Below are 141,554 nucleotides of genomic sequence, written 5' to 3'. Positions count from 1 at the left end.
AGATAGGGTCTTGCTCTGTTGCCTAAACCGGCTTGAAACTCCTGGCTCAAGCAATCCTCCTGCTCCAGCCTCTCGGAAGTACAGGCATGTGCCGCTACGCCTGGCTAGAGCTTTATTGAGTGAATGAATGAATGAATGAATGAATGAGACACTTCCTCCCAGGGCCGCTCCCCATGGTCTTCTCAACTCTGTGCTCTAATCAGTTGCTTAGAGTTGCCTCTGTACCTCAGTTTCCCAACCTGTAATAGTGAGTTCATAGGCGTGGCGGGCTCAGAGCAAGATCGAAACCATCCCGGCAAAGCACAAATGCTCTAAAGGGACCCTTGTCATCCCCCCCACTCTCTCCCTTTGGCTATCAGAATATTGAGATAAATCTCTCCTAGGAATCAGAATTTCCCCTCAGGAGTCTCATACTTGGAGAAGAAAAAGGGCTGAAATCTGGTGCCAGCCAGAGGGGGAGTCTGTCTCCCAGGAAGAAGTTTCCACACAGGGGAGACTAGAGCCCGGACCGCGCTGTGTCCACCACAGGTGGCACTGGACCTTGGTGGGACTGCCTGACTGAACACACCTCTGTTAAGCCTCAATCTCAGATGGAAAGTGGATCTGGGGGTCCCTGGGCCTCTTTGTCAACCGACCTTCCCAGTGTGACCACGTTGAGTAAGTCTCCTGTCTCTGCTTTTCGCCACTTAACCCCTCCATTGGACTTTTGGGGCCTCTGATAACAAGATGGGGCAGATATGATTTGTAGGGACTGTGTGCAGGTCCTCTTACCGACTCAGCATCTCCACGGCATTCAATAAAGGCTCATCGATTGAGCCAACAACACCCGGACTGGTCCTGCAGAGGAGAAAATGGAGACACAGGAATGTAAGCCTGCAGGTGAGGACAGTGGGCAGAGGTAGAGCAGCCTGTTCCTCTCTCTCTCTCTCTCTCTCTCTCTCTCTCTCTCTCTCTCTCTCTCTCAGCCCTAGCAACCCAGCAGCAGTCCTGGAGAGGGGCACAGTTGATTCAGTTGGGAGACAGCCTCCAGCTCCCCTTTAGAACCCAGTACCTGCTGAACCACCCAGAAGACAGCTCCCGGGGCCCGTCTCAAGTTCTGGGTTTCAACACTAGCCTCTTCCCTTTCCTTCTCTCGCCCCTGGGAACCACTCAAAGTGCCCTGTGTTCGGGACTCCCATGACACCTCGACACCTCTCGTGTGCCCCACCCCAGTGTCTAAGCAATTCTTCCGGGTAATGTCTCTCTGATAAAATGACTGATTCGGTTTCTGTCCCCTGCTGGGGCCCTGGCTGATCGGCTCCCAGACTCCTTAACCTTGAAGCTCAGAGAGGCATACAGTGAGAAGCTGGAGCCTGGTGCCAGGCCCTGGCTTGCCTGAGTGGAGGCAGCTACTGCTCCGGCCACTCTGTCAGGAATCCCTCGGAGCTGGATGTGGTGTGCACAGCGACACCTAATCAGGCTTGGAAAACTGGGCCAACAGTTAAACCACACAAAGGAACCAACCACAGCTCCACTCACAACTGCCTGCTTGGCAAGTGCCAAGACAAACAGCTGTGGTGTCTGGGCCTCCCCTGGGCTGCAGTCCTCCTGGCCCCTGGTGGAGGCCACTCAAGAAGGAGGTACCTGGGCAAAGTGTGGCTCAGTTGGTCGAGGGCTTGCTTGGCTTGCATGGAGCCCCAGGGTTCCATCTGCAGCACTGAATAAAACCTGATGTGGTCCCCACCACATGCCTGTAATCCTAGCAGCTGGGACTGCATATGGCAGGAGGATCAGAAGTTCAAGGCCATCCTCTGCTTCGCTGTGGGATCTAAGCCAGCCTGTGACACACAGACACTGTCTCCAAAAAGAAAAGAGCCCTGAACTATCTGGTGCTTTCTTCCCAGACTCCAAGTCTCCCCCTCATTCCTTCTAGGAGTCTCTGAACCCAGCTACTCTCTGGCTATATTCTAGAACATTCTAGTCAAAGTGTGGAATGTCAAAAGCAATGAACACGTTAGATTGATGGAGGAGAGTCTAAAACTGCTGACTCTGGGCTGGAGAGATGGCTCAGCAGTTAAGAGCACTGGCTGCTTTTGAAGAGGGCCCAGGTTCAGGTCCCAGCTCCTACACAATGGCTCACAAATGTCTGTAACTCCATTTGCAGGAAACCCATTGCCCTCTTCTGACCTCTGTGGGCACCAAGGCAAGCACACAATGCACAGACAGACATACAGACCAAACAACCAGACACATAAAATATGTAAAATAAAAAAACAGTCCAAGAATCTCTTCCTCAATCAGGGCTACACAGAGAAACCCTGTCTCTACCCCCCCCCCAGACACACACACACACACACACACACACACACACACACACACAAAATCTCTTCCTGCATCAAGAGTTCAAAGCCAGCCTTGAACTAAAACCCCAAGGCTCAGGGAATAATTTGGAAGAGGAGGCAGAAAGAATGTAAGAGGGGGAGGGGGGTGCTCTGAAATGCTGTCCTCTGGACATGACCTGATGGCTGATGGGAGAGAGGTGCTCTGAAATGCTGTCCTCTGGACATGACCTGATCATTGAACTCACGACCTCACTCCAGCTGTGGCTAGCAGCACATGATCAGGCCGATGAGATCTGCCAGCATCCTGGCAGGCAGCACCAACTGAACTCAGTAGATGATGGGGTGGGGGTGGGGGTGGAGTGTGAAAGTGTAAAGGGAGGGGACTGTTGTGTGACCTACAAGTTAGAGGGAGGTACCTACCATCAAGTCTGAAACCTGAGTCTGATCCCTGGGATCCACAAGATAGGAAAGAATGAATTCCACAAAATTGTCCTCTAACCTACACACACACACACACACACACACACACACACACACACACACACACACACACTGTAGATGGCCTCTCCATAAATAAATAAATATGTTTAAAACTTTATTTGTTGCTGGGCAGTGACCGCACACACCTTTAATCCCAGCACTTGGGAGGCAGAGGCAGGTGGATCTCTGTGAGTTCAAAGCCAGCCTGGTCTACAGAGCAAGTTCTAGGACAGCCAGGGCCACACAGAGAAACCCTGTCTCAAAAAATCCAAACAAACAAAAAAGATGTATTTGTTTTATTTTATGTGTAGGAGAAGTTGCCTGCATATACGTATTTCATCACATGCCAGCCTGGTGCCTGCGGAGGTCAGAGGAGGTAGTTGGTCCCCTGGAACTGGAGTTATTGATGGTGTGAGCCACCATGTAGGTGCTGGGAATCAAGCCCAGGTCTTCTGCAAGAGCAACAAATGCTTTCAACCACTGAACCATCTTTCCAGACCCCAAAATAAAAATATTATTAGAAAAAAACAAACAAACAAAATAACTTTTGAGACACAGTGTCACTCTGCAGCCTGGCTGGCTTAGCACTCACTATATAGACCAGGCTGACCTGAAACTTACAGAGATCCACCTGCCTCTGCCTCCCCAGTGCTGGGATCACAAGTGTGTATCACCACACCTGGCTGATGAAAGAAAAATTTAAAACAAAACCACATGTTCAGAATCCCTGGACAGCCCAGGTTCGAATCCCAGCTCTGCTGCGAAGCTGACCTGCTCGCTGTTGAGCTATAACTTGGACTGAGCCTCAGCTCACCCGTGCCTGCTCAGTCTCTGGATCAGCGTGGGAGTGGGTGCTGAGAGGTTGATGATCATGAATTAGAGGTGACCTGGAACCCTTAGTGGTCTCAGCGGGGAAGTGAGGCTAATGAGGCACAGGCTTACCCCCTCCAAGCCCACAGGCTGTGGAAGCCTCCAAGGAGCCCCGTAGGGAGGAAAACCGCTCAGCCCAGGAAAGAGCTGTGGTATTAGAAAGAGGTTGGGCTGTGCCTGGTGGGCACCCTGCTAATCCCGGCAGAGGTGGGTGGATCTCTGTGAGTTCCAGGTCAGCCTGGTCTACACGGGGAGTTCCAGAACAGTCTGGTCTACACAGGGAGTTCCAGGCCAGCCTGAGCTATAGAGAGTCCCAGGCAAGCCAGGGCGGCAAACAAAGAAAAGGAAGGAGAAAACACAGAGCCTGACATCGCACATAGCTGCCATCGGTGCCCCAGGAACATGGGACAGAGCTGCCACACATGTTCCTGAGAGGGGATCCCAGCACCCCCCTCCAGCTGCCCGCCAGCCTCCCTGCAGACCCCAGGCAATAGAAATGTCAACTTGGTTGGAGGAGTGGCTGGCTAGCTCTGCAGACATCTGAAGAAAGAGATGAGATGAGAGGACTGCCCATCCCCCAGCCCTGTCTTCCCCCCATCCCCCACCCCCACCCCCCACCCCCGGGATTGCTGTAGGGAAAAGAAAAGGCTATGGTTGAAGAGACCAAAGCTGAATGATCAAAGCCTGCCTCCCCAGCCCCCGCCACCAGCTCCCCACCAGGTGTCCCTTCGTCCTTGATCTGTCCTCCTCTTCCCAGCTGCCACCCACACTCCTCCGCCCACCAGTTCCAGGGAGGTGGGCAGGCAGCAGCTGCCACCCACAAAGCCAGAGGAAACAGCTGTTCTGCAGAGTCAGGCGCTCCGCTGAGTTTCAAGGCGCCCCAGTTCGGCTCCCAGCACGCACGGCAGGACGGCTTGCCAGCTCTCGGGGCTCCGGAGTTCAATGACTTTTGCATTTAAAAGGTATGGGGAGGGGAGGAGGCTGTGGCTTAAACTGCGTGGTGACACAAGCTTGTGTCTGCAGCACTGGGGTAGGGGTGTGGGGGGTGGAAACAGAAATTCAAGGCCATCCTTGCCGACGTAGTGAGTTTGAAGCTAGCCATTTGATTACATGTGACCCCGTCTCAAACAAAAGAAAAAACACAGCACCTGACCAGGAGGCCTGGAGCGATGGCTCTGCCGTCACAGACATGCTCTGCGCGTCCCAAGTTCCATTCCCAGTAACGCTTCAGGCAGCTCCCGACCACCTGGAACTCTAGCTCCCGGGGACCCAACACTCTGACCTCTTTGGGCGCCTGCAGTCGTGGGCACGTACCCACAGACAGAGAGACACACAGTCGTGTACACATACCCACAGACAGACAGACACACAGTCGTGTACACACACCCACAGACAGACAGACACACAGTCATGTGCACATACCCACAGACAGACAGACACACAGTCGTGTACACATACCCACAGACAGACAGACACACAGTCGTGTACACATACCCACAGACAGACAGACACACAGTCGTGTACACATACCCACAGACAGACAGACACACACAGTCGTGGGCACATACCCACAGACAGAGAGACACACAGTCATGGGCACATACCCACAGACAGACAGACACACACAGTCGTGGGCACATACCCACAGACAGAGAGACACACAGTCATGGGCACATACCCACAGACAGACAGACAGATACACAGTCGTGGGCACATACCCACAGACAGAGAAACACAGTCGTGGGCATATACCCACAGACAGACAGACCGACACACAGTCGTGGGCACATACCCACAGACAGACAGACAGACACACAGTCGTGTACACATACCCACAGACAGAGAGACACACAGTCGTGGGCACATACCCACAGACAGAGAGACACACAGTTGTGGGCACATACCCACAGACAGACAGACACATAGTCGTGGGCACATACCCACAGACAGACAGACAGACACACAGTCGTGTACACATACCCACAGACAGAGAGACACACAGTCGTGGGCACATACCCACAGACAGAGAGACACACAGTCATGGGCACATACCCACAGACAGACAGACAGACACACAGTCGTGGGCACATACCCACAGACAGAGAAACACACAGTCGTGGGCACATACCCACAGACAGAGAGACACACAGTCATGTACACATACCCACAGACAGACAGACACACATGTAATTACAAATAATAAAAATATCTGGGTGTGGTGGCACATGCCTGTGATCTCAGCACTTGGGAAGCAGAGGCAGGTGGATCTCTGAGTTTGAGGCCAGCCTGGTTTACAGAGTGAATTTCAGGCCAGTCAGGGCTACACAGTGAGACCCTGTCTCAATAATAATAATAATAATAATAATAATAATATAAATCTTTTAAAAAATGATAAAGTATGTGGGAGAATTTAAAGTATCCAAGAGGATTACAATAAGATAAAAACCGATCAAACACACAGCTGGAGGGTCTGGCTTTGAAAAGGCTGGGAGCCCTTGGCTGTGAGGACTTGACCCAGGGCACCAGTGGGCTGAGTAGAGGTAACAAGTTTGACCCAACACATGGACACTTTGGTACCGTGAGATAAAAGGCTTGCAGCAGGAATGTTCTAACCCACAGGATCAGCCCAGGAATCGTGTCCTCAGAAAATGTTACCAAACCATCATCTGGCTTAAGGCTGCTCCAGAGGCAAGCTACAGGATGGTTGGTGACCTGGGACTTAAAAATAGCATGCCCTGTCCACGGAGGAGCCCAGACAACCGACTGTGGTGCTGGGCACATGGCCCTCCTTCTGCCACACCATCATCACAAAGCATCATACCTGTCCCAGATGCAGACTCTGAGATGAAGCTTCGTGAAGGAGGGATGAGGAGGTGGGAAACTGAACAAGGCAGGGTCGTTTTTCAAGCTCCCTTCGGAGTCTGAATCTGCCTGGGAACCTCCTGGTACAGCCCAGCAAAGGGTGACTTTTATTTATCTATTTATTTTTCTTTTCTTTCCTTTTTTTGAGACCAGCCCTGGTCTCAACTTTAGCCTCCAACTTGTGGCAATCCTCCTGTCTCACTCTTCAAATCTTCTAAATCCTGGGGTTTCAGACATGAACCACCATACTAGGCTTCTTCTTGAGCATGTGCTGCTTTTCCTTTTTAATTTTTTTAAATTTATTTTTATGTGCTTTGGTGTTTTGCCTCGTGTATATCTGTATGAGGGTGTAGGATTCCTTGGGACTGGAGTTACAGACAGTTGTGAGCAGCCATGTGGGTGCTGGGACTCGAACCTAGGTCCTTTGGAAGAGCAGCCAGTGCTCTTAACTGCTGAGCCATCCCTCTAGCCCCCAATGCTAGGCTTTTTAAAATACATATTTGCCGGGCGATGGTGGCGCACGCCTTTAATCCCAGCACTCGGGAGGCAGAGCCAGGCGGATCTCTGTGAGTTCGAGGCCAGCCTGGACTACCAAGTGAGTTCCAGGAAAGGCGCAAAGCTACACAGAGAAACCCTGTCTCGAAAGACCAAAAAAATAAAATAAAATAAAATAAAATAAAATAAAATAAAATACATATTTAATTCATTGTTATTGTATGTGTGCAAGTGATACTGTGCCTTGAGGTGTGTGAAGGTCAGATAACAGCTTTTGGTAGGCAGTGGGTTCCAAGCCGCAAACTCAGGTCCTTAGGTTCACCCTCCTCATCTTCTCACCCTCCTCCCTCATCTTCCTCACCCTCCTCACCCTCCTCCCTCCTCACCCTCCTCCCTCCTCACCCTCCTCCCTCCTCACCCTCCTCCCTCATCTTCCTCACCCTCCTCATGTCCACACCCTCCTCCCTCCTCACCCTCCTCCCTCCTCACCCTCCTCCCTCATCTTCCTCACCCTCCTCATGTCCACACCCTCCTCCCTCCTCACCCTCCTCCCTCATCACCCTCCTCCCTCATCTTCCTCACCCTCCTCATGTCCACACCCTCCTCCCTCCTCACCCTCCTCCCTCCTCACCCTCCTCCCTCCTCACCCTCCTCACCTCCTCACCCTCCTCCCTCCTCACCCTCCTCCCTCCTCACCCTCCTCCCTCCTCACCCTCCTCACCCTCCTCCCTCCTCACCCTCCTCCCTCACTCCCTCAAGCCTAATTGTGTAGTGAGAAAAGTCTTACTGGTACAGAGTTGTCCTTTTCTCCAAGTGTCTGTCACATCCCTGCTGCTCAGGGCACTACAGCCCCTCAGGCCATTCCACAGGTGCTTTCCAAACTTCTGCTTCCTGTGCCCCTTCCGCTCTGCGAGGCGGCAGCCAGCGCGTCTAACAATGTAGGCTAATGTGTCGCCTCCCGCGTACGAGATGAGCAGTTCTTTAAATACTTACAATTTCCATTGCTTTGATGAGCATGCGTGTGAGTGATCGCTCGTGGGCCACACAGCTCCAGAGTGGAGGTTTGAGGACAGTTTGCAGGAGTCAGCTGTGGCCTTCCACCTGTGGGTCCTGGGGATCCAGCACAGGTCAGCCTTGGCGGAAGTACCTTTCTCCACTGAGCCCTTTCAGTGGCCCCCAAATCTTTAAAATCACATTATTTATTTATTTATTGTGTGTGTGTGTCTGTCTGTCTGTCTGTCTGTGGAGTGTACCATAGTCGTCTGTGGAGGTCAGAGGACACATGGCTGGAGTTGGTTCTCTCCTTCCACCATGTGGGTGCCAGGTGTGGACTCGGCTTGGCAGGCTTGGCAGGCATCTCTACCTGCTGAGCCATCTTGCTGGCTCCTCCAGAGGCCTTCCTGAGGTGACAGGGGCCTTCCTGAGGTCCCGAGCCCAGGGCAGCCAGCGGGATCTGGAGTGTCAGAAGCCAGAGGCCCCTCAGCAGGCCTCGCTTCCTCTGCCTGACTGCTGCTTCCTCTTGTGTCCCATCCCCTCCCCTGGTACTGCCGGCCGAGGTCACCGCTCCTGACACAGCACATGCCAGGTCCCCACCCTCCCAACCAGTCCTGGCCGCCACACTGAAAGCGAAAGGAGGATTTGGAACTGAACAAAAATAATAAAACCACGGGAAGGGAAGAAACAGCTGTCAGAATGTTGGAAAAATTCCCAGCAGGAGTTTCCAGCCCTCAAGGCCTTGCCAGGCTGACAACCTAGAAACTCCGTCCCAACAGTTTCCCGCATGTGGACGCGCTGCCCAGCATCCCTCCATGTGTGCCTGAAGGCCGAGCCGAGTTTAGAAGGTCAGCTATAGTGCGAGGGGCAGGGTTACGTGAAGGGGACATGGGGAAGAGGGACCGTGACGGGACACAGGGTCACAGCGCAGAGGGCACAGGCCCTTCTGGAGGCAGCTCACGAAGAGGAGCAGACTTGACAGAGTCCTGCAGTGGGTGGCAGTTGGTGGCCTCTGTGTAGGTGCGTGGAGGCCTGGGACTAGCCAGGTGCTGGAGGCCCCCAAATTCTTGCCTAAGCCAGAATTCCCACATCCCCTCTGGGACTGTGACGCGGGCCTGGCGAAGGCTTGCAGGCAGGGAGATAACAGGAGCCAGGCCACCTTCAGGACAGCATGCTCTGGCCAGGCAAGGGGCCTGCAGGCTGCCACCGCCAGGGCTGGTCCTCAGGCCTCACAGGAAGGAAGATGAAGGGCAGATGAGGGAGGCTGAGCGATGGGAGCAGATGAACGGGCCAAACAAGCCAAGGTGCTTCCCGCCAAGTCTGAACCTCTGGAACCGCGTGATGGAAGGAGAGTATTGACCCCTGAAAGGTGTCCTCTGACCTCTACCCGTGTACCACACTATGCATGCCCACACTCACACACACAAAACAAGAAAGGATGTAAAAAGATGGTTTAATTAATTAAAAAATCATTTATTGCCAGGCAGTGGTAATGCATGCCTTTAATTCCAGCACTCAGGAAGCAGAGGCAGGTGGATCTCTGTGAATTCAAAGCCAGCCTGGTCTACAGAGTGAGTTCCAGGACAGCCAGGGATACACAAAGAAACCCTGTCTCAAAAAAAAAAAAATTTATTTTATTTGTATGGGTGTTTTGTCTGCATGCATGTCTGTGCATTCTGTGTGTGCCTGGTGGCCAAGGAGACCAGAAGAAGGCATCCAGTTCCCTGAAACTGGACTTACAGATAGCTGTGACCCACCATGTGGGTGTTGGGAGCCAAACCGGGTCCTCTGCTAGTGCTCTGGACCAAAAAGCCATCTTTTCAGCAGCACCCACACACACACACCTTTAAAAACAATTATTTTTTTTTTTTTTTTTGAGGTAGGGTCTCACTGTGTAGCCTTGGCTGGCCTGGGATTTGCTCTGTAGACCAGCCTGGCCTCCCACACGGAGATCTGCCTGTTTCTGCCTCTGGAATGCAGGGATTAAAGCCTGCTCCACCATGCCTGGCTTGTCATGAACATGTTAGCTAGTACTATCCTAACAACTGTATTACACATGTGTGTGGGCATGTATGTATGTGCATCTGTGCTTTTGTGTCTTTCTGTGCATGTGTCTGGGTTTGTATCTGTATGTGTATCATGTATGTGAGTCTGTGCATATGTGTGTCTGTCTATGCATGTGTCTGTGTGTCTCTGTGTGTGTATCTGTGTATGTATGCATGTATAATATGTTTGTGTCTGTGTGTGTGTGTGTGTGTACATGCCACAGCACACATCTAATGATCGAGAAGACAGTCACAGGAGTACATTCTCTCCTACTGTGTGAGTCCTGGGATCAAACCCAGGTCATCAGGCTTGGTGGCAAGCACCTTTACCCACAGAGTCATCCCACCACCCCATCCAGTATTGTTTCTGTTCTTATTCTACAGTCCCATAGAAGGAGAATTTTGTCTCATTCACCAACTTCGGAAAAGTACCAGGCATATAAGAGACGGTCAATAAATGTGTGGAATTTCTTCATTCTGTGATCTGTTCAGGACAACTGCTTTCCTGACACACTCGAATGCATGCGGGTGTGCACAGAAGCGCGCGCACACACACACCTTTGCTCTTGCAGTTCTTATCTCTTACAGGGCCAGGTTCCTTCAGCTCCTACCAGAGCTTTCCATTCCAGCACCAGCCTCCCTCTCCCCTCCCCCAGCCTCAGAACCTGCACCGAAGCTCACACAGCGGCTTGTGGTGGGGAATTTTGATGCTTTCTCGGCTTCCTCTCTGACTTGGCACTTCGTGCTCACCACCTCTGGGGGCGGCCAAGGGGAGGGGTGCTGTGAAGTAGCGCTCCAGCTACGTGAACTGCCCTTTTTGTGTGGTTTTGACATTAGGAAAGGGCTTCCCAGGTGAAGCCATCGGAATAACTAGACACACCGAGACGTGTGGTCTCAAAGTCACTTTCCGGCTCCCGGAGTGTGAGATGAAAGGCAGGCAAGTGTCTGCCCAGGAAATCCGAGCCAGGCAGCTCCATGTAACAGCCGTTTTTCCCGCCCTGGCTGGGCGACAACTGCCTACAGCCCAGCTGTTGACACACTAAAAAAAGAAATTCCATGGTGACCAGTTGACTCCAGCCAGCGGCTGATGGAAGGCAGTAGATCGAAAATAATCCCTAATGACAGCCGGAGCTCCCCCACCCAGTTCCCAACAAGAAGAGAATCGGGTGAAGCTCAAGCCGGAGTTTTTAGAGAGCCGGGATGCTCAGCTGCCAGAAGCCCTGGCAGAAGCTGGGTAGGGTTGCCACCCAGGTCAGCCCCTCCAGGCTGGCTAGTACTTCCAGACACCAGACTCTGGGATAGCAAGTTCACACTAGCCAGAGGGCAGTGGTCCCTGGAAGGCTGAGGTGGCGGAGGACAGAAAACTGCCAGTCATGGACAGCAGGGCTGTGCCAGGCTCTGAGTGGGTTCCTCTCCTGGCCCCTTGTCCACACTGCCACGTGGACACTGGTCCCACAGTAGGCCTCCTTCGGAATGCAGTAGAGCAGAACCCTCTCACTATACAGGGGCCTGTCCGGGTGACCACGGCTTCTACCACTTGGCCGGTGTGGAAACTGAGCTGGGGGAGGTCCCTTCTCCTGCCTGCTCTGTAGAAAATGGAGCTGTTTCAGCAGCAAGCTCTGCCACATCCCAGATCTGGGGGCCGAATGGAGTGTAGCCTGGGCCCTGGCTTCCCCATGAGGACTCCAAGTGTAGGACCCACCTCCTCTTCTCCAATACCTCTGGCTCTCAGCACTCACTCCTATCTGCATGGACTTTGCCCTCTGCCCTTGTGGACCCGGCAGAAAGACTCGCTGATAAGGGGCCATTGCCCAGGTTTATAGTTTCCTCCCCGCCTCTCTGGCGACACCTGAGCCTGATGGCCCCCGCCCCACCCCACAATCATACTGTGGCACTCATCCGCAGTCACAGGGCCACATCCCATCTAGCCAGTCACCTGCACACCCTCTCACACACACAGTTACATCACTTTTACCCAGATTTAGTCACAAGGGCACGCCTCGCACACTGCCAGCTACAGGATCAGTCATACCTGACACGATAGACTTACACATAGGCAAATAGTCACACCTTACACGCACGCGCGCGCGCACACACACACACACACACACACACACACACACACACACGCATTCATCTCTGAGACAAGCCTTTGTCCCTTTGCCTGGAAAGCCTGATGACCTGAGTTCAGCGCCCAAACCCACATAAAGTGGAAAGGGAGAACACCTCCACGGACCTGGCTCTTTGTCTTTTCAGATGCGTTTATCTTTATTTTATGTGTGTGAGTGTGTGTAGTTACAGGAAGTGCTGGGACTCGAACTCCGGTCCTCCAGGGAGTCACAAGAGCAGAGTCATCTGTCCAGTCCCCTATTCCTGTTTAATACATGAGCCAGTCCTGACTGGGGTTGCATGTCCAGTGGTGGAGTGCACAGAGACCTGGGGTCGATCACCAGCACTGCACAAACCAGGCTTGGTGGTGGCCCGGACTTGAAATTAGCAAGGTTGCTGGGTGGATGGATGGGTGGGGCACGCCCTTAATCCCAGCACGCAGGAGGCAGAGGTGGACAGATTTCTGTGAGTTCAAAGTCAGCCTGGTCTACATAGCAAAACCCAGGATAGCCAGGGCTGCATAGAGAGAATCTCAAAGAAAAGAGGGGGGGGGGGGGGAGGGAGGGAGGGAGGGAGGGAGGAGAGAAAAGAAAAAGTTTTAGATGAATTTTAGACCCTGTCTCAAATCTCAAAAATAAATGAAATAAAACAAATAAATAAACAAATAAAATAAAATAAAATAAATGAAATAAAACATCTGCTTTTGAAAGACTTTTTGGTGTACCTTGCTTGCCTGGAACTGCTACCTGCTGCCACCTTGTGATCTGAGGCAGAACTGCAGACTCTGTGCCCAGGGAGCTGCAGTGGCCTGGAAGGCTAGCCCAGGGTAGGAAGGCTGCATGCCCTAAAGGCAGGTTCCTCTCCCCAACACCCCGCCCCCCCCCCCCCACACACACACCCCACATGCCAGCCACCAGAAGTTGTGACTGCCGTTTTACAGATACATTCCTTTGGCACAGGAAACTTGGGCGAACCTAGCAGTGAGTTTGGTCGGTGCTCACGATGACCCAGGCCACCGTCATCAGTTCCAGGCTGCTGGCAACATAGCCCGGAGCAGACAGCGGTGGGTGTGGCTAATGATCCTCACCCTCCCCGGGGTGCTCTTTAGAGCCCTGCTGGGGTGAGGCACCTGAATGTGTCACCTTTGAGCCCAGAAGCAACAAGCTTCCAGAGGGAGGAACTTCACCGGGTCTCCCTTTATTTGCCTGCATGTATGATGTACATCATGGGGATGCCTGGTGTCCAAAGAGTCCAAAGGGGGCTGTCAAATGGTTGTGGGCTACAATGTGGGTCCTGGGAACCGAACACAGGGTCCACTGAACCCAGTGCTCTTAACGGCTCAGCCATCTCATTTGTGTTTGTATTTTACTGTGTTTTTGTTGTTGTTGTTGTTGTTTTTTAAGTTTTCAGGTGTGGTGGGTAACTGAATCCTGTCCCCAAGCAAAGGCTGATAGTCTCACCTCTCACTCTGTGCATTTTTTTCTCTCTGAGGTCACTTCCAGGAGGTCCCTGCCTCATGGGCAGCCTTTCAGGTAGTCTGTTTTCAAGTATTCATGCCCAGTGTTTTGTAGGCATGGATTGCCACACAGCTGTAGTGGGGATTTGCTCCGCCCGTGACCTTGGGCTATAGGGCCCAGAGGAGGCGGTGCTTCCTGCCCTTGTACAGGACCTCTTAAAAGGTCACATGCCCCTTCTCCCTGCTGCCTGCTTCCTGGTCTGATTGAACTGCCAGGTGGACTGGCTCCCAGTCAGATCAGGGGATGACTTCAGTTGTCTACTGCGTTCTGTATTCGTGAGTGTATTTCCTCAATTTATAGCTTAATAAATCCCTATTACCCATTAAATAGACTCACGTGGATTGATCTTAATACACAGCATTGGACTGGGTCATCCTCCTCCGCCCCTCAAGCTGGCCTTATATTCCTTACGTAGCTAAGAATGACTTTGAACTTAAGATTTATTTTTTGTTTTGTTTTGTTGTTTTGTTTGTTTGTTTTTTGAGATAGGGTTTCTCTGTGAGGCTTTGGAGCCTCTCCTAGAACTCACTCTGTAGCCCAGGCTGGCCTCGAACTCACAGAGATCTGCCTGCTTCTGCCTCCCAAGTGCTGGGATTAAAGGCGTACGCCACCACCACCCGGCACAAGATTTATTTTTATGGTTATGTGTGTGTATGCCACGTGTGTGGGTGCCCTCAAAGGCCATAAGAAGGTGTCAGCTCCCCTGGAGCTGGAGTTACAGGCAGTTGTGAACCTCCTGACCTGGACACTGGGAAGGAACGGAACTCAGGTCCCTGCAAGTGGAAGAAGCATTCTTAACCACTGAGCCTTCTCCCTACAACCTTTCTTGTTCTTTGTTCTGTTTGCTTTTCTTAAACCTTGAACTTCTGATCCTCCTGCCTCTACCTCCCAAGTACTGGGATTACAAGTGTGTGCCATCCTGCCTGGTTTTATGTGGTGCTAGGCCTCATGCCTGCTCAGCTAGCCCTCTACCAACCGAGCCACATCCCCAGCACTGGCTGCCATTTTTGAAGCACGTTGAACGGTAAGGAGTTGGGGACCAGGTCACTGCATACAGTCTAGAGGGTGCTGGCAGAGAGTCCGTTGCATTTTAATGATGTTGAGGTGACTACATTTTGTGGCTCAGCTGTATTCCCTAGAACACACACTCGAGGCTGCGGACTACAGGCAACCTGAGTTGGTGTGGCCGCTGGACAGGTGGGTCCTCAGCTCACCTTCAGCAGGCTTAGCAGGGCACCAAGTCTTTCCCCTCCTGAGCCCTGTGCCCTCAAGAAAAGGGTGAAGGAAAGCCTTCCTGTGGGCCCTTCTACCTCAAACTGCCCCTGACATTCAAAGCCATCTTCTAACGTGGGCAAGGCAGCATGGGCCTGTAACCTCAGCACCTGGGAAGCTCAGGTAGAAGGATTTTGAGTTCAAAGCCTGCCTGGGCTACAATAGTGAGATCCTGTCTCAAAAAAGAAGAGTGAAATAAATAAATATAAACAGCCAGACATGGTGGCTTGCTGTGGGATGTTCTGTATGGCAAATGTGTTGCTGATTAGTCAATAAATAAAACACTGATTGGCCATTGGCTAGGCAGGAAGTGTAGGCGGGACAAGGAAGAGAATAAAGCTGGGAAGTGGAAGGCTGAGTCAGAGAGACACTGCCAGCTGCCACGATGACAAACAGCATGTGAAGATGCCGGTAAGCCATGAGCCATGTGGCAAGGTATAGATTAATGGAAATGGATTAATTTAAGCTGTAAGAACAGTTAGCAAGAAGCCTGCCACGGCCATTCAGTTTGTAACCAATATAAGTCTCTGTGTTTACTTGGTCGGGTTTAAGCGGCTGTGGGACTGGCAGGTGAGAGAGATTTGTCCTGATTGTGGGCCAGGCAGGAAAACTCTAGCTACAGTGGCTCATGTTTAGACTCTCAGCAGTCAGGGGGCAGAGGCAGGAGGATCTCTGCCAAGTTCAAGGCCAGCCTAGTTTACATAGAAAGTTCAGGCTAGGAACTGGAGAGATGGCTCAGTGGTTAAAAGCACTGACTGCTCTTCCAGAGAACTTGGCAGCTTACAACTGTCTGTAACTCCAGGACCCAATACCCTCACAGAGACATACATGCAGGCAAAATACCAATGCACATAAAACAAAAACAGCCAGGCAGTGGTGGCGCACACCTTTAATCCCAGCACTTGGAAGGCAGAGGCAGGTGGATCTGTGTGAGTTCGAGGCCAGCCTGATCTAGAGTGAGTTCCAGGAAAGTCAGGGCTACACAGAGAAACCTTGTCTTGGAAAAAAAAAAAAAGAAAAAACTTCTGTGTATCTAGCTAGGCAATGGTAGTGCACCCCTTTAATTCCAGCGCTTGGGAGACAGAGGCAGGAGGATCTCTGTGAGTTTGAGGCCAGTCTGGTCTACAAAGTGAAAGCCAGGACAGTTAGGGCTAAAGAGAGACCCTGTCTGAAACGAAGGAAGGAAGGAAGATTTGTGTTTGTGTGTGTGTGTGTGTGTGTGTGTGTGTGTGTGTGTGTGTGTGTGTGTGAGTGTGTGCATGCATACAGAGAGGTGAGAGGATTTTTGATATAACATTCAAACCATTTTTTGTTCTTTCAAATCATGGTTATTTACTCACTGAAAAATGATAATTTCTTAACAAATTCTACATAGTAAATTCTAGGCCAGCTTGGGTGACAAGGACTCCTTCTTTCTCAATACGTGAGTGGGTCTCAGGAAACTCAGGCTGCCAGATGTGACACCAGGTCTTTATCCACTGAGCCATCATTCACCTGCCCCAAATTAAGTTTAAGAGAATATCCCAAGCTTGACCAAATACTAACTAGTATGTTCCAAGTCTCTTGAGGAACCAAAGCCTACCATGTAACCTGACACAGCCTGAGAATCCTCACATGGGACACCTCCCTGTCCCCAGAACTGCCCCTCACAAAGCATCAGTCTCCCCCTGGAGACCCTGAATCCTAGGAACAGCTGATTTGGGAAGAAACTTCACAGTCCAAGATGTCTCCTTATCAAGGCCACATCTGGCCTGAAGCGCCAAGCCAAGACTGACACATCACCATCTGCTCCCGGGCAGCATGGAGAAGGGACAGGTGTGATATCTCACACAGGTGCGTGCCACCTCAGCCTGGCTGTCCCTCCCCACAGGACCCTCAGGACCAGCAGATCTGACCATACACTGGCACAGGAGGTAAGGTGAGGATGCCACTTGTGTGGGCCCCCGAAGGGACCACATCGAAGGGATGACATGGCTGTCACGGTGCCAGGGTTGGCTGGATGTGACTTTTTTGCATTTTGTGGGATGTAGATCTGGGGACCCAGCTTGTCCACGGTTCACTGACTGTGTACAATTTCAATGTGGGGTTATATTTAGCACCAGAAAAATGTCTGTTGCAGAAAACAATGTCAGTGCCTGCTGGGAACCCCAAAACAGTCCGTCAAAAACAGGAAAACCAAAGACCAGGAAACAAAGGAAAAACAAAACACCCTTGAAAGTGAGAGGAAATACCCAGAATGCTAGTCCTTTGGTTCTGGTAGGTGGAAGGACAGTCCCAACCCAGAATTCCTAGGGAAGCCAAACCGAGGGGGCTGAGACCCACCTCCCCAGAGGACTGCACAACCTCCCTATTCCCAGGACTTAGGACAGGACAATGAAGCAGGGGTGTTGGTTGTCAGTGGGATGATCAAGGACCCTACGGGGAATATGGTGTCATGAGCTTTCAGGGTGTGTAGAGAGACCCAAGGTATGCCCCGAGGCTCCTCTGTCCCTGACTCTAGGACACTGGGCCCGGACTCAGAAGCTGTGAGTTCCAAATGATCTTTAGAAGGCACCTCCTCTTTCAGGAATGCACTTTCCCCATTTGAAAACTGAAGATGTGATGTCACCAGACATCCTTTAAACACACACGAAGAAACGTCCCAGAATAAATCACACGGAGTGAATGAAACCCACAGGGAAAATGGATGAGCCCAGCTCCCGGGCCCGTTGTTGTCTGTGCTGATTTCCCTTTATGGCCAGGTGGATTACCTCGGAATGCAAAGTAACTAATGAGGGTGCGGTACAGTGGGTAAAGGGAAACGCCGAGCTTGCCAACTGCTGGGCTTCCTCCGTGTCCGGGGCCTCCCATGTCACCTCGTGGCTTTGTCCCAACAAGCCTGGGAGAGCCTGTGGCTCCACTTCACAGCTGGGGGATGGGGCTGAGCAAGAGAACCCACAGATGCGCGACACAAACATGGTGGCCCACACCTGGAATCCTAGCACCCCGGAGGCAGAGACAGGAGGATTGCGTTGAGATGGGGGCCGGCCTGGGCCACATAGTAAATTCTAGGCCAGCCTGGGGTACAGAGTCTTTCTCTTTCAAGAAAACAACAAATGTTTTGCATGTTGTGTCTTCTTTCTCCTCTTCAGTAACTAGAGTCCTTTCCTTCCTTCTTCCTCCCTCCCTCCCTCCCTCCTTCCTTTTTTTTTTTTGGTTTTTCAAGACTGGGTTTCCCTGTGCCAACCTGGATGTCCTGAACTCACTCTGTAGCCCAGGCTGGCCTGGAACTCAGAGATCCACCTGCCTCTGCCTCCCCAGTGCTGGGATTAAAGGCGTGCACCACCACTGCAGGGCTTCTAAAGTCAGTTTCTAAGAGGAAGAAAGGAATGAGGAGGGAGGAAGAGAGCCAAGTGTGGCAGGCAGCACACATCTTTTTAAAAAATTCCTTTTATGTGCACTGGTGCTCTGCCTACATGTACATCTGTGGGAGGGTGTCAGAACTGGAGTCACCAACACTAGTGAGCCAGCATGTGGGTGCTGGGAATTGAACCCGGGTCCTCTGGAAGAGCAGTCAGGATTACAGTGAGTCACTGCCTCAGTGAGAGGGCATAGGCTGGAGAGATGGCTCAGGCAGTTAAGAGCACTGGCCGTTCTCCCAGAGGACCCGGGTTTGATTACCAGCACCTATATGGTGGCTCACAACAGTAACTCCAGCTCTAGGGGACACAACACCCTCTTTTGGCCTCTGTGGGCACTGGCAAAATACCCATACACATAAAATCATAAAAATAAATCTATTTTTTATGTAAGATGCTGTCTTAGTTATTGCTGTGAAGAGACACCATGACCACGGCAACTCTTATAAAGAAAACATTTAATTGGCTCACTTACAGTTTCAGAGGTTCAGTCCATTATCATGGCAGGGAGCATGCAGGCTGACGTGGTGCTGGAGCTGAGAGTGCTAGGCAACAGGAAGTCAACTGACTCACTGGGCAGTATCCTGAGTATATGAAACTTTAAAGCCCACCCCCATAGTGACACACTTCCTCCAACAAGGCCACACCTCCTAATAGTGCCACTCCCTGTGAGATTATGGGGGGCCAAATACATTCAAACTACCACATATGCTTAAAAAAAAAAACAGGTGGTGGCGGCGCACGCCTTTAACCCCAGCACTCGGGAGGCAGAGGCAGGCGGGTCTGAGTTTGAGGCCAGCCTGGGCTACAGAGTGAGTTCTAGGACAGCCAGGGCTACACAGAGAAACCCTGTTTCAGGAAACCAAACAAAGGTAAATTTTCTAGGAGTCCTGCGGTCTACAAATGGAGGGTCTCTTTCAAAGAACAGATGCAGACGGTGAGTGACATTTGCGAGATGCTGGGGGTGGCCAGCCCACCTGTTCCACTGAGCCTCAGCGGCAACACCTGTTGGCCAGGAGTCGCTGCCAACCAGGGCCAGCCCTGGCAATGCCGCACCCAGGCCTGTGCGGGCTCCACCCTGACGCTCAAACTCCCATGATGGGGCAATGCTGTGTGGGCCCGCCCTGGGGAATGGGCAGGCAGGTCTGTGGTGGTCTGAACGTGTGCAGGAGTCTCACCCGTGACAAAAGTCCCAACCTAGCCACGGGAGCAGGAGTGGTGAAAGCAGAGGGCGAGAAGGCAGCCTTGGGGCTGGCACAGGCACAGACCTCGGGCTCACCCAGACCTGTGTTGACTCCTGGAGAGAGTATTGTTTGCCATCCGTCTGAAGCTTTATCGGCCCGGGTGGCTGGCAGGCCGCCAGCACCCTCTCACCGGGAAAGGTTGGTTGGCCAGGAAACTGTACGAGCAGAGAGGGGGGCCCCAGCTGGGCTGCACACACACACACATAATAACCCTTTTATTTCTATTATTTACTTATTCATTTATTCTTTATTTTTATCTGTTTTTTTTTTTTTTTTTTTTTTTTTTTGAGACAGGGTTTCTCTGTGTAGCCCTGGAACTCACTCTGTAGACCAGGCTGGCCTCAAACTCACAAATATCCACCTGCCTCTGCCTTCTGAGTGCTGGAGTGAAAGGAGAGCACCACTACACCCAGATTGTTTCTCTACTTTGAAAGTTGGAAAATTAATGTCTCTAGCCATGGAAAATTAAGGTCTCTATCCATCCCTAAGGTCTCTTCACTCACTATACCCTGAGCAAAGCCACGGGGCTGTGAATTCGTCGGTTTCCACCAAGCACTTCTGTGTGCTTCTGAACACAGTTTTAGGTTCTGGAGCAGAGACACGGAAGTCACAATCTTCCACACAAAGAGTCTCAGCCCTGAGCCTTAGTGTCAGCATCTGCCATGGACCCACCTCAGTCAGTCAGGGAGGCTCCAGGGTCCTGATGGGAACAAGAGTAAAATGCTGGATTCCAAGGAATGCCCACTTCAGTAACTCCTGCCAATGCCATTGCTGTCAATGTTGACTCAGCTCTGTGCCACAGATGCATGGCTTCAGGCAAAGGATTTGGCCCCAGGATTCTCAGCAGGGCAGTACTGCCTCCTAGTGGGCAGCTGGGCAACTGACTCTTGAGCGGTTTGTGAAACTGTCAACAGGCTCTGGGGCAGAGCTAGCTTTGGGGAAATGGTGCCCATGTTAACTGCCCGTCGTGCTAGGAGTGACTGCCCTCCGTGGCACTGAATCCATTGAGTATGAAATACAAAATGTACTTTAAGGCTTGGAAAGGCTTGGACCCTAGGGGTGCATGCTGGCACACACCTGCAATCGCAGCTATGCCGTCAGGGGAGGAGCACCCTGTTGCGTGTTCTAGTATAGGACTTATTTGCATGTTAGCTGTGAGGACCTGTGTGTGTGCTGGTGCAAACACTGGCTGTACCACCTTACAGTGCAGCACGTATGCCCTGCCATGTCTTACTTCCTGCAACTCCAGTCCCCTCCCTAGCCACAGTTAACATCAGTCTGTGCATCTCCACTGCAACTTCCCTGTATGGAATGCTTTGAGCATCTATGCCCTCTCATAATTCATTTTATAAACTGATAATTTATTAAGCTAAGGCTTCACATACTGATTCTCGTGCCCCTCCCTCCCAAGTGCTGAGGATGAAACCTAGCGAGGGTCTAGAGCATGCTAGGCAATGCTGTCGCTGAGCTACACACATTTCATACCTACAATTCAGTGCTGGGTGTAGAAACTCCTGGGGCTAGTGCAAGAGCTCCAAGTGAGTGTGTGCTTGGCACTCAAGGCCCTGGACTGATGCCCTTTCAGTAATGTAGTGGTTTATGTTACCCTCACAAGGCTCTTGGGTTCCAATTCCAAACATGACTTTATCACAAAACAGTGAAGGATTGATATTTACAAAAAAAAAAAAAGTCTAGACATGCAAAGTACTCTATCAATTGAAGTCCAGCCTCATCCCCTTGGACTTTTTTTTTGTAAATACCAATTCTTTACTATTTTGTCATAAAGTCATTTTTGTACCCAGTTTAGGCCAATCTGGGATACATGACACTCTTTAAAAAAATTAGTAAACTGGGGTGGGGGAGTGAATCTTATAATGGATACCATTTACTTTGTTTCCCAAGTAGCTAGCACTAACACCACCCCCCTCCAAGGTCAGAGTCCTTTATGAGAAAAAGCACACACAGGATTTATGTCATCATTTCAGTTTCCTGCCCTTCTGGCTGTTGGCCATTTCTCCTGGAAACCCTGCAAGGGGTCCCCAGCACCAGCAAGGGAACTGCCGAGTGTGGAAGGCATGACAGCCTTTTCTATTGACTGCTAGAACCCTTGGGAGTCACACACGGGCTCTAGAAAAACCACCAGGGAAAGGTCCAGGAGCAAGCAAAGAGCTGAGCATCGTAGTGGTTCACACCTGTAACCCAGCAGTGATGTTCATACAGGACTGCCCAGGCCAGGCCAGCATGGGCTATCAGTGACAGGGGCTGATAAACACCTGCTGCTCCACCAGATCACAAATGCCTGTAATTCTAGTTCTAAGGAGTCAGGTGCCCCCTTCTGGCCTTGATGGGCACCTGCACTCATACATGGAAACACCCATTAAAGATATTTTAGAAAGGATGAAGTGTGCCCTGTCCCAAAGCCAAACTGCAGCCCTTTGAATTCCTGGTAGCTTCATTTGATAGCCAATTCCCCCCCCCCCCCACAAGTGATGGAACAGACAGGGGGGCTCAAGCTTGCTACCACTGGCTACATTTGCTAGGCCCCCCAAATCCATTTCAAAGAGCCAGCTAACTGTCCTTCATGTGTATTCCCCAACTGCCAATCTCTGCTACTTGGGAAGATCCTCTTAAAAACCTAACATTCTCTCAGGCAAAAAGTAATCTCTCCTGACCTTGAACTGATTCAAGGTCACCTTGTGCACCTCCTACGTAACCAGGATTCTGTTGCCCTGACAGCTAGCTTCACAAGAGCTGTTTTCAAAGTTACTCGTGTCCTTCTATGTGGCGTGCTAACTTCCACTGTGGAGGTCCACAGTTGGGTGCTGGTACTGTAAGATTTTATTTGCAGCTTGGTGGTGGTGGTGGTGCAGCTAATCTCAAGAGGCCAGCCTGGTCTACAAAGTGAGTTCTAGGACAGTCAGGGCTACACAGAGAAACCATCTCAAAAAAAAGGAAAAAAAAAAAAAAAACAAACAGTTTTTATTTGCAAGAGACTCAAGTTCAGGGCTGGCCTGGTTTCTCTTCATACAATTAAGTGTAAAAAATGAAAATCGGCTGGAAAGGGGTGGCACATGCCCGTAATCCCAGGACTTGGGAGGCAGAGACCTTTCAAAAAAACACCCCCAAATCCAAGATACTTGATCATATCCACAAAACTGTATAACCACCTGCATTTGAACAACATGCAGCACCCATGGGGAACACTGGATCCTCTGCAGCTGGAAACGTGGGTGCTAGGAAGGAACTACTCTTAAGCCTAAGCCATCTCTCCAGCCCTTATATTAACAACTAAAACTGTGATGTTACTTAAGAACACAGGCCCTTCTTTTCCTGACATGTGTTATTTCACAATAAATACTTGTCCAAACTACTAAGATGTAGTGGAATGGCTTTGTTTGTAACCAGGGCTGCCAAGGTTCAGGACTTCTCCCTCCTGACAGTTACCACCAGAGATCCATCCAATCTGCCAGGAAGCTGCTCCAAGTTTGCAGCCAGTGTTCACCTATTACAAATGACATCTTATGGAATGACTTATTTCTAGCCCATTTCAATCAGAAACGCCAGCTTAGTTAAGTGTTGCTTCCAACGCAGGCAACACTTCACGACATATTCACCTTCCTTTCCCAGGAAAGCCGGACAAAAAAAGCATAAACCATTACTGTCATTAGAGACCAGCTGTTGTCAAGGACGCCAGCACGACCCAAACCAAATGTTCTGGAGACTAGGGATGTCTCTGTATGCTCCATTCTACCCAACACTGGTCATCAAAACCCCACCCAACTCAGCTCCAGTTCCTGGACATTAAAAACATTTGCAGAAGTGTCTGCTTCCTCCCACATGTGTGCACCTTGTTCATGTCTGGTAAAGAGCAGGGAACCCGATCCCTTGAGATGGACAGCAAGGAGCTGTCGGTGCTAGAAATCAAGCTTCAGTCCAGTGTGAGAGCAGCCAATGCTTTTCCTTCAACTTCCTGAGCATGAATTGGTGTTTTGCTTGCACATATGTCTGTGAGGGAATCAGATCCCCTGGAACTGGCATTACTAGTTGTAAACTGCCATGTGGGTGCTAGGAATTGAACCTGGGTCCTCTCGGAACACAGCCACTGTTAATAACCACTAAGCCATCTCTCCAGCCCTCAATTCACTCTTGGGCCTGTGCTCTTCTTCCTCCCTCCCACCAGTGTTGAGGTTCTGAGGCCCCACAACTTGTTTGTACAGCGCTGTAGATGGAGCCAGGCTGTGTACACTAGGAAAGAAATCTTACCAACCCGTATTTCCACACAAAGAAATATGAAGTCTTAGTTTCCAAGTTGAAGGCCACATCAAAACAACCTTCTCCCAATCACATTCCTCTTGAGTTTCAGTCTTTTGGGGAGCCAATGAGAAGGCTTACTCAATGGGTGCATGGTTAAGTAGCACAGTACCTGTCTCTACCTGTGTGAATCCTGGGTTCAACACCCAGCCTTTTAGTAGAGGTATGGGCTTAGAAGCAGGATGGCTCAACCGCAATGGGCCTTTGCTGATATTAAGTGATAAACCTAAACACTACGTACTTAGAATCCAACCAAGGAAATACTGCACGTACAAAACCCAAGTAGATTATCACAGCATTGTTCAAGAGCCCCTTCTCAGGATCAAGGTCACAGTGTATCAGGTATGCAATAAACACTGTATAAGACAGGGCAAGTATTGGCATAATAATGTAAAATAAGATTCAATGTTACCGGATTGTTTAGATAAAAATATACTCCAACCCAGTTTTTTGTCAGTGTCTTTAATCATAAAAATCTTTTATGCCCCTTCCCCAAAGAAAAACCAGAAGGCAACAGTCTGGCAGTATAAAAATAGACAACTGGAAGAGATCCAACAACTAAATCCCACCTGAGATTCTGAAAAGCAAAGCATTTAGACAAGGCACTAAACCCGTGATTTGTAGAGAACTCTGATGTTTATTACCTGTAACTCTTCCATTAACAGTGCTGGGTCACTCTAGAAAACCTGGTACCTAAATGGTACACCAACATCACCTACATCACACTTAATGATGTACATCGGAGGTAACCCACAATGAAGTGAGAAACCCACAACTCCCAATTCTCACTAAGGACTAATAATAACTTCTAGTGACCACCTATAGCCATAACTTAGTAGTACACTGAGTGTGATCAAGATTGGCTAACGTGACCTATTACAGAACTTACAAGAGCATTTCCAAATAGCCACATTGTAAATGTCAGTTCAGTGATCTAATTAATGATCAATAACCAGTTAGGCTAATGCCAATGACTACTCATTCTACCATGAAGGACAAAGGTCCAATTTCCTAACATGTTAACAGAAGTCTGAATTTAGAAGTTTCTTCTCTGAACATGGACACTTCTTTCAAAGGCTCATATTGGAACTTTCTGGACACAATTCTCTCGTTTCTTACTACGATTTATTGTTGAAAGCTAACAGTTTTTTGTTTTTGTTTTTTTGAGGGAGGACTTAGAGATAAAAACAAAGTCAGTACAGTAAATCCAAAAACTATCTCAAAAGAGCATTTAAGAGAACTTAAGCCACAAGACTGTTGCATTATGATTTAATCTAATTGCACACACAAAAAAAAATCTGAAACCACAACTCCTCCAGATTTCTAAGAGAAAGGGTATGCATGCCTCCATATTCAACTGTGCATCGTTACATTAACCATATGGTGGATTTTACATCATGATGGATCAGTTTGGAATCCCATGCAAGACCTCAAGTTATAAAATGAAATCCACATTTTAAACTTTGTTGAATGTTTTCATGCTGAAGATCAAAGCCACTTTTTACGGGCAACTTAAAGAGTTACAACACACCACACTGGTGCTATTTTAAAATGTCAGTGTCATGATCCTGAACTGGCTCCAACTCCTAAAGAATGTCTAACTCTTAGGTAACAACCAAAGGGGGAAAAAATTTTATTCACTAATCCAGTGCCTGTCAGTTAAGTTTCTTACAAAGAAAGAACTGGGTAACCAAACTGCTTTCCCAGGGATAAGAACAATGTTAAGAGTGGGCTCAACTGACCACTACACAGTTACGCTAGTATTTTATTAATCCAAAAGCACTTTACAAGAAAATATAAGTATGGCTTCCAATAGGAATGTTATACTTGGACTTGAGACCAAGCTCACAGATCTGAGTGTGCAAGGAAAAACAGGCTTTCAAGTTAAACAACAATTTGTAACCAAAACTTTAATCCCAAGGATTCTCACAAACATATTACAAATGACAGCATGAAAAAGATATCTTGCACAGTAACTCAAAAGTTCAGCTCTACAATGTACCCTTAAACTGATAGGACACTGCTAACTTAAAGCCTTCCATTTCAAATAAAATGTTACAAACAGCTTTTTGTCCAATCGGTGAGGAACCTCTTTGCAAGCCTTCGGAGTGCAATTCCCACCCTTTACCTGCTGGCTTGTGTTCACAGCAGCTTCTAAAGACTGCTTATCATTCCCCCACAGCTCCACATGTATCCCAGCTACTAGAGAAACTACAGCTTTTTCCATTTCTGCCAGCTCTTTCTATATCATTAGCACATCACACTTTAACTGGGCAGGATCTAGGTTTATTTCAGTCTAAACTAATGTTCAAAGCAAATTCAATCTTGCTTAAGGGAACATTGTAAAGTAACACTTCTTGATATTACATGCCTCCTAGGATCCATTTGGAACCACCGAGAATTACATCGTTGTGTGTCACCGTTCCAAGAGACAAAACAAATTTGAACAGCTAAAACATCTTAAAAATGCACCAAGCTTATGAAGTCTCAAACAAACTTGAATTTCCTGTACATACTCCTGTCAAATGAAGTTCTTTCCTGTACATCACTTCTTTTGCAAACTGGTCTTCTACTTCCTTTCATTTGACCTAGATCGGCTAAAAAAATAGAAATGCAAAATTTTAAACATTAATATCTTGTTAGTTCATAGTACAAAAGATTATATATGCGTATCTTCAATAGCCATTAGTGAACTTACCTACGAGACCTAGAGAAGGATCGAGACGGCTTGTGATTTCTCTCGCGAGACAGAGACCTTTCTCTTCTCCTATCTCTAGAAAGTGACCTAAAGCCAACAGAAAGCACATTAGCCAATGATGTTAGACACTTGCCTTATAAAAGAAAGGTCGGCTCTTTCTAACTTAACATTGACTGTATAAGCTACCCAAAACACTGCTATTAGTTACCTAAATCTCATTAAACAAGTACTTTGGGAAATAACTCAGAGGTGTCAGAAGCTGCCACTTCTGAGAACGAACGGGGCACAACATTTACCTGCTCCGGCTTCGAGAGAAGCTTCTCCTTCTTGGAGATCTAAAAGCAGAAACAGCAAAATTAGGCTAATTGTCAATTAGTATATATGGCGTGAGGCATTTCCCAACTTTTCAATCTCACTGTTGGGCCCAGTGAATGTGCCGAAGAACTGGCACTCATCGTCCAAAAATAAAAAAAGAAAAGAAAAAAAAGGCATAGAAGGATTAAGGAACAAAAAGCAAGTGAAAGCAGGTATTCCAACCATGGATTTAACAAAGAATGCTTCACAGCAGATCTGTCCAATGCAAAACTTCATGTCAAACTAACTCACTACCCAAACACCACACCAAATGTAGTCCCACAAGTAGTTCCAAAAACAGTACCGTAAACCAGTATTTGGAACCCATGCAAACCTTTAAGTCCATAACAAGACTTAGGTACCAGGTGGATAGTGTCATTTTTGTGAAAACGCGGTAGGTGTAACATCGATGCCATTTAGTGCTACATTAGAACTGCATTTGTGACGTCACATTTAAGAGTGTGTTTAGGCTCATCAAAATTACCATAGCTTGGCCCACACTTCACCCCCAAAATTTTTAAATTTTGAAAACTGTTAGTAAAACCATTTAAAGGTGATAGGATTTAACAAATTTTTGCTAGGAAGAAAAGCTAAAATCTGTTAGAGATATTAAAATTTTAGTTTGGCATCTCACACATGCACATAAGTTCACTTGAAGGTCTAGTCACATTATGAGTTCCCTATCACCCTTAAAAGTTGTTTCAAGCAATATATTGTACGTTACCATTCAATTATGCACAGCCAGCCTTTGATCCAGAAAAAAGAATTACTTTAAGCCGCTTACTCCTTATTTTTAACCAGCAGTAAACTGTATAAGCAGGAAAAACTTACTAGTTTTGGGTTTCAACAAGCTAGAAATGGTGAGGTGAGGCTGCCGGACTGACGGCCAGGAAGAATTTGCTGAAAAGGTTTTGCCAGATGTTGCGTTGGATTTAGTTGGTTGGCGAAGGGGGTGTTGTGGATTTTTCCTGCTTTTTTGTTAGCCGAAGGCTGCTGCTGTAGTTGTTGTGAAGACATTTGGTAAATAAACAGCTGAGCTGATTGGCCAGGAATGTGTGGGCGGTCGAGGTGGCTGCTGCCGATTTGGTTAAGGTTGGAGAGAAGGCTGAGAGAAAACAGCATGCTCGGGAACCAAAGGGCGGTGCAACCTGACGACTGGCCAGCCTGGGTCATGTGAAACGACACCAGCCAAGCTGAATGGGGCGCGCTGGTCACATGACGCTGAAAGGGCTAGTTGACTGGCTAATGCAGACTCAGAGGGTGGTGAGAAGAGACATGATGGTGACTCTGTAACGGGGTTCATTTTTATTAATAGATGGACCAAAAAGCACAAAAAAAATGAAAAACAAGCCATCAGTACAACCATCTATTAGCTAACAAATACTCTTTATTATGATGGGCAACAGTGTGTTGTTTTTCAAAACAGCAAAAGGGGCAAGATTTTGCACTCCCATCTCCTAGGACCTCACTCACCTGTGAGAGGTAAATTCAGTCCTACAGAAACTATTTTGGAGGCTTGATTTGAGGAGATGAGGAGTTTGCATCCAGGCAATACTGCCTGGTCCAAGAATGATGCCATTTCAATCATTAAAAAAAAAAAAACTGAATTCTCTCCTATTGGGGATTCAAGAACGGATGACTGGGAATACTTTTTAGCCCCCTTTATTGGTTAGTGACTTAAGTTTGTTTCAGAAAGATTTCTACTTTACCAGTTGTAACATTAAAACAGCTGCCTGTTTTGATAAATATTACAATTGTGCTAGTAGAAAACACATTTGTGAAGAGCTAGTTGAATGTAATGTTGATCAATATGGAGTCAAGAAATGGAAAAAGGCCTAAATTGAAGTAAAGGGAAGACTTGGAAAAAGATGCAACTAGAAGATGAACTAGAAGACAGATCCAAGATAGAAGTTACTAACTACCAACATGAATATACACCTACAGACAAAAGCCAACACTCAGCACAACTCACATACCCCAAGCTACACCCAGCAATTGTTTCGTAGAAACCTCGATGTTCACATAAGTTAAAACCCACCAACAAACTTAGGCAGAAATACCTGCTCCTACTAGCTACTCCATTACACCACCACTGCCTCTCTAAAACGTGCTCTCTCAAGTACCTTCGCCGAGGTGGAGGACTCCTCCTCCGGTAATCATCTCGAGGGCGACGACCCCAGGAGGGAGGTGGGCCACGATTCCGACTTCTCTTTTCACCATTCGAAAGTTCCACTCTTACACGGCAGCCACATAGTGTTCTAAGGAGAGAAGGGTCACTAATCACAAAATTGCTCATAGCAGGCAGTGAGTGGTCCAGAGAGTCCATCTTGATCACTCCCCATTTCACCCAAACTACTTAAGTCAAATGGAACCTAATTTGACACTTTCATGAGTTCCCTGGCCCTATTTGGTCTAAGTTCTTAAATTTTCTAAAAAATAATTTACCAAATGGAATTTTTTAAAAGCAAGAAAACAATTTTATTACTTATGAATTAGTCTGGCTGGGTATGTAGGCATATATAGACATCTTTAATTCCAGCACCAGGGAGGTGGATCTCTGTGAGCCTAGATTACAAAATGAGACCTTGTCTTAAATTACAAATCTTTTAAAAATTATACTAAGCTATGGAACCCTGTTTCACAAAAAATAAGGGCCTGGTACCCAAGGAGGTCAGCAGACATCAGATACACAGAAACTGGAGTTACAAAGGGTTACGAACCATCACATGGCTACTGGAAACTGAGCCCAGGTCCTCTGCTCCTAATCACTGGAGCATCTCTATCTACAGTCCCTGAACCACTCTTGATTGAGCTCAGTTAATAACTGTTAGCTGTAAGGTAACAGTTTGTGTATTTCTACTGTGACTTGTTCCCTTGATTTTTCATTTTCCTATATAGTAGCCCTAAAGGCTTTAAGACAAGCTACAATTATTTTGGCTGCTTCATATTACCCCCTCTACTATTACAAACAACTGGCATACAAGAAATTCCACCTAATAACAGAAAAAAGCCAAATTCGGTTGATTATCTTTCCCTTCATTCGTCCAGAGCCATCACAATGAAGCCAGCATGACCTACCAAACTCTCACTGTACTTGTAGGAACAAATCATCTCTAACTTCAGGGCTACTGTGAGCCCCTTTTTCACAGAAGGCCCTGGGCCTATCAAGACAGAAAATTATCCTCGCCTTCACTTGCTATGTAAGCGAGGCGAGCTTTGAGCTCCTGTCTAACTGCCAAGTGCTGGGATTTCTTTTGGGTATAAGCCACATCTGGCTCAAAGCAGGAATGTTGGGCACAACTGTTTGGACAGCCAGCTAGCAGAGCTGCAATTACCAGCGTATAGCTGCATCTAAAACACAAAATAGCCACATGTCCTAGAATTTAAACACTAAAAACCAGGCTAACTGTCATTAACATTACCTTCCATCGAGCTCTCGGACAGCATCAGCGGCATCTCGGGGATCCTCAAATTCAACGAATGCAAAGCCAGGAGGGTTTCGAGCAACCCACACACTTCGGAGTGGTCCATAATAGCCAAAAGCTCGTTCTAATTCAGTCTTGTTCCCATTGTTTCCAAGATTACCTACATACACCTTACAATCTAATGGACAGGAATCACGATGCATTTCTGTAACAACAGAAAAATACCAATATTAATTTATCCAAGCAATGTAGTTAAAAACAAATCCTAGGTAATTTAAAAAGAGCCTCGAAGTATAGATTAGTGGTATTTTGTCTAGCATGTTTAAGCTTCTGGACTCAAGCCTAGCACACATAACCTCTACTTAAAAAAATAAAATAAAGGGGGGGGAGGGCTGGGGCAGCCTACATATAAAGCCCAGACCAATCCATGTGTGGCGACATGCTTTTAATCCCAGTACTCAAGCAGAGTGTAGTGTAGGTGGATCTAAGCTTGAGGTTAACCTGGTCTACACATGGAGGGTCAAGCCGGACAGAGCTACATAATAAATACATTCTAGTCCTAGGAAGGAAGGTGGATCTGAATCAGATATTAGCTTTTTTTTTTTAAGGCCACCTTGGAACTGAGAAAACACTGAAGGATCAATTAACACAATATGGACTGTGAATTAGGAACTAACTGTTAATTCTACAACTGTTAGTTTTTAAAGACAGGGTATCTATCTCTCTCAAGTAACACAGGCTGGCCTTGAACTCCTGTGCCAGACTCCATCAGCCCTGCATATAATATACAGAATGAATGAGGGAGGCGTGATTAACTTCAATAGAATGTGGGGTGACAGTGCTCACAGATGGAGCTAGGCATTCAAGATCAGCTTCCACTCTGACACAGGAAACCATCTTAAAACATTAAAAAAAAATGGTGTCTGTCTTTAGTCAGGCGAGCTGTGAGTTTGAGGCCAAGCCTCCTCTACAGAGTCCCAGGACAGCCAGGACTACAGAGAGAAACCTTGTCTCAAAAAATAAAACATAACGCACACATGTCAGATTTCAGTCTCCCCTCTAAAGCAAGGCAACCATCTTAGCCATTTTCCAGTGTTTCCTCTCGTCATCACACAATAGTTAACCAGGAAGAAATTACAGCAGAAAATAGAGAAGATGGACATACCTCATGACTCAACCACAGCCATTCCGTTAAGTTTAGATAAATAAACTACCACATTTGGACAAGAAAACTTACTAAGTTGAGCTACAGGACACTGGGAAAACTGCGAAATCATCTATCTGACCTTCACTGGGGTACATATATACTACCCCCAAACACAAAATAAACAGGGTTTCTCTGGGTAACAGCCCTTGCTGCCCTGGAACTGGCTTTGTAGACCATGCTAGCCTCCAACTCACAGAGATCCAACTGTCTCTGCTTCCCTGTGCTGGGATCAAAGATGTATGCCATCTATGTCCAGCACTAACATGTTTTTTATTTTTATTTTTTTTAAAAAAGAGCCGGGCGGTGGTGGCGCACGCCTTTAATCCCAGCACTCGGGAGGCAGAGCCAGGTGGATCTCTGTGAGTTCGAGGCCAGCCTGGTCTCCAAAGCGAGTTCCAGGAAAGGCGCAAAGCTACACAGAGAAACCCTGTCTCGAAAAACCAAAAAAAAAAAAAAACCAAAAAAAAAAAAAAGATTTATTTATTTATTTCTGCTTACAGTGTTCTGCCAGCATATATGCCTGCATGCCAGAAGAGGGCACTAGATCTCATTATAGATGGTTGTGAGCCACCATGTGGATGCTGGGAATTGAACTCAGGACCTCTGAAAGAGCAGCCAGTGCTCTTAACCTCTGAGCCATCTCTCCAGCCCTAAAATGTTTTTTAAAAGGCTTCCTTTACATGGGACTTGTAATCCTAGTCTTAAAAGGTAGTCATTAAGATCACCAGTTTTGAGGTTAGGCCCCTAGGGCTACAGCTGAAGATCCGGTCACAACCAAAAGCTTCCAAGATACATTGCCACAAAACTTCCTTTACTACCAGAACAATACTAGTATCACCTCAAAAGATGCTGGCCTGGAACTCAGAGATCTGCCTGTCTGCCTCCCCAGTGCTGGGATTAAAGACGTATACCACCACGCTTGACTTTTAAATTTTTTAAAGGGCTGGCCTTGAACTCAAGAGGATTTAAAGGTGTGTACCACCACACCTGGCTGCATGTGGTTCCCACCGCGCCCCCAAACATTCAAAAGTCTGGACATAGTTCAGTGGTAGGGAGCTTGCCTAGAATGCACCTAAAACTTAATCCCTAGCACTACACACACACACACACAGCCTATACAGCTCACTGCTGCACTAGTCACAATTGTGAAAGTTGTGCCAATCTAAAGTTACCCCAAATAGACATGCAAAATATAATACAGCAGTCAGAAATACTGACAAATACAACAAGTGTAAAAATCTTGAAAATAGCCGGGCGGTGGTGGCGCACGCCTTTAATCCCAGCACTCGGGAGGCAGAGCCAGGCGGATCTCTGTGAGTTCGAGGCCAGCCTGGGCTACCAAGTGAGTTCCAGGAAAGGCGCAAAGCTACACAGAGAAACCCTGTCTCGAAAAACCAAAAAAAAAAAAAAAAAAAAATCTTGAAAATATTCTAAAACCGGAAAAGGACTTTACAATTCTCAGGATATGAAACACCCCAAGTGGACAATCCAGATTAGTGAGTGACTGCCAGGAAGCTAGTTGTTGGAACTGAAAAATAATATTTTATAGTTTAAGTGCATCAAGACATTTAAGTGTCGAAAGACAAGTGTAGTTTGAGCTCATGCATGTCCAACAATAAGGCTGAAGAAAATCCCAAGGAGAGACTGGGAGAATTCCAGGACAGTCGGGGCCACATAAAAAAGAAAACCAGGAGCTGAAGCATACAGAGCCTGGGCTGCATGAGACCCTGTCTCAAAAAAAAAAAAAAAAAAAAAAAAGCAAAATTATCGGGGCGGTGGTGGCGCACGCCATTAATCCTAGCACTCAGGAGGCAGAGGCAAAGGGTATGAGTTCCAGGCCAGTCTGGTCCAAAGAGTGAGTTCCAGGACAGCCAGGGGTACAGAGCATTGTCTCAGGGAAAAATAAAACATACAAGCAAAACATCTTGGAACCAGACAAAGATACCACAACGTCGTGAATGTTTTAAAAACTACCACAGCCAGGCACGCATACCTGTGACTCACTAGGCCAGAGGAATGAGTTATGAGGTCAGACTGGTAAAGAGACCCATCTTTATAGAAAAAGAGAAGCCACGTTCAAAAATAAATCTTGAGGTCTGCGAGGATAACATACCTGCTGGGTGCTTGCTTATTAGCACACACAATGCCCCAAGTTCAATCCCCAGCATACCCCCCAAATTTTGTCTTAAAAAAAAAAAGACACTGATTATACAAGAATGTACAGCAAACCTTAGGACACACTTTCAGTAAGCCTTCAATTTCACTTCCGAAATTAATTCATTTCCAATGTCTCTCCTATAAAGCCGACGATTATCGAACTAAAAATTCCAGTCCAGGCACATCCTATTTTGTCGTGACCCCACCCTGCGCCCAAGACTCAGTTGAGAGGCCAAGCCATTCTGCGAAAATTAAGAAAGGTTTTCACACCTGTTAACAGCCAAAGCGGGTCAAAGAACAAAAGCCAACTCAACTTGAACCGGGGCTTACATTAGGGAAGAAATAAAATCTAATTACATCCAAGTTTTAAAGCAAAAACTAAATCATCCGTAAGTAAATGAGACTGTAGAGGGCTTCAGTACCTAAAGGCCTGGTCTTGATTCGTGACTTAGAAAATTAAAAAAAAAAAAATCTTAGACCCTATCCCAAGAAAACCAGGAGCAAAAAAGGCGCCATCAGGTTCAAGGCCGCGACATGCGGAATGTGGCCAGAGAGCCCTCGCCTCCGGACCCCAGTCCGGAGTAACCGCTCTCCTCGGCTCCCCGCAATGGAAGTAAGAAAACTGCGGGATTCAAAGGCCTGGAAGCATCTCCGACCCGGCCGGGTGTCCCCGCCGCCGCCGCCGCCGCCGCCGCCGCCCGGGACCGAACGTCACAAAATGGCGGCGGCGCCCCTTTGTCTCAACCTGGCGCCGCCATTGCGCCCGGCCCCACCTCGACTCTGTGAAACTCCACTTCCCCTCCCTCCGGCCGCCGGCCTCTTACCGAGATCCTGGGTTCAAACAGCCGAAGCTCAAATCCCAACACTCCGACAGGCCCACCCGCGCCCTTCGGGATCTGCTTCCGCAGATGCGCTCCGTCCCCTGGCGTCCACGAAATGGCGGACCACCGCCTTCCCCTCGACCCTATTTATAGCTCCCGTTTGTGACACGTGACCGGGCCCCCTCGCCCAATCAGAGGCGGCGGAGGCCGTGACGTAAGGCGGCGAGAAACCGCGGTTACTGGGAGCGCGCGCCGGCCGTTCCGTCAGGTGGGCGGGGACGTGCGGTGGCGCGGGCTCGTCGCCGCCGCGTGCCCGCCCGCCGGTCCCGGAGGTGCGGCGCTCGGCCTCGGCCATCCCTCCCCACCCCCCCAACTCTACCCCAGACCCTTTCTTCCTCACTTCCGCCTAGGCCGCGGCTGGATTAAAAACAGCCTGGACCGCGCCGCCATTATTCCCAAGCGACGGCGTTTGCAGCTTGCAGGCTCGCGGGTCAGAGTCAAGTGTGCATGCTCGGCCCCTCCTTGTTGATGCATTGACTAGGGAGCCTTGAGAGTCGTTCTCAAGGTCACCGAGCGGTGGGCGACCTAACTGGTACCCCACGGTGGCCGCTCCCGGCCCCTGCACAGGCACCAGTCTGCAAAGTTTGCTCAAGTCTTGTTTTCCCGCCTCGCCCAAACCGCGCGCGGCAAATGAGACTTGGTGAGGCCGTCTGGAAGGAGGGGGGCGGGGAGAGAAACGGTCACCAGGATCACTTTCACACGTGCAAAGGAAAGATGATGGTACGGGGTGACTGTAAGCTCTGAGCACGCTGCTCCCGCCATGCTGAGGCCAGCAGGGGCACCTGCAGCCTTTGTAACAGCTTTGTTTGCTCTGGCGGGCGGGCCCCCTGCATCTCCCTGGGTCTCTGCACACAGCCCCAAGAATAGCGACTGAATTACGATCAATCGCCTTCCTTGACCAGCCACAGAGTGTCTCCAGTCCCCAAACGGATCCTCGGCCTAGCTCCGCTCAGGAATAGTCTGGTTTATTGCAGAAATTTATTCTGTTATTTCTGCTTCCCCGAAAAATAAAAATATTAACCAGTTTTCCAGACACGTAGCTCTCCTCCTCAGTTCCCCCAGTTTTCCAGACACATAGCTCTCCTCCTCAGTTTCCCCCACTGGTAAAGAGATGGAGTCAGCCGGGCGGTGGTGGCGCACGCCTTTAGTCCCAGCACTCGGGAGGCAGAGGCAGGCGGATCTCTGTGAGTTCGAGGCCAGCCTGGGCTACCAAGTGAGTTCCAGGAAAGGCGCAAAGCTACACAGAGAAACCCTGTCTCGAAAAACCAAAAAAAAAAAAAAAAAAAAAGAGATGGAGTCATATACACAAGGAAGGCGGTGCGGTGCCGTGCCGTGCGGGATACAAGTCGTTAAAACTGTTTGTGTTGTGACCTTTAGCTGTAGAGCTACAAGAGGGATTCTAGCGGAACTTTTTATCTGATTTCCTTCTAGATTTTTTTTCTTCTTCATGAGTTAGACGTACCGAACTGGGGCTGATTTGTCGCCTTTCTGTTTTCTTCCCCCCTCCCCCATGCCTGTAATCTTAGGACTTGGGCCCAAGGAAGCAGGAGTTCAAGGTTATTTTCATACATTTAGTGAGTTCTAAGCGAGAACGAGCTTCTCGAGATTCTGTCTGAAAAGAATAAAAACCTGATGTAACTCCATGGCTTGTAGTATGGCCACCTCTAATGCAGCCCCAGCTCCCAACAGACTAGCTTTTGTTGTTGTTGTTGTTTTTAACCATCTGCGACATCTCCCTGGTCCAAATATTGGTGGTGGTGGTGTTTGGGCGGGGTGTTTTTGTTTTTGTTTTTTGGTATTTTGAGAAAGAGTTTTCCCCGTGCTATCCTGGAACTCACTGTGTGGATCAGTCTGGCCTCAAACCTGGAGATTCACCTGCCTCTCAAGTGCTGGCATTAAAGGTGTGCACCACCATGCCCAGCAAGCACGTATTGTCCTCTTCGTGTCTGAGACAGGTCTCTCTCTGAAGCGCACCCTGGCCTAACACTCCCTCTATCCAAGGTGTCAGATGGGTTGAAACTGTCCCATGACTTCGTTTACAAATGTGTTGGATTGCGTTCATAGCTCTCCTAGACCCATGCAGACTTTGGAATGCAGGTTTAACACTCCTGACTACAGTCCAGGATCAAGTTCAAGGCAAAACTGTGCTTCCTCAGCTTCCCCGCAGGGATTCCGGGCAGGAGCCAGCTCAGCTCCACCTTGACCCTATCTCATCCACTCCTAAAAAAAAGCCAGTGCTGGGGATGTCATTCAGTACCAGGGGCTTGACTCTAGCATGTGCAGGGTGCTGGATTCTATTTCCAGCATTGCCAAAAGTAAGATAAGCCCCAAGAATGATGGCCAGGTGCTAATTATTATACACAGATTTAATTTAATTTTTTTTTTCAAGACAGGGTTTCTCTGTGTAGCCCTGGCTGTCATGGAACTTGCCCTGTAGACCAGAATGGCCTCCAACTCAGGGATTCACCTGCCTTTTCCTCCCAAACTCGGAGATTAAAGTCACGTGCCACCATGACCAACAAGATTTAAGTTTTGTTTTGTTTGTTTTTTCGAGACAGATTCTCCTTGTAGCTTTGCAGCCTGTCCTGGGACTCGCTCTGTAGACCAGGCTGGCCTCGAACTCACAGAGATCAGCCTGGCTCTGTCTCCCATGTGCTAGGATTAAAGGCGTGTGCCACCACCGCCCGGCTAATATTTAATATTTTAAAATTGTGATTGACTTCAAGTTTCAGTAAAGCAAAACCTAATAGTTCACTTTATGAACCATACTACTGCTTCCTTGGCTACTTGATTCAATCAGAGTATCTACCCTAAGGGTTAGCTCTAGAAGGGATTATTTACAAAAGTGTAGGGCTGAGTTAAGGGAACTAAGGACCAGCAGGGCACTCCCAGAGACAGCTATGGGCCCTCTGGCACAAAGACGGCAGCAGGGCTACCCAGACAAACCAGAAGAGGAACTAACTGGCAGCCTGGGTTTCTGAGTAGAGGAACCAGACCGCATTCTCTCTGCAGTGCTCACACCCAAGCAAGGCCCAGGGCTCTCCCCATGAACTCCGTGCCCAGCTCTTCCCAGTCCCATCTCTCCATGGTGGCTTCTTCTCACTACACCATAGAAGCCTGAGGGCATGAGAGCTGGGTGATGCAATCAAGCCTAAAGTCAGCCTCCCAGGACAAAAAACACAGCGGAGCAGACTGGGGAATTGACCCAGGGCTGTACTGCCTTATGCAATAGCCATTAAGGACCTGTAGCTGATAGCTGTTTGTCTCCATTGAGATGTGCTGTAAATGGAAAGAGAAGAAGGGAGAGAGAGAGAGAGAGAAAGAGAGAGAGAGAGAGAGAGAGAGAGAGAGAGAGAGAGAGAGAGAGAGAGGAAGAGAGAGAGAAAGGGAGAGAAAATTGGATTTTTGAAGGCAGGAAGAATAAAAAAAGAATGCAAGATGTCTTAATAATTATATTGACTCCTCATTTGAGTAAAAGGGTTTCAGGGAGGATGTTTTGTTTTTACTGTTATGGTTTGGGGGGTTTCAATTTAATTTTACTTATTTATTTTTTTCCCCCTGAACAGGGTTTCACTATGTAGCTCAGGCTGTCTTAGAATTCACTGTGTAGACAAGGCTGACCTCAAAGGCACAGAGATCCACCTGCCTCTGCCTCCGAGTACTGGGATCAAAAGGTGTGTGCCACTATGCCTGGGTTTGGTTTGGTTTTTATTTCTTGTTTTTGGAAATAGCCTGTCTGGGCTATGTGACACCCAGCTTCTGGGTCTTTCTTTGTCCTCTCCACGAGTTCTCCACGGAGTGGGTTCACAGAGCAGGAGAGCCTATGCCAAAGACATGGATTCACCCCTCCCTAGCTTCCAAGGTATCTTGACATCCTCCTGAGGATCTTTCCACACCAGCGGTACTAGGTAGCGGGCAGCCCAGCGACAGAGGCCCTCTGTCACTCCACATGGACAGCAGAAGCCTGAACAACAGCTCCCAGCCAGCCACCAGCTTGCAATTTCCTGCATTTGTTGGGACTGGTTTGTTGTTTTAATGAATTTGCTTTTTGTGTGTGGATGTTTTGTTTATATGTCTGTGCAACACACATGTGCTTGACGCCTGTTGAAGCCAGAAGAAGGTACTGGAGCTCCTGGAAGTTACAGATGGCTGTGAGCTGCCTTCTGGGTGCTGGGAATTGAACTTGGAGCCTCTGGAAGAGCAGCCAGTGCTCTTAACCACTGAGCCATCTCTCCAGCACCTGATCTTTTTTTTTTCTTCCATATCTTTGCGGGAGGATTCAGATGAGGTCCTGCTACACAGCCAGGCTGGCTAGAACTTGAAACAACCCTCTTGCCTCAGCCCACAAAGGCCAAGGTTACAGACGTGAACCACCACACACAGCTCAGTGTTTTTCTTTTTTTTTTTCAGCATTGAAGTTTTTATTCATGTGAATCATTAAAAATGGCCATCTATACCAGTGTCAAACGAGGGTGGGAGAGGAAGGCAGGGTAGAGGAGGAGAAGGAATAACCGTCTATTGGTAATAAAGGTCCAGGTTCATCCCATCATGGGTTTCATAATCTCCCAGAGACACGTGGTCCTTAAAAATCGTGTACCACTTTTTAAGAACGGCCTTATTCCAACGGGTGCCAGTTCGGCCGCTAGCTACCAGTTTCTTCAAGTCCCCGATGGTGTCATCGGTGTTGCACTTGACGGGACTTTCTTTCCGAGACAGTCGTTGCAAACCACCTCAGTCATTGTGGCTGGAGCTCTAATCCCCTCGAACTTACCGACGACCACACAACTTCTAGCTCGAGCGCGAGCCCTGGACCGATTTAAGGCTAGAAACAGGAAGTGGAAGTGATATAACGGAAGCACCCGCCCTTAGGTGCTTCCAGGTTCCGGGCTAGCCAGTCTTTGTCGTTTGTATTTTTTAAATTACTTTTTAATTTCCAATCTTTATTTTATGTGCATAGGTGTTTTGCCTACATTTACGGGTGTGCACCACGTGTGGGCCTGGTGCCTGCTGAGGCCAGGAGTCGTCAGGTCCCCTGGAACTGGAGTTACAGGAAGCTGTGAACCACCACCTGGGTACTTGGAACTGAACCCAGGTCCTCTATAAAAGCAGCCAGTGCTCTCAACCACTGAGCCATCTTTCCGGCCCTTTCTTTGTATTTGTGTGTGTGTGTGTGTAAAAAACTTGAAATTTATTAAAATACTTAAGTGTGGATTAGGAATTGGTGAGAAAGAAGTGATCAGGTGAAAAAACAATATACAGTCAAGAGCGTGGTGAGAGTTTCTCAGCTAAGATTCAGTCTTATTAAAAAAAGATATTCTTTTCACTGGGAGGTAGGTGATTGCATACACTTTTCATTCTAGCACCTGGGAGGCAGAGACAGGCAGATCTCTGAGTTTAAAGCCAGCCTGGTCTACAGAGCAAGTTCCAGGACAGCCAGGACTATACAAGAAAAAAGGTTTTTTGTTTGTTTGTTTGTTTGTTTTTTGGCAGACATGGTGGTACACCTCTTTGATCCCATCAAGGGCAGGAAGATATCTGTGAGTCTGAGGTCAGCCTGGTCTAACATTGCAAGGTCCAGGGTTGCCATCAAGCACACATGTGTCGCACAGACATATAAGCAAAACATCCAACAGGAAAAAACAAATTCATTAAAAAAAAAAAAAAATCAACCCCAACAAATGCAGGAAATTGCAAGCTGGTGGCTGGCTGGCTGGGAGCTGTTAAGTTTAAGCTCCTGCTGTCCATGCAGGAGTCTGAGATGGTCATGTGGGAGCCTGTCTCATAGGAGAGACCCTGTCTCAAAACAAAAATCCAACCAAACCAAAAGTCTACCCATCACTACAGTCCACCTTCAGGACATTTCATCTCGTGGAACTAAAACTCCACAAGCATTAGGCAGCCGCTCCCGCCCCCTCCCTGCAGTCCTAGACAAGCGGTCTCTATGATTTTGACTACGTAAAGTGCTTCATATTTGTGGAGTCCTTCAATGTCTGTCTATGTGACCACCTCATTTAGTGTAGTATAGAGTCTGCTAGTCCATCTATGCTGGAGCACACGCACTGTGTACATTTTTTGTTGCTTTGTTTTGTTTTTCAAGACAGGTTTTCTCTGTGTTGTTTTGGTGCCTGTCCTGGATCTCGCTCTGTAACCAGGCTGGCCTCGGACTCAGAGATTCACTCACAGAGATCCGCCTGGCTCTGTCTCCTGAGTGCTGGGATTAAAAGCGTGCGCCACCACCGCCCGGTTCACACTGTGCATTTTTACATGGTTTTCTTTTTTTTTCTTTCTTTCTTTTTTTTTTTTTTTTCTTTTTTTGGTTTTTCGAGACAGGGTTTCTCTGTGTAGCTTTGGAACCTGTCCTGGAACTCGCTTTGTAGACCAGGCTGAGCTAAATCCCCAACCCTACATGCTTTTCTTAAGCAGTGGTTTTGGGACCAATTTACAGACTGGACAATCATGGATTGAGGATGTATTTATTAGGTACTTTCTCCAGACACTGAGATGGGTTGGGGGAATAAGATGTAAGTCAAAACATCTTATTCCCTCAGCCTTGGGGCTCTACTCACAGGGAGGGAGAAGGTTAAGGGTCATATGGCTCAAGGGCGTTGGAAACCACACCTTAGAGAACAGAGAGGAAGCTAGGCTTGGCGACACACCTGTAGTCTCAGCACTTGGGGAACTGAGGCAGGAGGATCAGGAGGGCAAGGCCAGCATCAGCTACAAACTAACTTTCAGGACAGCCCTACAAACTAACTTTCAGGACAGCCCTACAAACTAACTTTCAGGACAGCCCGGGCTACATGAGCGCCTACCTCAAAATCAAATCAGTAAACAAATAGTGTGGGTGGGCTGGAGAGATGACTCAGTGGATCTGAATTCGGTTCCCAGCACCCACATCAGGTGGCTCACAATCACCTGTAACTCTAAGGCCTGGGCATCCAATGTCCTTTCTGGCTTCTCTGGGCACATGGGGCAGACCCACACATGTAGCACGAATTCTAAGTGGTCTTAATAGTAAAGTCCCAGAGCCAGATATCCAGGTAAATGCTAAAAGATCAGAGAGACAAAGGATCAAGCCACAACCACCTCTCATCTCACCAACCCCTCAACCAAGAAGGCTGATCTCCTGTCTCCTCCTGCCAGCCATATGTCTTCCTGTCTCAACCTTCCTAGTGCTGGGATTAAAGGTGTGTGATCCCAAGTACTGAGATTAAAGGCATGAGATCCCAAATGCTGGGATTAAAGGTGTGTGATCCCTAGTACTGGGATTAAAGGCATGAGATCCCAAATGCTGGGATTAAAGGTGTGTGCCACCACTGCCTGGCCTCCATGGCTAACTAGTGGCTGGCTCTGCCCTGTGATCTTCAGGCAAGCTTTTTTTTGTTAGATCATACACAAAATATCACCACGCATACACAAGAATAAAAATACAAAGTTTGGTGGGGTTTTGTTTTGTTTTATTTTGTTTTTTTGAGATGGTCTCAGTACATAGCCCTCCCTGGCTGGCCTGGAACTCACAGAGATCTGCCTGTCTCTGCCTCCGGAGTGCTGGGATTCAAGGTGTGTGCCACCACACTCAACCATAAATTAAAAGTATTTTTTAGGGGCTGGAGAGATGGCTCAGTGCTTAAAAGCGTTGGCTATTCTTACAGAGGTCCTGAGTTCAATTCCCAGCAACCACATGGTGGTTCCCAACCATCTGTAATGAGATCTGGCGCCCTCTTCTGGCCTGCAGGCAGAACGCTGTATACATAATAAATGAATCTTTGGGGGGGGGGGGAGTATTTTTTAAAGTGTTGGGCCCTTGACACTTTAAAAGAAAAGTAACATGTGGAGGGAATTTATTTTTGTTTTTTGAGACAAGAGTTCTAACCTGGGCTACACAGTGAGATGTGACTTTAAAAAAGGACGGAAGGGAGGCAGGGAGGGAGGGAGGAAGGGAGGGGAGACCGAAGAAGAGAGGGAGAGAGGAAGAAACTTAAGAACATGAGGGCCAAGCACAATGTCCACTGAGTGGTCATTCAATACATGATTGCTGTGGTTAATAATCCTTGTAAAAAGTCATGTCCCCCCCACCCATTACAATCCAATTTTTAAATTAAGGTGTTATAATTAGACGTTGATATGAGGCCGGCAGCAGGGGCACATGCCTTGAATCCCAGCACTCAGGAGGCAGAGGCAGATGGATCTCTGTGAGTTTGAGGCCAACCTGGTCTACAGAGTGAGTTCCAGGGCAGCCAGGGCTGTGTAGAGAGACCCTGTCTTGAAAGACAGAGAAGAAGAAATCAATGTGTAGAAAAGGTTTTCCGTCAGTTTGTTTATGACATCCCTCAGCAGTTCTCCCTAGAGTCCAATTATTTTGGTTTCCCTGAAGCTCTCTCTCCAGAGAGCAGATGTGCAAGAATAAGGAAGCTGGAAGGTGAAGCGCTGGAGAGAGCCCTCCGCAGGGACCTCCAGAGCCAGCTCTGCGATGCGGGCGGGCGCAGTCCGGAGAAGGCGGTTAACTACTCGGAAGTCTTCCTGGCGGCTTTCTCAAGACCAAGGACGGGCAGGTTTCCAAGGCTATCCACCCTGGCAGGGTCAAGTTCTCTGTCGTCCCTCTGGTTCTCCTTGTTCTGCCTGGTCCTGAGGGCTGGTGTGAAAGCCGCAGGCCACTGGGAGGCAGCAGCATCTGCAGCAGAGGAAGCACTTCTCTCTTTCAGCTCTCACACCCGCTCACCTCCTCCTGCAGATTGAGACTCTGAAAAGGGAGGTAGCATTTTAAACAAAAAACAAGGGCCTAAGTATCCCAGGTTGGCCTCAAACTCACTAGGTAGCTGAGAACAACCTTGAACTTGTTATCCTCCTGCCTCAGTCTCCTGAGTGCTGGCTACAGGCCTGTGTCACCAACCCACCGAGCAAGGAGGTGTCTTTTTCTTTCTTTCTTTCTTTTTTTTCTTTTAGAGAAGGTGTCTCACTGCGTATCCCTGGCTGTCCTGAACTCACAGAGAGCCACCTGCCTCTGCCTTTGTGCTGGAATTGAAGGAGTGAGCTTTAATTAAGAAGTATCTTAATTTACAAGTGAACAAGATAATCTTTCTCAAGCCTGTGGCTTCTTCCCTTCCAGTTATCCGTGGGCTTTTGCTGGGGAAGATTTTTGCTGCTTTATTTACACAGGAAATAAGAAATGGGAATCTGAGGGACAAGAAAGGTCGGAAGACAAGATGGCAGGAGGTAATTAGGCTAATTAGTTAAGGGTCCCGAGTGGGCGGTTATCCATGGGTTGCTAGCCACATTTAGGCAGAAGTGTGTGTCTTATTTTGTTAATATTGCACGTGACTCACATGCTTCCCACTCCAATAGCTCTAGAATTTCCATGTTTCACTCAGACATTCCTCTTTGTGAGGCTGAAGAGGACACGGGCCTCTGCTTCTGCCTTCTGGCAAAAGGAAAAATTACTTTTTTTTTCTGTTACCCCTATTTGTCTGCCTCCTCGGGGCAACCGGGTAGTTTTAGATTTTTCTGTTGTCGCCAAACCCACTTTCCCAAGCTTCCTGGTGTCCCTGGAGCAGGAGGATCACAGGCTGGCTGAATTCAAGCCCTAGGTTCAGGGAGAGACCCTGCCTTAGGAACAGGCAGAGATGGAGGAGGACACCCAATGCTCTCTTCTGGCTCTACTTACGCACACAGGAGACACATATGCACACACAAATAAATATATCTTAGTTGTTTTTCAGATTTAGGCCTGCAGTTTTAATTGTGTGTATGTATCTGTGGATAGATATGTGCACGGGAGTGCACGTACCTGAAGAGGCCAGAAGAGCTGGAGTTACTGGTGGTTGTGAGGTACCTGACGTGGGTGCTGGGAATTGAACCGGCGTCCTCTGGAAGAGCAGCACATGCTCTTAACCGCTGAGCCATCTCTCCAGCCCCCACAAACAAATATCATAAAACCAGGGTCAGGAAAATGACTCAATGGTAGAGCGTTTGCCTATCACGTACGAGTCCCTAGGTTCAATCTCCAGTAGAGGGGGCTGGACACTCGGAAATGGCTGCCTATTTTTGGTGGCCCTGGTGTGTGGGATCGGACCCAGGGCCTCAGTCACCTGCAGCGGAGGTCTTGCTGCGTTTGTCATTTCCAAAGACCACATCTGGCAGTGTCTGGAAGGCTACCCAGAAAATGATGACCCATGATGGAACGGAAGGGAGCATTCTGGGTCCCTCTAACATTTGCATCCCAGGAGCTCTCAGCACACTGCAGAGCAGGTGACACTCTGGAGCAGAAAGCCACCTCCCCCCGTGTCTTGCCACCATAGACGTCCCGAGGCATTCAGTACAACCCAGGGGATAGCCTGGAGGTATAGAATGACCCCATCGCAGCTAATTGCAATCTGTGATCATTGCTACCTGGGCAAGCAGAGGCCTCTGGCCGGTGCAGACTGATCTGCTGGGTGGAGAAGGGTGAATTAAAGATAACTAGGTGTTTGTCACGTAGGACGAAAATCCAGTCCCTGGGCTAGCAATTACCGGCTGAGCCATCCAGAGCCTTTTACAAAACATGGTCACAAGGAAGATGAGGAAACAAAGTACTTGAAGGGCAAGGGGTCACCTGGGCGAGCAAATGGAAGAAGACTCCATTAGTTAACATGGAGGTTTTGTTTCTGACTCTGTCTAGAACAGTTGGAGGCTGGGACATTCAGAGGGGATTAAAAGCCGGGTGTGGCGGCACCTGCTTTTGATCCCAGCACTGCGGAGGCAGAGGCAGGCAGATCTGTGAGTTCAAGGCCAGCCTGGTCTACAGCGAGATTCCCAGGCCAGCCAGAGAGAGCTTGTCTGAAGAAAAAAAGGGAGAGCTGTAGGACTAAAGACAGGAAGTGGCTGTGAAGGGTGTGGGGCGGCAGCTGGGGAAAGAGTCTCTCAAGCCTGGAGCCTCTGAAGACTCATAAACATTGACACAAGGAGAAAGGAGGAACTGTGGGAAATCCAGAGAGGATGGAGCCTCTGAAGACCCAGGAGACAAGAAACCGAAGCCGGGGATGGGAAATTGGCCTCAGTGGGGGAGGGACGCGTAAGTGGATGCGGGTGTCTGCACACAGATGGCGGGAGGTGAGGGGATGCTCTCTGGCTGCGATTGTACTCAGAGTGGGAGGTGAGAGGATAACTATTGGGTAAGATGCAGAGGAGCTGGATGGGTAAGGAAGGCTGGCGAAAACCAAAGAAGGTAAGCTGAGGCACAGTCCCGAGAGAGGCTCCAAGTGACAGGTTCCAGGAGGACATTTGTCCATCAGGTGTTTCAGCTCAGCCAGTTCATGAAGAGTGACAGGTGGGGACAGGGTCTAGAGTGCAGAGAAGAGTCTGGCTAAACAACAATTTGGGAAGAAGACCCCATGATGGAGAGTTGGAAGGTAGGAAGCAGATCAGGGGAACATTATATCAAGGATGGAGAGCTGGCCAGGGCCAACGCCTGTAATCCCAGCACTCGGAAGGTGAAGGCTGGGAACAGAAGTTAGAGTTATCCTTAAGTACACAGTGTATTGACACCAGCCTGGACCCCATGAGAACCTATCTAAAAAATTTTTTTAAAAGTGTGTGTGTGTGTGTGTGTGTGTGTGTGTGTGTGTGTGCTTGCTCTTGCAGAGAACCTGGGTTCAGTTTCCAGCATCCGTGTGGTGGCTCCCAATTGCCTGTAACTCCAGTTCAAGGATCTGGCGCCCTCACCTGGTCTCTGAGGGCACTGCATGCACTTGGTACATGGACATAAATGCAGACAAAACAGCCATATGCATAAAGTAAAATAAAAGTTAAATATATGCAAGAACATCTACCTTGATCCCCAGCCACAGAGCCTCCCTCCCATGAGTCTCTTCTATTACGGGTTTCTTGTGCGTCTTTCCATATTCTTTGCATATGCCAACAAACCCAACAATAATCTCCTGTTGAAAACAGCACCTTAAAAGATAAAAAGAAAAAGACCAGCTGACCACTCAGACCCCATTTGGGAGGCTGAAGCAGAATTTCCAAGTGTGAGGTCAGCCTGAGATACATAATGAGGTCCAGACCAGAATAAGAACACAGCAAGACCTCGCTCCAAAAACAAAGGGGGAGGGGAGGGAGAGAGAAAGTGAGTTCTGAAAGGGGAGCCAGTGCTCCTGACCAATGAGCCATCCCTACACACACACACACACACACACACACACACACACACACACACACACACGCACGCACGCACGCACGCACGCACACACATACTCACATTCACACACTAGTTTAAAATGTTACAGTTATTTATAAATTTTGTGTATGTGTGTGTTTGTACAGGTACACACAGAGTTGAAGACCAACTTGCAGGAGCCCTTCAAGAAAACTTGGAGTTTTCTCCTTCACTGTGTGAAACCCAGGGATTGAACTCAGGTCACTAAGTTTCACAGCGAGCACCCATATCCACTGAGTCATTTCACCAGCCCTATTTTAGCTTTATAAATTATGTGTGTGTGTGTGCGCGCGCGCGCGCGCGCGCGCTCGCACGCATGTCTGTGGAGGCCAAAGGGGCTCAGGTCTCTCATTTTACTATGTGGGTCCCAGGGATTGAGTTTAGGTCCTCAGGCTTGGATGCAGACACCTTTACAGGCTGAACCATCTTGCCAACCTTTTTTTTTTTTTTTTTTAATAGGGTCCCATGGAGCCCAGGCTGGCCTTGAACTATCCAAAGATGACCTTGAAGTCATAATCTTCTTTCTCTCAAGAGCTGGAGTTACAGTCATGTACCAGCATGTCTGCCTAGGTGCCTCCTAAACACTTGCATTGTTTACTATTTTGAATTTTGTACCGCATCAAAGTGCTATTTAATAAATAAACCCTAGCAGAGGCAAAGCATCACCCATGAGTTCCAGACCAACACGGGCTTCAGAGTGGATTAAAAAAAAACCAAAAAAAAAAACCTTGTTGCCTGTGTGTAAATACATTTTTTAAAAGCTTTAAATGAATCATTTTGCAAGGTTCATTTGTAATGCAAGCAGCCGCTCCCTAGTTTGCTTTGGAAATGTTGACATTTGCGTCCTGGATTTGCTTAAACCCTGAAAGACCAACAGCTGCAAACCACACCCTGAACGCTTAACTTTGTCACTGACGAAACCAGCCAAGCGAGTGGGACGTTATAAAATAAAACCACAAAGGTAGTCCAGAGAGGCTGAGCTGCCCGGTGTGTGTGTGTGCGTGTGTGTGTGTGTGTGTGTGTGTGTGTGTGTGTGTGTGTGTGTGTGTGTGTGTGAGTGTGTGTGTGTGTCACCAGGCGCCCCTACCGGAAGGAAAGGGACCGTGGAGAATGTATTATCTCCTTTCTTCATAAACCAGGAACCTAGCACCCAAAACTGGACCCTCCCTAAGAAAAGATCATGCCATTTTTTTTTAAAGGGGGGAGATTAGGGGCTGGAGAGTTGATTCAGGGGTTCAGAGCGCTTACTGTCTGAATAGGACCCCAATCAATACCCTGAACCCACATCAGGTGGTTCACAAACCCGTTACTCCAGTTCCAGGGGATCCAGTGCTCTCTGGCCTCCTCCCCAGGCACTTGCACGAACACGAAACACATAAACTATTGCAAGTACACACGACTACATATAAAAATCAATTTTTTTTAAAGAAGGACATAAGTCTCTTTATCCAGTTTTGCTTCCGTTTGAATACAGATGGACAAAGTACTAATCCAATTGCTAACCCCATGGAAGGGGAGGAAAGGGGTGAGGGACGAGCCTGGGCTTGGCCACATGCTTATTATCCCAGCACCTAGGCAGTGAAGGCAGGATGATCAGGAGTCCAAAGCCAACCTCCATACATAGTGAATTGGAGGCCAGCCTGGGCTACACAAAGTTGGGCTACTGAAATAAAACAAAATAAAAACTAACAACAAAATAGTGGGGTGGGGGCACATTGGGCAAAGGAAGTAGGAGTATTAATTTTACTTTGAAACTTTAATAATCATTGATCTATTATTTAAACAAAACAAAAGCTTTAAAAGGAGAGATGGGAGCTAGCTTGGGGTTCAGCAGTAGAGTTCCTGCCTGGCATGGGCAATGGATCTGTGTCCTAGCCTCGCACTGAAGAGAGACAGAAACAGAGATGAGCAGAGAGAGAGAGAGAGAGAGAGAGAGAGAGAGAGAGAGAGAGAGAGAGAGAGAGAGAGAGAGAGAGCCCACAGGCCATCTATATGACTTATAATATTTTTCTTTTGTTTTTCGAGATAGAGTTTCTTTGTGTAGCCTTGTCTACTCTGGAACTCACTCTGTAGACCAGGCTGGTCTCAAACTCACAGATCTGTCTACTTCTGCCTCCCTAGTGCTGAGATTAAAGGAGTGCACCACCATTGGCCAGCAGTGTAGCACGTCTTTAATCCCAGCACTTGGGAGGCAGAGACGGGCGGATCTCTGTGAGTTCTAGGCCGGCTAGTGCTATATGCCTAGTGAGGCCCCATCTAAATGAACAAATATACAAACAGAATGGAAGGTGATTCTTCAGTTCATTTTTCAAATTCAGGAGACGATGATGGGCAGATGGGCTTTTTCTTGTTCACCTTGTGAGAAACAGACCTTCACTCTGCAATAACAAGTTCAATTCCACAGAAAAAGGCAAAAATAGTTGGCATGGCATTTTGGTGCAAGCTTTATTATTTTTATTTATTTAGTTTTATGTATAGCAGTGTCTCCAAAGGTATATATGTGCACCACATGTGTGCAGTTCCTGCAGAGGCCAGAAGGTGGTGTTGGATCCCTTGAAACTAACAGCAGATGGTTGTGAACTGCCCAGGTAGTGCTGGGAATCGAATGGAGAGTCTCTGCAAGAGCAGTATGTGCTCCTACCTGTTAGCCATCCCTCCTGCCTCAAGAAGGTGGTTTTTTTTTTTTTTTTGGTTTTTCGAGACAGGGTTTCTCTGTGTAGCTTTGCGCCTTTCCTGGAACTCACTTGGTAGTCCAGGCTGGCCTCGAACTCACAGAGATCCGCCTGCCTCTGCCTCCCGAGTGCTGGGACTAAAGGTGTGCGCCACCACCGCCCGGCAAGAAGGTGGTTTTAAAAGTCCTCAGTGGTAAGAAATTCCTCTTTCCCCATAGGCTGGTACCACAGAGGGCTACAATTTTTGCACTTTTTAGCATAGCCTCCCACCTCCATTACATATATTGGTTCAGGACCCAGAGCTTCATTCGTGGAATATCTCAGGGCTTGAGATCCCTTCCTTTTCTGACTATGAGCTCAGTCCCATAGCCAACTGCCTGCAACCTTCCAACTTGGAGAGCTCTGAGATGAGCAGGCGTCAGCTGCCAACCAGGGGAGAGAGAGGCCTAGAGCCTCCATCTTACGGTGACTTTCTAGCTCATTTCAGTGTGAGGTGCACTTATAGTTCCTCAAAGATCGGGCTCTTGAAGCCACACGAGGTCGAGCAGGTGACCTGTTGGCCCTGATCTGTCTCCACAACCCACATCCTGACCACGGTCATGCTTACTGGAGCACACATTTAGGGAAATTTTTGAAAATAACTTGTTTTATTTTTAAATTATGTATACGTGTGTTCGTCTATGTGTAGGTATGGGCACACAAGTGCAGGTACCCACAGAGGCCAGAAGATAGCATTGGAAGCCCTGGAGCCAAAGTTACAGACTGTGGTAAGCTGCCCCAGCGTGGATGCTGGGAACCAAACTTGGGTCCTCTGTCAGAGCAGTACTTGCTCTTAACCGCTGGGCTCCCTCTTTCAGGAAAGTGTTAATTGGTGCTCCACACACCCTCTCAAATGAAATTTTGGAAAGTCCTGTGCAATATGTGAACCCTGATGGACAGTCATAGGACCATTATCGGTTCTGAGGTGTCCTGTGATAATGAAGCTCACATGACTTTCCTCAGCCCACTGCTTTGCTTTACTTATAGACGTGGATTGCATGGACCCAAACAACTCCATTTATAGGGAATGTACGAATTATCTATCAGTTGGCAGTTAAAATAGTTCTTGGGTCTCTAAAAATCTGGGAAGACTTACAAGTAACCCCCAAGGAGCTGGAGAGGCTCATGATTCACACAGCTCTCCACCCGGCTCCATTTGAAAGTCTCAGCCTTCCCTTGTCTCCCTGGGAGGTTCCCAACCAAACAGTGAGGTCAGTGGACATCCTACCGCTTTTGTTTCTGGCTTCCAGTTTTTTGTTTTTTTTTGTTCCTGGGAACATGTTTTCTCCCTCTTTTTTGTTCAGAAACTGGAGTTCTTTTTCTCTCTTCACTCTGAGCCTTGCAGGCTACCTATGCTGGCATAGTTCCGCCTTCCTGACTATTTATTTATTTATGTATTTATGTGTATTTATGTATTTATGTATGTATGTATTTATTTATTTATTTGGGTGTTTTTTTTTTTTTTTTTTTTTTTGGTTTTTCGAGACAGGGTTTCTCTGTGTAGCTTTGCGCCTTTCCTGGGACTCACTTGGTAGCCCAGGCTGGCCTCGAACTCACAGAGATCCGCCTGGCTCTGCCTCCCGAGTGCTGGGATTAAAGGCGTGCGCCACCACCGCCCGGCTTATTTGGGTTTTTTAAGACAGGCTTTCTTGGCCGGGCGGTGGTGGCGCACGCCTTTAATCCCAGCACTCGGGAGGCAGAGCCAGGCGGATCTCTGTGAGTTCGAGGCCAACCTGGGCCACAGAGTTCCAGGAAAGGCGCAAAGCTACACAGAGAAACCCTGTCTCGAAACAAAACAAAAAAACAAAAACAAAATTAAATAAATAAATAAAATCTCTGAGCAGGCAGGAACGCAGGAGCCGAGGAAGCTGTCTTTGCAGCAGAGCTATAAGTCTGAAACCAAGAAATAACGTAAAAAGCTATTTTTGTCTTTCTTACTCTCTTTGCTTTGAGGTTTTTCAAGTTTCGAGTTTTGTTAGCAGTGAGGGGACAGAGGCACAGCTCCATGTCACCCTCACACACACGTACACGTACATGTGCATGGGTGTTTTGCTTGCATGTATGTTTGTGCACAAGTGTGCATTGCTGTCTAAAGTCAGAGGCCAGAATCTCCTGGAACTGGAGTTACAGATGGTTGTGAGCCTCGGCGTGGGTGCTGGGAACTGAACCAGGTCCTCTGGAGGAGAAGCCAGTGCTCTTAACTGCTGAGCCATCTCTCCAGCCCTCGCTCCCTTATTTTGAGATGTAGCCCTGTCTGGCTAGATCTCACTGGGTAGGCTTCATCAGGCATGGGGAGTAGTTTAGAAACCTGGCAGTCTACTTGGTTTGGGCTATGTATATCACTCTTTGAAAAACTCACCCAGCAGCCTAAGAGCTTCACCTGTGCATGACACACACACACACACACACACACACACACACACACATACACACACACACACACACACACGCACCCTCCCAACACCCCAGATCCCCACCTGCATCAGGCTACAATACACCCCTCTTTGAACAGTGGGATAAGCCTTCCCTCCTTTTAATGACCGTCAAATTCAGTTTCTATTCAAATGTATCCCCAACACATCCTGGTTCAGGGTGTGTGTATGTAATCCAGTCGGAACTGGTTTTGGATTCATGCCCAGTAAGGCAAAATTATCTCATCAAGTGACTATAGGGAGAACCCTCTATTTACCGTGTAATGTCTAACACAACTGGGGGTGCATAGGATCCAAATGAGATGCATTATGGGAAAGGGCTTGTGCAATGGAAAGATGATTATATAACCTAAGTTATCAATCAAAACAGAGACCCGCCCTCACTATACCCCCATAATCAGGCTCTGCTTCAGTGAACCTCATAAAAGAGAACCCTGACAGGAACTGTGGCCCCTGCTGCTGAATTGTGGATGGTTTGTTCTGTCCCTTTGCTTTAAGGGGCTCCCTTCTTGCCACTCTAGCAAATCCAGGTAAGACACTTGGAAACCCTCAATTCTGACCTCAACTACCAGTGACACGACCATACTGGCCCTGAACTAACTCAGACATCTGTTTGCCTCTACGTCCTCAGTTCTGGGGTTATAGGCCGGAGCCACCATGTCTGGTTTTGTGTTCCATTAGCCGTTTAGGGACCTCAATTCAGGAAAATCCAGGATTCATGGCTTTGACATTGAAAAGAATTTCAGGGCTAGATTGTATAGAGCACTTGAGGTTTAATAATAGAAAGAGTGCCAGGCGGTGGTGGCGCACGCCTTTAATCTCAGTCCTCCAGAGGCTGAGGCAGGTAGATCTCTGTGAGTTCAAGGCTAGCCTGGTCTACATAGTGAGTTCTGTCAGAGGACCCGAGTTCGATTTCCAGCACCCATGTCTGGTGGCTCACAGATGCCTGGACTCCGGCTCCAGTAGATCTATTTGCCCTCTGTTATCCTACATGGGCACCTGCACACAGGTGGTATACACATGGGTACTCACAGAGACACACATATACACATAGATCAAAATAAATCTGAAATAGAAACTCAACAAAGTACACCTGAGAACACGGGTATGTTGGTTTCTCAAGAAGATTTGCAATTTATATTATTCTTTTATTTATTTATTTATTTGTTTTTTTTTGAGACAGGGGTCTCTCTCTGTGTAGTCCTGGCTGTCCTGGAACTCACTCTGTGGACCAGGCTGGCCTCGAATTCACAGAGATCCGCCTGCCTCTATCTCCCAAGTGCTGGGATTAAGGGCGTGCGCCACCACCGCCTGGCACCCTTGAAAAACACTTTTAATAGAATTTTTTTTTTTTTTTTTTTTTTTTTTTTGTTTTTCGAGACAGGGTTTCTCTGTGTAGCTTTGCGCCTTTCCTGGAACTCACTTGGTAGCCCAGGCTGGCCTCGAACTCACGGAGATCCGCCTGGCTCTGCCTCCCGAGTGCTGGGATTAAAGGCGTGCGCCACCACCGCCCGGCTCCACTTTTAATAGAATCTAAGCGTGAGGGTTAAGAGAGAAAGAGACACTGAAGGAAAGTGTAAGACAAGCCCTTGTGCGGGCGTGGGCTCCTCGAGGTGGGGGAGGGGTGCCGACGTGCCAGGTCTCAGCGTTAGCCATACATGTCATTCAAGCCGATTTGAGTGCAGGCACTGACATTAATGTAACAGGCGCGGCAGTGGCGGGAGCGTTGTGTGGAAGTTGTCACGTAAGTTATGTTACGACCTTTCCATAGGCCTAAGCACCTGCTTCTGTTCCCCTTCCCCTAATAAACTCTTATAGTGGGCTTGTTGTACCTTGTGGCTTTTCCTGCATGGTAAACAGTGCCTCTTAATAAATAACATTGGCTCCAAAACAAACAAACAAACAAACAAACAAAAGAATAGCAATGTTACCCCCCATAATGAGTGAAAGACAACCAAAGTGTTGAGAGAGGCTGCCTCTGCAGTGGCTCAGGTGGAAGTGGATGGGGCAGGGAATGGCTGTTACTATTACCGTTCTTGTAGGTCATGTTGTCTTTTTTGCAAGACTGTACATGTAGTATTTGCTAAGAATAAAAACAATGGGACTGGAGAGATGGCTCAGAGGTTAAGAGCACTGACTGCTCTTCCAAAGGTCCTGAATTCAATTCCCAGCAACCACATGGTGGCTCACAACTGTCTGTAATGAGATCTGGTGCCCTCTTCTGGCATATAGGCAGAGCACTGTATACATAATAAATAAATAAATCTTTAAAAAAAAAAAACAATGAAAATGTTATATGGGCCTGTGGTAGTTTGAATGCAATTGGCCCCCATAAACTCATGGGGAGTGGCACTATTAGGAGGTGTGGCTTTGTTGGAGTGGGTGTGGCCTTGTTAGAGGATGCGTGCCACGGTGGGGGCAGGCTTTGAGGTTTCCTATGCTCAGAACATGGCCCAGTGTGTCAGTCGACTTCCTGTTGCCTGCAAGATGTAGGACTCTCAGCTCCAGCACCACATCTGCCTGCATGCCGCCATGCTCCCCATGGACGATAATGGACTGACCCTCTATAAGCAAGCCCCAGTTAAATGTTTCCTTTATGAGTTGCCAAGGTCATGGTGTCTCTTCATAGCAATAAAAACCCCTAAGCCACTGTGCAAGCATGAGAACCTGAGTTCAAATCCCCAGTACCCACATAAAAGCCAGGCATGCTTGCTGTGGGATGGTCTGTATGTCAAATGTGTTGCTGATTGGTCAATAAATAAATCACTGATTGGCCAGTGGCCAGGCAAAAAGTATAGGCGGGACAAGGAGGAGAATAAAGCTGGGAAGTGGAAGGCTGAGTGAGAGACGCTGCCAGGCCCCACAATGACAAACAGCATGTGAAGATGCCGTTAAGCCACGAGCCACGTGGCAAGGTATAGATTTATAGAAATGGATTAATTTAAGCTGTTAGAACAGTTAGCAAGAAGTCTGGTATGGCCATACAGTTTGTAAGCAATATAAGTCTCTGTGTTTACTTGGTTGGGTCTGAGCGGCTGTGGGACTGGCAGGTGAGAGAGATTTGTCCTGACTGTGGGCCAGGCAGGAAAACTTTAGCTACACATGCTAGCACAAGTCTGCAAACCCTAGCACTGATGGAGATAGATCTCTGGAGGTTGCTGGCCAGCCAGTCTAGCCAATCAGCGAGCTCCAGGTAGTGAAGAGACCTGGCTCAAAAACTAAGGCGGAGAGTGACAGAGGAAGACATGCCTGCCATCAACATCTGTTCTCTCCTCTCATGAGGGAGAGAGCAGGGGTGGTGGGATCATACATATGTACACATACATGCACATACCCACACAAATACATACATGCATCATACCCACATAGGCACCTCCTTAACTGTGGCCTTGTTAGAGGACTAGGCCCACTGATCCTTCTTGCTGCTCCAAGGTGATGGATGCATCAGCATGGTCAGCATCTCCCAGGGACTCTGAGAAAGGCAGGACCTGGGTTCTACCAGACCCTGGAACTGGCAATCAAACCCAAGCCAGTCAAGCATTCTACTTCTGAACTACATAACCCAAGGCCTAGACTGTGCTTCTTTCTTTTTTAGAAACAAATTATTTTATGTTTAATTTTATTTAATTATGTGCGTGTGTGTGTGTGTGTGTGTGTGTGTGTGTGTGTGTGTGAGATAGGGTATGTGCATGTGAATGTAGGTGCCTGTGGAGGATCTGCTGAGGTTACAGGCAGTTATGAGATATCCAATATAGATGCTGGGGACCAAAGTTGGGTCTCTTGCACAAGAATGTGTACTCTTAACCACTAAGCTCTTATCCAGCCCTGTTTTGTTTTGTTTTTTATTTTTTGCCCACTTATTTTTAAGTGTACAGGCGTTCTGCTTGCGCACTATGTATGTGGAGTGCCAGAGGAGGCAAAAGGAGAACACTGGATCAGATCTCCTGCAGACTGGAGTTACAGATGGTTGGGAGCCACCATGTGGGTGCTAGGAACTGAACTTGGGTCCTCTTGCAAGAGCAGGGTGTGCTCTTAACTGCTGAGCCCTCTATCCAGCCCCGTTTGCGTTCTTGAACCAGTCCTAGGGAATTATTTGCATGCACACGAGAGTCAGAGAGACACTAGACCATCCCACACCTAGCTCCGTTCCTGGTCTGTTATGGGAAGGACATTCAGACTCAGCTGATAGAGTTGCCTCTGTGGGCGGGGCCCCAGTGCCAGGGGCTATGGAGTCTGTCCTTATGAGCTTCAGTGGGTGAGGCAATCATATGTCAGCCTGACAAGGAAGCAGGGGACAGCTGCAGGACAAAGAATGACTTAGGACAACATTGAAAGATGACAATGAGAAAGCAGGCCACGGGGTTAGAAACTGAGGGGAGGAAAAGTGGTACCCAAGAACCCCGAGGCCCATGGGCATGAGGAGTGTGTTCCCTTAGGGGATGAGGAGTGAGTTCCTACACTAGGGATGAGGAGTGAATTCCTTCATTAGGGGATGAGGAGTGAGTTCCTTCATTAGGGGTGAGGGACAATGGGAATAAAAGCCTGCACCACCTCTCCCTGCTTTGGAAATTCATTTTCAAAAGATATAAACAAGTCATTTGTGGTAACCCACACCAGTAATCTCAGGACTTGGCAGGCTGAGGCAGGAGGATTTCAAGAGTTCAAGGTTCATCCTCAGCAACACATTGAGTTTGGTGTTAGCCTGAGCTATATAAGACTGTCTCAAAAAAAAAAAAAAATTAAGAGGCCAAAAAATGCAGTAGGAAGATAAGTAATATTTCAATACAATTTTAAAAATCAAAAAGGGAGCTAGAAAGATCACTCAGCTGTTAAAAGTGCAGAGGACCCTGATCTAGTCCCCAGCACCCACATGGCAGCTAATGAACTTTCTGTAACTCCATTTCCAGAGTATCGGACACCCTCTTACCCTCTGACGGCACTGCATGTGTGTGGTGTACATAGACTGTCATAGAGGCAAAACACCCACACTCATAAAATGAAAGCCACCGAAGCTGTAACAACACCTTAGCCATTGTCCCAGGTTTCTTTGGGACCTGAAACACATACCTGCAAGTCAGAGGACAAGTCGCAGAGGTGGCTTTCTTGTTTCACCATGTGGGTCATGGGGATTGTGTTGCAGAATATTTGTTTACACTGTGAAGGTGTGTCTTTGCCAAGGTGTCTTCTGATTGGTTTAATAAAGAGCTGAACAACCAATAGCTAGTCAGGAAGAGGTTAGGTGGGACTTCCGGGGGACAGAGAGGTTTCTGGGAAGAAGAAAGGCAAAGACTCAAGGAGACAGAACAAGCAGGATGTGCAGGAGAGGTAACGGCCACGAGCCATGTGGCAGCACGTAGATGAATAGAAATGAGTTCATTTAACTTATAAGAGCTAGTTAGAAACAAGCCTAAGCTATAGGCTGAGTTTTCGTGATTAAGAAGTCTCCATCTCTGTGTCATTATTTTGAAGCTGGCAGGACAGAGAAAGATTCCTTACAGGATTGAGCTTTGGGCATCTTGCTTGGCACCAGGTTGCTGTGGGATGTTCTGTATGGCAAATGTGTTGCTGATTAGTCAATAAATAAAATACTGATTGGCCATTGGCTAGGCAGGAAGTGTAGGCGGGACAAGGAGGAGAATAAAGCTGGGAAGTGGAAGGCTGAGTCAGAGAGACACTGCCAGCCGCCACGATGAGAAACAGCATGTGAAGATGCCAGTAAGCCACGAGCCATGTGGCAAGGTATAGATTAATGGAAATGGATTAATTTAAGCTGTAAGAACAGTTAGCAAGAAGCCTGCCACGGCCATACAGTTTGTAACCAGTATAAGTCTCTGTGTTTACTTGGTTGGGTCTGAGTGGCTGTGGGACCGGCAGGTGAGAGAGATTTATCCTGACTGTGGGCCAGGCAGAAAAACTCTAGCTACACCAGGTAACTTATTTATTTGTTGAGCCATCTTGTAGGCCCTTGTTATTATTATTATTATTATTATTATTATTATTTTGGTTTTTCAAGACAGGGTTTCTATGTGTGGCCTTGGCTGTCCTGGAACTTGTTCTGTAGACCAGGCTGGCCTCATATTATTATTATTATTATTATTATTATTATTATTATTATTTTGGTTTTTCAAGACAGGGTTTCTATGTGTAGCCTTGCCATCCTGGAACTTGCTCTGTAGACCAGGCTGGCCTATTATTATTATTATTATTATTATTATTATTATTATTATTATTATTATTATTATTTTGAGGCAAGGTTTTACTATGTAGCCCAGGCTGGCCAAACCCACAGAGATCCACCTGTCTCTGCCTCCGAAGCACAGTTATTAAAGAGGTGCACTGCCACGCCAGTGGTTCTATTTATTTATGTGTGTGGGTGTTTTGCCTGCATGTATGTCTGTGTGTCACGCGTGTGCCTGGTGCCCATGGAAGCCAGAACAAGGCCATGGGTTCCCTGGGGCTGAAGTTACAGAAATCACAGATCATTGTGAGCTGCTGCATGGGTTCTAGGTCCCTGAAAGAGCTGCCAGTGCTCTTACTCATGGAGGCATCCATCTCTTCTCTCCCGACCTGTTTTTGTTTTCAGACTAATGGAAACTTGGCTTTGAAGATGACAGAGTCAAGCCTTTTTCAGACCATGGAGGAAACAAAGTCTGGGATTTCATGCTTGAAGAAAACCAAATCCTATGGTTAGGAAAGGGTGAAGAGGAACACTTAGCACAAAAACGTTCAGGGAATGAGTAACACAAGGAACATTCTTCTCTTGCTCCCAGAGGACCCCTTTGCCGGGAGGCTGGGACCTTGGGTCAGTCATTGTTTCCAGGAGTTTAAAAGTTTCCAACCAAGGGCATCGTGCTCAGTTCTCTGGGAATGAACTAGCTAGCGCCTTTAAGGTAAGTTCTGTGCACAACGGAGAGGTCTAACCTGTGAGAGCTCATCTGACCCCAGGCAAAGCACGTTAATCCTTTACAATAATGAAAAATAGGTAAGGCCAAGGGTTCCAACAGACCATGGCTACAATGATCGGAAGTCAGGGAGGGTGGGGAAAACACTGATTAAATTTCAGAGAACTACAGACACCCTCACAGGAATGCATGCCAAACGTTAAATCCCAGTCACGCTAGTTGATTGCATTGGTTTAGTTGATAAAGGGCCAAAGTCAATTTCCGGGTGTTGAGACGGGTGTCTTATGTAAGACGTTGAGGGAAGCTGGGTGGGTGCTGGCCTTTACGGAACTTTACTGTTTTCATTTGGTAACTTCTGGTGGTGAGTCTATAATTATTTCAAAAGAAAAAGTAAGAAACAAAACAAAGGCGAACCAGCCCAGCCCAAGCCACCTCGGAGCACGCCCCACATTGCACTCATCAGGTCTCCCTAAGCCTCCTTGGCTGGGCGCCGCCGGGTGAGGGGTGAAAAGATGTGGGCGGGGCGCCGCCGCGCACGCGCAGTCCCGCCGCCTGGGGAGCGCCACCGGCGGCTGGCACATGCGCAGTCCCGGCCGTGGCGGCCCCCACCCCCCTCCCCTCCCCTCGCCACAGACTGAGGGGTACCGGGGAGCCTTGGCCCCTCCGCGCCGCCGTCTTTTCCGGCAGTTGGGGTTCTTCCTGTTGTCCTCTCCCGTCGCGGCTCGGCGGCCGCGCTCCCTCGGAGTCCCCGGCGCGTCGCCGTCGCTCTCGGGGACCGCCCGCACGCCGCGTCTGCGCCGTCGCCGTCGCCGCCGGCCCCGCGCCCCCCTCCTCCCGGGCCTGGTGAGTGTCTGGCGGCGCTCGCCCCCGTCCCTTCCCCGGCACGCCGCCTGGTCCGTCCGCTTCGGTGCGCTCCGGGGCTGCCCTTCCCGCCGCGCGCCGGGTCCCCGCGCCCTCCCGGCCTCCTCAGCCTCTTGTCAGCGTTCTCTCTGCGGTCCCCGGAGCCACCCCCCCCCCCCCCGTTGTCCGTCCCCTCTCGGGCCCCACTCGGCGTGCAGCCCGGACCGGCTTTGTGGGCCGGCGGCCCCCGGCCCGTCCCCTCCGGGACCTCGGTCAGCACCGCTCTTCCCCTTGGCCTCCCCGTGGCGTGCCAGAACCCGAGGCTGTCTGAAGTTGGAGAGTGCCCCGGGGTGGGTCGGTGTGGGACCTCGGAGGCTGCGCCCCCGAATTCGCGGTTAGTATTGGGGGTACCGGGCTTCCCCGTCAAAGATCACCGCCAATGGCCTGAGGACTGTTGAGACAGGACCGTGGAGAGGAACCGAGCTGGAGGACAGGAAAAAGTGGCCGAGGAGCCGGAGGAAAAGAGGGCCAGAAGGCGCAAAGCTAACGGCTGTCAGCGGTGCCCTGCAAAGGACCCCAGGACCCAGAAGACTTGTTCTTTTTCAGAAGGAATAGGAAGGTCAGGGTGAGGTGGACCTCTGCTTCCTCTTCCTTCAGCTCACCTTGGCTGTGAGTTAGCCAGTACATGCGGTTTCCCTAAACAAAAAACCACCATCGGGCCCCACCCCAAACATCAGATACCAGCTTCCTCATAACAGGACAGCTCTGCCCTCCGAGCCTGCCTGCCACATCTACCCCATCCAGCGCTCCATCACCCGCGTCCTCCGCTCCCGGGAGTGGACACCACAGATGGAGTGCTTTGTTGGCTTGGAGGCAGGGTCTCACGGTCGCTCTGGCTGGCTTGGAGTTTGCTATGTCGACCAAGGTGGCCTCGAATTCACAGAGATCCACCTGGCTCTCGTCCTGAGTGCTGGGATTAAAGGCTTTTGCCACCACACCCTGCTCCCCAGGCAAACTTTTGAAGGTTCTAGGTGCACAGTTGCACAGTCTGAGGGAGAGAGTGAAACAAGTATGCCTGGTGTTTGCTTTTGTATGGTTCAGAAGAGATGCCATTTGTGACTCTTTAAGGAACAGTCTTGGCGCCTGCTTGGATCTCCAATGAAAGCTAGATCTTCCAGTCACAGTGAAAGAAAATGTCGCTGAAATGGTATTTGTAGAGATGGCAGTACCATTGTAAAGTCAACCAGGCAGCCATAACTAACTCTATAGTTCATAATAAAAGAGTGGTTCTCATTTGACCTCATTGAGTTCACAGTCCGGAGGACTGAGTTTTATGAGGAGTGTGTGCTCTGTTAATTAGAAAACAGTAACCTTCTCAGACTCCGTGCCCACCTTCCCCTAACTTTGCAGAGTTGGAGGAGAATGGAGTAAACAGGACAGGGACTGCAGTGGCTTGTGGGTCAGGGCAGAAAGCTAGAATTACGGCAAGCAGGAGGGGAAGGCCCTGCCTCCTAAGAAGCACTTGGTTGACCAGTAAACCTGTGAACTGATAGTGAGCGATATTAATCATGTCTTTTGATTAAAGGTTATTAGAATTAGGCTAAACCTTTTATAAGTGGAGGAAGAGAAAGGTTTGAGCAAAGGTCAAAAGGGCCAGGTGTGGTGGGTGCATCACCGGGGAGAAAGAGGCAGGCTGATCTCTGAGCTGACGGCCACCTTGGTCTACATAATGAACTCAAAGGGGAAAGGTAGTGTAGTCTTAGCATTGCATCAGATACTGGGTGGGAAATAAGATTTTTGTTGGCCTAATGTATTTGTCGTCTTTGAGTGCACATAATATCCCATTGACTTGTTCCCCCTTCCCCCCCTTTTTTTGAGACAGGGTTTCACTATGTAGCTCTATCATGGAACTCACTATGTAGACCAGGCTGGCCTGGAACTCACAGAAATCTGCCTGCCTGGGCCTCCCGAGTGCTGGGATGAAAGGCTTGTGTCATTACACTCAGCTTCCTGTGGAGCATTTTATTGATTTATTTAATTGGTTTGTTTGTTTATTTGTTTGTTTTTGAGACAGGGTTTCTCTGTGCAGCCCTGACTGTCCTGGAACTCCCTCTGTAGACCAGGCTGCCATTGAGCTCAGAAATCCACCTGCCTCTGCCTTTTCCCGAGTGCTGGGATTAAAGCCTGCACCATCACTGTCACACTTTACAGCCTGTTACCCCGTCCTTGTATACCAATCTGTAAATGTTCTCTTCCTCCAGCTGTGTTGACAACTAAAAATCATTAGGTTGCTCAACTTAGACTTACTAATTACTCATTGTGTGAAAGGCATTGTCTGCCTGCTTGTCTGTCTGCTTTCTTTTCTAACGTTCAGCTGTATTTTAGTTGTTAAAATGTAACTGCCTGAGGGCTCAGAGGTGGTGGCCCATGCCTGTAATCCCAGCATTTAGGAGGCAGAGGCAGGCGGATCTCTATGAGTTCTGGTCTACACAGAGAGTTCCAGGACAGCCAGGGCTAACACAGAGAGACCCTGTCTGGAAAAAAAAAACAAAACAAGAAAAATATAACTGCCTGTAGAGCTGAGTACTGGTTAGTTCATGCTTAGAATCCTAGCACTTGAGAAACTGAAGCAGGAGGATTGCCATGAGTTCAAGGGCAGCCTGGTTTACCAAGTGTAACTGTCTCTCCTACTTCCTGCATACACACACACACACACACACACACACACACACACACACACACACACACACAGTAACTGTCTATGTAGACTCTCTAGAAGATTTTAGACAACTCTCACCTTATTTTTAAATTTTATGTATTTTGTGTATGTGTGGGGTGGGTTGGATAGAGGCTGGAGGTGGTTTCCTGTGGCAAGTGTGTGGAGGTCAGAGGACAACTTGTAGGAGTTGGTTCTCTGTGGCAACCGTGTGGATCCCAGGCATTAAACTCATATCTTCATACTGGGTAGCAAGCACTTTGACCTGATGCCATTTTACTACCCTGTTTGTTTTTTTTTAAATGTCTGGTTTTAAGTATTCTCTCCAAACACACTTGGAGTGCATGTGGTTTTCATTGAGGGTGGAGAGTACAGGCTGACAAATAAGAAACCACACCCAAGCTTCAGAAACCAGAGGGTTCTGGTTTGTTTTTTTTTTTCTTCTTTGAGACGGGTTTTCTCTGTGTTACCCTGGCTGTCCTGGAACTCGATCTGTAGATCAGGCTGACCTCCAACTCACAGAGAACTGTCAGCCTCTGCCTCCCGAGTGCTGGGATTAAAGGTATGTGCTACCACGGTCTCCCCAGGGGCTTTTCATACTTTCAATCAGTTCTATTATATATTCATGATATTTCTAGTTTTCTTTTGTCATTAAAATGTTTCATTGGCCAGGTGGTGGTGGCTGGTACACACCTTTAATCCCAGCACTTGGGAGGCAGAAGCAGGTGGATCTCTGAGTTTGAGGCCAGCCTGTTCCAGGACAGCCAGAGGTACACAGAGAAACCCTGTCTTAAAAAACAAAACAAAAGTTTTATTGAAGCTGGGTGTTGATGGCACACGCCTTTAGTCCCAGCACTTGGGAGGCAGAGGTAGATTGAAGCCTGGTCTACAGAGTGAGTACTAGGACAGCTAGGGCTGCACACAGATAATCCTGTCTCAAGAAAAAAAAATTTCATTGAACCAACTTATGTAGGAATCTTTTTTCTTCTTTTTCTAAAATGTATGAATCTTTATGAATTTTTTATTTTTTATTTTTATAATTTATTTGACTTTATTTTATGTGCATTGGTGTGAGGTGTCAGATACCCTGGAACTGGAGTTACAGACAGTTCTGAGCTGCCATGTGGGTGCTGGGAATTGAACCCGGGTCCTCTGGAAGAGCAGCCAGTGCTCTTAACCTCTGAGCCATTTCTCCAGCCCATGAATTATTTATTTTAATATAGTTTCCTAGTTGGCAAAGAATGGAACCTTGTATAATTTTGTGTGTGTGTGTGTGTGTGTGTATACTTATACTCTTCATTTGCTTTGAGATAGAATGTTTTTGTGTTTTTGCTTGTTTGTTTTTTTCATACAAGCTAGAATCATCTAAGAAGAGGGAACTTGAGTTGAGAAAATGCTCCTATTAGAGTGGTCTATGGGCAAACCAGTGGGACATTCTTGAATGATGGTTGATGTGGAAAGGTCCAGTTCACTGTAGGCAGTGCCATCCCTGGGCAGTGGTTCTGGGGTTTATAAGAAAGCAGGCTAAGTAAGCCATAGAGAGCAAGCCAGTGAGCAGCATTCATTCATGGCTTCTGCTTCAGTTCTTGCCTCCAAGTTCCTGCCTTGAGTTCTTGCCATAGCTTCATTCAGTGGACTGTGACCTGGACTATGTAAGCCAAACAAACCGTCTGTTCTCCAAATTGCTTTTGTTCATGGTCTTTATCAGAGCAATAGAGATAATTTAAGACAGGGTGTTGTGCCAGTGCCTCCTGAGTACTGGATTACAGGCATATCACACTATATCTGGTGACTTAGTTTTATTTCCTGTTACTGTGATAAAATACCCTGACAGGAACAACTTGAGGGAGAAAGGGTTTGTTTGGCTCACAGTTCAGTGTTAGAGTCCATCATTGTGGAAGTCTGGGAAGCAGGAACTTGAAGCAGCTGTTCACATCACACCCACAGTCAAGGCCAGAGAGCAGTGAACGAATGCTGTTTGCTAGTGTTCAGCTCCTTTTTCAATCTTAAAACAATGATGTGTTTGTATGTGGAGTGGACATGTGTACATGTACCCAGGTATAGACCTGAAGAGGGGGTTAGATTCCCTAGAGCTGGAGTAACAGGTGGTTTTGAGTTGTCTGACGTGAGTGCTGGGAACTGAACTCTGGTCCTTGGTAAGAACCAGTTCTCTTAACTGTTGAGCCACCTCTCCAGCTGTCTGGTGCCACTCACCGTGGGTAGTTGGTTCCACATCTGCACAATCAAGAAAATTCCCACAGACATGTTCTTAGGCCAACCTAATCTAGACAGTCTCCCTGAGATTCCCTCCCCAGGTGACTCTGTGTTAGGTATTAACCACGCCTGGCTTGTTTGCCTGCCTTGTTTCATATTACGTTTGTTCTCCAGAAAGATTATACCAGTTTATATTTTGACCAGGGACAGGGGAGTGCTTCATCGCTGGATTCTAACTGGAGGATGCATAGTAATACCTCTCTTTTCTTCTAGCAGCCATGGCAATGACAGGTTCAACACCTTGCTCATCCATGAGTAATCATACGAAGGAAAGGGTGACAATGACCAAAGTGACACTGGAGAATTTTTATAGCAACCTGATTGCTCAACATGAAGAACGAGAAATGAGGTAAAGAATTCTGTTGGAAAACATTGTGTTTGGGGCTGTGGGTGTTTCTCAGTGGTGGAATGCCTACCTGTTGTATACAAGGCGAAAACAACACAAAGATGAGGAACTGGTGGTTACATGTTATAGCATGTGTTGTTGTCCACAAAAGGAGGTCAGGGTAGCAGCAGCCATGTTATATAGCCCATCTACTGCAGTGAAGTGGCAGTGTGACAGATTTCCAGAGCCTTTCTATTAAAGCTGTATCTACTGGTCAATAACTCAGAAGTCTGTTGCATTATAAAAAGAAATAATTTGGTCATGTCACTTACGTTCATCATTAAAGCAGGGTGATTCAGTAGAGTAACTCCGTGGGGTTTGAACCCTGCCTATAAGTAGCAGCTGTATGCGGCTGAGCTGGTCCCTAAGATCTTTGTGCTTGACAGCTCACTCACCAGCAAGGTGGGGATGCTACTGTTTGTCTGGGAGGGTTACTCTAACATGTGAGCACTTGCCATTCTAAAGACCTACTTAATAGTGATGGTGATAGCTGTTTGGTTTTATTGTAAAAACAAATACCCCAAACCTATTAGGTCTTACTATGTAACCCTGGCTGTCCTGGAACTTACTGTGTAGAATAGGTTGGGCTCGAACTCACAGAGATCCATCTGCCTCTGCCTCCCGAGTGCTGGGATTAGAGGCGTGCACTTCCACCCTCAGCTTTGCCTCCCAGTTGAAAATATTGTGTTGACTGTAGAGTTTCAGGAGTTCATTTTAATTTAATTTAATTTTATTTTTTGAGACAGGGTTTCTCTGAGTAGCCCTAGCTGTCCTGGAATTCACTCTGTAGACCAGGCTGACCTCGAACTCAGAGATCCACCTGCCTCCCGAGTGCTGGGAGTAAAGGTGTGCGCCTTCACTGTCTGGAGCTTGTTTTTGAGTCATATAGACATTCTGCGTTCTGGAACTTTTGTAGGCTTACTCAGCCTCTCAGATTTAGTTCCGTGACCCATAATAAATTAACGTGTGACTGGGGGGGTGTACATGCTGTGGCACATGGTGGAAATCAAAGGACAGCTTTCAGGACTCAGTTCTTTCTTTTCATCTTCACATGGATTCTGGGCTCAAATTCAGGCTGTCTGTCTTTTACAGCAAACACCTCTACCCACTGAGCTATCTCATCCGCTCCTCAGAGTGCATTTTATTAGGTGAAATGTGAGGTGTCATTTTTTTCTTTTGGATTTACAGTTATTTCCTCCATAAGATTGTTTTGGACACTGTAAGTTCTTTACAGTTTCTTATAAATGTAATCAGCTTGTCAGCGTATCCAGAAAATGCAGTGGTTATAATTGGAATTATATTGAATCTGTAGATCAGTTTGGGATGATTGACGTTGTAACAATGCTGAAACTTCTGGTCCACTGCCATCACATATTTCTTCACTTTCTAAGTCTCCCTTAGAGGCTATACAGATGGCTAAGGGTTTAAGAGCACTTGTTGCTCTTGCAGAGGACCTGTGTTCAGTTCTCAGCACCATCTAACACTTCGGTTTCAAAGGATCCAGCTCCCTCTTCAGGTCTTCATGGGCACTGCATGCACACAGTGCACAGACATTTGTGCAGGCAAAACACCCACGAACATCACATAAAATAAATCTTTTTATTTTTTATTTTTTTTTTAAAGACAGGCTCTCTGTGTAGTCCTGGCTGTCCTGGAACTCTCTCTGTAGACCAGGCTGGCCTTGAACTCATAATCCGCCTACCTCTGCCTCCCAAGTCCTGGGATTAAAGGTTTATTTTTTAATACGGTCTCACTTGTAGCCTTGGCTTGCCTCTTGCCAACCCTGTCTCAGCTTCCAGAGTGCTGATATTATAGGCATGAGCTATCACATCCGGCTAAGGTTTTACTTTAAACAAAAGACTTACTGCATGGAGAGATATGTCGAAACTCTGGAGAGAAAAGGAAGAAAAAAACTCATTTGGGAATTGCCTCTTGTATACAAGTAAAATAGGAGAAAATTGAGCCGATTCATGGAAATACTATGGCAAGGTAGGTTGAGAACAGTTCATTTTCTGGGCGTGGTGGCCACTTGGGAGATTGAGGCAAGAGGATCAGGAACTCAAGGACGGCCTCGCCTAAATGCTGAGGCTGTCTGGGCTGTACGAGACCCTGTCTTAAGATACCAGCAACACAGAGTTAGCCCTCAAGTGTAGTGTGTCAGTCCGTGCTCCAGTGTGCTTCCTAGTTTCCTGGGTGCCCCTGGCAGACCGAGCGTGTTCTGTAGATCCTGTAGAGTGTTCAGCCTCCACTCTGCGTCTCTAGAACAGAGGCACTCCTCCTGTTCTCGCTGCTGTACACCCAGAGTACTCAGTAAGTATTGATAATTACCTAGTCATGAAAAAGAATGGTTTGGATAATTTATAGCCGTCAAGTTAAAACCAAGGAAACAGACATTTCCTCTGACAAAATAGTGTGTGTTTTTTTCTTCCTGAAGACTGTTGTGGGGGATTAACTAAAGCCACAGAGCTAACTCATTACATAATAACGGTTGTCCTTCCCCTGAAGTGAAGGTGTGTACTTTACTAAAGGGTACATATCCCACAACTTCCACAGGTGGTCTTACCCAGGACCTGGCAGTGGAGGTCCGTGGTACAGGTTAGTGTGTGCAAGGCTTGGAGTTCAGTCCGCGGACTGGAAGAGAAGAGGAAGAGCCAAAGGAGGAGGAACAGTGGAGAGAAGAGCAGCAACTGGTCTTTTAGGTTGTTTTGTTTTGTCTCAAAAGACAGGGTTTCTCTGTGTAGCCTTGGTTGTCCTGAACTCACTGTGTAGACCAGGCTGGCTCATAGAGATTCACTTGCCTCTGCCTCCCGAGTGCTGGAGTTAAAGGCGTGTGCCACCACCGCCTGGCTTCTCTTAGGTTTTCTTAACTCTGCAGTGTTCGTGTGATCTGAAACTCACTAGAATATGGATGATGATTAGTGATCCAGGGTCAGTTTTATTTAAGTCCCAGGATGGGGAAGTCCAGCCCTTCTAATGGTCTCCACTGACTACGTATCAGTCAAACTAGAGTAGAGGACCAAAGGACTAATATGTTGAATTTTTCAACAATATGTACCATTAACTTTTAGGGGTTTTCTCAGGCATTTCTCAGTGTTGATCATGGAGATATAATCATGTTATTTCTGTATTATTTGTCTTGTTTTTGTCTGTCTCATCAACAGAAATCACAAATGTATCTGTTCAGCTCTTGTAGAGTTAACCAGCCCTCTTGTACCTCAGTTACCTTTGAATGGGGCTATGCCAGGAAGGGAGCCTAGTTAGGTATAAAGGGAGCAAGTTACAGGGAGTAGTCATGAGTGCATTTGCACACTGTTGTGTGCTTAAGCTCTTTAAGAAGTACCCTAGAGGTGCTGGAGAGGTGGCTCAGTGGTTAAGAGCACTTACTGCTCTTACAGAGGACCTGGGTTTGGTTCCCAGCATCCCCATGGTGGTTCATGACCATCTGTTATCTTCCAGGGATCTCGCGTTTTCTTCTTTTTGATCTCTGTGGGCACCGGGCACGTATGTGGTGCATAAACATACGTGCAGGCCAAACACGTAACACTCATACACATGAAATTAATCTAAAAATTTTCATAATACCTTAAAGAGATTATCTGTGTATAAAGAAAGCACTATTTGTATTAGAGATATGTGCTCCCTCCCTTCAAGAAGCGTACAGTCTCCTACAGGAGTGAGCACACATGTGAATACCTGGAGTGCGTGGGAAACCTGTCTGGGATGTAGTTGAGCTGGTCTCTTCCAGAGTTCTGCTTGGAACACTGTGGTTCAGGGGAAGAATGGCTCACATGAAGGGTGAGGAAATTTCACTAACCTGGCACTGCCACGTGTTAGTCCTTTGCCTCAAGCCTCTGAACTCTCAGTTGTTTCCAGAAAAACATCTAGTCTTCATGTAATGTCTGAAGTGCTGCATCAGCTACTGTAGACTGTATGCTCTTACGTACATTTTTAAAAAATTAAATTTAGCCGGGCGGTGGTGGCGCACGCCTTTAATCCCAGCACTCGGGAGGCAGAGCCAGGCGGATCTCTGTGAGTTTGAGGCCAGCCTGGGCTACCAAGTGAGTTCCAGGAAAGGCGCAAAGCTACACAGAGAAACCCTGTCTCGAAAAACCAAAAAAAAAAAAAAAAAAAAAAATTAAATTTAGCCAGGCAGTGGTGGTGCACGCCTTTAATCCCAGCACTCGGGAGGCAGAGGCAGGAGGGTCTCTGTGATTTCGAGGCCAGCCTGGTCTACAGAGTGAGATCCAGGACAGGCACCAAAACTACACAGAGAAACCCTGTCTCGGAAAACCAAAAAAAAAAAAAAAAAAAAAAAAATTAAATTTAATTTAATGCGGATGGCTGTTTTGTTTGCATGAATGTCTGTATCACTTGCCTGTCTGGTCCCTGCAAGGTCAGAGGAGGACGTCATATCCCCGGGAACTGGACTTACAGACACTTGTGAACTGCAGTGCTGGGAATTGAACCTGGGTCTTCTATAAGAGCCCTACTCCAACCCTGCTCTCTGCTTCTATTCTGTGCATGTCGCCTGCTTGTCTGGATTACTGGGATGGTGGAGAGTCCGGCCTGTGTACTTTCCTTTCTCTCGCTGATAAATGGGGGCTCTGTAGAGTTGGTTATAAGGAATTTTTACTTAACTAGTTCAGTTTTACCAAATCACTATGAGGCTGTAGTTAAAAAAAAATCTTTGGGTGGATTCTGGGGTAGAACAAGATGTCCTGACCTCTTGATACCTAAAAGAAGAAGAAAATAATTCTTAAATTCTTAGATGTATATTCTCTCTCTCTCTCTCTGTGTTTCTTAAATTTGAGATAACAGTCTCTAAGCTCAGGCTGGTCTTGAACTTACTGTGAGATGAGGCTGGCTCTGAACTCCTGACCCTCCTGCTCTCACCTCCTAAGTGCTGGTTTTACAGGTGTGTACTACCCTGCCTGACTTCTTTAGTATCTTATATAGTCTTTTTAAAAATGTAGATTTGCAGGGCAGTGGGGGCGCACGCCTTTAATCCCAGCACTCGGGAGGCAGAGGCAGGAGGGTCTCTGTGAGTTCGAGGCCAGCCTGGGCTACAGAGTGAGTTCCAGGACAGCCAGGGTTCTGTTATACAGAAAAACCTTTTCTCAAAAAACCAAAACCAAAAAAAAAAAAAAAGGAAAATTGTATTTCATGACCTTTTTACCTAAATGAATACTTTCTTTTTCTTTTCCTAAATGAATACTTACAAGTGGCTAACAATCATGTTCATATAGGCTTGCCAGAATAAAATACTAGTTATATATATATATATATATTCTTTCAGACAAAAGAAGTTAGAAAAAGTGATGGAAGAAGAAGGCCTAAAGGATGAAGAGGTAATTTACATGGAAGTTCTGTCTTGGGCCCCAGTGTGAAAGGTTGTGCTTTCTCCATCAAGTTAGGTTTGGTGCCAGAGAAGCGTTTGGCTCAGTGACAGGAATTTGAGAGATGGCATGCTTTTGGACTCAGTTTTCATGCAGAGGAAGAAGTTAATTAAATACTCAGGAGAGGGAGGTATCTCTACTCACAGTTATGATAATTAATTAGCCTTAGAATTCTAAGAAAAGATGAAATTAGCAAAACTAAATTAAAATTTAAAAGAACAAGGTGAGCATTCTTACAAAGTTCATGGTGTTTCATACCTGTAATCCCAGAACTTGGAAATTGAGGCAGGAGGATTGCTGCAAGACAGGCCAACCTGCACTAAGTTCCGTAAATGAATGAGTGAATGAATGAATGAATTCACTGAAAAGGCTCCATAGAAGTAAGGTCCATTTCTGATGTCATTATCAAAGCAAAATATTGTCTCAAATCAGCCTGTCTGTACACTGCCCACATACATGAGGCAAAAATACACCCAATAAGGGATGATGCAGGGCTGGCCAGAGGGCTAAGAGGTTAAGAGCACGGGCTGCTCTTCCAGGTCCCGAGTTCAATTCCCAGTAACTACTTCGTGGCTCACCACCATCCGTAATGAGGTCTGGCGCCCTTTTCTGGCCTGCAGGCAGACATGCAGACAGAACACTGTATACATAATAAATTAAAAAACAACAAAAAAAACCTTTAAAAAAAAAAACAAAAACCAGGGATGATGTAGGTAACCAAGCAGCACCGGAAATGCCTTCAGAGATCCGAGTGACACAACCCAGGGCAGTGATAGCAGACGCCCAACACATGCAGGAAAAGCAGGTGACGAATGTGGTATGCACAGGTCCCGGAGGACCCAGCAAAACACACTTAACCTAAGAAAGGGCCCAAGGAAAGTAGGGTTGTCTCTCTTCATTAGAACTCCAACAGTGGACTGTTGAAGTGGTTGAGTCGAAGTTCTCAGATCCCCTTCAGTGTGGCTTGTATCTGATGGCCAGCGAAGGGAGGAGGACCCGCGAAGGAGGCTTGTGTGATGGGGTCATGTGTGAGAAGATTATGCATAGACGAGTGTGGCCCTGCTCCCAGCTGCAGAAGGCATATAGGACCTGGTTTCAGAGTTCCAGAATTTCAACTTCCCTTCCTTTCCTTTGTTTAAACATTAGAAACGACTCAGGAGATCAGCACATGCTCGGAAGGAAACAGAGTTTCTTCGATTAAAGAGAACAAGGCTTGGACTGGAAGATTTTGAGTCTTTAAAAGTCATAGGCCGAGGAGCATTTGGTGAGGTAAAAAATATCCCAGAGCATCACAGCTGCTGACTTAGTAAGAGCTCCCGACTGTGGACACAGCTTGAAATACACAAATGTATGGGGTTCGGTGGGCAGGCATGCAAGGTCACACCCTCGCTTCTCTCTTTTCCCCAATTCGTTGTCTCAGATCACTTCTCTGTCTAGTCGGAGGTGACACTGGCTCTTTCTTTTTTTATTTTTAGATTTTTTTGAGGCATGGTTTCTGTCCTGGATCTCGCTCTGTAGGCCAGGCTGGTCTGGAACTCACAGAGATCCGCCTGCTCTGTCTCCCGAGAAGGCATGTGCCACCAACACCTAGCTGGCACTTTCTTTTCTTTGTTCTTTTTTTGAACAGAGTCACAGTATGTAGCCAAAGTTAGCATCAATTATATGATCCCCCTGCCTCGGGCCCCAGAGTGTTGGGGTTACAGGCATGTACTGCTGTGCTTAGATCCTGATGTTAGGATCCTTTGAAGGATATCAGTATATCAACAGTTCTCCTGTAATCATGACAGTAGCCATTTTATAGATGGTGTCTGTAAATGAAGACCCTGAAGATGCACACTGTCACATGGCTGTTGAGCACCGAGACAGACTGAGTAGAGCCTGATGCTTTAAAGCTTTGCTTTCCCAGTACCACAGTGCTGCTACAGAGAGACCCTGTCTCTCTCTCTCTCTCTCTTTTTTGTTTTTTCCTGAGACAGGGTTTCTCTGTGTAGCCCTAGCTGTTCTGGAACTCACTCTGTAGACCAGGCTGGCCTCGAACTCACAGAGATCCTCCTGCCTCTGCCTCCTGAATGCTGGGATTAAAGGCGTGGGCCACCACCTGGCTGTTGTTCTTGTTGTTTGTTTTTGAACTTTCAGACATTTTCTCCATGAATAAACTTTTACTTTCATGGTTTGTTGTTTTGTTTTTTGACAAAGGATCACACCATAGTCCAGACTAGCTACAAACTGGTAGCAGCCCTGTCTCAGCCTCTTGAGCACTAAGATTACTGTACTCAAGTACAAGTAGACCTGATGTGGTATTTTCATTTTAAATGTTATGATTATTACTTAGACTTTCCAAGACTACCGGCTGATTTTTGTCATGGGTATAATTAGGCCTTAAATTTAAAACTGAAAGCTTTTAAATTAGTTTGGTCAACTAGGAGCCAAAGCGTTCAGTTGCAGAGATAGTTGAAGATCTTTCCAGCCTTGGCATGGCTGAAAAATACATTCATTTGTAACATTAAAAGTATTGTCTGTTTTTTTTTGCTAGTTATTGAATATTGCTTATATTCAAATTATTATGTTTTTCTAGTGTAAATAGTAGTTGTGAAGTCCCGGGTCAGATCCCCAGTACTGGAAATACAAATCCTCAGCTTGGTGGTGTGAACTCGACCTAGCATTACTTTTGTAACCTTCCAGGTGCGGCTCGTTCAGAAGAAAGACACGGGGCATGTGTATGCGATGAAAATCCTGCGCAAAGCAGACATGCTCGAGAAGGAGCAGGTAATGTTCAGCGGGAGCTGCCGTCGGTCAGCTTGCAGACTTGTTGCCCACGTTATTCTTTTTGCTTAGTTAGTCTGTTTACTTTATTAGAGTTTTCTCTCGTTAGTTCTCTTATGTAGATTATACATGTGATTCTACTTTTTCTCCCCAAAAGATGCACTTTTAAAATACAAATAATGGCCGTGAACAGTGAATAATACTTTACATTGGAGGCTGTAGAGGAAGCTCTGGGTCTCCCAGCTATCACAGCTGCACTCTTTTGAGGTCACACTTCGTATGATGGGAGTTTCTTACCAATCCTGAGAAATAACAAGATTTTTGTACTCCTTGGGTGGAGAGGTAGAACTCAGATGTGTCGGAATTTGCTGTGCTCTTTATACCTAAACTGAGATGGGCCTTCTGTGTGGCTCCTTAGTGCCAAGAGAGGCCGCCTTGCCCGTTCCTGAATTAATCTGGAAAATATAAATGGCAGAGCAATGAAAAGTTTCCTTTAATGGTTAGGAGCACTCTCTTGGACCCTGCAATGAAGCTTAGTGATGAGTGCTTGCCTGTGGTGTGCACGGCCCTGGGTTCCATCCCTGCTAACCCACCACCCTACCAAATAAGGACTGGAGCTCACATTGAAAATAGATCTGAGGCCGGGCGGTGGTGGTGCACGCCTTTAATCCCAGCACTCGGGAGGCAGAGCCAGGCGGATCTCTGTGAGTTCGAGGCCAGCCTGGGCTACAGAGCACGATCCGGGACAGGCACCAAAACTACATGGAGAAACCCTGTCTCGAAAAAACCAAAAAAAAAAAAAAAAAAGAAAAAGAAAAAAGGAAAAAAAGAAAATAGATGTGAGATACATACTTAATGCAAATAAGTAAGATGAAATATTCCATGAGATTTAAATATTTGATAGCTTATCCTTTTAAAAGTAAGAGTGTAGACCTTCTGTGGATCTGGTATAGCTTAACTGGTTGCCCAGAAACAGGTAGCAGTGGATGATGCTGTAGAATTCCGGTGTAGGTCAGGGATCTTGTGCCAGGCCAACTCTCCGTTTGGAGCCCAGCAGTGAGGACAGAGACTGGCCTCCTGTCTAGTCTGTCTGCCACTGAAGGAGTCGAGTCACAGAGTCTTTCCTGCCTATGTTTGAGTGCCACCTCAAAGTTGAGGAGTTTTGGGGCTGCAGAGATGGCTCAGTGGTTAAAAGCGCTGGCTGCTCTTCCGAGGATCTGGATTCAATTCCTAATACCCTCATGGTTGCTCCCAATAGTCTATAATTCTAGTCTCGGGGAGTCTGCCACCCTCTACTGGCCTCTTGGGGCACTGCATGCACATGGTACTCAGACTACCCATGTAGACCAAACAGCCATACACATAAAGATTAGTTTGTCATTTTATTTTCTTGTTCACATTCTACTCGGAAGCCTTGGAATCTTGATTCCAGTTGAAAGCAGGTCTTTAGCAGCTCTTCAGATATTATTGCAGTTTAAGCAAACACCAACTTAATGAAAGTCCTATAGCCCTGTTTCCATGTTACCTAGAGGACAGCATGTAGGTACTGACGGGAGCACCAGTTAATCTCGTGAAGGAAACAGTTAACTGTTAATTAGTCAGGATATCTGTAGATCATGAGTAAGTTCTACAGTGTGTATTTCCTGTAATTGTAGCCAGCACTCAAAGCTTGTGTCAGTTGGTTAGCATCAAAGAGTTATAAAGTAGGGCTGGGGAGAGGTACAGAGTGGGAAGGTGCTTGCTGATAACTAAGCCTGATGACCTGAGCTTTGTCAGGTAGGATCCACAGAGTGGAGACGAGAACTGATTCCTGGACACTGTCCTCTGACCTCTACTCACACACAAGACACACATGGATACAAAACAAAACACTGAAAAAATTAGAAAAAGGAGCATGGTGCTGTACCCCTTTAGTTCCAGCATTGGGGAGGCAGAGGCAGGAGGATCTCTATGAGTTCGAGGCCAGCCTGGTCTACATACTGGGTTCTAGGACAGCCAGAGCTATGTAGAGAGACTTTGTTTTCAAACAAACAAACCAGTTAGAAAAAGGAAAAGTTATTTAGTAGATACATCATGACTGGAAGCTCCACATAGCAGGTGATCTAAACAGAAATTATAAAATCTTTTCTCAAATATTACCTTTTCTTCATGGTTAATATCTCTAATTTTCATAGTGAAAGTAAATATTAATTAGAATTTTAAAATAATGCATTAATTGGAACATTAACTTGATTATTCAGGTCACCTTAGTTGATGGACTCAGTTCTGTCCTTTGATCTTAGTATGTGGCCAGCTAAGTCCTGAAAGCATTCAGTGCTTATGCTAGGTAGGTATGAGAGGTAGGCCAGCACAGCTCTGTCCTCGTTTTTGGGTAGCGCTGATACTGTTTTCGACTGAGAATCTAAGTTGTCATGTTGTAGGTACTGTTTGTTTCCACTTCTGAACTGAGCAGGGTTGATCACTACCTATTGAGCTCAGGTTATTCTTCTGCCCCACACGGGGTGTTTCTGTTACCTGGAAACATTTAGAAAGAGGAGACATGAGCATTAGGTAGGCTCGTCAGTTCTCTTTCAGGGCGGTCGATGCAGTTGCACTGCTGTGGAAGGACAAGACTGGCTGGTATGTCAGCTTCCTTAGTGCCTTAGATGTTACGGCCAGGGAAGAGAACCTTCTGGTGTGAGCCGCACTTCTGCCTCTGTATTCAGCTGACTCCATTTCTAGATCTCATGGCTTCTGGTTGCCATGTCAGCCTCAGGAAAGAAGGATAAGGTAGACTCCTAGTGGTTAGCTTTCCTCTTGACAAACAGGAGACATTACAGTCATCATTCTGTCCTCCAAGATGAGCGACAAGTGGTAATACTAATGCTTTCTGTTTTCCTTGGATCTTTGTAGTAGGTAGGGACCCAGGAGAGCAGAGGTCACACTCTTCTGGCCTCCTAGTGACAAGGCCATTGGTAGAGCGCAGGTCAGCAAGCAGCTGTAAACTTTCACAAGCTTTTCCTGTTTCAGCAAGGCAAGGTAGAGGTCGGGCTGGTTTTGTGATTTCATAGCACTGTTCTTACCTCCATGTGCCAGAAATAACACTTAACACAAACCTAAGGATTTTCACACATTGAGGCTAGAGTTCCCCAAAGAGCCATGTTCCTGTAGACTGGAAACTCAGATATGCCAATTATTATGCCCTCAAGCCCCACGCGGCTTGGGAGAATAGGCAGGTTAGAGATAAGTCAGGAGATGATAGGGTGTGTCTCCTAGTGAGTAATGGAAGAGCATGTGGTCCTACTGAAGATATCCTACCAAAATGAGCAGTGTGTAAGCATCATATTAGATAGAACCACAGAACTGCCAGTTCGTGAATCTTCAGGCATCTTTGACTTTGGAACATACGGTAAAAACTTAAGATCAAACTTTTATCACAGGCTTGGACTGACTGTGATGAACTTAGATTTGATTCAGCCTATCTTTGGATCTTATGACACTTAAAAAATAAAGGAGGAATGAATTTGAGAATATGTAATAATGTTTTTTTATTACTCTTACATATTTTAAATAATATAAATTTGATATAGTCATCATCATTTTGGAGACAGGGTTTCATGTAGTCGTGGCTGGCCTCAGATTTGTTATGTAGTGGAGGAGGATGGTCACTGAACTCCTGATCCTCCTCCTCTGTCTCTCAAGTGCTGAATTTATAGCATACCCACCTCCTCCCCAGCTTCACTGGTGCTGGGATCAAACCCAGGGCTTCATGCATGCTAGACAAGCCATTTACCAGCTGAGCCACACCCCTGCTCAGAAGGCATTGCATTTGAACAGAATGATTTTACCAGTTTCCCTAAACTGCCTGTAGCTCAGTTTCTTTTTAGCTAGATGTTGCAGCAAATGTAGAAAACTAGAAATGCCATGATTTTGAATCTATAACCCAGTAAAAACTTTATTTTTTTTCATATTGCGGTGTAGTGCACAGAGTGGGCTAAGTGCTGTGGCACCATGGTATCCTAGAATTGTCACTCAGGGCTCTGTTACTTTGATATCACTGTGAGGGGCACATAGCTGAGTACTTATGGAACATGAACACTGTGTAGAGTGCTTTTGTAGCATGAGCAAGGTCCTGGGTTCCATCTCAGGCAGAATGAAACCAGAACCAGACAAAAACAAGTTCACCTGGGTAATGCAGACTGAGGTGGGGCTATTTATCCTATGGGATTATTAGAACTGTGGGCTGGGGATGCTGGGAGAGGGCTTGTTTATCCCTGGTTCAGCGTTCTCACTACACAAACCAATGTGGCAGTACATGCCTATAATCTTCAGTTGTGGAAATGGAGGCAGGAGGATCTGAGTCCAAGGTAAATGTTGGCTGCATAGTGAGTTCAAAGCCAACATGGAAGATGTGAGACTCTGCCTTAAAAAAAAAAAAAAAAAAGATTATTAGGACAAATTATTTATATATATATTATATAGCTATATATAATATATATTACATATATGAATGATAATTTTAACTAATCAGTGGTTTACTTCCTGACATTGCTACAATTGCTGTTGCATTGAAACCGTTCATTCATGTTGGCAGTTTTAAGAGCCTTTCTTACCAGGTTTCTATTACTGAATTCCTTCAAGTCAAATGTCAGTTTCAAGTTGGTCAGTTTGTGATAGCAGAACTTTTGCTCATCACAACTAAATACTCAGAACAGTATTTAAATTGTTTAAACAGATATACAGTTTACAGCAGAGCAAGGCTTGTCATTAATCAAATGCGTATACCTCCAGGTTGGCCACATTCGTGCGGAACGTGACATTCTAGTGGAGGCAGACAGTTTGTGGGTTGTGAAAATGTTCTATAGTTTTCAGGATAAGCTAAACCTCTACCTAATCATGGAGTTCCTGCCTGGAGGTAATTACTTCACAATGAAAGGTCGATTTCCCTTTTGTTCTGTGGTTTTTCTCTCCCATCAACAATTAACCCTTTCTCTACTTGTAACTGCTCACAGAGTCTGTGTCTAGTCTAGGTCTGTGAAGGAGGTCAGTGCCCGCCTGTGCTGGTGACTCTCTGAGGTCTTAGCCTTCCTTCACTCCCCATTTCAGATGGATAAGTCTTCCTGTCTCTTTTTCCTCTAAACATGTGCAGACAGAGTAGGGGGCTCTGTCTGCTTCCCTGCTGACGGGACCCTGCATGCTGTCCAGCGATCACACTGAGGCCATAGACTCCTTTGCTTCAACCTTTTGCTTTCTTTCTCTGTGATTTATTAGTAAAGAGTGATTTTCTCTTCACCTATATTAATATCTAGAGTCCACTTCTCCTTTCTGAGATTTCAAGCTTAGACAGCTACAGAGTAAGCCAGAGCAGAGCATCCCATCTGTTTTGGGGACAGTCTCTCCTGGCAAACCAGTGAACCCTAAACAAACAGAAGACAAGTGGTTTGTTTTTTTTCTCTCTCTCTCTCTTTTTTTGCATTTATTTATTTGTTTGTTTGTTTTTACATCCCAACCACAGTTTCCCCTCCCTCCTCTCCTCCCAGTCCCTGTACCTCTGTTTGGTTTTTAACAAAGCAAATGTAATTTATTGGGACAAACTATATTGATCTTGTGACACCCCTTAGTTTAGACCCAGGGTCACCAGTAATTTTTCCTGACAAACAGATCAAGATCACAATAGAGTTGGCTAGTAGAATGCCCCCCCCCCCTTTGTCTTAAGCATTTATGTGTCAGCTCTTAGAGAGTAAGAAACAGCCTGGCCACCAGCTCCTTACCATATGTCTCCCTAGCTATTACTGCACTAATTCCTTAGCTTTTCATGTCCCTTGGACCCTGCTCTTTGAACTTGGTGATGCTGGCCTTCACAGCCATAAACCAGCTGGCCTGAGCTCTCCCACCATCTAGGCAAACTCACACGAGTCAGGCCATCAGCTTCCTGCTCTGCTTGGTAGTGAGTGACAGTGCATTGCATAGTGACCTTGGAGTGGATTCAGCCACTGTTCCTGGTCTCAGAGTGTTCCCAGGAATGCTGAGGACTCAGTTTTCAAGTCTTGGGCCTTTATTTAATTTTTATCCAAGGGAAAAATTCTTGCCAAGAAATCAAGAAAAAAATAAGAATTATGAATGAAATGCCCCTCAGAAGGCAGCATGAGACTCTGAGGTCAGAGGTCTCTTTTCCTTGTTTCCTACTGTAAGTAGCTCTATATGAGGTAGACACTGAACCTTCCTGTGTCTCTTAGCTTTTTATCTACCTGACATCCTTTCTTTGCTTTTGTTTAATTGCTGAATTTTAGGGTATGAATCTTTTTTCTCTTGCTTTATGATGTTAGTATTGAACTTTACACTCTTACCTTGCAGGAAACTAAGGAGTTTATCATTAGATTAACAGTTCTGTAATGGATTAAGTACTCTAATAAGATGTTAGGAGAAGGCCCTGGTGGTCTTGAGAATGGCCAGTGTGCTCGCCTGTCAGGCAGTTAGTCTCCAGTGTAGAGTAGTGGGTTCCGCATTTGCTGACTGATGCTCGCTCAGCTGCCCACAGGCCACTTCCTCTTAGTTTGCCTCTCTGTGTTAGTGGAAAACCTTGTTTTCAGTCTCCCTAAATATTATATTTTATTTGGCATTTCATTCTAATGACAGCAATTCAACCTGTGTGGAATTGCCATTTGCCTCTAGATATAGACAACTTTACAGATACTGGAGCAAACATAAAAGTACAGTAAGTCACTCACTGGGTGGTGGGCACGCCTTTAGTCCCAGAACTCAGGAGGCAGTGGCAGGTGGATCTCTGGTCTACAGAATGAGTTCCAGGGCTGTTACACAGAGAAACCCTGTCTCGAAAAAAAAGAAAAAAGAAAAAGTAAAGTAGGATTTTCCCTCAAGTCCAAAATACTGTTGTAAGCAAATACACTGTATTCATGGGAGAAATTCTCACTTCTCTGAAGAGGAAAATCAAATCATAGCATAATAGTCATCATTACTTAGCTTAGGTACAAGATGTGTTTTTCTCTGTGACTGGTTTTTACCCTTAAGTATTAGAAACCTCTTGCTGTTTCTTCCCATGTCAGCACTGCGGGTCAGTCTCTGGGACACAGCACAGTTGGGTTTAGTTGACTTGTATCTGAAAACTGGTTCTTACTCACATTTTATGGTGTGTGTGTGTGTGTGTGTGTGTGTGTGTGTGTGTACATGCATTGTGTGTGTATGCTGGTGGCTTTGTATCTTTCTGCTTCCAGGGGACATGATGACCTTATTGATGAAAAAGGATACTCTGACAGAAGAGGAGACTCAGTTTTACATAGCAGAAACAGTATTAGCCATAGACTCCATTCACCAGCTGGGATTCATCCATAGAGACATCAAACCAGACAACCTTCTCTTGGACAGCAAGGTATGTGGGGGCGTAGCACCCTGACCAGTGTGTCTGCTGAGCTAGGCAGCTTGGCTGTAGTGTCTGTGTACATGCGGTGCTGATAGGGGAATAGCGATCCACCTTGTGTGGTTTCTCCTTTTTACGGGGGGGCGGTGAGACAGAGTTTCTCTGTGTAGCCCTGGCCATATTGGAATTTACTCTGTAGACCAGGCTGGCCTCCAACTCACAGAGATCCGCCTGGCTCTGCCTCCCGAGTGCTGGGATTAAAGGCGTGCGCCACCACCAGCGCCCGGCTGTTAGGTGTTTTTCATTGTCGTAAGATGGGTGGGGAGCAGTATGTTGCCGAGAAGTGTAATGGACGCTGGAAGGACAGAAGGTAGTTTTCTCCCTATCCAAGAGTCTTTGTCCATCCGTCACGTGTTTCTTCTTTCCTCACAGGGCCATGTGAAACTTTCTGACTTTGGCCTTTGCACAGGCCTGAAGAAAGCACATAGGACAGAATTTTATAGGAACCTGAACCACAGCCTCCCCAGTGACTTCAGTAAGTGCCCTCCCTGTTCCCTAACCCAGTGTGTAAGAGTGCTTGCCCTGGTAACTAAACTACGCAGGGAACGTGGAAGATTCTCACACCATGAGTTCTAGAGAAGAAAGGTAGTACCTTTCTATATTTTCTGTGCTGCCTGACGAGGTGAGATGAGTGCTTCCAGGTGTGATAAGGCAAATGTTGGGAAGGATTTCTGGAGAACTCTGCCAGGAAGGTGCCGGTGTATCCACGGCACAGCAAGGAGTGGTGAGATGAGAGCTCTCAGGACAGCTGCAGACTGGGTTTATTGCAGGAGCCTAGTGAGGTGTCTGTTGCTGTGAGGAGACACCACGGCCACGGCAACTCTTGTAAAGGAAAACATTCATTGAGGGGGTGGCTTAGAGGTTTAGTCCATTATCATTATTGTTGGAGGGATTTGCTCTTTTTTACTCTTTGGGGGGCCCGCCACCCAGCTCCCAAATAAATCACACACAGAGGCTTATTATTATTTATGAATGCCCAGCTTTAGCTTGGCTTAGTTTCTAGCCAGCTTTCCTTATCTTAAATTATCCCGACTACCCTTTACCTCTGGGCTTTTCCTGTTCTCTGACTTCTGTAAATCTTACTCTTTTTGGCTTGCTATGTAGCTGGGTAGCTGGCCCCTGGAGTCCTCCTCCTCTGGCTCCTAGATCTTCGATCTCTCCTCCCAGTTTTCTCCTTGTATATATATTCTCTGCCTGCTAGCCCTGCCTATCCTTTCTCCTGCCTTGCTGTTGGCCATTCAGCTCTTTATTCGACCATTAGGTGTTTTAGACAGGCACAGTAACACAGCTTCACAGAGTTAAGCAAATGCAACATACACGAAAGCAACACACCTTAAAATAATATTCTATGACAGTCATCACGGTGGGGAGCATGGAGCCATGCAGGCAGACACGGTGCTGGAGAAGGAGCTGCTGCATGTTGATATGCAGGCAACAGGAAGTAGACTGCCTCAGTGGGCATGGCTTGAGCATATATGAGACCTCAAAGCCTGCCCCACAGTGACACACTTCCTCCAACATGACCACAGCTACTCTAACAAAGCCACACCTCCTAATAGTGCCACTCCTTTTTGGGGGCCATTTTCTTTCAAACTACCACACCAGGTGTTCTTTTCCACCTGAGCAGTATCAGGGCATGGAAGAAAGAGTATGTAGTAAAATCACAGTTGAGGCCTGAGGAGATGGCTCCATGGGTGTAGTGCTTGCCCTGCATCCATGAAGACCCAAGTTTGACTCCTAAAATGCATAAAAAAAGCTAGGCACGAAGGTACATGGCTGTAACCCAGCAATGAGTGGGTGGGGACAGGAGGACTCCCTGGGGCCAGTGAGAGACCCTTCCTCAGAAACAGAAGTAAGAGAAAAAAAGTAAAAGAAGAAAAGAAAGAAAAAAAGAAAAGAAAGGTGGATGGCATCTAAGGAATGATACCTGTGTTCCTCGGGCCTCACACATAGATAGGTACGGGGACACACCCGCACGTGCACCTGTACAGACTCAAACACACAAATCCCAGTTCATCCTAGGAAACTCAGAGTGCACCCTAACTCCAGGAGTCTACTTGCTGCTCTTGAAGCTTCAATTATAAGTTTTAGAAATTGTGAGTGTTGTAGGTCAGCATGCATGGGTCAAGCCCATCTGCAGATTCAGAGTGAGTTGATCTGGATTTTCTGGAATGCTACAAACCGGGTCTGAATAAGTGTGAAAACTGAACATATAGAGCTGTGAGAGATGAGGGGGAATCATCTGAGTGTATTACATGTGTATGGGAGGTGACCACAAAACAAAGTGAGTAGGAAGAGCGTTGTTGTAACTCAGTAGTACACTGCTTGCCTGGCATGCAGAGAGCCCTCATTCCTCCAACAGTACCACCACCAAAACCCCCAAACAAACAAAAAAGCACATACATACACAGTTGATACACACTTGGGTTTCTCTCTCTGCAGTTCTGTGAAGGCCTGGCTGTTCTCTCTGGCAACATGAGCCACATGAAACTGTTGACAACTCCCACTGTGACTCTTGGAGGGCTGTGTCTAGAGCTTCGTATTGGGGTGATAGAAATGAATGGAAAATGAGTCACCAGAGTTGAATTGGTTTTGTTTGTTTCCCTTATTTTGGTGGTCTGAGATGGGAGTCTCTATGTATCCCAGGCTGGCCTGGAACTCACAGAGATCTGCCTTCCTCTGCCTCCCACTGCCGCGTCTGACTTTACCCAGGGAGTTTAGTGAGTGTATGGTATGACTAGTACCAGACCCCCAAAGTACTAAGCATTCTTTTCTGAATTTTGATTAGGACTTGATTTTTCTACTTTTAGCTTTCCAGAACATGAATTCCAAAAGGAAAGCAGAGACCTGGAAAAGAAACAGACGCCAGCTAGTAAGTAATATTGGAGGCTTCTAAAAATATTACAAACCAGTCTGACTAATTTTTACAATGAATACAAATGGGCTGGAGATGTAGCTCAGTAACAGAGTGCTAGCTTGGCATGCACAAGGCCCTGGGTCCTGTCCCCAGTACCAGCTATCACCAAGCAAAACAGAAGCAAAAACCAGAAAGGCACATATATGTCCAGTTGATAAACATCTGAGCATCTCCCTTGTGTGGAGTCCTTCAGCAACAGCACTGTCACTGGGCTGGTAGCCTCCAAAGGAGTTCTGTGAGGAGGGCAGATAAATTAGGCAACAGTTGGTGAGTTTTCGGGAGGTGACTTCATTCCAGCTTTCTAATAGGTAACAGTTCCTTTCTTCCTGTCCTCCCTTCTAAGGTATAAAGGGTTCAGTTAAGGTGGGGACCTCAAAGTAAGGCTAAGTGTAAACCTCTGCTTTGAGTATTTAAGGCATTGTCTATTTATTAATTTATTTTGATATAAAGTCTCCTATAGTCTAGGCTGGCTTAGGACTCATTATTTAGCTAAGGCTGGCCTTGAACACACGCCCCCCCCACCCCCCCCAGTCCTCTTGATTCCACCAACATAGTAGGACTATGGATGTATTTTCAGGAAGTATCTCTCAAACTTGTTAAGATGTTGATCCTGTTAGTCAAATCAGCACTCCTGTTCATCTGTCTTAACCTTTTCTTACATTGTGGTAATCAGAATTGGAGAGGGGAATTTAAAATTTCTATAAGTGTTTGACTATGTCCACATTTAAAATTGTGCCCCATTGGAGCTGAGAAATAGCTCAGTGGTTAAGAGCACTAGCTGCTCTTCCAGAGGTTCTAAGTTCAATTTCCAGTATCCACATGGCTGTGCACAACCATTTATAATGGGATCCGATGCCCTCTTCTGGTGTGCAGACATGCATAAGAACAAAGCCCTAAATATATACATAAATAAAATTGTGCCCCATAAGCTTCAAAGTAAGTAAGTCATTTTACTGCATTTACCTTGATAGTATGTTGAAAGCAATTTAAATAGTATACATTCACCCCTGAAATATTACTGTCTAGGAAAACTTTGGTCTTACTCTTTCATTTGTGTGTGCATGAATGCTGCCTCTGTGCATGTAGGTCAGAGGACAGCTTGTAGGAATCTTGTCCCACTGTGTGGGTCCTGGGACTCAAACTCAATTCATCAGGCTTGGTGGCAATTGAGCTATCTTGCTAACCAAAACTATCGTGTGTGTGTGTGTGTGTGTGTGTGTGTGTGTGTGTGTGTGTGTGTGTGTGTGTGTTTTAACCTTTCATTTTTATTTTATGTGTGTGGGTGTTTTGACTGTATGTATGTCTGCATACCATGTGTGTGTGTGTGCCTGGTATCCTCAGAGTCCGGAAGAGAGCATAGAATCCCCTTGAAGGAGTTACAGATGGTTGTGAGCCACTGTGTGGGTTCTAGAATTTAAAACCAGCTCCTTTGCAAGAGCAGCAGTACTCTTAACCACTGGGCCATCTCTCTAGTCACACCAACATTTATTCTTTTTGTTGTTGTTTTTTTTTTTTTTTTTTTTTTTTTGGTTTTTGAGACAGGGTTTCTCTGTGTAGCTTTGGCTGAAACTCGCTTTGGAGACCAGGCTGGCCTCGAACTCACAGATCACAGAGATCCGCCTGGCTCTGCCTCCCGAGTGCTGGGATTAAAGGCATGCGCCACCACTGCCTAGCCTGTTTTTGTTTTTCAAGACAGGGTTTCTCTGTGTACCTTTGGCTGGCCTGGAACTCACTCTGTAGACCAGGCTGGCCTAGAACTCATAGAGATCCATCTCTGCCTCCTAAGTGCTAAAATTAAAGACATGGGACACCATCACTTGTCCCCCAACACTTATTCCTAGTGGATGATTTCTTGATTTGTTCATATCTGAAAACTAAGCATGTGCTGTACTTCACAGCAGCAGTGGTCACATGTACATGTGTAGAGAGAGTAGCACTGTGATTGTGCACACATACAGTAATAACTTGGCAGATCTCTGAGTGAAGTGCTGGCTTAGACTTTCTTTTTTCTTTTTTTTTAGTAACCACTTTTTTTTTTTAAGATTTATTTATTATTTATTATGTATACAGCATGTATGACTGCAGGCCAGAAGAGGGTGCCAGATCTCATTACAGATGGTTGTGAGCCACCATGTGGCTGCTGGGAATTGAACTCAGGACCTCTGGAAGAACAGTCAGTGCTCTTAACCTCTGAGCCATCTCTCCAGCCTGGCTTAGACTTTCTTGCTGTGCTTTTACTAACTTGCCTTAAGAGGAAGTAGGTGACAGGTATAGAATAGCATACTCAAAGGGACAGAGCTACACTCACTTAATTTTTGACAAAGGAGGCAAAAACATACATTGGAAAAAAAGTAGCCTGGGGCTGGAGAGATGCCCTTCAAGATACTGGGGTAGGCTGGACCTTTGTGAATAGAGCATCAGTAGCACGTGTCAACAGATGGGACCACTTGACAATAAAAAGTTTTTACAGCAAAGGAAGCAGTCATCAGTGCAGACAGCCCATAGTGGAGAAGAGCTTTACCAGATACATTTCAGACAGGTGACTAATATGTAGAACTTGCAAAGAATTGCGGAAATTAAATACCAAGGGAGTAAAACTGTCAGTCAGCAAATGGGCAGGTGACCAGAGTAGTTTTCAAAAAGGAAACACAGGTGGTCAATAACTCTTTTTAGAAGTGTTCAGCTGCGCTTGCTAGTGCACACTTCCATTTATTTATTTATTTATCTATCTATCTATTTATTTATTTATTTTTTTCGAGACAGGGTTTCTCTGTGTAGCTTTGCGCCTTTCCTGGAACTCGCTTTGGAGACCAGGCTGGCCTCGAACTCACAGAGATCCACCTGCCTCTGCCTCCTGAGTGCTGGGATTAAAGGCATGCGCCACCACCACCCAGCACTAGTGTACATTTTTAATCCCTTGGGGGACAGAGAAAGAGAATCTTTGAGTTCGAAGCCAGCCTGATCTATGTCATGAGTCTTGGGCTAGGCAGAGCTGTATTGTGAGACCCCAAAACAAATGTCCAGTAGACCTTGCCATCAGGGGAATGCAAATACTTTGAGGTAACACCTCAGCCCAGTCCTAATGGCGACCATCAGCAGATCTGACAAGGAATCTTGGAGAGGGTGTGGAGAGGAGGTGCCTGTACTCGTCGGTGTGGTGGAAATCATACAGCCACTGTGGAAATCAGCTACTTGCTGAGCCACCTCCCACCCAAACAGGACAGGTTATTAAAGTTATTTTTTTTTTTTTTTTTTTTTTTTTTTTGGTTTTTCGAGACAGGGTTTCTCTGTGTAGCTTTGCGCCTCTCCTGGATCTCACTCTGTAGACCAGGCTGGCCTCGAACTCACAGAGATCCACCTGGCTCTGCCTCCCGAGTGCTGGGATTAAAGGCGTGCGCCACCACCGCCCGGCAAGGTTATTAACCTCAACTATGGGCTAGCAGATGAGAGCAGAGCTGATCTCAGATTTGCCTTACACGTGACAAACCCCAAATGGCCGGCTTTGGCTGCACGGCCTCCTAGGGTTTGTAGCCTCGGGTATACATGAGAGTAAAGTACTGGCATCTGGAGACTGTTCTTGTTCATCACAGAAAGCCTGTGATACAGAGCCCATCTGCAAGCGTTTGGCCACTAGGCCTTTCGTTCTCACTAACAGGGCTTCCCTTTGGGGATGCTCTCAGGCCACGTAGTGCGTGTTGGAAGTAGGATGATTTGGAGCAAGGCATTTCATCTCCACACTGGGCTGTCCCTTCCCTAGTTCTCAGGCCTTGAGTAATGAGTTTGGATGTCAGGTTTTAGCTGCATCATTGGGCTAGCTAGTTCTTCCCTGCAGACATCTTTTTTAAAGATTTATCTATTTATTATGTATTCAGTGTTCACTTGCATGTGTCCCTTCAGGCCAGAATAGGGCACCAGATCTCATTACAGATGGTTGTGAGCCACCATGTGGTTGCTGGGAATTGAACTCAGGACCTCTGGAAGAACAGCCAGTGCTCTTAACCTCTGAGCCATCTCTCCAGCCCGAGCCTGGTTCTTAATAGGTGGTTTATGGTGTGGGCTCTGGGTATGTTTAGGAGGGGTCTTTTGTCTTACTAACAAAGCTCTATCGTTTATTTTGGAAAGTGCTGTAGCTGATGAGTTTGTAGTAGACTTGGGCTGTCCTACTTTCGTAGTTTGGGATGCCCCTGGTGGAGCTCCAGGCCTTTGGTCTCGGGAATAACATCCGGAGCTTAGGTACACCTTCCTGGCCAGGCCTGCCTAATGTGTGTCTGTATTTTAGGCCTTCTCTACAGTGGGCACTCCCGATTACATCGCCCCTGAGGTGTTCATGCAGACCGGCTACAACAAGCTCTGCGATTGGTGGTCACTTGGGGTGATCATGTATGAGATGCTCATCGGTAAGTTGTTGTGTGCTTCCTGAGGGTTTCTGTGCGCCCAGGAAAGACTTCCACTCTTACTCTGGGTCCCGTGGAGGCCAGCTAGGCACTGTGCTTACTGGCCTTCAGAGAGAAGTTTCCTTGATGGCCAGCTCTTTCAGACCAGTCCCATTGTTGTCAAAGGTTCCCTGACCTCTCGTGTCACCTGTGCCGGTCATGTATTACTTACATGTCTTCTGTCCCTTCACTCTCCCCATCTGGCCCCTTTAGCCACTCTCACTTACCAAGACATTGTGGACAGAGAGCTTCACCAAGGCCGTGCCTCTCTTGGTTTGTGAGTTGTGACTTGCTTCCTCTCTCGAAGCCTTTACAGCATGGAACCTTTGTTCCTCCCTTGATTTGGATGGAGTGTCACATTGACGGCATGCCTATGTGCCGTGGAGCCCTAACGGATGAGTCTGGATAACAGGGTGGGAACATTGGATGTGGATGTACTCCGTGTGGAGGACACGCTGGGGATAGGGAGTGCAAGTCTTTATCCTCTTGCTTGGACTTCCAGAAAACAACAGACAAGAGGCATGATGGTCTTTTTGAAACCTACACTTTTCCCTCCTCCGCTTGCTTGACACTGTGCCATGTGAAGAGTTCCCTGGAAAGGGTCATTTCATGGTGTGTGTCTCTTTCTTTCTTCTGCTGGCATGCCGATTCCCACACTGCGACTCTGCTTGTCCTTTCCTTTCTCAGCATCGGCTGTTAGCTGGCTTTCCAGTCTTCACTTTGAGTTGGCAAAAATGAAAAATGGTGGTAGATAGCTGGGCAGTGGTGGCCCACGCCTTTAATCCCAGCACTCGGGAGGCAGAGGCAGGCGGCTCTGTGAGTTCGAGACCAGCCTGGTCTACAGAGCGAGTTCCAGGAAAGCCAGGGCTACACAGAGAAACCCTGTCTCAAAAACAAAACGAAAAAAGAGGGTTTAGATACTTTCTGGGGAGAATGAAAGTCCCGCCAGAGTGGTGGACGAATGAGCATGCCGAGGTGGTAAGTTGCTGTTAGAGACAGAAAACCGGATCCAGAAGTGCCTCAGAGTCTGGGTTCTGGGCAGTAAAGCTCCCACACTTCTGCTCATTGCAGGCTACCCACCCTTCTGCTCCGAGACCCCACAAGAGACATATAAGAAGGTGATGAACTGGAAGGAAACTTTGACCTTTCCCCCAGAAGTTCCTGTCTCCGAGAAAGCCAAGGGCCTGATTCTGAGGTAACAGAGCATGTCCCATGCTCAGCCTTGTGACAGGAATGAATCCTGGGTGCTCCTGCTTCCTCCAGGGGTGGGATTTGGGGGAAGAGCATGCAAGAGCCTGGCTATTCATTTTTCTGAAGAAACTGTTGGAGTGTGTTGAAAAGCCTGTTTTTTCCAGGTTCTGCTGTGAATGGGAACATAGAATCGGAGCCTCTGGAGTTGAGGAAATAAAAAGTAATCCTTTTTTTGAAGGTGTTGACTGGGAACATATCAGGTATACACCATATTACATTATCCAGGATTTAACATAACTTCGTATTGGAGGGGGAAGGTGTTCATCCCCCAGTGCATGAGTGAAGTTCACTCTTCCCTTTAACCTTGGCATTGGCTCTGGGATCAAATTAGGTCAGCAGGTTTGCGCAGCAAGCACCTTAGGTGTGTAACAGAAGATGATTATGAACTCCTGATTCTCCTGCCTCTCTTCCTTCCAAGTGCTTAGATACCATCCAGATTGTGTTTCCTTAGTCTAGTTTGGGAGAGTCATCATTGGCAAGCTCTGTAAAGGAAGAGAGCCCTTTAAACATTTAGAGTCTTTCATTTGCGGTGAAAATGGAGTCAGGCTTGTCCGCTGTGTGCCACAGGATGCAGTAGACCCAGCAGTGACTGACAGAATAAAGTAAAGGGTGTCTAGAAAGCATGCGGTTTTTCTCATACCCATCCTCTATGGTTGAGGGCCTTCAGCTGTTCGTGCACACCAGGTAGAGGCTGTTTCTGGGAGATAGAGGACCAGTGAGAAGAAGGTGAAGGGGTCAGTACAGAGGGCAGGAGAGAGGGATGGAAGAAGCTTTTGAGAGGGTAGGGAGGAGGTGTGGCTTAGACTCCTGGACTACCCGCTGAAGCAAGCACCTGCTGTCATTAGCACTCAAGGATTACTAAGCAGAAAGTGTCTTGCCATTTTATATTATAATGTGTTTTGATTTAGATCCTTGAATTTTGTTGGTTGGTTGGTTTTTGAGACAGGGTTTCTCTTTGTAACAGCTCTGGCTGTCCTAGAACTGCCTTTGTAGACCAGGCTGGACTTGTGAAGCTAGCCTGGGACTCCCAGTCTGCTTTCCTTGGCTCCGCTGTGGCCAGCATCCCTGTGATTTTCTCTTTCCAGTGGAATCAGGGAAAAGCCCAATGCAGGCTGCATGGAGCCTCTTTCTTCTGTTGGAGTAGTTAGTGCTCCACTTGGGGACGGGCGCATTGACACGGAGCTGCAGCTGTTCTCCTGTCTTTCTGATGGAATGCCTTTTTTATTTGCTTGGTTTTGTTGTTGTTTTTTTTTTTTTTTTTTTTTTTTTTTTTTTTTGAGACAGCATCTCAGCCAGGTGGTGGTGGCACACCTCTTTAAACCCAGCACTTGGGAGGTAGAGGCATGCTCTCTCTGAATTTGATACCAGCCTGGTCTACAGATCAAGTTCCAGGACAGCCAGGGCTACACAGAGAAACTCTGTCTCAAAAATCGAACTAACCAAACAACAACAAAGAGACAAGGTCTCTGTGTGGCTCTGGTTGTCCTGAAACTCACTAGGTATACCAGGCTGGCCTTGAACTCACAAGAGATCCACCTGCCTTTGCCTTCCGAGTGTTGTGATTAAAGGTGTGCACCATCATGCCTGGCTGAATTACCAGTTTTGAATGATAATTTTGCTCGGATGCAGTCAATTGGCTTATTTAGCATTTAGAGAAAAAAATGCTGCCTACCAGTGAATAGTCCTCCCATGTCAGACAGGGTTCTTCTGAGAAAGACTTGGTCAGCATCCTCCATGTGAATACTGACTGGTGATTTGGTGTGTCTGTTCTTGGCAGGGAGAGACCAGCTGCCATATCTATTGAAATCAAGAGCATCGATGATACCTCAAACTTCGATGAATTTCCAGAGTCTGATATTCTTAAACCCACAGGTAATCCCATTACTGGCTGACATTGAGGCCTCAGAGTTGCATCATCCCCTGCAGTTTTGGGGTGACATTTACAGATTCTCCTCAGAAAGTGGAGGGGAACTTCTGACCCTCTGTAAGTAGTTAGTACTGTTGGGTAGTGGTGAGACCACTGAATGGGACGTGAGTACATATCTGTGTCGACACGGAGCTGGCCGAGCCTGTCACAGTGCTCCGTCTTTTGTTACTCACCGGGTTAAAGGTTAGGGGAACGGAAGTGACTGGAGCAGGAAAATAAAGCTTTGGTGTTCAAAATTTATTTATGCATATGGCTGCTCTGTCTGCATGTATGCCTGCAGGCCAGAAGAGGGCGCCAGATTCCACTAGAGATGGTTGGGAGTCACCATGTGGGTGCTGGGAATTGAACTCAGGACCTCTGGAAGAGCAGCCAGTGCTCTTAACCACTGAGCCATCTCTCCAGCCCCCAAAATAAAACTTTTAAATATTTGTGTGGAAATGGAAAGTTCAGAGAACATAGGTGAGCAAAATAGAAAATTCGCACAGTGAAAAAAAATAATGCTTTCCAAATGGGAACTGTGCTGTGTTCTTCGGGTGTCAGGTCTCTGGGACTGAGCTGTCCTTGAGGTAGGGCAATGACTCAGTCTCTTCCGTTTCTTTGATTGCAGTGACCACAAGTAATCACCCCGAGACAGACTACAAGAGTAAAGACTGGGTCTTCATCAATTACACATACAAGCGCTTTGAGGGCCTGACAGCCAGGGGGGCCATACCTTCCTACATGAAGGCAGCAAAGTAAGGCCTGTGCTGGGAACCCTAAACTGGGCAGAGTTCTCGGTACAGCATTGTGGTTTGCCTCTCACGCTCTTGAAAGAACTTCCAAGAAGTTTGTAGACCCCATTAACACGTCATAGTCAAGTCTCTGAAATGTGATTGTAAGTGGCTGTCCCCCACAGTGCACCAGGGAACGGACAGGATGAAGACAAGCATTTCTCCAGCAGCCACAAGCGGCTGCCTCGCTTCTCTAGAAGCTCTGTGAGCCAGTTTGTTAGGTGTTTCAAAGAGAATTTGAATTGCCGTGAAGGGGACAAAGAGCCATCATCCACCATTACTGAGATTATATACACTGATACCAGCCAATGCCTGTGTTGTGGTGATATGCCACCTGCCAAGCCCACCAAGTATTTCTTTTCTCTTTATAGCTGAAAATCCTACAGTTAAAGAAATAACGCAATAATGAAAATCTATGTGAACAGCCAACAGTGTGGCTGAAGGAACGATCTCCATCCTGTGGGTGTGGGTGTTTTCTCCCCATACCTCGGCCTGGGCGAGGAGCTTTCCCCAGCCTTCATTCATGGTGCACTTTACTTATGGTACTAGGGCAAAGACCCGGATCCACTGACCTATCTCCCCATCCAAAAGACTCATGCTGCTCTTCTGAGTGTTGATGGGGAGGCACTAGTGTGATCCTTTGTGGCTGTTAGCCCATAAGCCACTGGACACTGCCAAGGAGTTCTGGACCATGTTCAACCCTCACTCACTTTCTCTTCACGGCTATTTGAGAAGATCTTGAGACACGTGCTGCCTACCAGCAATACCCGGAAGTGCTCCCAGGACGGCTTGTTCCTGAGAACACAGCGGAGAACCCGGTGGAGGCTCTGGTGCTGCCATGCAAGATCTCACAGCCTCCTTGGAAGCCAAGGCAGACGCAGCCCAGAGGAGTCCTCGGGCTCATTCCTCAACTCATGGTGCAACTGTGTTTGTCTTGGTTTTTCCCTATCCCAACTTCAAGTAGCCATTTTGCCTTGGAATCATGATTACAAATTTTTCCTTTGCAGATGCCTTCCTGGGGGATACTTGCCCCTGCACCCAAAAGGGTTGCCTGCAGCTTGGGCTGACCTGGCCCCTCTGCTGTGGCGTTCTCTCATGAGAAACACTGAATTTAGCACAAAGTGCCTTCTCTGTCACAGCTGCTGCCACCTTTAGAAGATTTTTGCTGCGTCAGAAAAACGTGGAGGTTCATATGAATGCATTATTCGTTTGGTTTCAAGTGTTGACACCTGTTAAGTCATTATTTGCACCTGCGTGGTGACTTGCAGTGTCCTGGCCAGGCTACAACTGGGACTCGCTCTCTGCCAGGCTTGACGTTGTGAAGGTCAGCTCTGTCCTAGCTCAGCCATCAGAGAGTAGAATAAGACTTAAAGTTGTAAGCAAAGCTGCTTTGTTTCCATGTCTTAGATGAAGACAAAGGGATGTGAGGGAAGTCTTCACTCTGGGGAAGGGTGCTGGATGTGGTAGCTCCTTCTCTTTGTGCAGAGCCTGCCAGTGCAAAGGAGACAGAAGGGCCTGGGTGGCTCTGAGCTCTCTATTACCAAACAGTTGGGGTCCTGATCCCTGTGTGTTTGCAGGAGTGTGTGAGCATGGGTGAAGAGGTGATATAGAGTAGTGGTGGGGCCTGTGTGGTGGGGAATGCTTCGTTCTGGGGAAATGCCCACATTTTAACTACTCAACCTTTGAATAAACTGTGAAAACAGTAATGGGACTTGGTGGTTTCATTCATTCATTATTTATTTATTTATTATGTGTACAGTATTTTGCCTGCATGTATGTCTGCACACCAGAAGAGGGCACCAGATCTCATTACAGATGGTTGTGAGCCACCATGTGGTTGCTGGGAATTGAACTCAGGACCTCTGGAAGAGCAGCCAGTGCTCTTAACCTCTGAGCCATCTCTCCAGCCCCTGGTGGTTTTATTTAATGTGATGTATTTAAAGTATCTGTGGTTTGAAATACAATCAAGTGGCCCCTTTCAATCTTTGTCCAGAGATACTGGATCACTGCACTGTTCTCTTGATATAAAATGCTGTCTTGGAGCTGGTCTTCTGAATTGGTATTCATAGAAAGAGAGTATTGAGGCCCCTCAGGGGACAAAACACTTGCTAGACAGGTGTTGTCACTGGGTCATACAGGAGCCTAAGGGCTGACAGTGTGGGACTTCCCATTTTATGTATTGTGTGTGTCACAGCTTGTGTGTGTGGTGTTCACAGGACAACTTGGAGCAGTCAGTTCTGTCAGCTCTAAGGGCCCAGGGGATCAACTCAGGTCCTCAGACTTGCTCCTGGCTGTGCATCTCATCAAAACTCTATTTAAAAAAAAGATTTTCATGTTTATCAGTTTTGTTTGCATGTATGTCTGCACCATGTGCAGCAATGCTCTAGGAGCCTGGAAGGACATCAGGTCCCCTGAAACTGGAGTTCAAACAGTTATATCCTGCGGTGTTGGGTGCTGAGACCTTGTTAGTAAACTGCAAAAACTCTGGCTTTGGTGTCCCGGGTTTTGGCACCAAATGTAATTAATGTAAGTAAATTGATGGCTGAAACTGCAAGGAGACAGTTCAACCCTAGAGGGCGAGGTATCCCGGACACTTCAGAGCTACTCAGGACAAGAGCTCTGCCCTGAAGGTGTCCTGGACACCTGGAGCTGTTTAGCACAGCTCTGATGGCTGAGACTGCAAAGAAACAGCCCAACCTTGGAAAGGAAGGTTTTCTGACTTCTCGGGAGAGTCAGGCCTGGAACTGCTTCAGCAAGGAAGGGTATCTGACTCTTCGGGAAGGTCAGGATATACCTGGTATGATGGTATGGTGGGGGATGGTCTCCCCGCAGGACACAGCAATCCTGCTCCTCTCCTGGAGAGCCACAATCTCTGGCTCAGTGTTACCAGCTCTTTCTCGCTCAATCCACTATGGGACGTCCCAGCAGGGTTCTTCTGTTCAGCTCCCCCTTGCTCAGTCCACTATGGGATGTCCCAGCAAGGTTCTTCTGTTCAGCTGTCAATGAAGGTCTTCACCCAATACTCTTTTGACAAAGAGGTTTATTTGGGAAGGAGGAGTCCAGGAGAGTAGCTGCCTCTACCAGGGTGGAGAGAACAGCTCACAACTGACCCGGGCAAGGCGGTTTATATAGGATGTCTAGGGGGCAGAGTCAACTGTGATTGGTTAGTTTATTTTCTGCCCAGGAATTGGCCAGTTTTGTGAGCAAGGGGCAGAGATGGCCCTGATTTCAGGGCCAAACTGTGTTTCTTTCACTGGCCTTTCTTGGCTTTTTGACACTACCTCTAAGGCCAGGGCACATTTCTTTCACTGACTCTGATTCTAGGGGTCAAGAGTGTTATTTTGGTACTAGTCTCAGAGTCTTCTGCCTTGGTATGTTCAGGTCTTGCAGGTGTAGAATCACTAGGTTCTGATGTTGTCATATAGGTCTTTATGTTGTTGCCTGTATTTTTGCACTGGCGTCTACTCATCTCTTCCTCCGCTCGGTGTAGGCGGTGTCTGTGTCTGGAGGTGCCTCTCTTGTTCTAATTGAGTCTTGGTTCACTAGGAATTCTTTGTCGAATTGGTGCTGTTGGGCTCTGTTTCTCCGGGAGCAGCTTAGTCCAATCAGTGGAGCAGTTGTTCCCAGTTGGTGCAGGGTGGGCTTATGGCTCCAGTGGTTGTTGGGTTTGCAGGGGCTAGTTTTTTTTGGTGATGCATCAGGGAAAGGTAGCTGTCTGGGCCCTGGGGCTCCAATGGCTGGGGCCTAGGGGTTAGAGACCTGGTCTGCTGGTCCCGAAATGGTGCCTAACTTGTTCCCAGTCGGTGTAGGGTGGGTTTATGATTCTGGTGATCTGGTTCGGTGGCTGGACAGCTCCTTCTCCTGCTTTCTCAGGTCGCATTTTGCTCGCTCGTTAACTCCTCAGCTGATCTTGTTTCCTCAGACTGCAGACTGCAGGCTTCTGAGACCTCTCCCGAATGGGTCTCAGCTGAACAGGTTGATCAGTAGGGCAATCTCACCAACGCCTCCAAGCTCGTGGGCTTTGCAGGACTGGCAGCTGGGCCCTGGGCTGGCCTCAGGCAGAATGTTTGGTCTGTTCTGGTCGTGTCCCACAGAGATGGATCCTTCCCCCAGTGCTGGAATTAAAGGCATACCTGCTCCCAATCTCTCTGAATTTGAAGGTAGTCTTATCTACATAGTGAGTTTCAGGCCACCAAGACTCTTTCAACAACAACAACAACAACAAAAGGACCATCAAGATGGTACTATGGGTTAAGGTGCTCATACACATATACAAATAATAAATGGAATAAAAGTGATTTTATCCTGGGAACTGGGCGCAAACATGCCTCAGCCCTGTGTGGAGGTCAGAGGGCTGTGGAGGGGCCACTTCTCTCCTTCCGCCATATGGAGCCAGAGAACCGAACCCAGGGGGTCAGGCTTGGCGGAAAGTGCCTTCTGTGGCTGTCTATTCTAGTAAACAACAATGGACACAAATACAAATACTTTATTATAGAAAAAGCATCCCGTACACAGGATCCGTAAACACTGGTGGGTGGACAAGTGCAACATCAAAGTCAATACAGAGTAAGAGGCATTTTGCCGTTAGGAGAAAATGTAAGTTTCCAGAACTGATCCCATCCAGACACAAACGTGGCTCTGCCTCCTGGGAAGGTGGCATGTCCTGCTGTGCCCCCTGCACCCGCCTCGGAAGCTGCGGGTGGCAGCGAGTGCAGCACTAAACTTAGAAACCACCCTGAAGCACAGAGTTTGGGTGGAAGCCTGTGCTCTGGACACTCTTCTCCCTAAGACACATCCCGCCCCCCTGCACTCTACTCTCCTGAGGGGCGGGTTAAGTGACTTTGGCGACTGTACCCAATCTCTTCAGTCTTCTTTGACTTCTGCCATCACCTTTTCCCACCAGGGAGAGTCATGTCATTTTTGACATTCTAACACTGTGTCCCGGTTCTCCAACTCCTTACTGGCAGGTGTTTCTCGTCAACTACACAGGCTACAAGGACACGCTGAACAGTCAAGCCTCAAGTTCGGGTTATCTTTTGTCTTGCTAAGATGCTCTGAGTCTCCAGGGAAAGTCACTAGTCTCATGTGACCATGTCTGTGCACAGCCCAGCTTACGTATTCAGGCACTTACAAAGACACATGAGCCCCAAATCCATCCTTTTATTAGAGAAGTCCTCTCACACATATAGCCAGTAACCAACTCCAGAGACAACGACGACTGTGCCCCAGCCCTTGATCCTGCAAGGACCACTGAAGAATGTCCCAACTCTGGGAACAGCAGGGAGACTGAGGAGGCACCAAACTACAGTGACAATGAAATTTAGGTAAGGGGGTGCAGGGATGGGGCTGAGGGGGCTAAAGAAGCCTCCTCTCCACAAGCCTGAGTCCCAACCTTTAGTCACTGTCATTCAATCCCGGATCAGCCTAGACTGCCTCCTCCTCACAAACCCCAGGGGCTGGAGCCACAGCACATTGACTTATTTGGGGTGCAGGGTAAGACCTAGTTCATAAAAGGCCGAGACCAACTCCAAAGGACAAGGACTGTGCTCACACCTCAACACTGCACACACACACACACACACGCACACACACACACACACACACACACACACACACAATCACACTCCAGTGGCCATTGATTAGCACAGAGGAAGCACCACGGAATGAGTGCCTGGGCCAGTCAGCTGCTAGTGGGCAACCATGTAGCACCAACAGAGTCAAGGCCAAACCTGACCTCAAACACGAGGCAATCAACTTCCCAGAAGCAACTTCTGGACGCAGATAACCTTAATCTGTATTCAGCCTCCCCAAGACACCAAGGATCCCCACAAAGACCGGGGCTGCTTAGTTACCCTTCAGTTCCTTTCTGAGCAAGGAAGATCTCTCACCAACTCCCACTGTGACGCTGCACAACACAGTAAACACCCTTTGAGGAACATTCTCGCTCTTCAGTCCTGGAGAGGGGCTTCCCAAGCCTGACTTTGCTGCTGCCATCAAGTAGTATAATCTACGGTTCCTAATGGGAGGAGACTTCAACAACCAACCATGTTCTTTAAGGAACTTGAAGGAAACAGCTTACATGTACCACCTATGATGGGAAAATGTCCAGGGTGGAGGACCGACTCAAAGGTCAACTTCTACCAGGGAGTAAGATAATCCCAGACACACGGCTGTCTGACTCTTGACTCCACAAACAGCCATGGAAATGTCAGAGGAAGGGGCTGAGGGCTGATTTGGATTGCCATCTACCACACATGTAAGAGTGAACAGATCAAACCAAATAACAAGGCCTAGACCTGACCCTGGGGAGAACAGTAGTATCATTTTCTTACCATGTTCGAGCAGCTTATGCGCTACCTTAAAAAAAAGCAAAAATGTGAATGTATTGGTGTGAGAACTCTGGGGCAGCACCTGCCCAGGTGATGATTCCTGTCCAGTTCACCACAGCCCTCCTCCCTGGAGCTCACAGGAAGGTACCAGGTTTCCCGCCACACCCACAGCACCTCGCTGTCCCAGGGTACAGGTCTTGCTGCCCTGATCTGGAGTCTTTCTGCCACCTAATTTCCAAGTTTTGCTTCCAAATGAAGCGTCAGTTTGGGCTCTGAATCCTGAAGCCAAAGGGTCACTGCTCTCTCTTCCTGCTGCAGCCCTGTCTCATGTGTCGGATTGTTCCCGTGCTAATGAAGAGAGAGCTGAGGAGCCTCTGCTCTCAGGGATTCCTTTCAGCCATTCTATCCAGATGGCATCTTGGTGCAGCACCCAGAAACTGCCTTTCATCCACCCTGGTACACCTCCTCAGCGGGGCACACCTGCCCCAGCACACAGACTGTTTGCTTTGACATTTGGTCCTCTTGCTATTAAGCCATTTGTCTGATGCAAAACCCACCCACCAGCCGTAAAGGGTGTGGGCCACTGTGCCAACCATGAGGCGACAGGAGTCCACTTCCTCTCCTGCAGTTGCACAAGACTCCACCAACAGCACCAGACTCAAAATGGTTGTTTACCAGAGCTGGCTAAGCTGGTCGCCTATTTACCAGAGAGCTTCTCCACCCAGCCGGAGGCAGACTCAGAAAAGGGCATGGTAATAACTGAGAGGGGATGGGAATAGGAGGAAGCATCTCCTTGGGGTGAGGACCCACAGGAGGACAGGGAAGCCAGGTTGGGGGTACCCACATAGAGAAGAGCTCTGGCGAAGGGCAGATCCCTTTTGTCCCTAATCTTGGAAGTCGTTAGGAGCCATCTGAGAGAGTGGAGCATTTAAGCGGTCAAGTTCGTCCACTTGCGGTGGGTGGTGCATTATTATCTCCTGGTCTTCCAAGATGTCCTCTCCAGCAGCCACCAAATTAGTGAGGGATTTGCTGCGAACACACTGGAAATCCACATGGCGACTCTTCCCTTCCTCCTTTTCCCACGACATCTGGATAAAGGGGCGCTGCACGTAGTTGTAGATCACTTCAGACCTCCCGCCAGGTCTCCTCTTGATCTTCTCTTTACAGGTAGGGTAGCCTGCAATGGGAAACACTGCTCACAATCTCGGCAGACTGTGCTTGCTCTGGCATCTACTTCCAAATCCAAAGACGGCAAGAAAAGCTCTGTGGCAGGTGGCCGGCGCCTTCCCAAGGCCCCTCCGCTCCTCGCAGGGAGCGGTCTGTGCGAAGGTTGAACGGGAAGGGAAAAGAAAGCACTTACTAATTAAAGCGCCTTCAGTTGTTGGAAGCAATCCCACAGGACAAGACCCCACCAGGGCACCCCCTGCCGTCTTATGAATGCTCTTGTGCAGAATGCATGGGTAAGGGAAAGTAAGGAAGTGTGGATGTTCACCTAAGAGAAGACACAATGCTGGCAGGTACCCAGCAGGGGCTCTTGGAGACAGAGGGAGAGGTGGGGGTGGGGGGCACCAGTTTGGAGTGGCTAGCTACAATGGCTTGGCAGACACCCAGGGAGAAGGGAAGTTCCTGTCCCCCTGTCCCCAGTCTTCTCAGACACCAGGCAGACAATGTGAAAGGAGAGGCTAATGAATTCTAATTTAAAATCCTGAGTAGACGAATGAATGACTGCGGTGATGAGCTCTGCGGGCAGAGTAAGGCAGGGGGGTTAACAGGGCACAGGAGCCAGGCCGCATCCACAGCAGCTCAAGACATGGCAGCCGCCTACACATCCCTCGAGGGGAAACAGAACCTCAATTTCTATGTTTTTTTTTCCGGTCTTCCCCACCCCCCTACCCCCGAGACAGGGTTTCTCTGTGTAGTTTTAGTGCCTGTCCTGGAACTCACTCTGTAGACCAGGCTGGCCTCGAACTCACAGAGATCTGCCTGGCTCTGCCTCCCGAGTGCTGGGATTAAAGGCTTGTGACACTACCGCCCAGCTCAATTTTTATCTTATTTAAGAAAAGACAAAGTCTTACTGTATAGCCTTGGCTGGCTTGGAAATGGCTATGCAGACCAGGTGGCCTAAAACTCACAGAAATCCTCCTGCCTCTGCCTCCTGAGTGCTAGGATTGTACCACCACAGCTGGCAAGTCTGAAGTTCTTAAGCTGTTTTTCAAAAGGATAATTGTAGATCCCAGAAATATGCTCTTGCTCAGGTGTGCCCAGGACGAACAGCAATAAAGCGGGACCCTTCAGTGCGTGGAGTGAATGTACGTGTTCTCAAGCTCCTGTGTGCCAAGTCAAAGGCACAAGTATCACCCAAGGACCCACCCTATCCCTGGCTGAGACTTTGGTTTTGAGGCAGGTTTTCTCCGTGTAGAAACTCTGTGTAGGTCTCTCTGTCCTGGGATTCCCAGAGTCCCGCCTGGCTCCGCCCCCTGAGGGCTGAGACTCTATGATACCTTCAATGCCGATGCGGATGTTCTTCAGGCCCCGCCCCTTTAACACTGCTTTAGCGACATCTCGGTTCTCGATGTACTTGAAGAACCTGTAGAGCTTGGAGCTGTAAAGAACTGGAACAAAACAAAGCCCCCCAAACCTGGAGTTAGTCACAGAGACAGAGGAGTAAGGTGACAACCACGATGACCTCCGACCTGTCACACCCTCCCCAGCCCCCAGCATCCCTAACACCAGGACCCCAGCTTGCAGCAAATCTGCTGGGGTGAGCTTTAGAGCACTGCTTCTGAGAGGCGGGAGCAGCGCACCTGCTCACACACGGCCTTTTGTTTTGTTTTTTTCCAGACAGGGTTTCACCATGGATCCCTGACTGTCCTGCAACGCACTTTATAGGCCAGGCTGACCTCAAACTCACAGAGATCTGCTTGCCTCTGCCTCCCAAGTGCTGGAATTAAAGGCAAACACCACTACCACTGGGCTAAAAACACGCCTTATTTTTTTGGAGGGGGGCGGGCAGGGTCTCATGTAGCCAAGCTGGTCTGAAACACACCATGATAGCCAAGGTTGATCCTTCTGTTCCACTTCCTAAACGTTGAGACTACAGGTCTGTCTACCACACTAGGCTCTATCATACTGTTTTACGAGTACAAATTGGTATAACCTTTAGAAAGGATAATTTGGCAACATGTCAAAATTATAAAAGCACCAAGCTTTTGACATTCCATGTTTTAGGAATATCCTACAGTGATGCATGTGCAAAAATACTTAAAAGTGATCATGTAGCCGGGCGGTGGTGGTGCATGCCTTTAATCCCAGCACTCGGGAGGCAGAGGCAGGTGGATCTCTGTGAGTTCCAAGGCCAGCCTGGGCTACAGAGTGAGATCCAGGACAGGCTCCAAAACTACACAGAGAAACCCTGTCTTGGAAAAAAAAAAAGTGATCATGCATCATTTATGTATATAGTTAGCTTCAACGTCCCACAAGGTAAGTGAAGTATGGCACATAATGCACATCATTCACAACTGGACTATTAAGTAGCCCTAAGACGAATATAAAGCTTTTTACATAAGAGAATACAAGCAGAAGGACACTGAGGTGGAGCAGGGTTAAAAAAGCTCTAAGTGCACATCCTCTTATAAAGGGTATGTACGTGCATGATGCAGGAGTCAGTGTATCTGCCTCTGCACGTGTGTGGAGGCCAGAGGATACCCTGGGCCGTCAGTCTTGGCCCGCCACCTTGTTTGAGGCAGGGTCTCTGCTTTGCTGTTCACGGCTGCGCACTACAGGGCGAGCTGGCCCATGAGGTCCCAGGGATTCTGTCTTCCCACATCTCACTAGAGGAGCTCTGGGACTGCAGACATGTGCTACCACATCCAGCTTTTCTGTGGCTCTTGGGATCTGAACTTGGGTCCTCACAATTGCATACCAAGTGCTTTTCTCATTAAGTCAATTCTCATCCCACTTTTTAAATTGTGAATGATTACCAAGTCAACAAGATTTAAATGAAATGAGAACTGAATCCCCAACTTCAGTATCTGACAATGCCATCCCCCAGGGGAGATCCCAGCAGAGGTTAGGCTGGTCCCCATTACTTGCTATCAGTGGGATCTGAATGGGCTCTAGGGTCTGGACACTAATTGAGGCAGTGCTTCTCTTGCTGAGAACATCCACACCCTGCAGGGGCTCCTACTTTGGGAATACTCTTCCCCCATGGGTGGGGGGTGGTCTTCATCCCAGTCCACAGAATCCTCATCTGTCAGCACAACAATGTGACACTCTCGCTCCCCTTTCTTGGCACAGCCCACCATGATGGGCAGAATCAGTTCCTCGAGGTAGTGATCAAACTGCTTGTGGGCACCATCGTTGGACAGCTCGTGAAGTAAAGCACCTGGGGAGAGAAAGGCGGAAGAATCCGTTTCCTGTCCACACACATGCTGCTGAGGGAGGCTAAGCCTGCCGCCGTCACAGAGGACAGAGAGAAGAGACATCATAAGGTGCTAAGTAGCTTTGTTCTTACACTGTTGGGCTTTACCATGATCCTTTCCTCACAGACACTCAGTACTCCTTCCTGCTTGTCAGAGCTGACGCCATGGTCCTATCCAAGAGGGAAGCAGTATCCCAGTGACTAGTTGGCCAAATTAGATTCCTTTTATTTCCGGCCTCCAATTCCCGAACAGTGAAATCACAGGCACATCTCGCCATGCTCAGTTTACTTGGTGCTGAGAATGTAGCCTAGGGTCTCATAATGCTAGGGGAGCATTCCATCAACTGAGCGACATCTCCAGCCTTTTCTTTTGAGACAGTGTCACTCTGTAGCCTGTGTTGGCCCTGACCTTATGGTCACCGTCTTGCCTCAATCTTCTGAGTACTGGAATGATGGCTGTGAGCCACACTCCCCAGCTGCCTCCTTTCCTTTCCTCCACTTCCCACAATCCCTTCATGCAGGAGAAGCGGGGATGGTTAGAGGGTGTCTACCTCTGTGGTGGTTCTCAACCTCCACACCACACTCCTTCACTTCTCAGCACAGTCAAAGCGCACTGGCTGAGTGTGACCGACAGCTTCTCCATACTCACTCAGGTCTTGACAGCGGACGGTGTTGAAGTCAAAGTTAATGCAGAGATAGTCGCACGTGTCCCTCAGATCTGGGATAGAGATGCCGTCGGGACAGTTGATGATGCCAGTTTTGTAATAATCCTGTGAACAGATCACGAAGGAGAAATGCAGGAAAGAAATGCATGGAGCCGACTCCTCTAACCCGACGCACTCCTGACTACTGGGGTGGAGGGACCTTGGAGTCAGCTGCTCCGTGCACTAGATGAATGACAAGACGGCTCCCGTCTACCATGTTTAACCGGAGCTTGACAACTGACGGAGCTCACGTAAGGAAGGACTGAGAAGTTACAGGCAGGAAAAATAAAGAAGGAATGGCACCAGCTGGACACCCGAGACCCGAGAGTCAGTCCTACAACCGTGGAGCACCTGAGGGTGCAGCATGTAAGCACGCACGCCAGGGCGGTGGGCAGGACACAGAACTACGTACCAGCACTGTGCGGAACACGGTGGCACTGATGCCCTCTGCAATCTCATACTCCCCCTTCTCATTGGGCCTCGTGAAGTTGTACTCTCTTCCTGGTCCAAACATTCTGAAAGACAGCAGCAACAGCATCACCTTCTCCAGCAGGACCCGACTCTCCTGCAGCATAATTAAAAGCCCAGCCCTGGCACCTGATGCCCCTCAGGTGAACGCATGCCTCAGGGATCTCCTCAGACAAAAGAAGGAAGGAAGGAAGGGTCGGTCTGTGGCAGCAGGCACAGTCCAGTGGCAACGGCAGAGGCCTCTGCGGTGTGCAGCAGAGCCCAAGAACTGCCCGTGTAAACCAGCTCTTCTGGCTGCCTGTGCCTCTCCCCTCCTCCTGCCCCATTCATCTGCCAGGTGATTTGTAGAGGAAGGAACAGCCCTTGGTGCATTCCCTCCGGCTCGTCTTCCCTTCTGGAATGACCACTCCAACAGGCTGCTCTAGCCATGGACTTCAGTGGCGGGGCGGGGGGGGGGGGGGGGGGGGGGGACGGGGGACGGGACACTGCAGCAACTCTTACGGCTCCTGAGTGGATACTCCTCATCTGGATGTACAAATGCAACCCTCTGAGCATCAAGGCTCCCACCCACTCTCTTCCCCTTCCCCACAGAAGCGTGAAGGGAGGAAGGTCAGCCATAGACTGGGTTCGGTGCAGCTTTGCATCCACTGCAAGGCCAAACCCTTCTACTCACAGAGAAGAGTGCACACAGAGAACTCTCATTACCTTCCCAACATGGTATCCGGATGAGCAGTGAAAATCTGAGGATTCACCACAAAACGTGTGCCATCTACAAGAAGTGTCACTTTCTCTGGGGCCTGGGGGTGAGAGCTACCTCCAAAGCCTAGGCCGCTGTTTCCAAATCTCTCTGAAACGGTGAAGGGCTCGTGGCTCCGCTTGCTTCCACTCTGGAAGCAGGAGCCCTTGCTGTCTTCAGGAAGTGGCATTATGTGAGGACACTGAAGGCTTGCTGGCTGAGGGGCATGGTCAAGTGCAAAGTCTGAAAGACCAGACAAATAACCAAGTAACTCAAGAGCAAACGTCTGGAGAAAAATGAGCCATGTCTGTCCTAAAACAATAGACAAAAACCGGAAGCCATAGGTGTTCACAGCTAAAATACTAGACTAGGGAAAATAAAAACAAAACTAGACACTCTGAAGTCAGACCCAGGCAGATCTCTGAATTTGAGGCCAGCATGGTCTACAGAGCGAGTTCCAGGACAGCCAGGGCTACAGAGAAACCCTCTCTTGAAAAACCAAAAGCAAAACCAAAACCAACCAACCCACCCACCCCTCTCGAAACTAGAGCCTCACACTGGATCTGGGTAACTCCTTCCCGTGTGAAATGGGGCTGGCAGGGATTAAAGGCTGAAGCGCCCACACTTTAAAGTGATTGCAATTCTAGACAGCAAACTGCAGTGAGTGTGAGACCCGACCAAAGAGCAGGGCTTGCGTGTGTGGTGGCCTGGCAGTGTCCTGCCAGTCCCCAAAGCTGGTGTTCAGAAGCAATCACTTCCTACTTCTGTTGTGGAGGATTACTTTAACTAGGCAAAGACGCGTTACAAGTGTTTGGGCTGCATTTGTTTAACTATGTAAAGATGTGTTGCTCATTCGCCTTGCCTGCCTAAGGCACCTGATCGGTCTGATCAAAAGCTGAAGAGCCAGTAGCTAGGCAGAAGAGGGACAGGCGGGCTGGCCAGCAGAGAGGAGAGAAGAGAGAAGAGAACCAGGAAAAAGGAGAAGGACACGCCCAGGGCCAGAAGCCAGGGAGCCAGATCTGAGAAGCAGCGAAAGATTAATCTTGATTCACAGCAGGAAAGGTTTTACACAGATAAACACATTAAAGTAAGAGCTAAAACAGGCAAGCATTCATAACTAACATTAAGTCTCGGTGTCTTGATTGGGAAGCTGGTTAGTGGCCCCCCAAAGCCTGGTGCATATTTCCATGTCATTTCCACATCCATCCCCTTTGCTCTCCTAATTATGGAGATTTTATGTTTGTGGATTTTGAGTGTGAATGTGTGCACGTGCCCAAGGAGGCCAGAAGAGGAAGTCAAATCCTCAACTGGAGTTACAAGTGGTTATGAGACACCCAGCGGGAGTGTTGGGAACTCACTCCAGCCTCTGGAAGAGCAGGAGGCATTCTTAGCTGAGAATTCCCTCTAGCCCCATACTTTACTGTTTCTGAAACAGGATCTCCGTCTGAGCTAGCCTTAAACTCTGTGTTGCTGAGGGTAGCCTCAGATTTCTAGTCTTCCTCCCTACCCGCTCCGAGCGCCCTTACACTCGGTCACACAGGGCCTCCTACCTGCCAGGCTCCTATGCTGCCTGTATTTTAGGAACTTACTACTACTGTGTGCTAAAACTCAATGTTCAGTCTCCAAAGCTGCTTTTTGTTTTTGTTTTTTAATTTGCCAGAAAGAATGGAAGTCTTTACCTAAAACCCATTACTCTTCCCAGAAATTCACAGAAGAAACACTTACTTGGTGCTGGAGTCCCGACGGTACCCACCCACATCAGCTTCTGAGCTCCCAGGCCTGGCTCTCAGCAGCAAAGTCCCAGTCAAATGGCATTAGGATTTACTCTTGGGATCTCATTTTTTGTCTTATCACCAAAAGGCTATCTTCTTTAAACTATGTATTTAAAAACCCCTCCTCCGCTTAGACAGGATCTCGTGTAGCCTGGGCTGCCCTTGAACTAAAGCTGTAAGCTGAAGATGACACTGGACTTCTGACCCTTGTCTCCCCTTCCCCAGGGCTGGGATTACAGCACGTGACACGGCATGAGGTTTCCATGGGACTGAGGACCAGCATGTCAAATATCGAGAGTACCGTGACAGAGCAGGACAGGTCATCTCTGTGGGGCCCCCTAACGATACATCTTCAGACTGTACTGTTAGACAGACAGGGCATCCACCTCCTTAGTATGTATATATGCTTTTTATCTTTAATAAATGTAGACTAAAGACTTGCTTTAAAATAAATGTATTTAAATTTCTTAGGAAGTACATGTACGGGAAGCCACTGAGGTGCTCAGTGAGTAAAGCGCTCGTCACACACACCTGACCACCTCAGTCTGAGTCCCAGAACCCCAGAGGGTGGGAGGAGAGAACTAACTCCATAAAGTTGCCCTCTGATGGCCTGTGCAGGCCACGACACATATAAAACTTTATTAACAAGGAGCTGTTGCTCACTCGGTAGAGTATTTGCTCAGCATGCTTAAAGCCCCGTGTTTGAACCCAGCCCCACTTCGGCACTGGGAACTGGAGGCAGAAGAATCTGAAGTTCAAGGTCAGCTACCTAGTAAGTGAGACCAGCCTGGGCTACCTGAGACCCTATCTCAAAAAACAAAAGCACAACACCACCCCCCCAACAAAAACAGAACCCTAAAATCCTAACAAAAAACGGGCTGTAGAGATGACTCAGTGGTTAAGAGCACTGCCTACTCTTCCAGAGGACCTGGGTTCAATTCCCAGCACCCACGTGGCGGTTCCCAACCATCTGAAACTTCAGTTCTTAGGGACCTGATGCCCTTTTCTGGCCTCCATGGGCACCAGACATGCATCCAAGCAAAAGCACTCATACATACAAAAAATTAAAATATATGTAAAAATTTTTATACATCTGTATTCAGTAAATGGTGGTTACCTTTTTAAAGTTATAGACTAAAAAATATGATAAAAAGTCCAGCCAGTTAAGAATTAGCCAAGTGAGCCGGGTGGTGGTGGTGCACGCCTTTAATCCCAGCATTCAGGATGCAGAGACAGGCGGATCTCTGTGTGAGTTTGAGGCCAGCCTGGTCCACATAGCGAGTTCCAGGATAGCCAGAGCTACACAGAAAAAAAATCCTATCTAAGCCGGGCGGTGGTGGCGCACGCCTTTAATCCCAGCACTCGGGAGGCAGAGCCAGGCGGATCTCTGTGAGTTCGAGGCAGCCTGGGCTACCAAGTGAGTTCCAGGAGAGGCGCAAAGCTACACAGAGAATCCCTGTCTCGAAAAACCAAAAAAAAAAAAAAAAAAAAAATCCTATCTAGGAAAAAAAAAAAAAGAAAGAAAAAACAAAACAAAAAAAAACCAAAACCCAAAACACATCCAAACAAAAAAACAACCAACAAAACAAATAAACTGAGTTCCAGTTAAAAAGACAAACAACAAAAAGTTAATTAAGGTTATCTGAGAGTGAGGTATGACAGCGTATGCCTGTCACTGAAGTCCTCAGGAGGCAGAGGCAGGAAGGCTGCTCTAAGTCAAGCAGAGCCTGGTCAGCAGTGAACACAGGCTAGCTAGCCACAATTAGGACTCCATGTAAGCCTGCCCCAGAGCTCATCAGGAACTGGCCCACCATTCACAATGGTCCAGCTGCCCTCGGAGGAAGGGCGACTATGAACAATTCTCTTCACTCTATTTACAAGCAGAGAACTCAGGGAGTGAGGGTCTCACCACATTACAGTTGACACAGACCACAGCAAGGTCAAGCTGTCTCCTGACTCCAAACCTGTAGCTGTTTGTCTTACACACTCCACCAGGTGGATGGGCCAGGCTGAATGGAGATTTTCTATGGAGGTCGGCTGGATACACAGTGAATGTATGCTAAGGCAATAACTGACTATATGCTCAGCTTAGGAATCTGCCTTCCTTCTGGGCAGACGTCTGGGTGTGAGACAGTCCCCACCACTGTACCTTCTTTCCTGGTAGCTAGGGGGTAAGTGAGAATGTGAAGTTCAGAGGACACCAGGCTGATGCTTGCTTTCTCGGGAGTGGCAGCTAAGGTCTCATCTCCTAGGCAGCTGAGCTCTGGCTGCAATAACCTGTCGCCATCACTGCCCTGGTGAACATTCATTCTTAGTCAGAGAGGAAGCCTGGAAGACAAGGAATGTGTATGATTTAGAAATCCGAAGAAAACTGGTTCCCAAGGACTTCCACGGTTTGTAGTGGTTGGTAAAAGACATCTGGAACATCAGAGGATCTAGATGGCTTTTACCAATACTACGAATTGGTGCAGTTGTTACAGGGCACACTTTTGGTTCTGTTTTGAGACAAGGTCTCTCTTTCTAGCCCTGGCTGTCCTCGAACTCAGAGATCTGCCTCCTGAGTGCTGAGATTAAAATCCTGTGCCTTGCTGTGCACTTTGATTTCTACATATTACATGGTAGGACATAATCTGGTGTCACTCAGGCCACAGACCGGGGGGGGGGGGGGGGGGGGTGGGGGGGGGGGGGGGGGGGGGGGGGGGGGGGGGAGTTGTTCAAGAGCTCAGTCTACCTATGGCTTCTGTTTGTGGACGGGGTTTCTCTGTGTACCCCTGGCTATCCTGGAACTCACCTGGCTTCGAACCCCAAGACCTGCCTGCCTCTGTCTCCCAAGTGCTGGGATTAAAGGCATTTGTCACCACTGCCTGGCTCTGCCAATGTTTTTTTAAAAATGGCATATACATGTCTCCAGCTAGTGAGCATCCAAAAATCACAACCATAAAGCCATACTAAAGTGAGTGGTGGCTAGCACAGATGCTCGGAACTGCTCAAAGCACTAAGAACAAGCAAGGCCAAGTGCTCGGCTATAGAGACACCTCCACAGCAACCTCCACCCTAAGGCTCCGGGAACATCTAAGGAAGAGTGGAGAGAACATAAGAGCTGGAGCTGAGGGTCACTGTGAGACACACATGTCCTCAGCCAGACATGACTGCTGTACATGAAGTCACAGCAGCTATGGTTACCTGCAAAAGATCAAGCCAGTCACAACCTCCAGCATGGAGCAGGAGGTAGCCCATGCCCCCCGGGGATGATCCCATATGCCCACCATGCACCAGGGGCAGCACTCTTTAAGCTCAAAGGCATGAAGTTGGGAGGGAGATGTGTTGGGGAGGAGCTGGGGGGAGTTGGGAGGGAAAGAACGGAGCGAATATGACCAAGATACATTGTACACACAGCTGAATGTTTCAAAGACCATATAAAAATAACAGCACAAAAGGAGCCGGAGAGATAGGTGCTCAGCCAGGAATGCAGCCCACTCCTGCAGAGGACCTGAGTTTGGTCTGCAGCGCCCACACTGAGTGGCTCCCTTGTTAACTCCAGCTCTGGAGAGCCAATGCCCTCTTCAGAGACTCCTGCACTTACATGCACACAGCCACACACAAACAACAAAGACACACAATTTAATAAAACAAACACATTTTGACTTGTGCTGCTTAAATTCTCCTTTTTACCTTCTTTTTTTCAGATTTATTTATTTATTATTTACTTATTTACTTAACTGCACTGGTGTCTTGCCTGTATATACTTTGTGTGAGGGTGTCGTATCCTCTGGAACTGGGGTTACAGACAGGTGTGAGCTGCCATGTGGGTGCTGGGAACTGAATCTGGGTCCTCTGGAAGAGCAGCCAGTGCTCTTAACTACTGAGACATCTCTCCAGCCCCTCCACCGTCTAATTCTTATGCCCACCCTTAAATCAATCACACTGGCTATAAAGCTTATCATGTCACTTCTCCCCATAAGCTCACAATCCCCCCTCCCCCCTTCTCTCTCTCTCTCGTCCTCTAGACTGATGAGGAAAACTAAAGCAAGCCTGATTCCTACCACTTTTCTCTCCCAGAGAGCAGGCAGACACTCTAGAGACAAGTATTTTATAGGGTCCTTTTCCAGTAGCCCAAGTTTTGAGCAGGGTAAGAATTCCAACAGGAATGGTAAGCTCGTCTGGTAAGGAGGGGACAGTAAACATTCCAGGTTTTGCAGGCCACGATAACACAGTGCAAAAGCAGCCACCAGCAATTCACAAATGAGTAAATACGGCTGTGTTCCAGAAAGCTGCTTATAAACATGGGCACACGTGAGCTCTGGATAGAGAAGATCTGAATAACGTGATCCACGGATCTGACCTAACTGACCCCAAAGACTGCACAGCATCGTTTTCAAGCATTCTTGGACACTTGGTTGAGCTGAACACAACCAGGCAACACAGCCCCTACATTTCAAGACTGACGCACTATAGCTGTGCTAGGTCCAGTGTGACAGTGACCAGCAACAAAAACAAATGTCTGCAAGTGTCGGAAAATCAGCAACATACTTCAGATAGTCTGGGTTAAAAACAAAAGGAAATCACAATAGGATATAGGAAATTTTTTCAGAGTGGTGGTGTACTCCTTTAATCCCAGCATTCGGGAGGCAGAGGCAGGTGGATTCTGTGAGTTCCAGGTCAACCTGGTCTACAGAGTGAGTTCCAGGGCAGCCAGGGCTACACAAAGAAACCCTGTCCTGAAAAACAACAAAAAAAGAGGAACTATTTTCAACTGAATGACAAAAACAGTTAAGAATGCATACCACTCCTGCAGAGGATGTGGGCAACACAGACACAACACAGACGAGCTTAAGTCAGGATAAGATCGACAGCTTTAACATACACACTGGGAAAGAGCCAAACAAGACAAAACAGCCTTCTCAACAAATACCTTCTCAATCCCAAGAAATATATAAGAAAAGAAGTAAGGCTAGAAATTAGAGAAAAAGACAACGTGCCAGGGTGCTATCCCACACCAGCAAGCCCAGCACTCTGGAGCAGGAGCAGCCCGTGCGAGCTCCAGGCCGGCCTGGGACACAGTGCGAACAAACCTAACAGGAGGGGATGGGGTGGTAAGAGCTGACTTACACCAGAGGCCTAGAGCTCTAACTGATAAATGACTAAATCATGACGGGGCGCCGCAGGTAAAGGCACTTCCTGGCTGACAGCTGAGTGTGACCCCAGAACCACAGGGGGGAAGGAAAGACTGACCCCTGCAAGTTGTCCCTGGCCACATGCAGACTACGGCACAGGCGTGCACACGGCCCACACACTAATGTAATAGACAACTTCACTAAGAACAAGATAGTGACGGGGCTGGAGAGATGGCTCAGAGGTTAAGAGCACCGACTGCTCTTCCAGAGGTCCTGAGTTCAATTCCCAGCACCCACATGGTGGCTCACAACCATCTGTAATGAGATCTGGCACCCTCTTCTGTGTACATAATAAATAAATAGATCTTAAAAAAAAAAAAAAAATTGCCGGGCGGTGGTGGCGCACGCCTTTAATCCCAGCACTTGGGAGGCAGAGTCAGGCGGACCTCTGTGAGTTCGAGGCCAGCCTGGGCTACCAAGTGAGTTCCAGGACAGGCGCAAAGCTACACAGAGAAACCCTGTCTCGAAAAACCAAAAACAAAAAAACAACAACAACAAAAAAAAAAATTAAAAGAAAAAGATAATGAAACTGGAAGTTAGCTTTTAAAAACAGATGGAGAACATCTATAAGCTCTCTAAAACTCAAGAAAAACGGTGGCAATGGTTACACAATCTGCGATTACTCACTCAGTAGAAACCACAAAACTGTACTTCATAAGGATGAGGGATGATATGGAAATTACCTCAGCGAAAAATTTCCTAAAGGCTCATTCGGAAAAGCACTAGTCTTTCAAGCATGAGGACCTGAGTTTGATCTCCAGATCCCGCGCTAAGAAAGCGGGCACATGCTGGGCAGTGGTGGCGCACTCCCTTAATGCCAGCACTAGGCAGAGGCAGGCAGATCTCTGAGTTCAAGGCCAGCCTGGTCTACATAATGAGTTTCAGGACAGCCATCAATACAGACAAACCCTGTCTTGAAAAACAAAAACAAAAGAAAAAATAAAGAGGGGGGGGCCGTCAGCATGTGCCTGTAACCCCAGTGCTGGTGGCAGGGCAGGCAGATCATTGGAGCTCAATGGACAGGCAGCTTCTACACATGCAGATGTACACACAGGAAAACACGTAACGAAACAAGGCGGGTGGGTCATCACTCTTGGTCAACACCCAAGGCTGTCATATGGCCTCCACATGCGTGTGTACACATGAACACACACCTGTGCCTGCACATACACAGACACACACACACAAATAAAAATTAAAGTACATAATAAAATTACATGTCTGAAATTGGTAAATTCTAAAACTCTGAAATCTGAAATGCTTCAAAATCCCCAAATTTTCATTTTAGATATGAGGCCAAAGTGAAAACTCCACACTATAAAATTTTGTTTCATACACAGAAGTATTAAAAATATCACATACAGTACCTTCAGACCATGTGTCTATAAACACAAATGAATTTCATGACTTAAGTCCTACCCCCAATATTCAAATACTTCCAAATCCAAAGACATCTGAACTCTACTGCACAGCATGTTGAGTGTGTTGTGTGTGCACGGGTGTACACATCCACGTGTGTTTGTGGGGCCAGAGGTTGGCATCTGGTGTCACCTTATACTGCAGACTGCCTCTTGCTAACCAGAGCTCACCGACTGACTAGCTGGTTAATGCGCCCCTGGTCTCGGCGTCTCCACCTTAGCGCTGGACTACAGGCTGCACGTGGTGCCAGGGCTGGGCACTCAGGTCCTCAAGCTTGTACAGCAGGCAGGCACTTTATTGAGCCTGTGTCAGGAACGTGAACATGACCAGCATCACAAAGCCTCAAGCTGAGTGGTTATGGCAAAAATTCAGTTTTTGGATGAACCTACAATTCAAAATAAAAACAGAAAATAGTCTTAATAAGTCCTAGGGACTTTTTTTTTTGTTTTTTTGAGACAGGGTTTCTCTGTGTAACCCTGCCACTGCCTCCCAAGTGCTTAGGATTAAAGGTACCATGCTCGGCTTGGGTCCTAGTTAACTTAATCACGACTATCACAAAGAAAATCCCAACAAATGTATGATTGGCAAAATTCTCCATTCTTTTTTTATTTGTTTGTTTTTTAGTTTCTTGAGACAGGGTTTCTCTGTGTAACTGCTGTGGCTGTCCTGAATCTCGCTCTGTAGACCAGGCTGGCCTCGAACTCACGGAGATGCACCTGTCTCTGCCTCCCAAGAGCTGGGATTAAAGGTGTTGAGCCACCACCACCAGTCCCTATCCTTTTTTTAAAGCTAGTGTGAGCTACATAAGAGTATCTCAGAAAACAAAACGGGCTGAAGAGATAGTTGTCTCAGTGGTCAAGAGGCTCTTGCAGACCTGGGTTCCGTTCCCAGCACCCACACGGCAGCTCACAGCCATCGTAGCTCCAGTCCTAAAGGATCTGACAACCTAATCTCAAGGGCATAGCATGCGTGTGGTAAAGGCCTTTAATGTCACACCTGGTAGACATACATGCAGGCAAAACATCAACACCTCCCCCCAAACCCCAACCTAGTACCTAATAAACCTGATCAGGACAAGAGTTGCTCAAGACCGATGCAAACGTCTGGACACTGCACATACATGTAACTGCTAAAAACCAGTCTTCATGAAATCTTTTCTAAAGTGAATCTTTTAAAGAGTGAGCTTATAACCACTCTTAGGTTTTGTAAGACAGACCTCTTGCTCACTTATCCTTTTCCTCCTTACACTAAGCTCCTGATGACACTTAGTCTAGTACTTTCATTCTTCATGATTTATGGTTAGAACACATTTTTCTCCAATGTTCCAGATAACACTGGCTTTATGGTCATAGGAAAGTTTCTCCATTTTCATTTCTCTGCACCTTTTCCCCTTTGAAGCATTTAAAATGATAATCTAGTGGGAAGAAGAGCAGGCTAAGAACCAGGAATCTACCATCTCATCTCTCAGTCTTTTGTGTTGTGTGTGTGTGTGTGGACCAAACCTAGCAACACACACACACACACACACACACACACACACACACACACACACACACACACACACACACGCCAAGCAGGCACTCTACCTCTGAGCTACATCCCTAGCCTATCTCGGATTCTTCACCTGAAAGATGAGATGCCTGTACTAGGTAAATTTATAATAGGGTCCCTTACTCCTTTAAGTTTCATATTTCAATGACTGGGTTTCCCATCCAACAGTTCCCTTCAATTTCTCACTCCAATTAGCTGTGGAAGCTTGGGGAGGTCAGATGTGGGGCAGGTGGAAGGCACAAAAAAACAAAACAAAACAAAAAAATCAAGAACCTCAAGACTACAGAAAGAAAGGCACACCATTTTGTAAATCGTCAACAACAAACCATCAATAAGTGAAGCCAGCCATCTAAAAAGACACCAAAGCCAAGAAAACTGTCAAAAACTAATGGGTAACTCTAAGGTCACCTGTGGAGTTTATCTGAAGAGACAGAAGTAGAAAACACCTTCGGCAGATGTGGAGGTTTCTGCTAGAGAGCAAGGGAATTCTGGGCCATATTTGGGATACTGCTTATAAAATGACTTCAGTGCGCTGCATAAGATGGGCATGACTCAGATATTCGGTTAGTGACTTGATGCCCAGAACGAAAAGCCCATATAAATAATACTGATGCTGGTACATCCCAGGGAACCTGAGAACTCCAGGCTATGGGAATTTTAGGGCACTGGCTGATACTACCGGGGAGGAAGACAGAGAGCTGGGGAGGGAGATTTCACCTAACGGCCCAGCTTAAGCTCTGATGCTCCTAGCAGCAGGCTCCGGAAAGAAATAGGGTAAGTCAGCCAGCCAGATACAAGCGATCTTTCTTCTACCAAGGCAATAACAGGATATGTATGAAAGCCATTTCCTACCCTGATGTCAGGGTTCCAGAAAACACTATCCTTTCTCACACTGCCTTCCGGAGTTGGGGCTTCTTGATTCCTGTCTGGTTATGAACGGAGAGGAATAAGTCAACAAAAAGAGAAGGCATTGGACAGCTTCTTACTATTCTCAAGCCAAGCTAATTAGGGTTTCCCAAGGTCTGGTCCCTGGCTGACTGCGGCCCGAGTGACGGGGTGGGTGCCTGCTCACACTGCCGACTCCAGGGGCCCACCCCAGCCCAAATGTCTACAATCGATTTCTGGGAGCCGTGCTAGGGTCCTGCAACCTTTTAAAGAGGCAGGCACGTTTGAGGACTGCTGGTTAGGACTTTGTTTTTGTTCTTTAGGAGTGGGGTTGGCGTTCTAATTCAAGATTCACAGCTAATATTATTCCAACACTTTGGGAGGCCATTGAATAAAAATAAAAAGATGTATCAAACTTCCAAGTAAATAATGGCTTATCAGCAAACGGACACCGTTGAAAAGGGCTTTAGAAACGCATCTTCGTTAAGAGTTCGTTGGCTGAATGCTCATCTACAAGTGTAAATTCACTTCAAAACAGGAAATCGGCCCAATCCAGGAATGCTCAGAAGAATGACAAATCCCCACGGAGGGGAACTCCTCGGACGGCGCAAGCCCGAGACACGGTCTGCTATAAAAAGTTCTTCTTTGCCGGGGAACTGCCGGTTCTGCCCTCAGCCCCGGGGATGACGACAGAGCGGCGACAGGCCCCGACAGAAGGCTCCAGAGTCTCGTGGGAAGCGTGACCAACCTTGCCCAGCCCGGGCTACGGCTGGCCGGGCGGCCCGCTCGCCCGCCCCGGTTCTTTCTCCCAGGCCGGGGAGGAGGCCGCGCAGGGCCCCGAGGCCGCCGCCATCATCAGCCCGCGCCGCCCGCCCGCCCGCCCTCCCGCCAGGCCCGGCCTGCCACTCACCGGCCGCCCGCCGCCGCCGCCGCCGAGCTCTCGGCCCCGCAGCCCCGAAGCCGCCCGGGATGCGAGCGAGCGAGCCGCCGCCGCCGCCGGGACCCGCTGTGCTCCGGCCACCGCGCGTCCCCGCCCCCCGCCCCGGCCGCGGCCACACGGCTGAGTCACCCGGCCCTTCAAGATAAGAGTACCCCCCCCCTCCGCGCGGGGCACGCCGGGAAGGCCGCGCGGGACGCCCCGCCCACCCGAGGCCCCGCCCCACGCTGCGTCCTAGGCCGTAAGCCCCGGCCTCGCCTGCTGCGTCCGCCCGGGGACGCGGCCCTCCGCCCCGGCCGCCCCGGAGTGCGCGCCACCGACGCTAGCGTTCCTTTCTTGAAGGGCTAAGGCGGAGAAGCGAGCCGCCCTAGGCGGTGAGAGAAGCTCGGCTGTCCCCCCCGGACGGACGGCTGACGCTCATCGGGAGATGAGCCTCGCCTCCCCGAACGTCGGTGGGGCACGTCGGTGGGGCGGATGGATATGACTTGCAGTTCGAAGGAGGGAAAACAACGAAAAGAACAAAACAAAAGATGCATGAGAAGGAAGACCAATTTTTTTTTTTTCCCCTCAACCCTTGGGTGTCATGGAACAGTCTGCTCTAGCAAGCCAAGTTCTAAAGGTCTCACGTTACCCGGGAGCAACGTATTAGAAAGTTGGCTATGTGTCAAATACCTCAGCCCTGGGGAAAACCTGAAAGTGGCCTCGTCTCTCACTGTCACGGGATCTGGTGGCTTTTGTACTTCAGAAAGTTATCAGACCGGCTGATTACCCAATCACAAGGATTGCACAAACTTCATTTAAAAAAAGGGGGGGATTGGGGATTTAGCTCAGTGGTAGAGCGCTTGCCTAGCAAGTGCAAGGCCCTAGGTTCGGTCCTCAGCTGGGGGATGGGGAGGGGGAGCCAAAAGAAGAACAACAAAATACCCCACAGTTGTACACACAGCCACTCTGATGGAGGCAATGCACTGAGGGCCCTCTTCCAAGGTGACTCTGGTTGGTGTCCAGTTGACAAAAAACAACCCGCACAGCTATAGAACAAGTTAGAGGCCAGCTTGGGCTACTTGAGATCCTAGCTCACACAACAGAAGACTTAATGACAAATTCATGACCCAAAAACATGAACTTCAAATGAGCTGAAAAACTCCCACCTCAGCACTCTGATAAAAACACCTGCTGGGCAATGGTGGCGCACAGCTTTAATCCCAGCACTCTGGAGGCAGAGGCAGGTGGATCTCTTGAGTTCCAGGCCAGCCTGGTCTACAGAGCGAGTTCCAGGACAGCCATAACTACACAGAGAGATCCAGTCTCCAAAACACAAACACAAACAAAAAAGCCACCTACCTACCAAGAAATCTGCCATAGTAATGTGAACATCCGTGGGTATCACTGGGCCGGGGAACTACAGGAACAACCCACTGATAGAACTTTCCTCCTAAAGTTCCCTCTTCTGCCCCTGAGCCCCAGGGCAGTCTCCGCATGGAGAGACTGCTGCCTTCCTTGTTCAAGGACAGTTGGCTTCGTCTTTCTCTTATTTCCGAATCAGTCCCGAGCTAACACTTAATACCTTTTACCTAGAGGGGACACTCGATAGCATACATTTTAATTAATAGTTATGATCAAAAGGGTTCCTTCTTTATTAAATATTAAATTCAGCATATTGGACATGGCACTGATTTTGGATAGACATCAAATTATAAGTGGCATATTAGAAACGTGTATGTTGGTTTTTTGTAACTTTTTAATTTCGTGTATCCCCAAATATCAAGTCTCTGAGCTATATTTATTGCCCAAAACTAACTCTCAGAAAGCCAAATTGGCAGGCCTGGAACTTTCACTGTTCATAATGGCTGATTCCAAAGGCAATATAGGTTCATTCAACTAATGGGTTTGTTGCATTTCCTAAGTATATTGCATCTGCTGCCAGTAAATCCTATAGAACATTCTTCATGATGTTTTACAACCCTTAAAACTTCTAAACAGCCGGGCAGTGGTGCCTTTAATTCCAGCACTCGGGAGGCAGAGCCAGATGGATCTCTGTGAGTTCGAGGCCAGCCTGGTCTACAGAGTGAGATCCAGGACAGGCACCAAAACTACACAGAGAAAACCTGTCTCAAAAAAAAAAAAACAACAAAACAAACAAACAAACAAAAAAGACTCCTAAACAACCAAGGGAGGGAAGTTTTATCATCCAGATTTTCATAAGAAAAACAAGGCATCAACAAGTCGTGTTCAAGGTTATTAACTGCGTAGTATTTACAGGATGATAAACCAGGTCAGCTGATCCCACTCCTCCATTGCCACACAGGGAGACAGTTCCACCTCGTTGCTTCCTAGGGAACTCCTCCACAAGCCTGAAAGATACTTTATTTTTCTTGTTATTTATTTATGTATGTAGAGGCAGAGTCTCACGCTATAACCCAGGCTAGCCTGGAACTCACTTTGTAGCTTGGGCTGGACTCATACTTGTGGCAATCCTCCTGCCTCAACCCTCTCTGCCTACTAAAATTACAGATAGTTACCACCATCCTCAGCTGGGAAGTGCTGTCTGTGCCAGCATGAGGACCTGAGGGTGGATCTGGAAAACGCCAGGTCCGGCATACAGCGGCAGCCTGTGCTTGTATCCCAGCTGCAGAGACCGGAAGATCCCTGGGGCTTGCGGGCCAGACCGTCTAGTAGGTTACTTAAAGAGAAAAATAAATGCATTAAGAAAAAACAAGCTGGGGGTCGGCTGGAAAGGGTCCGCCCCCTTGCCCTTCACGTTAACTTCACGTGGAACCTGGCTGTGGACCCTGGTACTAAACCATTTGTAGACGACCTGCTTCTGGTTCACAACTGTCTGTAACTCCAGTTCCAGGGGATCTGACACCCTCACACAGGCATCTATGTGGGCAAAACACCAATGCACATAAAATAAGAATAAATTAAAAAAAAAAAGGAGCCGAGCAGTGGTGGCACATCCCTTCAATCCTAGCACTCAGGAGGCAGAGGCAGGCAGATCTCTGTGAGTTCGAAGCCAGCCTGGTCTACAGAGTGAGTTCCAGGACAGCCAAGGCTACACACACAGAGAAACCCTGTCTCAAAAAACAAAACAAAACCAAAACAACAACAACAAACCCCACGGAAAACAAACAAAAACCACTTTAAGGGGCTGGAGAGACCGCTCAGCAGTTAAGAACGCTCAGCAGTTAAGAACACCGGCTGCTCTCACAGAGGACCCGGGTTTGGATCCTAGGACCTACAGGCCTGCTCACAAAGGTTTGTAATTCCAATGCTAGGGGAGGTCACTGAATGCATGTGGTGCACACTCATACACATGTGGGCAAAGCATCCGCATACATAAAATTTAAGAGAAAATACAATTTAAGAGAAAAGAAAAACATCTAAGAGTACCCTCTCCCACTTCCCACCCACGAACAGGACCCGTATGCTTGTGGGAAAGTCACTCATATTAAAGCATTACTGTTTTAAACAAAATATTTACTGGGAACACTGTCTAAGGATTTTTTGTTTGTTTCTTTGTTTTTTGTTTTTGTTTTTGTTTTTTGAGACAGGGTTAATCTGTGTAGCCCTGGCTGTCCTGGATCTCACTCTGTAGACCAGGCTGGCCTCGAACTCATAGAGATCTGCCTGCTGGGATTAAAGACATTCGCCACCACTGCCCGGCTCAAGGTCCCCCCCCCCCCCCAGGGTTTCTCTGTGTAGCTTTGCGCCTTTCCTGGAACTCCCTCTGTAGCCCAGGCTGGCCTCGAACTCACAGAGACCCGCCTGTCTCTGCCTCCGAGTGCTGAGAGATTAAAGGTGTACACCACCACCGCCCGGCTCAAGGATGTATTTTTCAACAGGAAAACAACAACAAACCCCATACAATAGCATTGCTTACAAACCTAAAGAACTGAATCCACCTGTCAAAGTAACCAATTGTTACCAGTCACCAATGGGCAAAACACACTTCTCCTGAGAAGTACATGACCCAGCTCGTCGGTGTTGGGCGGCCAGTTCAGCTATGCCGAGGAACACAGGTAAGCGGTTAGCGTCAGGCTAAGGTAAGGAGTTCGCTTAGTGTGTGCTGTTTCTCCTGTTGGGAGCATAAACTTGGACATTCAATGTACTGTTTAAAAGTTCAGGCGCTGGCGAGGTGGCTCAGTGGGAAAGAGCACCGCTGCCCTTGCAGAGGATCTGGGTTTGATCCCCCGCACCCACATGTCGGCTCACAGTTGTCTGTGGCTCCGGGGAATTTGGCACCCTTTCTTCTGACCTCCAAGGGCACTCCCACCCCCCACCCCCACCCCCCCACATAAATAAGACACAAGTTCCTTTTTTTTTTTTTTTGGTTATTCGAGACAAGGTTTCTCTGTGTAGTTTTGGTGCCTGTCCTGGATCTCGCTCTGTAGACCAGGCTGGCCTCGAACTCACAGAAACTGTGAGTGCCGGGACTAAAAGCGTGCGCCACCACTGCCTGGCAAATTCTTTTTTTTTTTTTTTTTAATTAAAATTAAAATTAACTGCAAGAAGATCACTAAACTCATTTATCTCTGTAAAAATCTCGAACTGCCTCACTGTAATAAATCTCATAGTTCCTATTAGTGCCGAGTTACTAATGAGAAAAACTAATTAAGAACTCCAACTAAAATAGATTACATTCATTTTAAAATATTTTATTATTATTATTATTGTTGTTGTTGTTCTTTGAGGCAGGGTTTCACTGTGTAGCCCTGGCTGGCCTCGAACTCACAGAGATCCACCTGCCTTTGCCTCCCGAGTGCTGGGATTAAAGGCGTGCGCCTCCGCCGCCGGCTTTAAAAAAAAATTCTATTTTTATTTTTTTGGGACAGGGTCTCATTGTGTAACCCTGGCCGGCCTGGCAACCCTGTGTGGAGCAAGTTGGCCTACGAATTCAGAGAGTCTCTTGCCTGAACCTCCTGAGTGCTGTGATTTTTTTTTTTTTTTCACTTTTTTGTTTTGTTTTGTTTTTTGAGCTAGGGTTTCTCTGTAGCTTTGGAGCCTGTCCTGGAACTCACTCTGTAGCCCAGGCTGGCCTGGAACTCACAGAAATCCACCTGTCTCTGCCTCTCGAGTGCTGGGATTAAAGGTGTGCACCACCTGACAGGCCACATTCATCTCTCCTTAAAACTTCGTCTTCAAGGAGTCCTGAGAAATGGCTCAGTGGGTTAGGACTGGAGATGGTGCCCAGCATCCAACCGGGTGACTCACAGCCACCTGTAACTCACACACATATCGTGCAAAGAAAATAAAACTTTAAAAAAAGAAAGTGTGGGGGGGGGGGCTGGAGAGATGGCTCAGCGGTTAAGAGCACTGGCTGCTCTTCCAGAGGTCCCGAGTTCAATTCCCAGCACCCACATGGTGGCTCACAACCATCTGCAATGAGATCTGGCGCCCTCTTCTGTATACATAATAAATAAATAAATCTTTAAAAAAGAAAAAAAGAAAGAAAGAAAGAGGGGGCTGGAAGGATGGCTCAGCGGTTAAGAGCACTGGCTGCTCTTCCAGAGGTCCTGAGTTCAATTCCCAGCAACAACCATCTATAATTCGATCTGGTCCCCACTTATGGCACGTAAGCAGAATACTGTATACATAATAAATAAATCTTAAAAAAAAAAAAAGAAAGAAGAGAAAGTAAAAAAAATGAGAAGAAAAAGTGGAAGACTGAAAAATTAAGAAGAAGAAATAAAAGGATGGAGGGAGGATGGGGAGGGGGAGGATGGAAGGAGCTGCCTGTTATCCCGGAGCTCCACCTCGGCGCTTCCCATTGGTTGGCGGAGGGCACATGACCTCTGCCAACAGCTTGTTGGAGCGCATGCTTCTGAGCAGTTGGGGCTGGAGCCGCGGGCTGCAGCGGGGCCAAGGCCAAGGTGAGGAGGCGTTGAGAGCCCCGCTGAGAGGTGTAAAATCCCAAGTTGCTTCTCAGAGGAGCTCTGGCCTTGGGAGCCTGGGGCCAAGGCCCCCTCCAGCCAGTAGCCATTTTTAAAACAAAACTTCCCTGCATGTCTGTCTGTCTGGGCACTACTATGTGTACCTGGTGCCTGTGGAGGCCAGAAGATGATGTCGGATCCCCTGGAACTGGAGTTATAGATGGCTGTGAGCTGCATCTGGGTGCTGGGAATTGAACCTGGATCTTCTGGAAGAGCAGTTGGTTCTCTTAACCGCTGAGACATCCCTCCAGCCTCTACAACCATAATTTATATCCCTTTTCCCTATTCCTGAAGCGTTTGGGAGTTCTTTATCGACATTGATTCTTTACAAGGTCCCCAAAGTGCCCATGAATCTTTGACACTCAGTGTTGCTTAAAAGCAATCTCGACACTTACATGGCTTGACCTATACCCTATTTCATAGGAAGGGAAGAAGAAATAAACACAGTTGCATCACACACACACACACACACACACACACACACACACACACACACACACGGCATGGAGGTGCCTTTACAAAGTCCATGGCTCCCCGAAACACTTCTGTTCTCACAGGTCACAGAAGGCTTTCCCAGCCTGAGGAGAACAACACTGACCAGAACCAGCCAGAAGAAATCCAGTCAGTGACCATGCAGCTGAGACAAATTGGGGACAGTGTCCATCGCAGGATGATTCAAGAGGTGAGACCACAGTGTACCCAGCAGGGGACTGTCAGGATGGATGGAGAGAGGGGGAGACAGAACAATGGCTGCCAGGTAGCCAGGGTGCCCAGAACTCATGGATTAATGGTGTGCAGGTCACCAAACACTATACCTACAAGCTATGACCCTGGGGCAAAGCCAGCCTTTGGTCTCCTACCTGTACCTCACACTGTGGTCCATGACCCTGGGGCAAAGCCAGCCTTTGGTCTCCTACCTGTACCTCACACTGTGGTCCATGACCCTGGGGCAAAGCCAGCCTTTGGTCTCATACCTGTACCTCACACTGTGGTCCAAGGACAGTTGGCACAGCATCTCTGGGCAGCTGATGTGCCGTGACTCAGGCCACAGCCGGCACCGGCAGCGGATGTGTCTCTTCATGTATTCTGGGGGGAATCTGTGAGGCTCCCTCTTCTCCAGTGACTCTGGCCGGTGTCAGTGAGAGATGCTAAGGGACACTAGGGTGGACTGACGGGTACTGTTTGGAACCCTGGGGGTGACCCAGCCTGGTGTTCTTTTAGAAGCTCCTGCAGAGTGTTTGACTCCACTGTTCTCCAGCTGCCTAGTCTTTTTGAACATCAATTTTTTTTCTTAAATCCCGCCCCCCCCCCCCTTGTGTTTTAAGACAGGGTTTCTCTATGTAACAGCCCAGGCTGTCCTGGAACTCACTCTGTAGCCCAGGCTGGCCTCAAACTCACAGGGATCCACCTGCCTCTGCCTCCCGAGTGCTGGGATTAAAGGTTTGTGCCACCACTGCCCAGCCTGTTTTGTGCTTCTTAAAATATTTTTGATTTTGCCATTTTGTTCTACCTGTTTATTTTATATAGTTATATAGTTTTTGTTACTATGTCCCTCCGACCCCTAAATCTAGGCCATGTAATTTCTCCACATACAGTTTTAGGATGCCACACTTGGAAGCCAGGTGTGGTGGCTCAGACCTGTCACCCCAGCCCTCGGAGGCAGAGGCAGGAAGATTGGAAGTCTAAGGCCATCCTCAGCTACACATGGAGTTTGAGGCTAGCCTGGGCTACTTGAGATCCTGTCTCAAACAAAACAAAACAAACCCAGTAGCAGCACACTTCCGCTTCTTAACTTAATGGGGATCTTTGTACCTCTGTAGGTCCTTCCTGGAAACTGTTCCTCTGGGAACACAGGCTCTTTATTTAACCAAATTAACCTGATTGGGACATTGCATTGTTCCCTGGGACCTGAGTTATGTAGTAATGCAACAGAGAATTTAGAGTTTATTCCATTCCATGAGCTCCTCTCTGAGAGATTTCCCAGCAGCGGGTGAGTTACCGCAGCATCCTTGTCAAGGCAGGTGAGTGCCAGAGACATGGCACAGCCTGCCTAAGGCCGCCAGCTGGGTGTGAGTGGCAAAACCGTGATTTATAGACCGTTTATAGTGCCCCATGGTTTTTCTCACGGCCACACCAGAGGGACAGGCATTCAGTTTTTCTAAGTGATGTCAGCTACAAAAAGGGTCAAAATCCCCTGCTTTTCAGTTACTGACAGAACTAAGTCCACATTCCTTATTCTGTGGCCAGTGGCTGTCCATTAACTGAGCTGGTCACTCGAATATCCAGTCTCCTATCATGCAGGTGCTCGTGCGGTGTGCTACGCGCTACTTAAACATGGAGTTACAGCCTTGATCAAAGGAGACAAAAGTGTGACCTCACCGAGTTTCTGAAGGAGCCGAAGAGTAAATGAAGTGTGTAATTAGATAGTAAGAAGAGTCTGGGAGCAAAAGACAGAAGGGAAGGGAGGCAGAGCTTTAGGAACGACACCTGCTGGGGGCTGGAGGGATGGCTCAGTGGTTAACACTGCAGGCTCTTCCAGAGGACCCAGGTTCGGTTCCCAGCACTCACGTGTCAGCTCACGGTTGCAATTCGTTTCAGGTGATCTGCCGCCCTCTTCTGGCCTCAGTGGGAATTGCATGCAAGTGCTGCACAGAGGTCCATGTGGACAAAATACCCTTAGGAGCGGGCAAAACACTCATACAGGGTCTGGAGAGCTGGCGGTTAAGAGAACGTCCTGCTCTTCCAGAGGACCTGAATTCAATACTCAGAACCTACATGAGGTGCTCACAACCACCTGTAACTTCAGCTCCAGGGCATTCAATAACCTTTGGCCTCTGTGGTACCTGCACTCACATGCACACCCCCTCATACATAGACATAGTAACAATAACAAATAAAACCATGCATACACATATAAGCAATATAAATAAATATGTTTATATATGGGTGGGTATACACACACACACACACACACACACACACACACACACACACACACTTATTTATTTTGAGACCTGGCCATCCTGGCTGACACTTGCTCTGTAGACCAGGCTGGCCTCGAACTCACAGAGGTCTGCCTGCCTCTGCCTCCCAAGTACTGGGGTTAAAGGCGTGTGCCACCATCACCTGGCTAAATAATAAATCTTAAAAAGAAAGAGAGACTTCAAGAAGAATGAAGGGCAGATTCACTGATAAGCTGTAAGACTTTCCAAGAGTTTAGGGTGGGGGCTGTGCAGGCCACTGAGCCCCTGCGGCAGGAGCGGTCCATCTCTGAAGAACAGCCAGGAGGCCAGTGAGTCTGGCCTTGAAGGAAGAGAAAGCAGTAGAAGCTGGTGATGTACACAGACAGCCACAGCACTCGGGAGGCAGGGGCAGGAAGATCACATGACCTAGTGTGGAGAGTGAGCTTCAGGGTAGCCATGGAGACATAGCGAGACCCTGTCTCAAAAGCCAAAAGCCAACCCCAAATAAAAGCATGTGGCCAGAGAGAGGTGAGTGACAGCAGATCATAAGGGTCCTTGATGTCACCTGAAGGGCTTGTCCCCTCCCCCATACACACTGGGGGTCGAACCCAGGGTCTCACAAATGCCAGGCAGGTGCTCTATGACCAGGCTGTATTCCTAGCTCTTTTCTTTTCTTTCTTTCTTTTTCTTTTCTTTTCTTTTTGGTCTTTCAAGACAGGGTTTCTCTGTGTGTAGTACTGGCTGTCCTGGAACTTGCTCTGTAGGCCAGGCTAGCCCACCCAGAGATCCACTGGTCTCTGCCTCTCCAGTCTGGCACCGTGCTCAGCTAACTCTTTGCTTTTCCTTTGGAGGACTGTCTTAGTTAGGATTTCTATTGCTGTGACGAGACACCATGACCACAACAACTCTTATCAAGGGAAAACATTTAATTGGGGTAGCTCCTATTTCCAGAGGTTGATCTGTTAGCATCATGGTTCTACATGGTGCTGGAGGAGGAGCTGAGAGTGCTACATCTTAACCTGCAGGCAACAGGAAGCGGTCTGAGACACTGGGCATGGCTTGAGCATATATGAGACCTCAGAGCCCACCCTCACAGTGACACACTTCCTCCAGCAAGGCCACACCTAATCCAAAGCCACACTTCCTAATAGTGCCACTCCCCATGAGTTTGTGGGGGCCAGTTACATTCCGACCACTACAGAGATGGGGTCTGTCTAGCCCAGGAGACCCTGAATCCTCCTGCTCCTCTGGTCCCAACCTTCCCTGGAGGTGACAAGTGAGTGCTACCATCCCTGGCCAGGACTTTTCTTGAGTGTGACCAAGCCACGGGGAGGCTCCTGGGTCGGTGTTGGTGTCTGAAGCCGTTCCTCAAGCTCCTCCCACAGACACAGTGCCCGGGCCCTTCTCCCGCCCAGCTTTGCCTGGATTTGCCCCTCCTCACTCAGCTATGTCTTTCTGGTCCCGGGTGCCCCCGACGGGGCTTGGCTGCTTCTCTGAACCCAACCGGAAGGGTTCTGGGATGCCCCCCTGAAGCCAGAGGAATGGGGTCCCATGCCTGAAGAGTGCCCTGATGATCAGGACGGGAATGTGCCCCAAGGGTTGCGGTGGACATGAACATAGGGGAGCCGGTTCATCACCCCACTCACGCACTTAGAACTGGGCTGCGTTGAATGAATGAATATTTGGTATTGTGTCAAATTTGTAATTCTTAACTTTTTGTTTAGATTAGCGATGGGGGAGGGGCTAGCAAGGAGAGAAAGAGAGAAACAGCCAGCGTGGAGGTCAGAGGATAACTTGCAGGAGTCGGTTCTCTCCTACCGCCCTGTGCCCCCGGGGTTGGGGGGGTCGGGGGATGGGGGGTCATCAGGCTGATGGCAAGTGCCTTTACCTGCAGAGACATCTCGCCAGCCCCGAGCTAGCAACGCTAAACACGAAACAACTGTTTACACAGCGTCTTCCACAGGAAGCCGCGGATGCGCTGGGTCCTTTTGTGGCGCTGATGTTCGCGAGAGGTGAGGCGCTGCTGCGATTTTTCTGGAACAACCATTTGCTGTGAAGGACAGACAGACACAAGCCCTGCCCTCGGGCTGCTTCCCAAGGGGCAGGAGTCCTGCTGCGGTATCAAGCCCTCTCCAGCTCCGTCCCCCACTGCTGAGGGTCTGCGTTTGTGATGGTTTTGCCCAACTGCAGGTCTGTTGATGTCCGGAGGGGACAGATGGTGGGGGCAGCCTCCCGGACCTCCCGGGCCTCCCGCTGAAGCCGGAGAAGTCAGGAGCCTGGGAGGCCTGACCACACAGAGAACATCACAAGTGACCTTCCCACAAACTTCTGGGGCCTCTCCCTGGGTCATGCCCTCTGACCCTCTGACCCTGCAATTGTCACCTGTATCTAGATCTTCAGGACCGACTCCCCCTGGTCCACCTGCCCCCCCCCCCCCACTCCGATGTTCTGTGCAAAGCAGGAAGGAGTCGGGTCTCCAGTACTCAGAACTGAGTCCTGGCCCAGCCGCCCTCTCTTCCATAGCAGACCCCATCACCTGTTCCAGGTCTGTCTGCTCCGACCGGGCCAGGTCTCCTGCTTTCTCAGGTATATGGAGCCCCTCTTGGCTCTGAGGTTCCCTCAGGCCTTGCCTGCCCCCATCCCTCAGCCCTGCCTCCCACAGACATCTCTCCAGCCCCATCCCCGTCCTGTTTGCCCAGCAAGCCCCCCTTCTAGGGAGCTGGGGCCGAGTTGGTTAGGGCTGAGGCTCCACCTTGCTGCTGTTTCTTGTTGCCCGTGGCTCGGCCTGTTGGATTTGTTTTCCTCATTCTTTTGTCTCTTTCATCCTCTTTGGTTCTTTAGTCTGTCTCAGAGCCCCCTCCCACCCGCGAAAAGACTTTCCAGTCCTAAGAAAGTTCCTTAGCAGTTACAAGTTCTGGGTATCACATTTTGAGTTCTTAGTAGGTGTTACTTTAAAAAAAAAGTGAAATAAACATGATTTTATTGAGCACAGAACCTCTGTGTGTCTCCTTTGCAGAGGAGGGATTCCACGTGTTTCCACTTGTATCAGGAGCTATTGGGGGTCCAGCCCCAGATAACCCTTTCCCAGGGTCCGGGTAAGAATCTACAACCAGCTGAGGATCTAATCTTAGGAATATCAAATGAATGTACGCACACCGAGCTCTTTCAGTCCATTCGCTTTGTTCTTCTAAGTCAGTTCTACAAGTGGTGTGGGGGTACCGGTTATATATACTTACAAGCAGTAATTCTTCCGCAATGCAATGCGAGGTTTGAAGTTTTCAGGGTCATAGAGAGAGGTGATAAGATCCACACATAGAGCAGTGATTGTCAGCTTTCATTTACAACCCCAAAGGGGGGTGACTAATGGAAGTTCTCTGGTAGGGTCAACTAAGGGCTAAAATGGATTAGGGGATCTAAAGAGGAATTTATGAGCTCAGACTATATTCTTAGAAGTGGCTAGGTAAAAGGTTAGGAGTCAGTATGTTTTTAAAAGTCACGAGTAAAATAAAATTGCCTTTTTCCTTCAGCGCCATGTTTGGCTCAGCTTATCCCGGCAGCGCCACTTTCTGGCGGGGCAGGGGAAGTGTTCTCAGTTGCTAGGCAACCTGCGTCACAACATGTACCATCTGGTTCATAAAAGCACTTTTGCTCTGAGTTAATTGCTAAAGGGAGGACTCTTTAGAACTAAGGATAACACCTGGGCTATGGGATAAATGAGGAGGATTTAGCTTAATTTGCACAAGAAACAAAGCTTGGCACCTATCCTTGTCTGGCTGGTGTTGTCTCATTGGGTCAGTGGGAATGTTTACCTTGTCTCAGTAACTAGCAGATGGCCGTCCACCCTCCTGGTAATAGCAAGCAGTAAATCTCTTACATTAGGGTCTTGTGTTAATAAACCAGGGTGAAAGTGAGGGGTTAAGGAGTTAAGGTTAGTGAGGTTGGCTTCTCCTATCTGTAGACGAGATGAGCTCAGGACATGCTAATGCTTATCTATCTGCGGTCTGTCCTTGGATGTCTGAGAAGTGTCTCGGATGAAATACTTTTGTCCGGAGAGGGCACAGGCCAGATGTCTGCTAATGAAGATAATTACAGAAAGGCAGACTCTAAGTCTATGCTAGAATAAGAGGAACAAAGGCCTGATTATGGGAAAGGGGTCTGGACTATGTGACTGTTAACAGACACAGCTGGGGATGTTATCCAAATACCCCAAATGTATTGGGGAAGTTGTGCCCAGGGAATGATCAACCACACTGTTAGAAGTTCTTGGGAAAATAATCAGATGGGAAAGCTACAACAGCACACAGGAAATTCCCTGCAGGAGACAGCTAACACATTCAAAAGCCAGTATCACCAAACTCCTTGAGTTTTGGTTTCCCTCTGGCAGAGTCCTTGGCTCTACCAGGTTTCCAGCCTTGTAGTGCCAGCCGAATTCCCACTTCATGTTTCTGTGGCTTGCAGCAACATATACCCATCTCTGTCCTTCCAAAGAGAAATGTTCCCCAGCTTTGTTAATCTTTGGGGTTGACTAGATGGCTTAGCCAGTAAAGGGGCTTGCCAACAAGTCTGATGGCCTGAGTTCAATCCCAGAGACCCACATGAGAAGGAGGGACCTGACTCCAGAAAGTTGTCCTATATGCACACACACATAGACACACAGGATAAAATACAGTTTAAATATATTTTGAAATCCTTTGAGTAGATATTCCTGTGGTTTCAAAATCAAAGCAATAGGAAAAGAATTAAAATGAAAATCCTTCTTATGCCCTTGTATAGCCCTTAATTATACCAAGAAATATATATACATACTATATATACATATATGTATATACACACACTATACTGCGCACCATGTATTCCTCCAGTGGTAGCTGAGAGGAACTGGCTGTTTTAATGCCCTTCTCAAATCCATAATGCTCCTCTCAAAAGAGAGAGAGAGAGAGAGAGAGAGAGAGAGAGAGAGAGAGAGAGAGAGAGAGAGAGAGCGCGCGCTGGGTGGTGGTGGCGCACACCTTTAACCCCAGCATTCAAGAGGCAGAGGCAGGTGGACCTCTATGAGTTCGAGGCCAGCCTGGTCTACAAAGAGTGTTCCAGGACACAGAGAAACCCTGTCTCGAAAATAACAAAAACAAACAAACAAAGAGAATGACAGGTGTGACTAACAGGCCTTGGGGAGACCCTGCCACCCCCACAGACCCTAGCTGTCCCCTGCTTGCCTCTGCTGACTGAGGGACAGAAAGGCATCCTTCCACAGTTGGAGGGAGGGTAGGGTCTACAGCAGCCTTGTGTCATAGACTTTTTTGGTGGGCCACCGACCAGCTCCCAATTCATGGGACGGAGACTTCTCATTAGTCATAAATGCTCAGTCTTATCTTAGGCTTGTCCCACTAGCTCTTATAACTTAGTTTAACCTGTTTCTCTTCTTCTATGTTTTGCCTCGGGGCTTTTTACCTTTCTGTCATTCTGCATGTCCTACTCTGTGTCTGGCTGGCTGGTGGCTGACAGGCCCCAGGCATCTCCCTCCGATTCTCCCTCATTTTCTTCTCTCTGTCCGCCAGCCCTGCCTCGCTGTCGGCCGTTCAGCTCTTTATTAGACCAGTCAGGTGCCTTAGGCAGGCAAGGTGAAATGGTAACACATCTTTACATCGTTAAACAAATGCAGCACAAACAAACGTAGCCCATCTTTACATAGCTCTAGTAATATTCCACAGCAGCTTTGCTTGGAGCAGGCTCAGGGGGAGGGCTAGCCTGGAGAGACGCAGCAGAAAGAGAAGGTGCAGTGTGGCCACAGGGGACAGGGACTTCACCGCCACCCTCGGTTGCTTGCCTGTTCCATTGGCAAGTCCTTGGAGGTCCACACTGGTGGGGGCATTGAACGTCATCTCTGGTGACTCTTGTATTCCAAAAAAGAAATCCAAGTTTCTGCCTAAGGCGTTCTCACTCCAGTTCCATTCTTTCTGGAGAGAGGGCGGCACAGGGGGACATGTGAGGGTGTAGAATGATTAGTTGCCTTGGTAAATGCAAACACACAGCCTTCTGGTGCTTTGAAGTTCAAGAGCTTGTCTTGGGACCAGCTGTGTGCTATTGGGTTGGGGGTGGGAGGTGGAAGGTGAGTGTAGTCTGTTTCCAGGCAGACCTGGGGCAGGGGTGGGGCAGGGCTTGATAGGATTGTGGAAGCTGCTAACTGCCCCCTCCACCATGATCCCCCTTTCAGGTGCCCTCAGCAAAGACCTCCGAAATGCTTGCTTTTTCTGAACCTTGGTTAAAACAACACCCTGGGCATGGTGGCACACGCCTTCAGTCCTAGCACTTGGGAGGCAGAGGCAGGTGGATATCTGTGAGTTCGAGGCCAGCCTGGTCTACAGGTCAGCCAGAGCCATGTAGTATGTCAAAACAACAGAAATCCAATAACAACAAATCATGATTTTTATTTTTATTTTTATTTTTCGGTTTTTTGAGACAGGATCTCTCTGTGTATCCTTGGCTGTCCTGCAATTCACTCTGTTAACCAGGATGGCCTTGAACTCAGAAAGATCCACCTGCCTCTGCCTCCATAGTGCTGGAATTAAAGGTGTGCACAACTACCACCCAGCTACAAATCTTTATTATTAACTAAAGACATAAGGATCGAACTTTTTTTCTTAAGATTCTATGTTTGGGCCAGAAAGATGGCTCAATGGTTAAGAGCACTAGCTGTTCTTCCAGAGGTCCTGAGTTCAATTCCTAACAACCACATGATGGCTCACAACCATCTATAATCAGATCTGGCGCCCTCTGCTGGTGTGCAGGCACACATGCAGACAGAGCACTATACATAATAATAAATAAATAAATCTTTAAAAAAAATTCTATTTGTAATTTAATTATGTGTCTGTGTATGTATGTTCATGTGCATGTGTGATTTCAGTGCCCATTGGATGTCCTGGAGCTGGGAGCCACCTGACAGAGTCCTGGGAACTGAACCGGGGTCCTCTGCAAGAGCAGCAAGTGCTCGTAACTGCTGAGGTATCTCTACAGGCCTGTAGAAAATTTAACATGACATCTAAGAATAATAATAGTCAAATTCAGGTTCAAGACCTATATGTCTCCCAGGAGCCCAGGACACCATGTTTCTGTAAGACCAAACTTCCCAGGCTTAGAGGCACAATAGTCATGGTTGGAAGAAATGAATGTGTAGCCTGGGGTTTCCTGGAGTTCACCAGAAGAAAGGTGGAGAGCCCATGAGGGAGTCGGGAAAATGTTCTCAGGCCATCAGGGACGAGGCAACTGATGTTCAAACTCAGTGTGGACAGAGGAGGGCACACCCTGGGCGATGCTCTGTCAGAGCACGGTCCAGGACTGGAGCCGCGTGAAGAGAATTCCGAGGGCTGTGGGAACATGCTGAGAAAAGAGCCTTGTGGCCTTAGTTTCTTTAGAACATGGAATTGTTCTTGGAATGTGTTTCCGTGCTCCCCGCAGGTGTAGCGGGTAGGAGTGAATCTACTTCAGATTACCCATTTCTGCGTGCTGCTGTTATTTGGTTAAACGTTTAAACTATCCTTTATACGTCTCTATGGAGGACAGGTTTTTGCCGTGTGTGGCTTGTTCTTGTGATTGTATGCAGCTTGAACTCATGTGACCTTTATTCCTGTGATTCCGCTTAACCCTTAGAGTGTGAAATGTCTGAGGCTCTGAACATGGCTCCTGCAGGAGACTTTCCTCCACCTCACTTCGTGGCTCCGTTTTCCCAGGTCTGACTACACTCCTTGGGGCTGTACACACTGATGGGCCATCCCTGATGGTTGTGTCCAAGTGTGTGTGTGTGTGTGTGTCCTTGTCACCTCGTGCACAGGGTGGAAGGAGCTACTGTAGCTGAAACTGAGCCTCGAAGCATCCGTAGCTAGAGCCCAGTCTGTCAGTGGGGCTTCCGTTAAAGCTGAACCTACGGCCTCCGAGTCTGTGACTCATGTTTATTGAAACTTCTGAGAACACTCAGGCCACACTTGTGACCCTTCAGTAACATGTAACCGTTTTAGAAACTAGGTCATCCTGACTGACTCACTCTCATTCACATCTAAACAAGCAAACGGCTGGCCTGACAGAGGCTGGACATTCTGTGGATGGCCGGGGCAGTACCATCAGCTCTCTGTGTAGCCTTGGCTGTCCTGGATCTCACTCTGTAGACCAGGCTGGCCCCGAACTCACAGAGATCCGCCTGCCTCTGCCTCCACCTCCTGAGTGCTGGGATTAAAGGCGTGCGCCGCCGCAGCCGCCGCCACCACCACCGCCTGGCTGACTCCCCACACTTCTGCCCACCCTAGCCTCTCCTGCACCTCCAGCTTCCATTGTGTGGGTTTGTAAATGTGAGTGCAGAAGCACACAGAGGCCAGAAGAGGGCGTCTGACCCCCTGGAGCTGGAGTTGCAGCAGCCCAGTGTGGGTGCTGGGAACCGAACTCAGATCCTCTGCAAGAGCAGTATGGGCTGCTAAGCTGAGCCATCTCTCCAGTGCCCAGTCCAAGAATTCTTGTATTCGTGTGTCGTCCTTGGCATCTTGGGAACAGAAATATTCATAATAGTAAAATATGGCGCTAGAGTCCATCCTTCCAGACTGGCAAAGGATTGAAGTGTCTGTCATTGAACCAGTGTGTCTGAGTAATACTAATAACAGCTAAGATTTTATGGAATATATATGTTTGTTTTTTTTTTTTTTTTTTTTGTGTGTGTGTGTGTGTGTGTGTGTGTGTGTGTGTGTTCCAAACCTCTCCCTGGAGCACCATCCTCAGAGAAGCACCATGAACACCCCACTTCCCACACAGGGGACATCTTTGTGGATGTCCGTAAAGCTAAATATGACTGACAAGCAGAAGATCATCATGGAAGCCCCGGGACCCGCCATCAGGGTCTAAGGTCACAGAGACACACAAGAAACTAAGGATTGTGGTAACTGGTAAACAAGGGTCACCGGAGCCGGGGACAGAGAAGCCGCTGAGGGACATCAAAGAGAAGAGGGAGGTAGCCCCTCATCCAGCGCTGCTCAGGGAGCTAGGCAAAGGGGACTCCTGGGGGCCAGCCCTGAGCTCTCCAGCTCTTCTGATTTCACTGGGTCTGGCCTCTGCCCAGATGGCTCTCAAGAGCTGGAAGCCGGCCACCTGGAAATCCCCAGCTAGCAGGCTACCAGGAATCCTTGAGACACACGGCAATTCGGGGGAAGCCTGGGCATGTAGCTCAGGTGGTAGAGGGCTTGTCTGGAGGCGGGGTGAGTTCATGATCACCCTGGGCTACAGAGCATCCTCGGGGTTGAGTCCATCTCTCAAGCAGCATGTGATCCACTTGGAGTGTAAACAGAGGCAGAGTGACTCAGCACCTAGGCAGACTGTAAACACCACCACCTGCCTGGTACCACCCACGGGAGCAGACTGATAACTTAATTCTAAAAATAGAAAGGGTCCCACCCTATAAATTTATCAAAGCAAATCGGGACTGTAGAAACAAGGGTGTGTCACAGTCATATCAGAGAAACCAGGTCTGAAGACTGCCCCTGAACACCGTGGGGGAGGGCAGCTAACACTGTACACCGCTGTGTGTGTGTCAGGGGACCCCAACAGACAGAGAATTCCCCAGGGTCCCAGGGGCTTGAGCTGGTTATCTCGCTTCCCATTTGTTGACATGGCCTGGCCCGGTTGCCAGCCCCTGCGGGCCTGGGAAGCTTGTTCTGGCCCTTGCCTCTCACTTCTCTGATCCTCCCTCCTGACACTTCTGTTTAGAGAGTGAGCACTTACTTCTGTGTTTGTGTCTGTGTGAGCGTACGCCTTGTGTGTGCAGGTTTTTGTGAGGTTAGAAGAAGAGAGCATTGGATGCCCCGGAGCAGGCGATTGTGAGCCACCCTACGGTGCTGGGAACTGAACTCAGGTCCTCTGCAAGAGCCGCAAGTACCCGCACTGCTCAGCAGCTCTCCATCTCTCCATCTGTCAGTCTGTCAGCTTCTGCTTCTCAGTCTGCTGCTGCTGCTGCTGCTGCTGCTGCTGCTGCCTTCTTAACCCTTTGTTGCCCGTCTGTAACCCACATATGCACATCCGTATGTTCTGTAAGGTGGTAATGTGTGGTCTGAGAGTTCATATTAGTTGGTGAGATCAGAGTAAGGGTTGGGGGTGGAGGCCCATGCCTCGAATTCTAGAACTTAGGAGGCAGAGGCAGTTGGATCTTTGTGAGCTCAAGGCCAGCCTGGTCTACATAGTAGTTCTAGGCCAGTCAGGGCTACATGGTGAGTTCTAGCACTATCTTAAAACAACAACAACAAAAAGGTAATAAGGGCTCTGGGGTAAGGGTGCTTGTCCTCAAGGCTGAAGACCTGAGTTCAATCCCAGGAACCCACAGGGTAGAGGAGAGAGAGGGCTCACACATGTCTCCTTCTGACCTCCAGACACTGTGACACACACATACACACACACACACACACACACACACACACACACACACACACACACACACACACGTGCACGCACCTAAACAACTGTAAAAGCAGTTTTAAGGTCAGAATGAACCAACCCGTGTTTGTTTTGGCCCAGACCATCGAGGAAAGCGGGATTACCTGGCAAATTGACGCTGACAGACTGCCAACCTTGTGGATTTGTTGTTTCCAGTCGATTCTGAGTGAAAGACACAAGGGTGTTTGCTCATCTGTGTTTCAGACATATGCTCTTGGCAGCAAGTTCAAGGCTAACCTGGGCTACAGGAGATCCTGCCTCAAAAAGAAAAAAGGGGACTGGAGAGATGACTCAGCAGTGGATGGAGTGCATGTGTTACTCTAGAGGACCTGAGTTTGGAGCGCTCACACTGGGGGGCTCAAACTGCCTATGACTCCAGCTGTGGGGATCCCTCGTCTCTGCCTTCAAAGGCACCTGCACTCATGTGCACTCACACACATGTACAGGCACATATAAATTAAAATGGTAAAATTTATACATATATATAATATATATATATTTGTTTTTTTGAGACACGGTTTCTCTGTGTAGCTCTGGCTGTCCTGGAACTCGCTCTGTAGACCAGGCTGGCCTCGAACTCAGAGATCCTCGCCTCTGCTTCCCGGGTCCTGGGATTAAAGGTGTGAGCCACCACCTGGCATAAAAATTATCTTTAGAAACAGAAGGGTGAAAAAGTAACGAGAAGGAATGGGAAATACAGCGGAGAAGAGGTCTGTCACTGGGCCAGTGTGGGGTGAACCCTGGGGAGTTTTTAACTATGGGTAAGAGGAGCCCATGTTTGGCTCCTGCTGTGGCTAAGTCGGGAGGTTCTGGGGCATAGACGCCTGCCGTGGTGCTGGCCACCGCTGGCTGTGTCCTTCGTGCACTGGGCCCATGCCAGGCATTTACAAGCATTGCCTAGTCTGTTAATCTCAGAAGGTACCTTGATGCCGGCCGCTGATCTTTAAATTGATGGTGTCACCGCAGCTTGTGACAACCCTAGGTGACCTCGATACGTGGTTGTTGTTATCATCCTCATTTTACAGATGAGGCAATCAGGAGACAATTAGCTGTCAGTTCATATCACTGACAGCTGACCAAGAACGTTCCTACCCACGGTGTGTTACTATTTCATGTTTTAACTTTAATTTCTTTTTGTTTTGTATTTTTTTTACATTTTATTTATTTATTTGTGTGTGCATATGTGCGTGCGTGCGTGCGTGCGTGCGTGTGTGTGTGTGTGTGTGTGTGTGTGTGTGTGTGTGTGTGTAATGACACAGGAAAAGATACAAGAACTTCCTGGGTTCTGGAAATTTCTACAGTGGTCCCTGCAGAGGGGTGACTCCACAGGTGTACACATAGAGCTGCGCACTGGCCTGTGCTCAAATTATGCCTTAAAAGCAGCTAAAAGAGGAGCTGGGGATGGCTCCTCAGGCCTGTAATCGCAGCACCCAGGAAACTGAGGCAGGAGGATTGCAGTCCAAAGCTAGCCTGGGTTACAAAGCAAGAACTTACCTTTAAAAAAGGTGGTAGGGGTGGGGGCCGACAAGACGGCTCAGAGAGCGAAGGCACTTGCCCACAAGCCCGGCAGGCAGCCTGAGTTCCATCCTCAGGACCCACAAGACGGGAGAGAACCAACTCCTACAAATTGTCAGCGATTTCCAGCCAGGTAGAAGAGAGGAACTTTCTCCCATGGCCTTAGCCTTCCAAACACAACAGAGCTATCACCAGCCTTATTTGGTTTTTTTTATTATTATTATTTTTTTTTTTTTTTGGTTTTTCGAGACAGGGTTTCTCTGTGTAGCTTTGTGCCTTTCCTGGAACTCACTCTGTAGACCAGGCTGGCCTCAAACTTACAAAGATCCGCCTGCCTCTGCCTCCCGAGTGCTGGGACTAAAGGCGTGCGCCACCACCGCCCGGCTTATTTTTATTTTTATTTTTTTAAGATTTATTTATTTATTATGTATCGTGTTCCGCCTGCATGTGTCCCTGGGTGACCTGGAAGATGTAAACCAAATAAACCCTTTCCTCCCCAAGTTACTTCTGGTCATGATCTTTATCACAGCAACAGAAAGCAGACCAGAACATCCCACTCCAACACTGCACCTAGCAACCCCTTAGCAACCAACCTAGGACCCACCTGCACCTGCACCTGCACTGGGCTTCATGCTCACCCTCTCTGAGCAGTGGAAGAAGTTTCTCCTTCCTTCCACGTAACGACCATTGACGTTAGACAGATGCATACTCCCATTTGTGTCCGGCTACATAAGGTTCAGGCAGCTGCAGACTGAACTCAGTTTTGGATACATGCACAATACGACAAACTGTGTCCTCAAACGGAGCTTTTGGGGGGAAATCCCATATTTACCTTCATATTCCTATGCATAACTGAGTGTCCTGGCTAGTTTTATGTCAGCTTGACACAAGCTAGAGTCATCTGAAAGGAGGGAACCTCAATTGAGAAAATGCCCCCATAAGATCCAGCGGTAAGGCATTTTCTCAATTAGTGGTCAATAGGGGAGGGCCCAGCTCATTGTGGGTGGGGCCATCCCTGGGCTGGTGGTCCTGGGTTCTGTAAGAAAGCAGGCTGAGCAAGCCATGAGGATCGAGCCAGTAAGCAGCACCCCTCCATGGCCTCCGCACCAGCTCCTGCCTCCAAGATCCTATCTTATTTGAGTTCCTGTCCTGACTTCCTGCAATGATGGACTAGAATGTGGAAGTGTAAGTCAAATAAACCCTTTCCTCCCCAACTTGCTTTGGTCATGGTGCTTCATCACAGTAATAGAAACCGTCACCGAGACACTGGGTGTGGGTATGAAAACAGCATGCACCAAGGAGAGATGTGAGCAGTAGAGAAATGATCATATAACCTGACCTGTCAATCAAAACGGAGGGCCACCCAAACTATTCCCCTAGTAATGGACTCTGCCTCTCGATCCCCCTAAAAGGTAGCCTCAAATAGTCCTTTCTCTTGGGTACCCTCACTCTTGTGGCCGCTGTCTCTCTTGGCAGCATTATTTCTGGGTTGTGCTGTCACTTTGAATGTTTCCTTACTGCCTTGCGGTCTTGTGTGATTGAATGAGAGGTTTTGAATGAGATGCTGGAACCCGGCAACACCCGGCCTGCAGAGAAGCAGAAACACACCAAACCTCTGGCGGTGGATGGGAGGGGACTTTCCTCTCAAGCACAAGTGTCAGGTTCCCTCTCTCCTGGCTCACTCACTCGGTGGGACCTTGGGGGGCAGTGGGGAGGGGACCCAGATTTAGATGTGGGGTGAGGTGGTGGTTCAAAGTCTGTCCTGAAATCAAAGTATTGGCAATTTAAGAAACATCATTTAGATTTAATTATTTATTCGTGTGTGTGTGTGTGTGTGTGTGTGTGTGTGTGTGTGTACTCATGCATGTGTGTTCACTTATGCAGGTGCCCCATGAAACCCAAAGAAAGCTTTGGATCCCCCAGAGTTAGAGGCAGAGGATGCTGGGAACTGAGCTCCACTGCAAGAGTAATTGCAAGTGCTCTTAACTGCCCAGCGTCTCTCCAGGCCTTAAGAAATATTTTAACCATGATCTTTTTCAAAAAAGATTTATTTATTGTGTATACAGTGTTCTGCCCGCATGTATCCCTGCAGGCCAGAAGAGGACACCAGATCCCATTACGGATGGTTGTGAGCCACCATGTGGGTGCTGGGAATTGAACTCAGGACCTCTGGATGAGCAGCCAGTGCTCTTAACCTCTGAGCCATCTCTCCAGCCCTTTAATCATGATCTTTGTGTTTTAAATTTCCTGAGCGTGCAAGTTAATTGCTCATACATCGGGGTGTATGGGAGCGGTGGCTAGCGTACAATGGCCGGCACCCTGGCTTTGGGGAGCATTCACGAAAAGTAGGAAAAACAATGACGCTGTCGTGGGCCCAGGAAGAGGTCCAGGGCTCACTGACACGGGAACGACCAGGTGGTGCAGCAGGTACAAGGGGAGTGTCATTAGGAAGGTGGCATTAGGAGAGTCATAGGACTCCAATGGGGGTGGGAGTGGCGGCAGGAGGATGCCAGCAAATGGGGTTCTGGGGACGCTCAAGGTCCCCAGCGTCTCAAGGAAAGACCTGCAGTTCAAGGCCGTCTCCACCAGGAGGCGCAAAGCCGCTTTGGTGTTGGTATGGCGTCCTGCAGTTCTCTTCTGCGGACCGAGCAGAACCCTTCAATCCAGGCATGCTCTGGAGGACTTCCAGACCTTGGAGGGACCTCTCGGTGATGGGAAGCTCAGAGGATAAGGTGAGAGAGACACGTGCATGTCAGAAACTTCTCTGCCCTCTGTCCGCAAGCACCAGGAGGACCGAGTCTTCCCTCACTTCCTAGTGGCTGTGGTGAAGCCTGCCTTCCGGCCTCGGTGGAGTGAGTGAGCTGTACCCTCTGACCTGATGCCACGTGAAGGGGAAGAGAAACGATGTGACGATGTGTTGATTGGTTTAGTGACTGTTTCTTGTGCACCTGTTATCTACTACGCATCGTTCTAGACCATGAGGGCACAGTAGGTAAACAGAACTGGGAGGCCGAGGATCAAAAGTTTCAGGCCAGCCTGGGCTACATGTGGAGTCCCTAAAACAACATCAGCAACCAAACAAGAGCACAGAAAGAAAAAGAAAGAGAAAAGAGAAAGTGTGGGCCATGGAACCAACCAAGAAAGAACAACTTCAGATTGTAATGTGAGCAACAGTGGGAGCTGAGAAGGAAATGCCATGGGGCTTAGTCCTGAGCTAGTCATGCGCCCTCAGAGGCACGAAGCTCTGTAAAAGCAGCCGTGGGTTTCCGCCAGCACCAGACTCTTCCTGCAGCCTCTGCCCAATTCCACGTGGCTGGCCTGTAGCTCCCCAACAAGTGACAGACGCCGCTGTTCTTCTCCATAGCAAGCAGTCAAGTGTGGTCCTACCGAGTGTGCACTGTGGTCAGAAAGGTGGGGAGCGGGGAGACCGTCGTCCACAGCCATGTCTCCCCTCCCCTTCCCAGTGCGAAATCACAAGTAGAGATCACAAAGTGTCTTGAGCAGTCCTGCAGATCTGGACCTATAAAAACAGCATTTGAGAGACTGAGGCAGGTGTTGTGGGAATTCATTCCATCAGCTGAAGCTGAGAGAGAATTGGCTTTGGTAGAAAAGAAATTACAGGATGCACATGTGGATCATATGGATCCAGAGCTTAACTGCATTCTGGTTATATTACCCTCTATGGATTCCCCTACATGGATTTTAATACAGAGGGAAGATATTCTATTGGAATGGATATTTATTTATTTATTTTACAGTGTTCTGTCTGCATGTATGCCTGCAGGCCAGAAGAGGGCACCAGATCTCATTACAGGTGGTTGTGAGGCACCATGTGGGTGCTGGGAATTGAACTCAGGACCTCTGGAAAAGCAGTTAGTGCTCTTAACCACTGAGCCATCTCTCCAGCCCCTGGAATGGATATTTCTACCACATAAACAGAGTAAGAAATTAAAAACATATATGGAAAAGATTTCTGATTTGATTTTAAAAAGAAAATTAAGACTTCGTCAATTGACAGGAATGGACCCAGCAGAAATTGTAGTACCTTTAACTAATGAGGAAATTTTCTCTTTATGGGCAGAAAATGAATATTGGCAAAGAGCTTGCAATAACTTTTTGGGAGAGATTAACAACAGTTATCCCAAAAGCAACAGACTTAAATTTGTAAAAAGAACCAGTTGGGTTCTTCCTCACATTGTACAGGGAACACCAATCTCTGGAGTCCCTACATTTTATACCGATGCAAATAAATCAGGAAAGGCAGGTTACAAATCAGGAAACTTAAGCAAAGTGGTTCAAATCCCTTATGATTCTGTGCAAAAGTCAGAAT

The 141,554-nt window shown here is 47.9% G+C and overlaps 4 protein-coding genes and 1 pseudogene across 12 annotated transcripts; 2 read left to right on the top strand and 3 right to left on the bottom strand.

Annotated features, from left to right (window-relative positions):
• Nucleotides 1-25,169: 25,169 nt before the first annotated feature.
• On the bottom strand, nt 25,170-34,711 carry Srsf3 (serine and arginine rich splicing factor 3). The gene is made up of 6 exons (XM_052744452.1): nt 34,583-34,711; nt 30,392-30,599; nt 29,093-29,227; nt 26,912-26,950; nt 26,616-26,702; nt 25,170-26,514 (listed from the first exon to the last, which is right to left on the bottom strand). The coding sequence occupies exons 2-6, from the start codon at nt 30,595-30,597 to the stop codon at nt 26,487-26,489; spliced, it is 495 nt and encodes a 164-aa protein (XP_052600412.1). The 5' UTR covers nt 30,598-30,599; nt 34,583-34,711; the 3' UTR covers nt 25,170-26,486.
• A 4,383-nt stretch (nt 34,712-39,094) lies between these two features.
• Nucleotides 39,095-39,378, bottom strand: LOC128114017 (ubiquitin-like protein 5; annotated as a pseudogene).
• A 20,114-nt stretch (nt 39,379-59,492) lies between these two features.
• Nucleotides 59,493-93,666, top strand: Stk38 (serine/threonine kinase 38). Of its 4 annotated transcripts, none has more exons than XM_052744442.1 (14): nt 59,493-59,717; nt 64,921-65,053; nt 70,386-70,437; nt 71,632-71,754; nt 73,168-73,251; nt 78,019-78,142; nt 80,460-80,614; nt 81,035-81,137; nt 83,473-83,534; nt 87,859-87,976; nt 89,084-89,207; nt 89,368-89,463; nt 91,041-91,135; nt 91,798-93,666. In XM_052744442.1, exons 2-14 carry the CDS (start codon nt 64,923-64,925, stop codon nt 91,926-91,928), a joined length of 1,398 nt encoding a protein of 465 aa, XP_052600402.1. In that variant the 5' UTR covers nt 59,493-59,717; nt 64,921-64,922; the 3' UTR covers nt 91,929-93,666. The 4 variants fall into 4 exon arrangements, with proteins under 4 accessions (XP_052600402.1, XP_052600403.1, XP_052600405.1 ...); XM_052744443.1 differs by having other exon boundaries at nt 64,918-65,053; XM_052744445.1 differs by lacking the exon at nt 59,493-59,717 and adding an exon at nt 60,131-60,333.
• A 2,764-nt stretch (nt 93,667-96,430) lies between these two features.
• Nucleotides 96,431-116,437, bottom strand: Kctd20 (potassium channel tetramerization domain containing 20). 6 transcript variants are annotated; one of them, XM_052744447.1, is made up of 9 exons: nt 116,329-116,415; nt 113,153-113,367; nt 108,539-108,717; nt 104,587-104,860; nt 103,826-103,928; nt 103,359-103,479; nt 102,476-102,673; nt 100,791-100,901; nt 96,431-99,466 (listed from the first exon to the last, which is right to left on the bottom strand). In XM_052744447.1, the coding sequence occupies exons 3-9, from the start codon at nt 108,696-108,698 to the stop codon at nt 99,174-99,176; spliced, it is 1,260 nt and encodes a 419-aa protein (XP_052600407.1). In that variant the 5' UTR covers nt 108,699-108,717; nt 113,153-113,367; nt 116,329-116,415; the 3' UTR covers nt 96,431-99,173. The 6 variants fall into 6 exon arrangements, with proteins under 6 accessions (XP_052600407.1, XP_052600406.1, XP_052600409.1 ...); XM_052744446.1 differs by lacking the exon at nt 116,329-116,415 and adding an exon at nt 115,386-115,460; XM_052744448.1 differs by lacking the exons at nt 96,431-99,466; nt 116,329-116,415 and adding exons at nt 99,481-99,608; nt 115,386-115,465.
• A 6,422-nt stretch (nt 116,438-122,859) lies between these two features.
• LOC128114016 (peroxisomal testis-specific protein 1-like) lies at nt 122,860-128,093 on the top strand. The gene is made up of 2 exons (XM_052743859.1): nt 122,860-122,967; nt 127,212-128,093. The coding sequence occupies exons 1-2, from the start codon at nt 122,917-122,919 to the stop codon at nt 127,302-127,304; spliced, it is 144 nt and encodes a 47-aa protein (XP_052599819.1). The 5' UTR covers nt 122,860-122,916; the 3' UTR covers nt 127,305-128,093.
• Nucleotides 128,094-141,554: the final 13,461 nt, after the last annotated feature.

The sequence above is a fragment of the Peromyscus californicus genome, unplaced genomic scaffold (genome assembly GCF_007827085.1).
Source record: "Peromyscus californicus insignis strain IS unplaced genomic scaffold, ASM782708v3 Scaffold_19__1_contigs__length_69161282, whole genome shotgun sequence".
NCBI lineage: Eukaryota > Metazoa > Chordata > Mammalia > Rodentia > Cricetidae > Peromyscus > Peromyscus californicus.
This window is presented reverse-complemented; position numbering and strand designations above follow the sequence as displayed.

What these genes read in the sequence shown, in the direction of transcription:
- Srsf3 (XM_052744452.1), bottom strand. Translation starts at nt 30,597, where the DNA reads ATGCATCGTGATTCCTGTCCATTAGATTGTAAGGTGTATGTAGGTAAT. An exon ending in TTCTCTCGAAGCCGGAGCAG is followed by an intron (nt 26,703 to 26,911) that starts GTAAATGTTGTG and finishes TGTTGGCTTTAG; the next exon opens with GTCACTTTCTAGAGATAGGA. An exon ending in TCCTTCTCTAGGTCTCGTAG is followed by an intron (nt 26,515 to 26,615) that starts GTAAGTTCACTA and finishes CTATTTTTTTAG; the next exon opens with CCGATCTAGGTCAAATGAAA.
- Stk38 (XM_052744442.1), top strand. Translation starts at nt 64,923, where the DNA reads ATGGCAATGACAGGTTCAACACCTTGCTCATCCATGAGTAATCATACG. An exon ending in CATGAAGAACGAGAAATGAG is followed by an intron (nt 65,054 to 70,385) that starts GTAAAGAATTCT and finishes ATATTCTTTCAG; the next exon opens with ACAAAAGAAGTTAGAAAAAG. An exon ending in AAAGAAACAGACGCCAGCTA is followed by an intron (nt 83,535 to 87,858) that starts GTAAGTAATATT and finishes TCTGTATTTTAG; the next exon opens with GCCTTCTCTACAGTGGGCAC.
- Kctd20 (XM_052744447.1), bottom strand. Translation starts at nt 108,698, where the DNA reads ATGAATGTTCACCAGGGCAGTGATGGCGACAGGTTATTGCAGCCAGAG. An exon ending in CCTAGCTACCAGGAAAGAAG is followed by an intron (nt 104,861 to 108,538) that starts GTACAGTGGTGG and finishes CTGGTCTTTCAG; the next exon opens with ACTTTGCACTTGACCATGCC. An exon ending in CATCCGCATCGGCATTGAAG is followed by an intron (nt 99,467 to 100,790) that starts GTATCATAGAGT and finishes TTCCCATTGCAG; the next exon opens with GCTACCCTACCTGTAAAGAG.
- LOC128114016 (XM_052743859.1), top strand. Translation starts at nt 122,917, where the DNA reads ATGCAGCTGAGACAAATTGGGGACAGTGTCCATCGCAGGATGATTCAA. An exon ending in ATCGCAGGATGATTCAAGAG is followed by an intron (nt 122,968 to 127,211) that starts GTGAGACCACAG and finishes CGTCTTCCACAG; the next exon opens with GAAGCCGCGGATGCGCTGGG.